The sequence below is a fragment of the Lineus longissimus genome, chromosome 11 (genome assembly GCF_910592395.1).
Source record: "Lineus longissimus chromosome 11, tnLinLong1.2, whole genome shotgun sequence".
NCBI lineage: Eukaryota > Metazoa > Nemertea > Pilidiophora > Heteronemertea > Lineidae > Lineus > Lineus longissimus.
This window is the reverse complement of record NC_088318.1, coordinates 17,580,176-17,724,354: the sequence shown is the minus strand read 5'-3', so window position 1 is coordinate 17,724,354 and position 144,179 is coordinate 17,580,176. Positions and strand designations below refer to the sequence as shown.

Here is a 144,179-nt window from a genome sequence, read left to right as displayed (position 1 = left end):
TGCAACATCCAAGCACCTCTGTCACACGCAGCCACAGTATCTTTGTGAGCGGAGTTTGTGTGAAATTGGAGGTGAGAATGCATGGGAGTGGAGAAAAGGTATTTATTTCTTTAGGCTGAAAAATGCGGTTCGGAGGTTACATTGGTCGCACAGGATTTACATCATGTAGCCGTGTCTGTCCTTGGTGATGACCATTGGGATATGCTCCTCGCGGAATGTGCTCTGTCGCTCTGACCGCGTCTGGATAAGGGCGGTGTTGTCAACCGCCGAATCCATTATACAGGGACAGTTTGTTTTACCGGAGGGGACGGCTTGTATCAAAGACAGTGGACATTCTGCACCGGGAAAGGAACGATGTGGCTGTGATAATGTTTGAACTAGGAGAGCACGAAACTCACCCCTGGGCGAGTAAAATTTTGTAATATCTCACAAGACGTTGCGCGGAAAAAATGACAATGGGATTGGGCTAAAACGTACTGGGTGACCCTCGAGTGGCTGATGCATCTGATGGAGGGTAGAATTTGTTCGCAGGACTTGTAAAATAACGAGACATTACATTGTAAATTTCGGAAGCAACCCTGGGAATTTCATAGTGTTTGAACCAAAAATTTACTCCAGACAGATATCACTGCTAGGTGATATAAAAGAAGTTTTACCAATTATCCATACCAATAATTTTTCATTTGACGTCGGCCATATCGTCGCTGAAAGAAAAAAGAACGGCCATTCGGCAACAAGCCTGATCAAAAAGGAATTAATCATCATATCCCGTTTACTCTGCTGCCATCATTTACGTCATATGCACTCACAGTGCACAGTGCTCTACAGTATACATCCTATGATATGAAATCGTTTACACATTACCAATCGTATCATCGGATAAAACATGTTTATTAAACATTCCCGGGTTGTATTTTGTATTCCCGACACGCGTAATATGTTTATAAACCTAATTGTCTACAAATTATTCTAAATAATACTAGTAAAAACATTTAGACACGCTTCTCATCCCTGGCTGTGTACAGAGTAAGCCAGACGTATTTTCCAAGATAATACCGCCAATGTTGTATGTCATCACAAGAGTTACAATGGCCTAAATGCTTGGCTGAAGCCAGAATGAAAATTTCACGATATTGGGGTCAGTTTATTAATTGATTATCATTAGTCAAGGTGATAGTAAAACAACAAAGTTGATGTAGGAAAATGTTGATGTAACATTGAACAAGTTAGCACTGTAAGCATAGCGCACACTGATATGTTTACTAGGAAAATGTACGGGCGTCTAATGTACAGACCTCGCAGTGCTTTCATAAGCGCCAGCGTGAAGACTCGGCTCGGGGAAGGAAAAGCGTTATATTTGACAAATCGTTTTTGTTGGATTTCGTTAGGCAAGTGCTTGGATAGCTCTCATCTTCAGTCTTAGTCTTTCGTACCAAATACTAAAAAATGATATGATGTCGCGGATAAACGAAACAAAATCAGTGGACAGGTTTTATATGTCGCCTGTCATCATTTACATCCATTACACTGCGCGAGACAGCCAGGATGACTGGTGGCAGATGGTGGCTGAGAACACAGTGAAAGAAAGACGAGATCGGAGATTAACGTTGGTTCACTTGGTAATTCCATGGAGGAATAACTCTCAATAATTCTCTCTTCCTTTGGGAGGAGTGATCATTATCATAAACTCACATTCTCGAAGTCGTTTTAATTCTGAAATTGACTGTCTCGTGGTCGAAAGTTACGCAGTGCTGGCCACAATGCATCAGAACGCGTGTACATGTATAGCCGTATTTCGTTGAAGGGTATCGAGATTTTGTTTGAAGTGATGTAGTGAGATGTACAGGGAAGGGTCGACGGTCCCCGCCCCAAATATATACGCTAGGCTCCTGACCAATAAAACTACTACTATAAGCCAGGGATGTGTTTTGTTCAGTTATGTGTTTCATCCTCCACTGCTCGATGAAGATTTGGTGATGGACGGTCGGCTGCTTGAGGTGAAATACAAAGGAGATAGACGCAGTGAAGCATCTCAATTTGGTGAGATTTGGTTAATATTAGAAAGGGAAAAGGTCGATTTCAATTTATGATCACATGAGCTAAACTTATCAAATCTCGATTGACATGCCATGGGAAATGTGATTCATTTGAATACTAAACCGCCAAATCTTCTCAAATGGGACATGAACCGCTCGTTTCCAGCCGAAGTTAATCCATTTACGTGGATAAACACTTCTTAAACCGTATAATGCCTCTTATCCTCTATATACACTGTCCAAGGGCTATTTGATCTAGCTTGCCGCAACATGTTCCCTCGACCAGCCGGCATGGTTTGTCGATTGTCATTCGGAGAATATGCCCCGAGAAACTATGCGCCTAAGAATCAAAGATGATAAACCTCAAGTACATAAACAAGACAAACAATGGCCGTGTACCAAAAGCTCTCAATCGCTTGGCTGTAGCTCCAAGCGTAAGAGAATGGCATAATTGTTTCTAGGGAGGACAAGAATGATCGGAAACCATATCGAATGTCGCCCGAAATGTTGGCAAGTTTGCATATCCTTCGACCCGTAGCCTGCTTATAATATTGTCATTAGTTAGATAGCTCTCCTGGTTACCAGCAGACGACAGTGTCAACATCCGTCTTAGTTTCAGGGGGCGCTCTGTGGTTCTGGATTTCCGTCACAGAGTCAACACGCCCTTGGTGACAAAAAGTTACCCCCGAGATGTTACAGAGCCAATGATGAAATTAAACCAGAGCTAATCATAGGTGGGGAGGGGTTCGTAAGAAATGTGAAGCGCAAGAAACTTTTGATCATCGTGGTGATGATAATGTATCTTTATTTCCTGTCAGTGCAGGAAGATGTTAAAGTTTACTTGTAATGCAGTGATGACGTGAAATACAGTCTAAATGTACCATAAAACCAGACATCTCGGTGCGTCTTTTGCACGCAGTACACCTGTAGAAATGCGCGTAACATCGATTGCTTTTTTCATCCTTCTGGCACGGAGAGGAATGACACAATGCAACACGTTCTGATAAAGTGATTATAACAAACTTGCAGATATAATCAACCAAGTACCGATACAATGAAAAGAGAAAATATTTTCTCAACAATTTAGTGCATTAAGTATATTAAAGGGGATTAGGTGTTACTGATTACCAAGGGGTACACGCGAACAAGCCTTAGAAAAACATCAGTACTTATTGTTTCTTTAATGTTTCCTCAAATTGCGGAAAAACTTCAAAAGTCGCCGCTAGGTAAATCAAATGCTTGTTCAAATCAAAAGACTTGAATTCTAAACCGTTTAGCTTTAACAACTAGCACTTAAACCTCTATTATAGCCATTAAAACACCTTTTCTCTCTCTAAAGTATATGTTATTTTTGTCATCATACTAATCCGTTGGTCGTGTAACGGAGGGCCGCGGGGACGTTTGAGTTTCTAGGTGGTAACAGGTGGGGTGAAACGTATGTTGATTTAAAAGTGTCCCTTAATGAATTTAAGTAACGCTAAGCCAAGTTAATCAACTCTAATCACGGAAACAGATTGTAGACAACCACAACAATCAATTCAAACCGGTAGCCTTTTAATGTGATTGTTAGAAATTCCTTTTATTCCGTGACCATTTTGAGAATCAAACAATATGCTTCCATTGTAGTAGCGAGTAAACATAGTTAGCGATAGTTATGAGTTGTTCGAGGGATTATTAGCGACAAAAATAACATTGTAAAGGACCCGTCAAATCGCCTAACACCATTTGCTCTCGGAGGTGACGGGATGGTGCGAAAGTCGATTGATAAACAACGAAACCGTAAAGAATGGATCACGGATCACGAGACGTATGCATTCGATTGGTCGGTATCTACCCCGAGAGTTGCCAGTGTAGCAGCCTACAATGATCCCCTGGAAAAAGTGTACTTCTCTGTTATGTGGCGACGGATTCATGTGGTTCTGCAAAGACAATGAACGTCACTACATCAAAGAGAAACAGCGCATAGGCGCTAATTGAACATTTGTCCCCAGGACACTCTGGCTATCTTAGGACATAATAAACTTACACCGTTGCATACAGCGTGATCATCAGCATCCAGTTAATAGGATATTGATACGATACTGATGCTGGTGATTGAGATGATTTAGATGACCGGAGGGCGTGGTGCATGCCAAACCTTAATGCATGATTAGCACTTGCGAATAATTGCAACCGGCAGTCATGATTTATACTAAACCTACATATCACTTGTAAGCACACGCTTAGCCAGATATGATCCAATGTTGGAGTGATAGTGAAGAGGATTTTGGCATGTAATAGGATAAAAGATATCCCTAGCACGAGTAGAAAAAGGGTTTTAGAGTAATTCTTCACCTGCTTCAGCTGATTGATTATGGCTGTTTAGATTATAGACTAAGTTCCTTGCTACCAGTATCATTACCATTATGTTCTATACAAACGGTCTACCCCTATACCCACCCTCGAAATGCACGACTGCGTTCCGACCACGATTCCTTTATAGTTTGGCGGCAATTTGGATCATATGGCCTTGACCCGTTGTCCTTATGCCCTTGACCTTTGATCTCTAAGGTCAATCTGAGGGTCAAGCTACATAATATACGTCCATACATGCAGCAGTTGTCAGTTCAAGGTTTCAAACCTGCCTCCATCCTGGTGATGTTATACTTATAGGGGGTTAAGTCGGCTTGTTCCTAATAAATATCAACCATTCAATACCCGATTGATCGGTTCACGGATTAGCAACCTCAGCATCTTTACCCGTCGCACCTGCAGAACCAAAGGAAAGGAAAGACGATGCTTCAAGCATAACGAGCCGTCAAAGGGACTGATTCCGAGAGGCAGTATTCCGCCGCTGTAGGGTGTAATTCATGCCGACAGACTGGTGAGGCTCGATGGGGAATATTATGCAAGATAGCAAACTGCTTTATTGGAGGAGTGTAGTCCAGAGAGAAGAAATGACCAAAAGCATTCGCCAACTTTCTCAAGCTAGCAGCTTCAGTGACCTCATGTCTTCAGCATAAGTTGACAAGGACACCGCTTGCCAATACGTAAACTACTTGGTACTTCTTAAATCGCTGCGTGAGGGAACCAAATCTATAGTATTGCATCTTATCGTCGAAGATCTTATTCAAGGGGAGGCACTCTCCCTTGATCTCTGCGCCTCCCCAAAGCAAGTAAGTAGAGTATGAGGACGCACTGATGGTCGTCGTAAATTATTAGCGCAACTAGCTGATTCAGATGGAAACCATGATTCAAATTTCTGCGGTGCTCCCTTCGCCACCTTCAACCGATTGTTCTTCATCGCCAATGCGCTGATAGTGCGATAGTCGGTTCACTCTTGACTGCCTGTCCCAGCGGTTGGTCACCAAAAAACGGAAAATGCAGCAGAATGAAGACCGCATTCAAAGATCACCGGTGCCGGAACCGGAAGATCATATGAACTGGTTGCTTTTTCTGCCGGCGATGGCACTCGAAGGCAAATGATAGACTCTCGTGATGATCTGTTGGTTCGGTTCATTGAGCTTCGAATAATCAAACAAACAAACCGCCAAGTGAAATCCTGAGTGAAGTGATGAAGTATATCTACCTGAAATGTTGGCATTTGATCTGATGTTTGGGAGATCTCGCAGGTAACGTGTACCATGTTGGCTGTCAAAAGCTGTCAGCGGAGGCATAAACGCTAAAGAGAGTATTGATGGAGTTGCAATACAGATATGCCCGGTCTGCCTGTTCTCCGAGCTCAGTTCGAGACAAAAAAGAAGTAGGCCCTGCAGCAACAGTTCGTGCAAAGCATGCTTTACCATTTCGAACTCAGTGGTACTGGTCACGCCATCCACAACGTTCTCTGGTGGAGGTATGGATAAAACCGAAAGTCGCCGTGGGACGCCTGGCTTCTTACATTGTCTTATGCGGAGACTACAGGCAGTGGCACGTGAGTCTATTGTCTGTCCCGGAGTATTGGTGACCTAAAGACGACCGCTCATTTCCCCATAGCGCCTCCATTTGAAGTCAATCATGATTTCGTAGTAACCAATGAAAATTTCACTTGCGGTATAGCATGCCTCATTTGATGGATTCGAGAGCGCAATCATTAGTATCAGGCCTATATGCTCTCTACGATGAAGATCTACCAAGATCCAGGCATGCCCGGGTCTTTTGAATAGCAGTTTCTCGAAAACGAGCTCCATAAACAAAATCAACATAGCAAAGCACTTGAAAAAGTCTCGGAATATTTTCCCATGAAATTTGATCATATTTTTCCTGACCCTTTTACATGGGATAACATGGCTTGTATTGTCCACATCGTTGCCTGCATTCTCCTACAGAAGGCTGCACCTGCATTCGGAAGCCCCTTCCGTCTTCTCTTCAGCTATATATCAACCTACCTGCGAAACAGCACCTCGATAATCAACCCTAACGAAAACAAACTCAACTTGTTATTTCTAGATTGAGTTGCAAAAATAATATTTCAAGGCATAAAGTGTCGACTAAAGAATCGTTACTGTCCAATACCTTCTTCTCTAAATGCACGTTGTTGAGGAACAATCATTGAATTACTTGTTGTACAGACAGATCCATCTTCCAGGTGCCAATTAAAACAACCTTGCTATACTTACACACGTACATGATATAGCTCTACCTTGATTTTCATATTATATATACCGCAATTGGCATGTCGACTTCGTCACATAAAATACATTGAAAATCCTGATTACCAGCCATATTCTGATACATCAAAGTCCACAAACGCCAAACCGAGCGGAACCAGTATACATGTATATATGAGCCATCAAACCAAACGCTTCCAGGATCCAGTTTTTTAATGATATTATGTCAGGATACACCGTAACCTTGGATGCCCGGCTGCAACGCGGTCATGAATCATCTAAACCGAAATTCATAATCAATGCTGAATTAATCACAGCGCATACCAGCCTTAATTAGCAAGAATACGCCCCTGACGACCTGAAGTGAAGTATTTCTGTGTCAATCGATTTCTCACGGTCGTCATCCCACTCCTTACGGGGGTGATGGTTGTCATTAGGGAACATCTCAAAATTACTGAGTACCAGATCGTGTTTTGAGCAAGGGGTGTCAGTCATGTCGGTGTGAATGGCAGATGGAACAACTTCGTTGAGCATATTTTGTTGAGATTTTGAAACTAGATTTCAAACAAAGCAATGCCTTGTATTATACTGTTTCTTTTCTTGGCAGTATTAGATATCGAGATGGTCCCTAATCGAGTGATGGTTGTCATTACCAAAATAGGTGAAGAGCTGGAAGCAGGTCCTTCCTTCTGAGACTCGTACGATTCCTGAACTGCGAGTCTAGAATCCGCGGCAAAAGTCGTCATGGTTCCGGCATTTCTGGAGTAATGTAATTAACTTATTTATAGTCATGCTAGTTTCAATGTGAGAAATGAAAAGGATGGTTTATATCGGGTAATTAATTAATTTTTCTTGCTAAAGTTTGTCATAATTTTTCTAACTACCCATCATTGACTTCGCCACTGTGTAATTTGCGTCGACCGCGGAATTTAGGTGTAGGATTTGCAATTAGAAGAAGAATTGTTGTGCATCTGCTTTTGAAACAAATCATGAGTGCACACTCCTTGATTTGACTAGCTTTCAAAAAGAAATATGTATCAGTTAAAATTGTAGCTACATGTAATATAGATTACGAAATACGGTAAGCGCTATTGGCCTACGTGTACCATCTACGTGTATCCGGTGTTAATAATTACATGTCTTAAAGTTGTTATCAAAGTATTATTCTATGGTGTCAAAACAAATAAACTTTTTCTACACACAACTGGTTTACTTTCATGTTGTGAAGATATATGATTGTTTTTCTATTGTTATTATTACTTACAAGTGTGTTGCTAGAGACAATAGTATTGCCCTATTGCATAAATATATAACGGGACACACTTTATGGAGAGCATTCAGCCGTTTCTTACTGTATATACAAACCTCTGTCTTAAAAGGTTAATCTTCATATTAAGATCCCTCACAGGCGGTGATTAGAGTTCACGTTTTTACATGTAACGTGTCACTGTTCACTTTTCATGCGTGACACGACGAACGAACAAGTCATTTCCAAAGAGCGGGCTACATGCGATTCACGATGTCACTTTTCACCCTTACGTCGTGTTTTCACGCCTAAGTCAATTTACTCGTGACAAGTGAAACATGACAAGTGGCAACGTGAACTCTATGTAACTTCGGCCATAAAGGTTTTTCCGGAATTGGAAAACCCTTGTGGCTCGACAATACCTAAAAAAACCTTCTGTTTTTTTTTCTTCATTTTCTTCCTTCACCAACTAGCGTCTGGGACCATGCGTAGTAAAATCAGGTGCACTGGGCCACAATTACAGCTTCCTTACAATTCTCTGAAATCCCATCAATCTCAAGGAAAACACTGGTAGTTTCGCCTATTATAGAATATCTAAAGATAAAGTGTCTGATTTTATGCTCGAATGATTACCAGATTAAGGGGAAAATTTGAGCAATTTCGATGAGCAGATTTTTTTTTCCCAGGATCACACAACACCAATGTGTTGATAATACCACCGAACGAAACACTGTTATTTTACTTTCGTAAGTTGGTAACCAGAAAACACGTTTCATGTAAACTCTGTGGTTGTTCCTCATATTTCAGTGTTACAATATGGAAGCAGTGATCAAGTAGATACTGCTATCCTGAATGCTGAAGTGGCAATAACATTATCACGTTTACTCTTTTCCTTTCATGATGTTGATCGCTCTGATCCGAATTAGACGTTTTTAGAAATAAAAAGTGGCTCCTACATAATAATGTCAGGGAGCCCCTTCCACGATGATCCAACAGTTTCCCATCTCCACCATTTCTTTCGGCAGATGTTCCGTAATGGCCCCGCCTTCGCTTTGATCTCCTTGCACCTTGCCGCCTTGGGTGATCACGGCATTCCCCGGGCTCGTATTCGGGTGTTTCTTCGCTGGAGCGCACAGAGCTGCCAAACACCATCTTTGATCAAAGCCATTAGGCACATATGGGTTTCGGATCGATTAAGTATAGCGCGCCAGGCAAAGGTTCAGAGAAAAAGGAACAAAAAATGAATATGGAAAATTAAGGTTGATTAGGATATGAAATAACTGTAGGAATCAGTTTTTTATGTTGGACCTTTATACCGTGCACTCCGAGGGTAGAATTAACAAGCATTACAGAAAGGTATTGATCATTTGAAAGGAGAGGGGTGAACGACCTTTGCAAATCATGATACATCTTCGTGGGGCCAGACATGCCAGATGAGTTGAAAAATCCACTTAATGTGTAATATCACAACGTCAAGATGATGCACTGCGATGATGCACTGCGATGATGCACTGCGATGATGCACTGCGATGATGCACTGCGATGATGCACTGCGATGATGCACTGCGATGATGCACTGCGATGATGCACTGCGATGATGCACTGCGGAGGCGATGATGCACTGCGGAGGCGATGATGCACTGCGAAGGCGATCATCCATTTCCACCTATTCTTTTCCACGATTTTAATTCTTTACTTCGATAAACGGCAAAAGAGTGATTCGCACGCATAGTTCGCATTAATCTTTGGACAGGTACACCATCGCATGTTTCACCTCGTTACAAATGACAAATTGGTAAATGGGATCTGGTGTCACGCCTGTGGCTTTTGCCAATCCGTGAAAGTGAATGCTAACTTGTCGTAAAGATTGTGCAAGATTTCCAAAACAGTAACTGATATTAAGTAAGGGGTTTTGTAAGGGGTTACATAAGGCGGCGATTATACAGTTCACATTTTGTGCGTGACATGAAGAACGAACAAGTCATTTCCAAAGAGCGGGCGACATACGATTCACGAGGTCACTTTTCACTCTCACGTCGTCATTTTAAGTCTTAGTCACTTAACGCGTGAAACATGACACTAAGTGAATCCCATATAACTGTGGCCTGCGGGTTTTCGAGCCTTTGATGACCGTTTAGGTTTTAGGGCGTACACAAATATGCATCCACGATTAATATAGGAATTTCAGAAAAGTGTAGTACAACCCCTCAAGGAACCAGCACGTTCACCAACCATGGCAATCCTGCAGACGCAATGAATAACCACCGTACAATTGTGACTTCACGGATCCATCACTACATTACGCTGCTTCTTCGATTCGTTCATTCTCTATCAAAATATCAAATTGGTCGTATTAGACATTCGTTCCTTGGTGATCGATTTTCAAGCTTGGCCGCTTTCACCGGAAACGATTGCAGTCTGTGTCAGTGTTTGCCTGGTGATGCAATGAACCGTATGCCAAAGGCTGTGTGTCTAAATTGCTTTCGATTTGCCTTCGAATGTCCATCAGTTCCGTTATGGTTATTGATTAGCGCTCGTCTTAGGGTCATTAGACATTGCTACACGCATAATTACAATTATGTGTGGCGAGGATATCATTAAAACAGCTTGTTGGAACCACCTCTTACGGAAAAAAGGATAAACTGGTATTTTGCATTGTAAAAAATCTAGCGAAATGGTGGAGTAATCTCATTGGGAAATAATGAAATAGTGCAATAGGGAGAGTTCCGTTTGTAAGGCAACACAACGGCAGTTTCGTAGCGTAAAATCCGGCCAGACAAATTTGTAGGTTAGCATGACAACACGATGTTGCAGATGTTCAAGGAAGCACTTCTCAACCAAAATATTATTTTATTCTGATTTGTAATGCGAGCGTCTTCTGCTGCAGACTTACTGTCGTCTGCCCGAGATTTCATGCAAATCTGCTTTTAGAAAACACTATGAATAAATGTTCCAAACTTTATCACAAATTCTTCATCTGTTCAAATTTCACCAAGTTTGGCGGCTACAGGAGATGAGTGTCCCTTCCGTTATAACATATAGGCCCTTTGTATACGCCTTTTTCTTCATTTTGCGAGTGAGACTGGAATGGGACCCTTCGTGGTTACAGTCACATAATGGGAGCATCCCCCAGCTGCCACGGTCCCCTAATTTAATTTGCAGAGAAAACATTGCAAAATAAAGGTTTAATTTCTTCCTAAAATGAGGCAACCTGTGACGATTAAAGCAATTGCTCTAAAATAATTAAAGGACGGTTCTTGGTTCAGGGATGAATGAATGGCATAATAAACTCGAGTACAATGCACCTTTAAGAAAGGAAATTTTATAAAAACAAGGATGAATATTTAATGCGTGGCCGGGGTGTCATGTTAGCCGATATATTGTGTTAATTTGTGTACCCCTAGGGTTCACGGGAAGTCTTCTCAGTATTCACGACCGCAGCAAGGAAAGCTACACATGCAAAAATGAAAGGATTTGTTACATCTAATTCTGGCCGACAAAACTACTAGTAAACTGAAAAGAACTGCATATCGGCTGGTTTGTAGAAAGAATACTCTAGCTTTTACAAAACAGTCACGCTTGGAGTCTGAAGGCTAGAACGTGAGATCGGTTTCTCTGATGGCCACCTCACTCCGAAAATGAAGGTCACTCCAGTAGGGCAGCATGCGATGACCGCTCGGATCGATGCCTGTTTCAGCCTCGAAACTTGTCGCGCCTGCTGTGATGAAAAGAAGGCTAACTTAATTTGCCAATTATTGATCCCCAAAACTTATAATTTATTTTGTATGAGGCTTTTGATTAGTGAAGTTATCTGAGATCTAAGTGTGAATGACTCCTTATTTACTTTCGAATGTGATGAACTGCGATAGACTCCGACGTGAGAAGGTCTTTCGAAAAAGGATTTAGAACAGGAAATTGATATCGCGGCGCAGTCTACATAAAACTTAGAGCGGCATCGGCCCTGTACAAGGCAGACTAGCATTTGTGCCACCTGAAATTCTGTTATTTCTGTGCAGTCAGGTAAAACAGCAACTAATACATAATCCAGTGATTGATTCTTTGTCCTCGAGTAGTGGATAAGCATTTCAACTGAACATCTGGCGACATTCAATTAGTTCTGTTTCCGGCGAATGGCGATTAAAAGGTATCCATTGGTCCAGACAGGGTGACTTTCCTGGTCTGGATAACTTAAAACGCCATGACCTCACCAATGATGACTCTAAAATCAGACGTCATCGCAACATAAAGTGATTTCTTTTCACTAGCATATGTAGGGTGGGGACTGAGATGCCACCCCGCAGACCACAAGTCCATTTGATTGTACCGAAATAAAAGGTACCAATATTCTACCCGTGAATTGTAGCACACAACCTTCCTCTCCAGATGTTAAACGGTTAGAAAATAAAATGTTACCGAAAGGGTGTTTTCCACTAGCTGATAGTAGGTCACTGTACACAATGATAGGACGCCGGCCGTGTACAAATGTGCAGGTGACCTACTGTCAGCTCATGGGGAACATTCTCAATTGAAATGTTCACAGGCTGAATTACTGCTCGAACGTAAACAATGCGGAATGACGAAACATGTAGCCCAGAATATGGCTTCGTGATTGCCACGGTATGGCCTTCGACCAGACATCTGTTTTTGTTTTGACTGTTCAAGAGGGTGAGTAGTAATCTAGTTTAAAGGTTATCCACCAGGGGCTCGAGCCTCTTAACGAGATTATCAATGATCGGATCAAACCATTATCTTAATCCTAATCCTATCAGGATTTCCCCTTCTTCGTGGAAGGAATATCTATTTTTGGAAGCGAGTGAGAAGAGCCTTTCGTTACGTCATCAGCGCCATCCAAAATATCTACCGATGGTTGTGGATAAGAGCGTTACCCCAAAAAGACCTGCACAACATCGTAGCCGGTACATTTTTCAATTTCTTAATTCGAAGAAAGAAATCTAATAATTCGCACTCTGTCATCGCCCTTGTTCGTGACATGCTTTGGTCAATACATCCATCCGCGGTAGGGATCAGCTCGCACTTCATAACCGAATGACCTCAGACGTTGGCAGATATTTCTACCGTTTGTCCAAAAGATAATTCCAGCACAATGAGCTCCTCGAAATGAGAAGATTTGCGGAATAAAGTGGCTGGAAACCGCATTTCTCCGCAGAGAATCTATCAAAACAAACCATTAAACCCTTATAGACAGTCCAGCATGACGAAGAGGGGAAGGGTCGTTCTATCAAAATAGCAAGTGCGTTCTGTTTCGTGGTAGGATCTTAACCTTTGGAAATGCTGAAATAAATGCATCGTCTGGTGACTGAATAATTTCAACCATGATGCATCCGTGTGACCTTCGATGACCTTTGAAAGCCGCTTTCTGTTAAAATTAGGTCAAAAACGGAACGCAGAACGCAGTGTTCAAACTGATAGAACATCAACCGCGGATACTGAGAAGAGATCAAACCCAGCCCTTTGGTCATTGCAAGCGAATGTTTTAGCACTTTTTGGCCATGATTCAAGGCAAAGGGGCTAATCCCCAATCCGGCTGAAGAGGTATCTCCTAGAATGCACGACAAACAAGCGCATAGACACAATTAGCTGTCGGAGGTTGCGTGCACATGCAACATTTACAGATAATGCATTGATACTATATCATGATTAGCTGGAACCAACCCAAGCGGAAAATTGCATTGTGACACCGACTGTCAATTTCATGATCGGGTTGGCATCGGCATGTCTGTTATGTGTTGGGGCAAGGAGTCGTTTTAATAAATGAATGACTCGTCCACAATGAGTTTCGGTCACAAAACTCGCCTCTGGTACCAGTAAGATTCATCATTTCATGCTGCTGCTGCTGATATTACCCAGAAAGCTCCCTCCCAATTTCGCTGTAATTTTGAGAAAACGACTCGTGAGTTGCCCCTGCACATTGAGCTATCTACCGAGAGCTATCTGCAGGTACAAGGAATACAGCGGAAACGGAGTAAATCCGCTGGTTATATAACCTGACAAATGGTGAGAATAGGGTGAAATCAGAGCCGTGAAGAAGATAGACAGACTTCACCTTCAGCACTCATGGCTCCTGAGTAAAAACACGTGCAAAGTTGGCAGCTCCATTTATGCTTCAGGGGATCGAGCAGATGTAAACCGGAATATGGCAGGCCTGACACCTCCGCAGTCTCTACGTAAACGTGAAAGTTTTTTGGCGAAATAGTTTGGCAGATTAGTGGTTTGTCAAAAAACTACATCGCCGGAGGGTCGGTACCGCACTATAGTGCAGTGTGACATCTCTGTAACCAGAGCATTGAAATGTTATAAAACAAATCTGAATTCAGTAGGCCAACACTTTTCTGATAAGATGACCGATTTTTATTGTATCAAATCAAACGGATTGAATTGTATAAGGTAAAGCAGGCATCTGCTTCTGCATAACCTGTTGCAGCACATGATTGAATGAGGAAAACAAATTATTCTTCAAAAATATATCAAAAGTTACCGATATTTCATTACAGGAAACTGTTTCAATGCATTATCAGAATATCGCTCTGCACTCCTGTGGTGTTTTCAAATTACCCCTCACTCAGCAACCGTTTGCGATATGCGTTACGTAAGACCATACCCAGCGCAAGTGCCTGTCAATTTCCTGAAGGATCCCTGCCGCGATTTTCATTTCAGGTCAGCAGGTAAGAAACATACAGGGTGTCCCAAGAAAAGGAGGGTTGGTAATTTGGCAAACCATTTACCTACATGCTCTGCTAAAGACTAGCTTAATTTTAACTGTCTTAAACGTGATTTGAAATTGCTTAACATCATTACATCACGTTGCTGATTTTTTGAAACACCCTGTATAGTCGCACACAACAGCAAACCTGCCAAAACGGCATGTAAATCTCGCTCCCGCCACTTCCCAGTCGCTCAGGTGATTCCAATTTAGCACGACTTGTTTTTAATTTAGCCAATGCGCGAAATGCCAGCAGCGGGCAAATTTACACCACCATGGTTTGTACATTCGATCTATTGGTTGGAACACTTGATCCCAGACCGCGGCGTTGAGATTGTGTACAGGTCTCTGAGATGCTAAATACCCTGGGACATTGCAATCCCAGTCTTTGAACAAAGAAATGACGGGACTGAGAAAAGTATGAATGAAAAATTAGGAAAATTGGCTGTAAAAGAGGCCAAGTGACATAGGCCGTCCGTTGCTGATAGGCCTTGTCGAAGAAACTCCTCCAAAATCGATTGGTAGAAATCGCAACAGGAAAAACTTTCAGGTGTTACTTTTGATGGGAAGAGTATTTTGCGGGGAAGCGATAGCACTCTGCGCCCCAATTGTACAAACCACGGCGTTATCTCCTCGGGAACAACCGTGCTATCAGTAACTTCGCTCATACTTAGAAAATGTTCGTACATGTAATACGCCTAAATCTCGACTTTCATAAACAAAATCAACTCAAAAAACGTTCAAAGTCAAATAGACTTTTCAGCAGTAAACAACTTAACGCGATTATTCGCAAACGACTTTGCCAATGCATGTTAATTATCAACTTAAGACATTTTTGTTATTTCAACTTTGCTAACACGACGCCTTTTACAACAGTGGTCGCTGATTGAATCATTCAAGGCACTTTTTAACGAATAAAAATGTTTTTCTTTGGATAGTAAACTATTACCAAGACACTACGGAAGGATTTGCCAGCCATTTCATGACATTTCTTTCGGTAAGCGGGCCCAGTGTACATATTGGTTGTGGCCTTTGAAAAACCCACGGAAACAAACAACTCAACGATTTAGCGGCCATTGTCGGCGGAATTTCATCCCCGAATCGAGCAAGTCGGCACGGAAGCCTTCAAAGGTGTTGGTGAAAAATGAAAAGGTAACAATTCAATCTCAGTTTGCACAGGACTAATCCTTTTACCGGGCGGGAAATAACTCGAGCGAAATCTCCGCGTACAGTCGGGCGCTGAAGTAAACTGTGCCGTGTCAGCAGGATTTAAGACATTGGCACCACTTCAAGCAGGCCTGCAGCTAGCTTTTTTCGGCCTAAGTCACTGTCAAAAACATTTTTTTCGGCCTGTGTCGTCACATGAGGACAGCCAATTACCTTACCCATGGCCTTTTCGCATGTCATTTACTATGGCGAACACTATTCTGATTGAGGGGAAGAGCCTGCGTTGCGATACCTTCTGCCGAAGGTGACAAGACAGTTCTCTTGTGGGAAACCGTCAAAAAGACGAGCCGATGAGCTTGGCAATCTTTTAACAATGCACCATAGACGTTTGATAATGTTATTTCCACGTGGACAACTCCACAGTGCAGTTGACAGCAACACAGAAATTTTCAAAATTCGCACTGCGCGAACCTTGGTCCCCCTAGGCGTCCAGGCCTAGAAGAAAGGGGGAATTGTTCCCGGGTGATATGACCCCAATGCAAGGATGCGTCATTTGTCAAAATATTGAAAGTGGTTGAAATGGAAGTTAAATGAAGTGTATGTGGTTAAGTACGATATCATAGCATAATGCACCACAGACACGGACATACAACCTCTTCCTTGAAGAACCAGGGTGCGAACTTTAGAATCAAACGGATGGTTCTTGCGTGGGCCTCATTCTGCTCAACTGACGAGGAGAAGGCGTGACGACCTATGAAACGGGGGTGACATTCAACCGAATTCCATTTTTCTCCGTCTGATCAACAACAATCGACTGTAGCAATGTAATACGCCAGGACTCAAAGCAAGTTTTCGGAATTTCTCATGAGTTGTCGGCGTTTATAGTGTTCCTCCTCATGGGATACCGCCGCCATAATATTTTGATATTTACGTCGAGTCAGGGATCCATAAACCGCCAATGTCTTGCATGGTTGACCGCCAACATCACAAAAACACTGATTAGTCAATGTTAATGACTAACTTGTGTTTTTCCTCAACTACCGGGTGATGTTTAGTAAATTTGGCTATAAAGCAGCCGCCATTTTGAAATGAAAAAAGACGAAATCTGATATCAAAGTGTAAATTGTTTAATAAAATAAATAATATTCTATTGCATAAGGACATGATACAGCGAGAGTCCCGGATTTTGACAAGGTTATATACAATATTTGATAATTCCGGGAGAAACTGAAAACCAACTCGATCATAATCATCAGCAATATCAATACGTTATACCAGGTATGTATAAGGTCTTTATACATACTTGGTTACATGAACTCTGAAATAAGAAATTCGACACTCGTCTCGAATGTCTGGACAAAAAGATTGAAAAGCTACAGCGATGGGATGAACAATTCTCTCTTTTCTCAACAAATAAAGTAATCTTATACATCATTCATATTCTTTAGCCTACGAAGGTGACCAGAATTTGCTCAAGGTGACCAGAATTCACACCTTTTTAGCAAAAATGTGCTTTTTTCTATGATTTTTACAGACTACCAATAGGACTGACTCAGCAAGTTGGTTGGTAGGTTATCTCTTCCCCCAACCCAAGGCCCCAATCCGTCCAATTCCACGTTAACCACCGCATAAGCCCAGTTGGTTTCGTCCCTTTTTGCCAATGAATGCACAGGGATTTGCACTGCATGCAAACCCCTGTCTTTGGAGCAGGAGGAAACACTTTCAAATCTTTGAAGCACAAGGCCGGAGTTATATAGGGTTCACGTTGTCACTTGTCATGATTCACTTGTCGCGAGTTAACTGAGCACGACGTGAGGGTGAAAAGTGACATCGTGAATCGTATGTAGCCCGCTCTTTGGAAATGACGTGTTCGTTCTTCATGTCACGCATGAAAAGTGAACAGTGACATGTGAACAAGTGAACTATGTAATCGCAGTGAAATAGACATACTTGGGTTACGCTACGGCCGGGGATGTACGGTTGGCTATGAACATGACAAGTGCAAGGACGAAAGCAACTGTTCTTCATTTGCCGGATTGAATACTGAATGAATATTCAATCGAAAGTGAACACGAATTATCTCTTAGTGCTATAGTGCTGAGAGTAGCAACACCATAAACAATGGAGAAGAAAAATGGCCACCTATCGCTAAACAGACAAAGAATCTCACTAATTCGTTAATATTTACAAACCAAATCAGCTTCGTGTGTGCATTATCATTCAGTTTCATTATAAACCGTTTACGCAACCCAAGCTTCATCACGAATGGCACGAATTATATACGAATGTTACATCGGGTAAGAGGATTCCTCCTAGATCTGAGTGGGTAAATCAGGCCAATAATTTTCAATTCGACTCAGAGGTGGGTTGATTTTCTCTCGAATTAATGACAAATCAGGCTATATTCTTATTTCCCAACTTAATAAAGAAGGCCATACATACATACATCACATCATTACCATCAACCTACATTTCAGGATTCGACCATCAGTTTCTGGATAAGGAAATAATGAGGGCAGCCAGGCACCTTGCATGACAACTAATTGAGTGGTTAATTACTCATTTAAATTAGTTATTCCTATGATGACATTGACAACAACAAGCTTTTGATATGTGTTTGTGTTGGAATTTGGCCCTGCCTTGGATCATGGAAAACACTGGCTACCTTCATACACTTTTTGATGGAGCTTCTCACATTATTTTATGATTTAGCTTTCAGAAACGAACTGCTAATGATATCTATGGTATAACATATGGGATTATTCGCGTTTTCCATGAAGCAATGGTTATTTATACCACTGATGGCCTGCAGACGTGTATAGCTAAAAGGTGTACCATTGAACCTACATGCAGTGCATGTGGCACAAGTGTGGAGCTCACTGAAAGCAATAATCAGAAAGTGCTGTAGGCCTGCCTACTGAGATTTTTACTTCATGGTGGGTCTTTTAGGCTTTCCACAACTAGAGCCAACGAAATTAGTGATATCCAGTTGAAATACATCAGTAGACCAGATACAGAATAGCAGAGCAACATGAATTGTTGAAATTTACAGTAAATGTGCATTTGCATTGGAAAATCTCAAAATTAATTCAATTTCAAATTTTGAACGAACGAACCCGGCTAAGCATTTAGCTCGTTTACAGTTTCATCAGTTTCTTGAATCAGCAAACATAAAGATGCTACTTTTTATAGGAAATGACACAATCGTGAAAATGTTATTCATCAACTGGATACGGGCATATTATAATAACTCGAGACGAACAACATCAAATTTCTACCTTTAGCAAAAATCATGAAACGTGGTAATTAGCCCTTATTAATCAAATTGAAACAGACAGAGGTAGAACTATAATATTCGATGATTATTAATTATGAGGTGATGGAAATTAATGTTGGACACAATAATTATGATTTAGTGCGGAGCCGTAATGGCCAAATACGCTGAGATCACGTTAGATTTGTCACAGAGCAAACAACGAGACTAGAGTCCGTTTCAACCATTGTTTACATTCGATGCACGGCAGTGCACATGAATGCACAGGCCGCTCTGTACACTCCGGTTGACACGGACTTGCTTTCACTCTATCCTAATGATATTCGTCACAGTTCAGTGAGCCCTTACCACGGGAATGTACAGTCAGAGATAACTGCATTAAAAAGAGGTTGCATTCTATCGGTTTCCAGGGAATATTCGCTAAATCAAATGAACAAATGACAGGTTCCCGCAGCCATTGCCGGCAGTCATTAGTCGGACAGATCGCAATACAAACAACAGACATTCATTGCAGAAATTACGCCGAGACCGTTACCAACAGCGGTTGTTACACCTGTGCAGCGAAATACTGAAATTACACTCAAAATCCCCCGCTGAAAATTTAATTTTGATGCCAGTGAGGTGGGGTGACGGTTGGCTACAGCGCCAATGAGCTGATAGGAACTACTAAAACTTGTTTGAAACATGTGTTATCTGTTCAACCATTTGCCTCTCTTTCCAAAGAAAATCTTCACCTTTTTTTGAGTTGACAAATGAATGGGTAGGCCTGCTACTCCGTAAGATTGGATAAGTCACTACAAAGGCCGAATGATACCGTAGCTTTGCCAGAAAATCAATTAGGCCTAAATCTATAACAAAACTGGTCATACAATTTCCAGACGAAAGTTACCTCATCTCGCCGTTATTTTCGGGGTTCCTGAGAATAACGTGACGTAATAGTGGTATTATTTGCAGTCTTTCCTGCTGTGCAGCAGGAAATATTGGACTACTGGGCTCTCGGCAACATACCAGGGGTGAGCCGTGATGGCTTTCTGGTGATATTGCGTGATTTATACAATCCTTTGCATTCAAAGTGTAGATTTAGTTAGAAAATCGGGTTGCTCGTATTTTTTTTTCGTAAGGTTTTATGAGTGAGAACTATTTTGTTAATTCAGTCATCATTGCATACGCTTTGAAAGACGACTTACTCAAAACAATGTAGTAGGCCTATGCATACCCATTTTCTGCGCATGTATGTACGGTTTGCCAGCTAATATTTCAGCCGCAACATTGAGAGCAATTTAGGTCATTACTTTGTTGAATTCTTACTTGTCACAGTGTCACATCATTCGAAATAAATCAAGTAGTAAACAACCCTGGTTCCGCTTGCAGTCTCCCGGGGCGGTCGCACATGTGCCTACTCTCCACTTGCTCAAGCCAATGGATCGGGTTTTACCCCAACTCAAATATGTATAATTTTTTAGGGCACCCGCTGTGATGTTGTAAACAAATTGGAACGAAAGTGTGACATTTTCTGGTGGTCTCCACGTGTTAGTAGGCCACGCAGTTTAATACTACCTCGAATCTTAGTGCTCAACGAAAATGTGCTTCTTTCGTGTAATTTTTGTTTTATTTCAATATCCTATCATGTTTGTCAAGAAGACCGAGCAGGATCATGGTTAGGAATATTAAAACTTGGCCTCATGCATGTATTTCGATGCTTTTTGGTCTTTGAGGTGCAGATCATTTCGATTTAAATTGAATTCACTCAACTATTTTTTTAATGCGAAATGCGGACACGTTGACGATCAAGCTTTCAACACTTAGCCTGGCCTTCAATGTTCAAACGTAGAGAATATGCTCTTAAGATGCCATTTCGTTTGGCATTTTGGTTGCCGAAATTTCAAATTTACGATTAGGAGAAAAAAATGTTCTACTCAACGCTTGCTCAGTAAAAAAATACAGAACCAGTACATCTTTCCGAAAGGCGGGGTATAGTAGGCAGGCATTGCGATGAGTGGCACACATGTGTCTGAGAAAAGAGGCCAAAGTTATAGCTTAGCAGTGGATAAAGTATCACCGCTGTGTGCTACAAATGCTAAAAACAGATGTTTCATACAAATGCACCTTCACAACAACATGATCTCTACTCTGACAGGCTGTGCTTTTTGCACTGTGTGTGCACATTACGCCAGTCAGTGCGTATACCATTCATCGTTTCCTATTGTTGACTTGAGACAAATTGCTAAGTAAACCTTTCGCACCAAATGAGTCTGAATGGTTAATTAGATTGGTTAATTAGCAACCGAATGTGGATTTCCCTTTCGTTGTTGGACTGATAGTAACGGGCTTGCAAAGTGACCAAGTTATTTAAACAAGCGTTTTACGTTGGCCTTTCGGGAACTACCAGGACAATAAAAAACCGTGACTAAAACACCAGTAATGAATTAATTGATTGGTTTACCTTCAGGTTTAGGTAATAATAAAAAAGTGTTAGCAAATTTGGTTTTGGCCGTTGAACAAAAAGACGTAAAAAACGAAATGCTTCATTCGTTTGCGTTGCTTTTCACGACCTATCATCAACTTTCCACACAGCCACTGAATTTAAAACGTTAAAAGTATATGTTTTCGAGGTTGTGAAAAATGAGTCGATATCCAACTCAATATTAAAACTGAATTTCGAAATTGTTCATAAACAAAAACCGTGCCACAAAACCAGTTCTTATCAGTTCGAGATGATCTCAATAAAAAAAGACATCATTTCAATTCCAAGGAAATCAGTTCACGAGACCCATAACTGAGTAAAAATCATTAAATTCATGTTATCCCGGCTTAGGGGATTAGATGCGGATTACTACTTTCGCTCCTCTGCACAAGTTAAATCCACCTTACATGATTCGAACCAAACACATATCAAACTCCCCCCTCGGGGATTAGTAAATCAGAATCTGGCCAACACAACCAGCAAAATGTTCATTTTTACCGAGAAGTGGAAAAGGTACAATATTTTAACTTCAATGTTCAAAATCGAACTTGTGCGGACGCATTGCATTGCAAGACCATTACTAATTACCGTTGGTAATTTCCACAGTTAATTAATGTCAAACAATATTCAAACCTACAGCTCAACCAAATCACTGACTACTGCAGTGGTGGTGTGGCAATTCATTAAAAAAACGTAGTGTTTGTCGTTGAACTAAGATGAAAGCCGAGAGTAAAGAGGAACCAAAATAAAAAAGATGTCGAAATGGGCCTATGCACCCTGCCAGAAGACAGGATTTGCGGGATATTGTTAAATTGGTGTCGATCAGAAATGTGACCAAGGAAAGTCCATTATACTTTCCTAAGCCTGTTTGCAAAGCAGGATTATTTATTGTGGGCCTATTGCTGGTAATCGCATTTTCAATGAAAGGAATTTGAAAATAAATAATTTAATTCGTCTGGCGTTGAAAAAGGTCGGATAATAAGTGTAAAACAAATTGAGAATCGAAAAAAGATGGAATTTTCGAAACTATTATTACTAAAGCATTTGATTTAGCGAATACCTGTATATACCTGCTGAAGAAAATTGATTAAGGTACATATTGAAATTATAAGGTTAACTGAAATTTAACCCTTATCTTTAGACAATGATTTCTAATGATTTCTAAATTCAGTTAAAAATCGCTCTCATCTCAAAATACAGAATTATGCTTAGAATCGAAGGATAAAATTATAATACGACAGAAAGCGAATGGTTTTCATATAACCCTAGTTTACCTCCCCCCAAATGTCATCTGCAGATATAAATAAATATTTACACTTAGCTATACAAATCGTTCTTGCAGACATGGATTCTCATGCGATGTTACTGTAACTACTGCATGTGATAAACTCCTCCTGCAGAACTTCTGACGGAACAGTCGGCATATAATTATGCAAAAGAATTAACCTCAATCGAGAAAAGGGTTGAATTTGCAGAGAATTCACGATCCGTTGCTCCACTGATAGGGCATATAACAGCAGCACAGCGTTGAATTTTCAACTGGACTTAAACTAAATAAAACGCACTAATAATAAAAACGTCAGTATTCAAAAATGAGGGAAAAATATTGAAAAGAAGCTTTACCGTTTCTCCATATAGTACCGTTTTATAATTCGATGATTTCCACAGACCAGTCGTTTGCCCTTAGAGTAACAAGCAGTTTTGCATAAAGGCTACTCTAAGTATATTACCGTTAGATGAACGAAATTGTCTGCGAATTGACCGTCAGTATCGGTGCAAAACGCTAATGGTGGAGAGACACAAATGTAGGCCTCTGGCTTCAATCCACTCACACGTTTTCGTATCTTTGGAATAAAACTGAAAATTCAACCTTTTTCTGCAGACCAAGAGAGAACTCAGAATGAAAAACACAAGTGTCAATACTTATTACACTCGTAAGAGTAAGGTCCCGTCGTTTTGTAAGGCGATCGGAAAGCAGCTAGTTGACAACTCGGCGACACTGACTGTGGGTTGTGCGACTGCACCGGCGACGGTTGGGATTGCAGTGGAGATTGTCCTATTAGTCTCTGACACTCGTATAAATCCCTGAAAGTCTGGGTGGAGTTGATGTCATGTTGGGTGAGGTCGGTGCTACTTGGGACATGGGATGACGGCATGTACCATGAACTCGTCCGGTTGTACTGGCTGTGCGACGTCGGCGACATGTTGCTGAGATTCGTGAGGTTGCTCGTCATGGTATGCGCCTGGGATTGCGCCAGCGATACTGCGACATTGATGTCATCCGGTGTCGGGGCGATGGACATGTGCTGGGCCCCTGACCGGTCTGGGAAGACCGAAGTGGTCTGCTGCTGCGGTGTCCCTACACACTGGTAACCGGATGAAAGGGGACTGTGACTTTGGCTCGGCAACTGAGTGCAGTGGGTGACTGGAGTGCGGTACATGTCAGCAGGAGAACGACTATAGGACAAGGGTTGCGGCGATATTAACGTTGGTCTGGAACTGCCAAGATCACACTGTGGAGACGAGTTCATAGTCGTCATAATGTTCTCGACGGAAAAATTGTTAACGAGGGCATGGTGGTCAGACGGATGCATTGCTGGGTCAGCTGGAATTGGTAGGGTGTTGGTCCTCGGGGGAGACTGGTTGCCACGGGACATACTTTCCTTATAACTGTTCATACACGTATCACTCACAGGCGATGAATCTATTGGCTCAAGTTTCGTAGCAGTTGAAGAGTTCGTGTGGTTGAGATTAGTGCTAGTGTTGCTGCAAGAATCACTCATGTCGCATTTGTTGAGGGAAGACTCCTCGCCCGATTCTTCGCCCGATTCCTCCTTTTTTACGATGCCCTCTAAATCATGCTCCTGCTTGACTGACTCTACGTCACCTACCTTGTCACCCGTCGCATCTCCCTTCTCCTTCTCACAATTCTTCAAACCATCCTTGTTCTTCTTGAAGCGTCTCCTCCGCCGTAAGTAACTTCCGTTGTCGAACATGTTGTAACTGTCCGGGTCCAGGGTCCAATAACTGCCCTTACCGGGCTTTTTATCGTCGCGAGCTATCTTGAGGAAACACTCGTTGAGGGACAGATTGTGACGGATACTGTTCTGCCATCCTTGTTTATTTTCTCGATAGAAAGGAAACCGGTCCATAATGAATTGATAAATCCCGTTTAGAGTCACTTTCTTGTCCGGTTGACTTTGAATGGCCATTGCTATCAAGGCGATGTAGCTGTACGGAGGTTTGACCATATCCTTCGGTAGATGCTGTTGCGCTCCGTACGGGTGGTGATATGGGGATGCACGGGTCATGGCGTACTGGTCAGTGTACATCCCCATCGTGCTCATCGTACTCATAGGCATCCCGGAGTAGCCTGAATGTCGGTAGTAACTTTGGTCCGGAGAACCAAGGCCGAACATCCCGGGGCTCGAGTTAAAGGACATGCTATGCTGCGGGTAACGCGGCTGTAAACTGCTGTGTTGGACCGTAGAACACATACGGCAGAATCAAGAAGTCCACGAGTTCCGTGGTTTAAACTTAACTATCCAGTGACTGATCAACTTGGTAGTAAACTGCTACCTCTCAAGTACCGAGCTTGTAACCTGTCGACTTCAACTTGTCGAACCTGATTTATACTCCGCTCCAAATATGGCTATCGCTCCGCCCCCATTGTGGCTAAACCAATTAAATCGATTCGCGCTGAGCAACCGCCTGCCTTGGCCACACACACGCAGTATCAAGCTACTCTGAGATCTCGTAACACGCTCTACTGAACACAAAGATGAATTGCCTTTTTCAACGCCTCCTTCTAATAGTGCTGAAAATTACGGAATTGGAACGGGACAATGCGCTGGCTGCTGTATTCACAGCAGTCTCGTTATTCCCAATCAAAGAGTGACAATAAGCCTCATTTAAAATTAACGAGATGTTTTCCCATGGATTTCTGTAATAAATACGTGCTTGACAAGTATCTGTGTGGACTGCTCCTGTATAATCATGTGCTTGACAGGGACTTGACATGAGGTGTTCCACCAGGAAGGCTTGCTGTCAAGTGTCAAGTTAGCAACGGGACATGGAACAGGCATGGTGGTGTAAATGAGACGAAACCGACTGCCCAAAAATAACCATAACCATCTGGTGAAAAAGTGACGATGTCAAGTTATGGAATTCCCCAAAGTGTCTTCAATAAACGTACTTTTCATGCGATTTTCAGACTGACTGATAATAAAACTGCTGTCCCCCCCGACCCCAACAGCTAGCTACGGGCCTGCTTTTGCGTTTGATGTAAATATTTCTCTTGACAACCCATTCGTCTTTTCCTTGACAACATTTCTCTGCGTATACACTGGAATTCTCCGCGATAAATCACAACGTGCCGTATATCGGTCAATAACTGTCATACATGTATCGCATCATAAAAAAGTATCCTTCGATTCTCTCAAGCCTGATGATATTTATGGCAGGTTAAGTGTCGGCCAGGACGATTTGTTTACATCTCTTGGCAGCTGCAGACGGCTACAATAAAGCTTACCACGAATAAGTGCACATGCGTTATAAAACACCTGCATAAGAGTTAGCCTCACGGGGCGAAGTGGTCGGCCATTCGGAAATAATCGGCTAATGCGCTAACGCCTAGCATTTTGAGAGAAATTCTTGAGAAACTTTATGCCAAAACTAATTTCCTGTCAATATGTCATGTGCATGTGTATGTTGCTCTGACCTATAAGTTGTAGGCTAGATTTCCCAAACACCCGAATGATGTGTATGATGACGTGCACTGATGTACTGGAGTCTTCCAGGTTTTTGGTGACCGGCTGAGTGATAGTTGAGTTGTGACCCTGACTGTTGATGTAACTACGTAAATACAGGTATAGTTAACATCAGCGGAAGATGTCTTTACGTCAGCTAGTCGTCAGCGGGTCGTGTCGGTCCTTTTGAGCTGCAAATCCCTCTAAAAAATACAAACACTCAATTTACCGGGAAAAAGACCCTGTAGCGGACAACCGGACCGGCTAGCACGCTGCCAGGCCAAGAATCTCTGGACAGGAATGTTGTGTTTGCACAAACCAGGGTACTTTCACGGCCAATTTTTCATATTCTTCTCGCATTGTAATGGCAGGTCTTTTGAACTGTAGCACGTCTTCAAAGTGTCATTGTCCATGATCAAACTGCCCGGGGCTACCAATATACCATGTTTACACAGGCTCATCAAAGGTTCCAGTAACTTGGGCTATAATAGGTTTTCCTTTTCGGATACTGGATACTGGTCCGAGGAGATCATTGGCCCTTGAGGTTTGACCCAGGACGCACAGTGACCACTGAAGCGGCGTCTTCGTGACAGGAATCCAGGTGCGCAATCGATATTTAGGGACACTTGGTAAGTGGCCATAATCAATTATCGCTCTGAGCAACCAATGACACATAACCGACTAAAAGCATCGTATGAATGGTGAACATAAAAAACATATATTCTAAAATGAAGAAAACTCATTGAAATTAATGCAAGCTGGTATCTAATTTATACTTGATATATATTTCAGTTGTTACTAGAAGGAATGATCAAACGAAACAGCTCTGGTTAATCAGAATTAAATGTTGTCCAAACACCCTCTCTGTCCAGTTAAACCTCCGACGACGTCGTGCAAGGAGAGATTTCGGATGGTCAGACTGAGACTTACGACCTAAGACGTTATACAGCGATCCCTGTGGTTAAACAGGTGTTGTATAGGATTCACGTTGTCACTTGTCATGCTTCACTTGTCACGAGTTAACAGACTTAGGCTTGAAAACGCCACGAAAGGGCGAAAAGTGACCTCGTGAATCGTATGTAGCCCGCTCTTTGGAAATGACTTGTTCGTTCTTCACGTCACACATGAAAAGTGAACAGTGACACGTTACATGTGAAAATGTTACCTGTATATAACCGCGGCCATCGACAAATTCACTAATTCGTCGGCCTGACCAATCCGAGTTGTTTTGTTGGTCTGAATGAATTTAAAACATGGCCAACGTTGACACGAGCAAAGCAATTGGGGAATACAACGGGCGGGAAACAACATCGGGACTGTTTCACCAGTGGACGGTGTTTCCAGTTAGTGTGATGGTTGTTAGACATGGAGGGAAAATATTTTTCTCCCGAACTGCCTGCTCTAAAGGCAGTAACCGCGAACATGTTTACTCAAAGGTGGATGTGTTGTACGTCTCAACACAGGGTGTAAAGCATGCGTCGAAGCGTGCCATCCCTATTGATGTGAAGAGTTGAGATAGTATCAGAGTAGATTATTTAACTTCCAACGAAAATATTAGCTTCAAAAGTGCAAATTTAAAGTGGAAATGATATATGTTTTCTAAAATAATAGCGTGATGTTTTCGGTTAAATGTTAAATGGCTGGTTGCAAGCGTTCCTTGTTTGTGTTCTTAGTTGTCTAAGCGTGCTGGGGAGGGCGCGTGGATAAACACACTGAACAAACCATCTTGTGTATTTTCTCAATATATACCTTATATTCTGATTAGCCTTTCATTATCAAAACCTCTGTCAAAATAAAGCAGTGGTTTTTGTAGCCTGGTTGAGTTTTCTTTGCGTTAGTCTGGGTTTAGAGGCCGTAGATTGAACACGGAATCAGGAATATTCTGTAAGATGGCTGAAAAATCGCAGATGGATAGTCTCAGTTCGACGTCTTTTGGTGTGGAATATAACTTCTACGGCGACAAATCGCACTTGGAAATATTGAGATTACAAGCGCGTGGTTTTCGATTTGATTTTGTGTCTATCCTGCCCTGCCCGGTTAAGAAAACCTTTCTCAGAATCGGATTCTGGGTGTGCCTATCTCGGCTGTACGCACTTCTTCTGTAAGCAACCCCAGGATGAAACGCTCCTTCAAACTTCCTCCAATTCGTATGCATAGGTGGGTACTGTTTATATTTCTTGACCGATATTTGGTAGGTGAGAAATAATATGCATATTTTTGCTAATCAAGAAACTTGAGACATGTAGTTCCATCAAAAACAACACTGAACCGAATTGCTAGCGCGGAAAATGGCGAATATTGCAGAGGAATTCCGGTGTTGGCTTTCGATAGACACCCCCTAGCCTCATCACTACGGCGTGGCAGTGAAGTGTTTTTGTTGCATCCGTGATGAAGTGACGGTTCAGGGGAAAATGTTATGAAGACCTTGAAAAGAAGAATAACGATATATGGTCGACTCGTCTAATTGGATACGTGAGTGCCCAATATCGCGCCCAAGCAGAGCATTTGAATCTTGGAGGATTTCGCTGTATGGCAAAATGACCCACTCCTTGATCTGTAAAGATGCAGAATAAGAGAGGAATTCTTGTTGTTGTTTTTTCGTTTTGATTTTATCTTTGCATTGAAATTTATCTGAGATCATGTATGGGCTGCTGTCCTGTAGTTTCAAATTCCTAGCTATTGTCTAGACGTGATTTAATGATTTGATTCTGAAATCATTCCCGCGGTGACATTTATTTGATGTACAATATAATGCTTGCGAAATGTCAGTTTGCGTATGACAGTCTCCCATGAAGCGATGATCTGTCATCGATCAAAACTGTATGGCCATCCGTTGCTTTTAATTACGGTTATTAATTATAATTGACCGCACGATTCGCTGAGGCACATCGCCGGGCCGATCACCGCTGCCACGTCAATAGGCATTGTCGCTTTGTCTATTGAGCGATCGCAAAGTCGGACAGTCGCGACCATAATGCATCGGGCGAAATTTGCAGTAAACAACATTATTTATCGCCTTTGCTGAAATCATGGAACACGATTTTTGATCATTGAGAAACAAGTAAGTTCTCACGATTAATAATCACTGGATCGAAGTCTAGGCTGAGTGTCAGGAACTATGTGTACATGTTTTTTATCTGAAATCAAAATCAAAAATGGTAAAATTTCAGAAAACCTTCTGAAGGAGGGTAAACTTGTGCTTTTTATAAAAATCGCTCATTTGCGATCCACTTTTGTCTTTGAATCAACTGTTTTGCGCAATTCTTTCGTGTTACCTACATGTACACAGCAAGGTAAATAGTGAATGGAGTAGAATTCGGCGTTTGCTGTTCATGGACATATCCGATCATGCTATAATTCGATTAACCAACGCGCAGAATCATGTACATTGTATAAGCTTACTTGTTACGAAAGTTAGGTAACTTTTGTCCGGATTTGAGATAATATTATGACTTTGCAGAAGAAAAGAAGACCTTTTTACATCGAGATTCTCTGAACATAAATTAGTGAATGTGGTATAGTAAAATTGATATTACAACGATGCGGCTAATGCAAAACCCATGTTTTCGTTTGTTTCGTCTAGTGTCGTGATTCCAGGAGCCATATCTGTTGAGATTAGCCGTTGTGGTTTTGTTGGAAGTGTTTTGGTTAGGGGAGTTTGTCAAAGATTATTGCGGTGTTAAGTCAACACCGGTCTGATGTTTTCTGGTTATTTCATAATGTTGAATCGAGGAATGATTGAGTCCATCCAAGATTCGGAGTCAATCAATTGATTTACGTCCTGAGATCTGATGTGTCAGACCATGATGCAAGTGAGACTGTTCAATAAGGACTTGATCGCTGCCGAAAATTGCCGAAATCTTTGTCCACAATTCAGCTCATCAACAGAAAGCCTGTAGTGTGTTTCACACGGGTAAATCACGTATTCACAGCAAGGGGAATTTATGATGGTTGTGTGAAACATGTATTTACATTTCAACTTCCGACATGCCATTCAATTTTTTAACTTGTTCGAAATATGAAAAATGTCATGGAACCCCCATCATGCCCATCATCTCTGTTACAGTACTCGTGTTAACAATACAGTGCCATTCAGCTCATTAATTTCATTGTTTGATGACAATCAGTGATTTCATTATCTCGAGATGATTTTGATTACGCATCGCGGACAGTTTGTCCTATCGCATCAAATGATAAACACTGAAAACTGAAAAGAGCACTTCGGGAGATATAGGAAATCAAAAATGTATATGAATTGAACACGATTGTGATAAGGCCAAGGGAAGTGTTCTTGATTAGAGTATTGTACTGATCACAATTAGTTTTAGATCGCCGTGTTCAATGCCCGGCCCGCGGTAAGCGTTGCATGATGATGGTAGCCTGCAGTGCGTGAGCGAGTCTTCCGCGTCGTCACCATCAGCCCAAAGCCCCTGGCAAACAGGGACTCCGTGAAGCTTGAAAATCACCGCGCATGAGATTTCAAATTTTAGTTCCTGCCTCCGAAATTTTATGTTACTAAAGCTGTTTTTTGGAGGGGGGGGGAGGGTGGTAGGGTGCTCGGATAACATTTGAGCCCTATAGCGGAATATTTAGTGACGGTGGCGAAACTTTTACGAACTACGTTTGAACGTTTGTGGCTAACGTCTCCATGTAACTACAGATTGAAGAGTTTTCGACAGGCAGCAGTATACGCTCTCTCTCCAATAATGAACCGTTCATGCGTTTTTCCATCGATTGATCTATCGGAGTCACTCTATCCCACGACCAACCAATGGACCATGTCACGGTTCCATGTCGCGCCTCTCCACGCCACCCTATGTTACAATTATTGGTTCTACAATGGTCTCATCATCCCCACACTTCTGCAGCTAAACCGCCTTTCATCCACGACATCCAGCAAAACCTGTAGTCAGATTTCTAGTAATTAATTTTCTGTTATCGGCAATATGTATGGTCTATATCTGAGTGGCCTCCTGTGTTCCTGTATCATTGTTGTGACACGGGATCGCGTGTAAGCCAATGACGTCTCATCCTGTTCAAATAATATGCAAATTAGTGTCTCCGGCGCTGCAATTCCGGCCCGTAATTGCATGATTCGTTTTTCCCTATTCTGTAGTTTTCGCCTTGCATGGTTTAATCGCTAGTCAATTATTTAGCCCATTATTTCACCGATGCTACTCAAGCACAATTATTTGCCAGAAGTGGATTTGCATTAATAGGTGAAAAACGCGCAGTGCGGTGTCATTGTGTCCCGCACTCTCCATCGTGTAGCCCAGTAGTAACTTGATACAGTACATGTACGTTCGACCTGCGGAGTCACGATGTCAAATTTGTAACAAAACCCCCCAAATCTTCGACCAGTGGGTATATCTTTATTTTTGATTGAGAGACAATGGGTGTATTGGATCTGTGCTCTCTCACCCTCCATTGACAGGATGTGGGACATTCGACCAGAGCTAAATGAACCAACGTTTGATTTGTTTGAATGTATCGAACTGAAATGTGCTGTTTGGAGCCCGTGTATTTTTCACTACAAAAGTTATCATTTATGCCTGATTGATTATGTTTAGGATTCTCACTTTACTGACACCAGCCCAGCCTTTGCTGCAGAAAATTCGACATTTAGTGTTAACCAATACACTAGTACTGACCGTACTGACCGATATGGCGAATTGGTTAGCAAAATGGCAGTTTTTCCCAAATGAAAATAGGGAATATGTGTCCTATTTACCTATTAATGAAACGAAAACGAAAAGTATTAGTCCTGCTGAAGTATTCATAAAATTAATTATCAATGAAGTCTTAATTATCAAAACAATGAATAATAATATCAATTACCTGCTTTTACTTTGATAGTGTTTATTTTGAGGGGAAAAATAATTGGTAAGGTATATATGATAATAATTGAATAATTGCAAGGCAATGACAACATCATATTCAGGTTTTGACGATACTATACATGATTAGCCGAATCACACGTATAAGGATCATAGCAATCTTGTTCTCTTCCATTCGACCATTTAGAAGTTCTCGGCTCGATTCTCGCACATTACAGGTCAATGGTGCATTCGAAAACACCTTGCGTGCCGACCTGCCCAGCAGACTCGACTTGGGCCCTTTGGTAGTGCGAAACAGACGGAAGGGGCCTTCACCAACCCCTTCTCAAGCCTTGTAACTCGATTTCTTCTTCCATCACTTGACTGAAAGTCTCGCAATCGGAATTTGCCTTCTCTTGTTTGCATTCTCCGCACGCGCAGTGAGAAAACACCGTCTTGCCGCGGGATTGCTCTCCAAATTATAAGAGGTACTTCGCCATCAGCTTGTTGACTCAAGATAACGGTTTATTTACGCGTTCACGGCGTATTACTTGGCGAGTTAACAAGGTGACTACAGTGAATATCAGCAGACAACTCCTCAATCTTCCCCTCACTTGATTCCTTTTTGGCGTAGTGTTACATTGACGGAAATTATTCCGCGACCGTTGAAGTGCACGATGGCTTTCCAGGCGATGTGATCTCAGACACTGAATGAATACACCTGCCAAATTTCTCCCCCTGTTCCATTCAGGCATAAAGTCGACTGATAGTGATAATTGGACGTTTACTTTTCATTAACACTTTTTGTCTTTTGTATTTTGGACTGAGAGCTCTATCTGCATTAGGTTTTAAATGCTATGCAAGTGATTTCATCCATGACCAAAAACTTTCTTGATGGTCCGTTATGAGAGTCACGTCCCATCCAGCCATTTGGCTGTTGTTCAATCGAATCATCCGCTCACAAATCAGATTGCACTGTTTAGCTTGAGCAACGTTCCATATATCAATTTGGTCACTCGCGTTTATCATTGTTTTATGAAGATTTCATTATTTCTCTCGGCACACCGAGTTATGATACCTCGGGAATTAAATGCTATGGTCACTTGCATGCAAATCTTTGAAATATATACGTAGATTGACTATCGCAGGACATTAAAAAAGGAAATGAAATGTTGACATCGCCATTTTTTCCCAATTAGTTCCTTCTACTACCGACATTGACCGATGGCGCTTCTTAGCCCAACGTCATGAACGGAATATGACTAACGTTCCCTCTTGTTCGTTTCATGGATCAAGAGAAAACTAATACTTTTCCCGACTTAAGTCTGCTAAACAAAGGCACTTAGTTGCACCTGTATTATGGTATATGATATTGATGATTTAAACAACCATGTCAAGAAGGTTGGAAAAACCTTGGCAGATTTCACCACTTATTCCTGTTTATGTTTGCAATATCAAATGAATGTAGACGGGTTAACTTAGTTCAAACGTCATCTGAGCTTTTTGGAAAGGGCGTCAAGACTTAGTCATCTTGACCTGCATTATGGCTCATCTGGGGGTCTGAAGAGAAAACCCAGTATAGCCCTACCCAAGATCATGTGGACCCTTGTTTGGCAACTAGCCTACTGTAAGCAGACACATGGGAAATTCTTGGTCGGTCCATATTGACCATTGGGTCGTAGTCTCGGCCCTTCAGATACAACACGACTTACAGAGACTGTACTGTATATGTATACATAGCCGTGTGAACTTCTGGGGATTCCAAGGCTGACAAACAAAAAAAATATTGTCTTCCCTGTGAGTTAGAATGCAAGACAACTTCTTAATAATGAACAATTATATAGAACTTCAAAGATTTAGAAAAAATCCGATTCGCCAGGTCGTCTCGGTTGATGGTCATTGAGAGGGACTGCAAACTCGGGAGAGTTCATCTTCACCGTAAGCAACCGTTGTTTTTCTTGCTAACATCAAAATCATAAATCTCGGAAATGCAATATCTATTATCATCGAAAAACAAGGAGGAATTCATTCATTTCTTATCGTTTTCGAACATGATCTTGCCTTTTCCTATGGGGCATCCCTCCCACAGGTCGAAATCGAGGCCACCTGGCTATCCCGCACAAGATTGATATCATTGCTGTGATTGGCCGCCTTACGTTTCGTCTGCCTGGCGATGTATCAAGTGCTCCGCATATCCCCCGATGGTGTTTTTGTATTTATCTAGTGGTTTACTTGTTATTACAATGCAAACTAACCATTGTACTTGTGGAGGGACATGCTGATATCACAATGTTCTGGATGCATTCTCAGCTCAAGGTGTGTTCAACAAGTTGAGATCCTGTTTGGAAACATAAGGTGTCCTTTTCCACATTCCCCATCTTAAATGTTATCTTTTACCTTTTATCGGGATATTAGTAATCGGGATGCAGTGTGCTAATTTTCATGTCACTCCTCTCAACCATTTATATGTTGAGACATGAAATTAGTCTTAGTGGTAAATCGGAAGTATTAATTTAGAGGCGACTTCTTAAAAAACCTTTTTGAACACTGCAATATTGGTATGAAAGCATTGTTTCAAAAACGCTTTTCTTCTTCGGACAAAACAACAAATGTACCTCTCAGTAATTTTTATCTCAACCGCGTGTGAGAGCATAGTTACAGCTATCAGACTATTGAGGCCAAACCTGCAGAAACATCAATTAGAAAGAATCAATTAAAGTTCACACATTGCGTCATATCTCGTGATAGACGAGAATTAAGCGGAATGAAGGAACCCTCATTTCCTTTTGAAAAATAATTGACTTCCTGTAACTATAAAAGTCATTTCATATCAGACCATAACATCTCAAAGAGTTTCATGAATCTTAAAGTATGAATTAGCCCGATGACAAGCATCCCGTGAGGTCTCGTAGCAGGTCACGTGAAGCGAGATGCATGGCTGCGTCGGGAGAAAACGTGCAGACATCCGGGGTGGTTTGTGCGCATGTCACGGTGGCCTGCGCTGAATAAAGTATTGCCTCTTATCCGTCGATATATCTCCATGAATCGGTTCGCAGACGACCCTCATAATAACAATATTACGTGCACAAACCGTTGTCTTTCATTCAAAATCGATCGATCTTTCAAAGGAAATACTTTATATCGGTTATGATGTTTTCAGTTGGAAAATTAATCATTGTTGTTTTAATTGTTCAACACCAAACTTCGAAATAGGTTTTAACTGAAGAAGATGATGAGAGTTACCATTGCACGTATAGATTTGTTGTACATGGGGAAAAACACGTGGTCATCTCAACTCCGAACGCTGGCGGCATGATACTTTTAAGCATAGTTATCGTCTCTTGTACTTTCCATAGGAATCACAGAACATTTCGCTCAAAGCAAGTGAACGAACGGAAGTTGACGCTGAACATGGTGTGGTCTAAAGTGAAAATCATACTGGAACTCGTAGCGTATTTCTATAACCACTGCACGGACAAATTATGCATTTGTTTCTAGGTCAGTGGTCAAGTGATTTAGTGTCTGTCGGGCTGCAATAGTGACAAGAACGGACAGTTTGTTCCTCTTCGGCATTATTTTGAGTGCCTTAAAGTCATCAACAAAATTGAATTGGTCACGGAGTGCAACAACTTCATCAGAAAGCGATCACCATTTCCCGACTCCTTAGTGGGTTCATTGTAAACGCCCGCCGAGGGCTACCCGTTCAAGATAACCCCACTCTCCCAACCGCTGCTCCACTGAGGCAGTTATCTGAAATTATAGAGCACAAGCAAAAACAAATCAAAACAACGATATCAGCGTGCCCTTTCAGCGGTGAAAATACTCGTTGAATGCGAAGATGGGTTTGAACAATGGAGACTCTGGTGAAATTCCCGGCACACGTCGACCCAGCGTCTTATCTCGTCAATGGTTCGGCAACGCTTAAGACGCCAGCAAGAAATGAAAACAATTGCAGGGCATCTGTACTGATTGGGAGCTGTACCCTCTTCTTAAGGGAGATTGTTTCAGAGATTTGTACTGATTATTTCCACGTTAGGAGTTCAATTGATTCTCCTCTGAGTTGACTTGCTATTTGAAGCAAGGGGACTTACAATTATTGCACGATTATACAGTAATACCATGACGAATGATGTGGTGCATCTACAATCTCGGCCGACCAGATGTCAGAGGACCAGTCGATAAATGGATCTAATGTATACTCACCAGTCTTTTCTTATAACGGGTCATATCGGAATAATCAGGAGCAGTTGATAAAAGTTTTGATAGAAGTCGACTCAATTTTTTAATAAACGTTTCAATAGAACATAGACCCAATTTCCTGTTCTACTAAAAATAGATAAAAACGTGATGAGTACTTCTTCATCATCGTTTTCATTCCTGTGGCGGACTCTCAAAACTAAAACAGCATTTCAGAAAGCGATGATTGGCATTTTGCAATTTTCAATATTGAATTGTCTAGCAGAGAAATTGAAAGGAATAACTTGTATATCATAAAAGAAAGATATCATGTGTTATTCGTCTATCAAAGCAGCATGTGCTTTAGTCTTCCACTCAGGTTTCTTTTGTCTCCTGTTCATTAAAGGTGAGGTTAATCTTGCTGCTCGAGTGTGGCAATGAAAGCAAGACATCATCAATTCAATGACCATTGTTGTCCCCTGCAGTCGCCGTATTGTTGTTTTCTCAGTTGCCGGATCTCTCAACTCCATAAACGCTGAACGGAGGACCGCACTGGACACCCTTCTTGCGCCGGGGAACGAAAGAACTGTTTTAAAAGAATTTCAATCAAGACGTGAGCGGAATAACCGGTTAGTGGCGAAATCAAAGGGATTCCCATTACCGCATGACGAAGGCAAATCACTTAATTCCCTGGCCGTAGCCATCTTTGTTCAGAACCGGAAGCAACCTAACAGGGATCCTGAATCTCTCAATAAACGCAGGGATATTGGACCACATGACTAAGTGATTGCAAAACCGCCGGTGATCAGTGTCTGTCGTCTGACTTAACTAACTGTTTCTCCATGTGCCACTATAGAAATTGTAAATTAATCGATAGAGGCGAAATCCAACGTTATGCCAATCATCATGACGTCGCAGCGGGAGTAACAAAACAAGGCGAGATCTCAAGTTATTGCCAAGATGGCCGCCGCGTATGAATACACCGGTGAGTCGTGATGGTAGACAATTTCCTCCGCGTCGTCGCGTAACTTGGAGTGATCGTGAGGAAATTGGAACTTAAAATGGCATAAGCGGTGAAACTGTCCCTGGCTGGAGATTCAAAGGCGTGGCGGAAATTGTGGAATGCGATTTCTTGCCGTTGTATCAGCGGTATTCATATTGGAGGAAGTGGCCATCAGAGGTAATATAGAATGATGTCAGAATCAATAAGCAGCGTATTCTTTTGGTGACCGTTTAGTATGGAGATCAGGAGATGTGGCGGGTTATTGCGTGTGATGATCACGATCAGTTCATCATCATGACACGACACAAGCAATGGAGGGATATGATTTTTGGTGAAGACTTGGCTGAATTCAACTTTTAATAGTAGCCTCTTGTTTCGAAACTCCTATCCAGAACACCAGTTTGTTGAGCCCGGCCTTAAAATAAATTCGCATTTTAACATAAATTGTTTGAGAGATTGTCGAATCAGGAATATCATTGATGAAAATCTACGTACAGTCATTACACCAAACGTACCGACGATTTTAGAAAACGATACAAAACCCGATGACCGTCAGTGTACATATTTGATCCCTTCATTACAACGTTGCTTTCAACTTTAGGCTCTAACCATTGCAAGAAGAAGACTTGGCTGCAGGCTAGGTAGAAATGCATTGTTACGCTCAGCCTCGTGCTGTGTGGTCTTCACCGGCTGCGCAGGCATTTTCACCATTTGGCTGGGAATGCTCGAGGAATTTAATATGCACTTTCTGGGAATTGTTTCCGTCTTATATTCGATATCCGACGCTTTTGTTGGAGGAAATAAGACATTTAATATCGGAATATGTGTGCGATGAGATGCTAGTATCCATCCAAGCCTATTTTATTGGGCTAGATTGCGCATGCGTACTCGTTGACGCTGTGTTAGTAAGTTACAATCTTGGGCTTCATGATGAACGGAACTAATTTCAAAAAGTCACCAGAAAATGTCAAAGCGTTCAATAAAGCCTAAAAGGGGAAAAAGTGTCAGAACTTTACTTCTGTTGGCTCATTCTTGGTGATGCCCGATATCAGTCTGTTTTCGTTATTTATAGGGAGGGAATGGGAGAATTAAGCCAAGATGGATATAATCCTTAGTTTGCTGACGTGGGCAAAACAGCCAGTAGGTCAGTCTGACCTACTTAAAAGGACAAGGAACTTCTAAATCAGAAGAAATCGAAAGCTGTTTGGACGACAGATTCTTTGACCGAGCTGAGAAGGCGATACAGGTGCACATCTCTCGCCGGCTGTGGAAATGCATCACTCATAGCCAATTTCTTATGTTTCAGACGCCGGCTCACGTTACTGCTCAATCACCTCCTAAACACCCAGCAACCTCCGGAGATATGGGCATAAGTTGACTTGAGTGTAAACAAGGAACTGAGCTGACGATGAAAGTAGAGGCAACACACTAATGGTGTAACGTTTTTATGGCTCCTGACAACCACATTTTTTATCTGCAGTCCTTCAAAAGAACCGGTAACATTTCTGGAAGATGTCCAAGCCCGTATTTAACTTTCTTCTGCGAAAGGGGCTAAATCTGCAGAAAAAAATTGTTTTTCTGAAACTTCTGGGGAGCAGTTGCCCCCGCCCTGCACCCCGCTAAATACAGCCATTATGTTAGACAAGACGAACAACAATTATAAGAAACACGTCCTCCCACAGCAGGTCTTTGTATCGTTTCTAAAATACACTCACAAAGTTGTTTGTCAATCAGTGTATTTAGGAAAGATGTGTTGGTCAGCTCTGGTAGCACCTTAGAGTACGAAGAAGAAAAAGAACGAGCTGAGGATATTTCGTGAGATATCTCCTTCAAACGATCAAATTGACTGTAAGTGCTGATGGTATACTAGCCCCGGGGTTATTCGGTGTGTTTTACCGTCTTAACGCGCGATTGCTTACAAGAGCTGACGCAAACTATTAGTGCACCTTGAAAATCAGTGGAAGTGAGAAAAAGAAATTCTGCAATATGTACACATGTATGCACCAGACAGCTGATGGGCAGATCCACACCGGCTGTGAACGCTGGCTCATCGCCGGCACTGTGTGGTTTAAATGCTTGATAATGATGACAGCAAGAGGTGGAAAGGATTAACCGCCTTACCCAACTTCAGCAACAAGGCAGATGCAAAATGTCTATCTGCAGTCACATCATTTTGATTTTCCCTTTTTGCAGCGGCAGCCGGAAGCGTCCAGCGGTGGTCGCTGCATGGCAAAGGCATCCCATTCGTTGTTACGGCTGGCATTTTTAACATGAACCAACTTTCAAAAAGGATTACGGGACAGCCACGCGATTTTTTAACTGCCTGTTTGATGTGAAACAAATTGAGTTGGTTCGATACCTTGCTGGCCATTTCTCAACGCCCGACAAGCCAATTCAGCCAATTCATTGTAACAAGAAAGTGTTTTTAAGACACGTGTTCGCCGCTTTAGTTGTTACACTTACATCAACACGAATAAATCAAAACTCACATTTTCACCGCGAAATTCCTTGGTGTGATTATGAAAGAAAAATGTTTTTGTAGCATATCGTAGAAAAACACCTTGTGTTGTGATTCGTTTGGTACCAATGAGCCATGAAATAGCTCGTAAAATTGATTATTATTTATTTATGATTGTGTTAAACCAGGTTATGTGTTTGTTGATTCATGGATGGGCGCCTTGGAGATCAGTGACAATGAGGAAACAAACAAACAATTGTAACAAGATGGCAACCTCTGCACAGTGGCGCTGCAGTCGCTTTTTGTTTAGAAACTCCAGGAAAGCTGGACTTCTCGCTGGAAGTGACAAGTTGCCCTAGGCGGCGCTAGGGGTCGCCAGGGTCAATACGCCGGCGGCCAGGGAAACCTGACGTTGACATTTTGATTCAGCAATCATTTGCCTGGCCAATTCAAGCAGCAGTTGACTGAATTTCTTGATTTTTGAGGCGGGTGCAGTTAGGCCAAAGGCCAGGGGTGTCCTTCTATCCAGAATAAGTTTTTTAAGAACAAGTTCTTTAACAAGATTTTTTCGATATAATTAGTTTGGCGGAACACAACTATCTGCAATCAGCAAGGTTGTGTGGGCCTCCTCCTTATCGAGATGCTATCCAAGGTAGCGGCCAGGTAGACTGGAGGCAGGTGGAGTTACTCTTGCTTGGGTCAGGGGGCAGAAATACCGCGGCCTGAGATCAATTTGTCGCCAAGTGATGCACGAATCATCCTGATCAGAAGTAGGGCTATTTTTACAGTTGGATTCACACTGTGGAAGCCGCTATCAGCCGGGATGCTCAGCCTACTGAACACCCGTATGCATCATGCACACATGTGGAAGCAGAGATCAGAGAGAATAAATGTGGTATTTGCAAGCAACCCTAGCTTGACCTTGATGGTCGGGAGTTTTTGTAGGCTTTGTTCGTTAATTTTTAAAAGCAAAATTGGTGGAACACCTCTCGAAGACAGGGCCATGGCGAGAGGTGGCGGGGGGACGTTTTTCAAAGGTCACAAAAATGTGTTTTTCATGCCGATTTTTACCGCTATGCAAACTGATCGAGACCAACATAGCTAGCTACGGGCTTGATTAAGCTTCGAGCTTCAACCTCGAGGGTTAAATGTAGCTTTCACAATCATGATATTAGTGTTTTGTGCAGCGTTCTCAATCGTTCGCACATGTTTATTAATGACAGTTAATTAGTGCTAAGCACAGTGCACCATGCTGCAAAACAAACTCGTTTAGAAACGAGAAGAACACGTGAAACAAATCGACATCAGGCGAAGTATATTCCATACGACAGTTTGATCATAAACAGATTAAGACCCACAATGATTGTCATCTTGACCATCAACGTTTAAAATCGTCTTCAGACTACGCTCATTTAAAGAGAGTCCTCTTGTTGCAGCTCATGAACCTGTGAGAAAGAATTAAGGAAGAGTAATTGTCGAAAAATGTCGAAAAACCTGTTACTTTATACAACAGCACTTTTGGCCGTGATTGTAATTTCCTTCGCATCAGCCAGAACAATGTGCAAGCGCTGCCGTCTGTCAAGCAGAAGCTGAACTCGCGCTGAAATAGTTCCCACAGGTTTGCCCCAGCAGCCGAGAGAAATGGATCAATTGGGCCACTTACCCCGGGGACTTGCTGGCACTTGTTTCCGAGTACGTGTACTTCCTCTAAAAAATAATCGTTTGTTACATGATGGCAGACAGACAAGGTTATGAATATGACGCCAATTTATGGCTGGTTAGCGCAAAACATACACCAATACGTTTCCTTGCCCTTGCCGGTTCAAGGCGTGTCGATCGCCATGAAAGCTGTTTGACAGGGTCAATGTTCCTACTCAATCGATTGGCATAATCTTTTCTGTGGAGCTTCATGCATATCGATTAATATGATTAAACCAAGGAAAGACGTTCGAAAATATGCTGATCGGATTTTAATTTTTTTTAGTTTCTTTGAGTTACATGAATAGAGAACACGTTTTGCTCTCAAGCAAAGACTCTAATTAAGTATACGGAAGTGAATCTCAGCAGAAAACCTTCACGGATAGATATATCGAGGTGGATTTCTGGCGAAAGCAAACAACAGATCGTTAAACAAACATATCGTTTTTAAAGTCAATATTATTTCGGAGTCGCCAGGTTTACTTACATATATCAATTTCATGACAAGACGCTACATTTCATATCGTGTTTCGGTGAAGAACTCGGAATAGCTTGTCTTCCTCGGTATTCATATTACTGGTTCCTATACACGAACGGAATAATTGTAAGTTTTGGCGTAGAAAATCAGCAACTCTTACCTATCGTTGTCTTTCTACGTGAATAAGTAGGGCAGAGGCGTACAATGCCTGTAGGGTCGATGCTGGATGGGCTCCGTCACCTAGTATATTGGTGCGGGGGGGGGGGCATGCCACTCCACGTACTTCGATAAATAATGGGCCTGTTGTGACCAAAATAGAGTTACCATCATGCAATATCGTATACATATCAAAACTGCCTTAAAACGAACGTCGGTCTTACATGTAGGATCCCCTCTGCTTCGTAAAACCGAGATTCCTTGAAGTTTTGCCAGTCCACAAACATTATTCGAAGAAAAGCGTGCAACCTGCAGAAAAGCGTTGCCCGCTTGAAGCGAACCCGTTCCTTGCCTACTTTCATCATTGATCAGCGAAGCGATATCATCTCCATCTATGATAAACTGGTTACAACCTGAAGGAATCTCTCGGCATCTGAATTTTGCGATCGCCCTTGCACAAGAGCATAATGTTTGCTCATTATAATGTCGCCCCTAAAGCTCTGGCTTATGAGACACTCCTTACTACCAAATTCCTATCTCTCATGCCAAGTGCCTGGCAGGAAGACAGTCTGTACCCTACATTCAACTAGCTGGCGGCTAACCAACCGGCCGCATCGGAAAGACTCGAACATTCGACCTTCATATGCTGAGGAAACTACCAACGCTTTTGAAAAAGCGCGTATGGCTTCCCGAAAAAGAAATACGCCACTCATTAGGAAGCAATTCCTTTTCCCTGGTGATGTAATTTGCATCTTCCTAGGGAAGCAGTTTGCTATTCCTGGAGATGATACCTGATTTTCCGTCTAAAGAATCAGACTGCGCTTCTCAGGAGGAAGCCATACCTTTTCCGAGACAACTTATTGTCCTGAAGAAACAAACTGCTTTTTCCTTAGGAAACAATTCTGCTTCCTCAGAGACCTATCCCTGATAGCAATAAGGCTGGCTCCTCAATGAAATATATTTCATATTTGATTACCATTGTCTGCGTAGACCTTTGAGAAGTCAATTACTTGACCGCAGGTCTTTTTAATCTAATGACAGATGTTGTTGTCATGACGACTGAGTCGACAATTGCCTTGTTCTAAGGTTAACACTTTGCTTTTATTCTACCAGACGCAGTTGTAAAAGGATTATGTTGGAAAGGTTAATCCTCACGGTTATTAGTTTTTATAAACTATTCAACTTATAGAAGCAACCCGCCTTCTCCTGAAGAAGTTATTCGCTTTCTTCTAAAGGGGCATCCCGCTTTCTCCCAAAGAAAGCAACCCGCTCTCTTCTAAAGGAGCCACCCGAATTCTTCTAAAGAAGCAATCGGTCTTCTTCTTAGGAACGAAGCTGCTTTATAAGACGGCTTTCGTTTCATGTCATTCAGCACACATCGTCATTTGAGAGCATGTCGACTTTCAAAGGAGTTCTCTTCAATTTAACATCATGACAGGCAGAATTAATCCCTGCCCTCACCTGCGGTATCATTGCTCATCATCATGCTATAACGACGGAAATTATCGAAGCAAAACTGTCACAACATCACATGCGACGGCATTTCCTCAGCGTTCAGCACCAATATCTCCTCTTCATCGTTTGCATGGGAGTTCGTCGATGAGTGGAATGTTGGCAATTCCTATCTCATGAACATTGATCTTGGAGACGCAAGCGCACATCACCGGACTGCTCTTCATAATGCTCATAAAATCTGAGGAAGTTTTATATTGCTGCGATGAAAGCACAACATTGGTATGCTATGAGAAACCCACACGAAGAGCGCTTTCAAAAAAACAACTGATCAATTGCGTACACATTCTCCGGGATTAATTCGTAGGGATTGCAGATGCTGGTGACACACACGTGACAAGACGCCGACTACCTGGCGGCTGGGTTACACCATTCGGATAGTTCTGTTCTGTTTGGCAGTGACATTCTGATGAGCGTGATCAAGATACACTTGACCTGCATGACGAGACACTATGATCTAACTAACAACTTGCGACAACAGAAAATCATATTTTGATCTTCTTCCTACATGTACATACGTGATGCATTTGTTATTATTCGTCGAGTTCGCAGAAAGCCCACTACATCATCGAGATTAGCGTCTATCCGCAAGGAAACAATTCCACTGCTAAAACGATTATGGAGTAATTAGAATTAATGTACAGTTGGGGGTGGACGTGATACTTCATTCCGCTTTACTACTTCATCGTCGCGCTGATGACAAAATAAATGATGATTCTATAGATATCCTCACTGCTTTGAAGCGCAATTGTTACATGTAAGAGGTCTATGGTTTCAAAAAAGGCTTTCATTCAACGAGTTTCACACGTGACACTGGACATCTCTCGTCATGAAGACTGCTGGAAGAGTCATAGTGTTTCTTGTCGCATTCGGACTCTGCCTTGGAATTCTCTGTGTTATTATGTTGGGTATCTTCATGCATGAACAGAGGTCTAAGCCAAGGTTGTGCCTGACTCCGCGTTGTCTAAAGGATGCTGCCATTATACTGGAAAGCCTGGATCCTAGTGCTAAACCTTGCGAGGATTTCTATCAGTTTGCGTGCGGGAATTGGCTGAGGGCTAACCCAGCGCCATATGGGTGGGTCCATTGGATACCCTATAACAAGTAAGTAGTTTCGTTATCATGTTGCATTAGAAGAAACTGGCTGTTTTTTGTTCAATCGCCGAACGTTTGCAGGCGTTTCTTGTTTGCATTTTATTCAGTAATCACAAAAAGTAAGGGGCGCGAAAATTTACGACAGTTTCACTGCACTGATGCGTGGCCTTTCAGGAGCCGATCTGCCTGTGGGGGAACCCTTGTGGATGTGTGTGGTAGTCATTAGAGAAAACTCGTCCAACAGTTACGCTGTGCGGATGCACAACAAAAGCTTCAGTTTCAGCTTCAGCTTCAGCGGTGTCGACACTATTTTCCGCTCAATCGACTAAATGGCGTCGGTACAGTCGGTACAGTATATCGCGTGAAAGGTATGTCTCATCATTGAAGTTTCAGTGTATACGATATTATGGCGAGAGAACAGTGATGGTATCTGACAGTACACATGAGTTCCCAACAAAGGTGGCCATCAATATTCAAGGAATGAAAATGGGCGGAAGGTCATTGATTCTGCGGAGTGTTGTCTCCCAATGGAATCAGCCATCATGGAATATATTTGAAGGTATTCATACGTAAATGACATATATACAGCTTGCGGATGTTATCACTGTCGGCAGTCAATCCGAAATGAGGTTGGAAGTCTCTCTTTCGACATGACATTCATTGAATATGGCTTTCGATAATGCTTTTGATTGTGTCCGCATGAGCTGGGCACCATTCTCCTTAGTACGACTTGAAAAGGTGCTTTTTAAAGCAGATCGTTGCCGAGCTAATACCCAAAGACGTTCCCTCTCCCCTAAGTTTGATTCTCTACTTATAACGGATTTAAACGCCCCCTGCAACATTCTATCGTAGAGAGTTACCTATCTGTGTGCTCCCATCTTCACTATTGCATCAAGCTCTTAGGACGGATTCCTGACTTCAGCTCCAATCACCTGATTACTGTTATGACAGTGTAATAGTATTGTTTCTGCTCGAAGCGAGCCATGGAAGAAACCCTTGATTCCATTACGGTGATTGCTTGTGCAGTACTTGTTAATGGCGACTTCAGGCAAGGAAGTTCGTTCTATAACTTCTTTGCTTCAGGTGACATAATCGAGCTATTTTCGTGAAACTCCAAACTTCTCTAGCTACACAGTCATTTCTCCATGTCGTAGTTCAATCAGGGAGGATTTCCTTGTATTTGGTGGGGGGACGGGGGGACGGTCAACCGAATTGGTGATCGACAACTCGCCGGTCGAGGATCCTAGCTTGACGAGCTACCAATACATCACTTGGTGCAACTAAAAGTGATTCGATTGTTGGCTGCAAATTGAGCACCCTAACCCCACCCCACTCCATTAAATTGGTACAAGGCCACGGTTTGGGAAATCAAATTGTTCATGTCAACGACTGCGCGACAATTGTCAGCGAAAGATTCTAATGAAACGATTGCATGCACATGCCGTTGAACAAAATCTGGCGACAATTCCTTTAATGAAATATTCATTAACGTGGATTATTTTGTCAAGAGTTCGAGTTTGATGAATCGATGACAGTTGGTCTCAGGTTTCACCGACAGTGACATTCGACACCTACTCGAATTCGTCGTCGCCTGTCAACCGGTTTTCCATTTCAATCCAATCAGCTGTAAGTGGGCTTCAAATCCACATCATTCTCTGGTTTAATACGTCGTGCAATTCACGGTATGGGAAAGGGTAGACGATTTAACGAACCAGGGTGAACGTCGCTAGACATCTGTAAGGGCTTTTAAGCCTCTCGGTCACATCGCGAAATCGGGATGTTATGAAGGCCTGGAACCCGATCGGTAAAACCTCTGCTCAAATTGGCTGTCGCTTCCATCACCACCAGCCCTAGCTACATCATTAACAGAAGCATGTTTCCCAATACAAGTCAAGTAATTCATTGCCATTAGATTTCCTTCGTACTTAATCCACCAAGATATTTCAACAAACGATGCCTCACAGAGATCCACTGCGACATTTTTGTTAACCCAGCACTTTCCTGGTGAGAAGCATTGTCGTTTGAGTTCTTTCTTACTGTACGTAATTTGATTAATGACTTGATTGCTGTTTTCCGCTCATCGATGATCGTGAGCGCGCATCTTTACCGCTCTTGCTCTTAAGCTGCATCACAAAGTCATCAACGAGATTAACCGGGTCCCTGAAGTCAACTTATTGGTTGCCAGCGGCTTCCCTTCTGGTTTAACCCAACATATTATGATACTGCACGACGAGTCGTTGCCAAGAAGAGAAGTTAAAAGATACGTTTGCAATCGTATTTTACTATTTTCATACTTCTATGTCTAGGTTGTATTATGACAAGAAGGAACAAGCCAGGAGAGTGCTGGAACAGCCCGTGAAACGGAACTACACACACTCTGCTGAAAGGAAGCTCAAGGCCTACTACAAGTCATGTATGGAGTATTCACCACCAAAACAAGATGCATTGGTGCTGAGAAGACTCATACACCAGATAGGAGGCTGGGAAAGAAACCTTACCCATTTCAGTAAGTCACCAAAGACCAAATTCCTACTAAAAGTGCTGATAAGATGCTTCTCAGATTCATGATTATTCCAGCACAGCTATGGTGTATATCATCCGGAGATGATTTCCTTTTAAACGACTTCACAATTTCGTAGCGGATTTTCGTGTAATCGATAGGTATACAGTCAGGTTAAAGATGGGGACTATGAGCGTAACAGTCTTTATCATACTCGATCCACATCTCCCTCAATATTGGCATTCGCTCCTTCCAGGTCTTACCGAATGGGTGCCCCTAACCTTCAACCTGACCTCCGCCATCACCTCCTCCCAGATTACACTGGCATCAGACGCATTTGTCGAGCTCAACCTCCGCACTGACGCCAATGGAAAGTTATCTGTAGATGTGAGTAAAATCGAAGACCGTTCTGATAAGTTGTCAGAATCCAATATTGTTTTAAAATATCATGCAAGCAAGTGTTCTTGGTCAGTGGCATAATGCGATTCACACCATGTGATCTTAAGTTATCACATCGTATCAGATCCAAAAAGAGCAATTACGATTCCAAAACCAGTTACATGCACTCTTACCATACGGTTCGAGGAATATTTTTTTCCAAAGCAATATCGTTACCTGCGTGACAAGGCGATAATTGACCGCTTGCAAATGCTTCCATGTCCGCAAAAGCAATGACCCTGGGCAGATCTTGTCATAACATCGACGTGGTATTTCTGTATCTGACCATGACCTTGGGCGAGAACAAACATCGAGGCAAGCGAGAGTAACATGATGGTGAAACACGCCAGTGTTATTTCCAGAGCAAAAGCTTATCTTTGATGAAGGGAATGAGCAATTAAAAAGGTTGACACAGACCACAGAGAAGTTAACGCATGGTGTGCCAGGCGAATGGTTGTTTATGGGGTGATGTAGAATCGCTGGATTACGACCGCACGAAGTAACACGGTGGACTTTAATCAGGAGACGACTGGAAGGAAATGTCACCGTCAATCAGCCAGCACAAGCACCAAGAAAGAGAAATTTACTAAAAACTAGCAGCTTTCCATCTCATGAGTAGATTTTCCAGTATTTCACTGTTATTGATAATACTTTGTCAGATTTTGGCGAAATAATGTTAGGTTTCTTCGGACTTAAGACATTTTGATATAACCAAATATTCATTTTACAACCCCTCTCCCCGCCTTGTTTTTTGAGAAGATGTAGAACCAATGTCATGCACATAACAAAAAATAAACAGCCTCCGTCATAGGATGAACTATATTCTACACACTGCCACTTTCAACATGCTAGAACCATCAGGAGTGGTTTCAGCAAAGTGAACCCGGACCTGACACTTGAAGCAATCCTGTCATGGAAGCAAAGCAGTTTTTATTGGCAGAACACGAGACCGATATGCCATTGCACCAAATATCGGTAGGGATTGTACTTAACAAATCAACTTGAGGTTTCCTTGTGGTGATGGTTGCCGCTGAGATGAGATTTCGAGTAAAAGCAGAAAGACCGAAGAAAGTGCTCCTTCAAATGCTGTTCATGCGCTGCGTCCTTAGATATCGGTTAAGGAGCAGGGAATCGAACCAAAAAGAATCATTAATATCAATGTCATTTTTATCTTGAAAACCCCTGAACCCGAACTTTACAAACTCAAGTACACACTGATTTCAGACTGCAACGAAGATCTCACCAAAACTGAATGTAACTGTAGAATTTCCTAGACATGTCCAAAACCACCTTACAACACTTGCGGAAATCGTTATTAGTGATCAGTATTTAGTGTGTTGCTGCATGAGGAGGCACATGGAGGCGGTGCGTTTTCCTCATGGTCACCTAAATCCTACACCCGAGTTCTCCCTCTAAATCACGGAGAGCTATATCGATACGATACTATCCCAGCCATTCTACTACAGGACATAAAAGAGGCGAATTAAGTGATCTCCCATCCTTCTCTTCCAGATAAAACGACACCCTCAAGTCTGTTGCTACTTCAAGCACCCAGAGGAGCACATTAACAACCTGAAACCATTCATGGCGTCCATCACAAACTTCTTAGGCATGCAAGGCGCGGCGGACTTTGAGGCACTTGTCAAGGGGATTGGAAGTCTCTGTCTTGATATGTGTACTGCAAAGGTAACGGAATCTTTGATAACCGTTTCTTGACCAAATAGACATGTAATGTATGTTGCAGCCTGCAGTGGGGGCACCAGTTCATTCAAATCGCCCTAGGTTGGTAGCCCATTGGTAGGAGTTGCAATGCGACGTCTCATCAACTTGGCGATTAAAATAAGAGAACAAAGTTATGGCTCACCCGATATACTCAATATCAAGAGTACATTACAAATACGTTTACATGTATCTGTAATAAGTTCTTGATAGTGCCCAGATCAGCAGTCATGAAACTAAGCTGGATTGCAAAGGAAATAAGTGGGATGGCCGTCCAGATAATTTCCTAATGGAATACTTTGGCAATCCTTTGTGATCTGGATAAGGAACTCCTTTGTTAGAAGTGTAAGAAGTACATATACAAGTGGAAGCAGTTAAATGTTGGGGAAATGTATCGGCTTGGACTATTTTGTTAGAGTAGTCGGTTACTAATAAGGCCCCTTTATCCGGTGGAGCTATTTCTTACAGCATAACCTGGGCACTGAGTGGCAAGAACTAGTTTCTATCGTTTGCTTCACAAGTAGATGTTAGTTTATACACTTCCTGGCACATCAAGTGCTTTGTTTACATCGTAACCCCAGAAACCTTTATCATTGCATCGCCTTAGAATTATTCTGACTTGGACGTGGACATTGTCGGATGCGGAAAGCCTTGATCACTCTTACCCCGTTTTCACCCCACACCCACACCCAAAACATGCTTTAAGAATATACTAGGGGTCAGGCTATATTTCAATGCTTTCGTCTGATAAGATGGAAGGGATTGCTGTTGGTAATTAGATCTTCTTCTACCTCTCCTCCCCCTCCTTCTTCATGCCACTCCTGCTTCCCGGATGAGAACGACTTTTGGTTCCTGAAGTCCTGTCAATTTCCCATCGGACCAACCATCCAACCGAATAACACAATCACTCTGGCATCAATCAATCACGTTATCGTATAACAAGGCTATTAATTTGTGATTTATCCTGGCATCCGGTGAACCAATGTCTCAATGCAATCAACAAAACAAGATTATCGTCCACTCAGTCTGTATTGGAGAAAAATCGGAGAGTTGACGTGATTGTTTATCCACAACGATGACGAGAATAATAGTACATGTAGTAGTCTCCCGAAAAGGTGCCACCGAAAATGTTGCACGGTATCTGTAAGATAACTTTCTGTAATTCCCGATGTGTTTTCAGGGAACAGGCTCTACCAATGTAACAACATATGGCATTGTAGAACTGTTTCGTCTACTTCCACAACAGGTAAAGTATGATTCGTTTTTGTTCAGAATCTCAAAAACCTATAGAGAAACCTCTCATGGGGCATCTTTTGTTGGCCGAAAAAATCATTTAAAAGTTAACATAGAAAATGAAAATCCTTTGAGAGGTTTTTATTTTGCTGAAAATACCACTCAGGGGTACATATTCGTATTGGTCGAAAAATCGTTAAAAGTTTTATAAAAGCTGAAAACGAGGGCAGCTGCCTTGCCGTCATCCATGTGGATTCATTGCTATTATCTTTCAGGTCGACTGGTGGGAGCCTCTAAAAAGCGCCTTCGACATAAACCGATGGACTAATTTCAGTACGACACCCTATGATATTTCCATTCTTAACCAATGGTTCCACTTAACTGCTAAATATTCTTTAAAGTAAGTATTGCTACGTATGCTTTGAGTATTAAAGTAATGCCGAGTATCCTTCAAAACAGGTATTGCTAAGTATTCCTTTAAGTTATTATTGCTGAGTATTCTTTAAAGCAAGTATTGGTGAGTTTTATCTAAAGTAAGTACATGCGTATATGTATTAGTATAACTTTGAATGTGTGGTATCATTCTGATCCTAAGTGCAAAATCAACCCGAGAAGCTCACAGAAGATGAGCCGAGACAATTATTCTTGAATACATGTAGTTCAAGTATTCGGTTCATGTCGCCGTCGAGATCCTTGATCTATGAACCGGATCAATCTTATTCCAAGCAAGTTAAGTGACGATCAATGGTGGTATCATTGATGACGGGAACGGTCAACATTTAGTAGTGTTCGGGTATCTCATTGACTGTGTCAGAATGCCAATGGCATAGCTATTTCATTACGCTGACAGCAGTTTCCCTTAGAATAAACTATACGCTGTACTGGTATTAGTATCTCAATACACCCCGTCGGAAGAACCATCCGTCTGTAGTCTAAAGAGGATTTATTTTAAATCGTGAACTATATCAGCGATATCCGAATACCTGTATCTGGCGCAAAGACATTCCCCAGTACGAAACATTCCTCTACACAACGACCCACTCATTGCCTTCAATTTATCGCCAGAGTTGCAGAATGAGGCTTACATGTATTCCTCTACACGTTCCCTCCAACGACCAACAGCTATTTACCCTAATCGCCACTCTCTCTTCTTATCATCTTTTCCGCATGATTTATATTTAATGGACATCAGCATCAATACGATTGTTGCTATTGTTGCGTTGTGTTAATGACCCCCTAGAGCCAATGAGAATGTGATTTATCGAGAAGAAGTGAAATGTTTATGATGGAGTTGAAACCCCGCTAAACAGATAATATTCAATTCTGCTGGGTATCACATGGATTGTCGGGCCAATCAATACACCTTGGCTGGAATGGACCTTTGTAACATATTATGCTGCAACTACATGCACGTTTGATCACTTGGAACCTGCCATTCCAATGCTACTGGTGTGATAGAATGAATTTCAACTCACTTTAATTTAAATATTTTCAATTTATTATGTATTACATCACCTGAGACGAGTGCACGCATAACGCCCAATGCTTATTGAACAGTAAGCGATCCACGATTAATCTTCGAACACAACAGGTCCGAATAGATACCATACTATGAACAATCACACATTCGTACCGGTACACAATATTTCCACATGTAATGTATAGACCAGCCAGCAGCTACCCTGGCTTGACACACGATCACCTGAGAATAAGTCTCAGAGCACCGTCACACACGCTGTTTCATACACCAATCTCACATGTCTTTTAACATAACAAAAAACTATACCTACCCAAGAGCACTACAACATGCCTAATAATTTATATCATTTAAATTCACAGGAAGAATCTGTTATGTTCAATATATCACTAAGAGTCACCAGAAAATCAGACCAAAGTACCGTGCAAAATTCGCAAATCTATGTGTATACACAGGAGAGGTCACACAAACCATGTTTTTACCTTGCCTAACAGCCAGGGACTGACATTGAATGCATGGTATGTTACGTCAGCACCTATAGGCTGTCAACCAATCAAATAGCGAGCGATCACCTCCACACAAAAGCTGGACATGAACCAGTGCTTCTCGTATTGTAGGTTGCGTGATTCATCGCTATGATTCAATTGTATGCTGAAGCACCTTCTGTTTAATACACCTCGTTCCGGGGTGAAAAGACGACTGGGGATTATAATGTTGGGAATTCCCGGTGAACGGGCAATGTGGGTTTTTTTAGATTTGGGCCAAAATCACGTGTTTGCTCACATATTGTCATTCTACTTTAAAAGGCCTGTTTTACTTTTTCAGAGTATTTCGAGATTATCTCGTATTCAACTTCATCTGTGACCATATTTCCGTCATGCCCAGAGCGATACAAGAAGCCTATCTCACCATGACTAAAGATTCGTATGGGATTCAGAAGCAGTTCTCACATTGTAAGAACATCCGTATCTTTCATTTGCACGACATACCCATTTCGACTTGCAATAAGACCAGAACGATTACAGGGAGAGATCCTCAGCTAACTTAATACTTACTCAACGGAACCATAGTGAACAACAAAACTAAGTCATATTTTATCCCGGGCGAAAGATCTATATTTTCCAAGAAAGAAATATTGTTGCCTTGTCAACTTTCTGACGGACGAGGGACATGGCTTGCTTGTTTACCAATAGTACACTCCTCGTGTATTGCCTCTACAAGCCTGGTTCTGTAGCACAGCCAAAATAGAAAATCGAAGGCTAAGAAGATGAAGCCTCCATTACTTCTCGACTCTCTCTTCAGGTAACAGTAATGGGAGGTACAGTTACCGTTACAAGGACTGCACGAAGTTCACCTATAGCACAGATCGTGACTGGAGCCATTGTCTACAGGAACACGTCAATAGGGACATGGCGCTGGCCCTCCTTGCCCAGCTCGATAAAAATACTGTAGAGTCAACAATTGGTGATATAGAAGTGGGTGTTATCTGGTAGCTTCTCAAGTTTATCTCCAAGCTATAAACATGATCTCTAAGGTTCCCTACACTCTTAGAAATAAAGGTTTAAAGCTTTTAAAGACGTAGAAGGTTTTTCGATAAAATAAAAAAAACACCTTATGGCTATTGTGATTCTGACAAATCTGTAAGGGCCTTTCATTTCGCTGCCTATTCATGTTGGCTGAGAAACCATAAAAGATGATTCAGAACATCAAAAAGCTTTATTTCTAAGAGTGCAGTTGCTTCGCTAATTCATGTATGTGTGAAGTGTGATACAGCCAATGTACAGACTCAGTGCAAAAAGAGCGCGAATTCACCTTCATCCTGGTAAGCATCTCGCCTTTGAGGAAGTTTCTTTTCGCCATCAGACACAACTGATGGTATAAAGCCATTTAAAGGTCGTAACTCCATATCTCCTCGAACGATCCACGCTGTCTTTTTCTCAGTAATGCAATAAATTTGGCTTATTGGCCACAACAAGACAGCGCAGTAAAGCCACATAAAGTATCACTCCTACTTCGTTTTTCTAGTTACAAAACATGCAACAAAGCATTGAAGACGCCTTACTCCGCCGGATGAATTCGTTACCATGGCTTCAGGAGAAAACAAAGGACATCATTAGGAAACGGGTAAATAGCGACAGGACAACCTCCCGAATAATCCCTGGACTGACAAAGATCAATGTTCTGAAAAACATAGATCTGTTGAGTAATACGTTTCAGTCTTTATATAGACAGACACTTTAATTAAGGTACCTGTAAAAAACATCTTTTCTTCGTTTTCTTTCAGATCGACAACAAGCTATTTGTACTTGGTGGGCCAAAGTGGATTCGTGTCGATAAAAAGTTAGATATATTTTATGAACACGTAAGTCATCACCCAAAGAATGAGATAAGCGTACGTGACAGTTTTGCTTTAGTTGCTACATGTAAAATGTAACTGCGATCCGAGTAGAGCAACCGAACATGCTCTGCTTTGCCAGGAAAAGGACAACAATTACGTCTTGGTCGTACTGTATGACTGTGGCCAGGCCAGTAAGCTGCTTAGTTATCAGCCTGATGTCACCTTTTCAGCTTAAGATCAATGATAAATCGACGTACTTGGAGAACTGCATCAATGCCAAGGTGTTCGCAAGGTCAGTGGAAGCGAAGGCTTTGGCCAATCCTTCAAGGGAATGGAGGTTCTTCATTACGTAAGTCGTCCACTTGGGTTCCTTAATGCTAGTTTACTATTCATTGTGTACTAAATGTGACATATACCGCTTTCTTGCTGATACTATACGGAACCGTGGTTCAACCGACGATAGTTGTTAGTAATTATATCATAAGAAACGTCCTTAGAATATTCACATAAATGATTTCTGTGCCATTGACTTCAAAGATGGACCTCTCTTTGAAACAATGTTGATCCAACTTCCAGCAATATCTTATCTCTCGATAATGTACCTTTTTCTTCAGATTGCCAAATGCATTAGAGGCCAATGCCTATAACTTTGTGAATGATGGAACAATATGTAAGTCATCACTTCCCGTCAATCTGTAGGCCTTTACTCCATATAAAATGCACTTGTCTCCTCCGGGTCTGGGCTCTAGATCCCTTCGCCTAGCTTTATCCATCCAACTCAAAGTGATTGGTTGTGCTGCAGGCAACTTCCAAGCACCTCTCGTTTCTTCAAGATAGTAGTACTGGACGGTACTTTTAGTCATCTTAAGAGAAAATGACATTGCACTCCAAAAAAATACCAAAATGGGTTGGAAAAGTATTTTAGATACTTCGGATTTATCAGTTTCACATAACATTTTGTTCGACAGCTGCATTTGCTGTGTAAGATTACCAACTGAGAGCCATGTTTCGTGAAATAGACGGGGATAGCTCAGCTTATATCTAGATACCCGCCTATATATACGCACCCATGAAGTAATACACACTACAAAGGCCCTGCAACTTGTTCCGCTTCGTTTCAGGGATATTGGCGGCTACCATGTTTGAACCTTACTACAACAAGTATTCCCCGGCGTAAGACAAATACTCCTATCTCTGAGATCTGTTTGTGTGTTAGCTTGTAGATTCGGTCTCCATAGAATTTTCGTCTCTTTCTTGCGAGCGAAAGTCCGAACTCCCAGCAGAGGTCATCTGAAAAAGGTTTAGATGATAGGTTTAGTTTCGTCCTTTTATTTTAAAGTGCCAGTCTTGAACGTATGATGCTGATTAAGTCCATGCAAATCTTATCAAATCTGATTTCAGATATCGTAATTATGGAGGACTTGGTGTGACAATTGGGCACGAGTATGGACACGACTTTGATATGACCTGTAAGTTGTGAAAGAGAAGTATTGCATCAGTGATCGCGCAGTGGTACGGATACAACATAAGGGCCTCCATCGGTAATGTGATCAAAGGATCTTTCTGAGAACTATGATCTTTACGCAGATCAAGACGTCCATGTAACATAAAAGTAATCATTGGAATGAGTGAAAACAATCAAATGGGTTGAACCATGAAGGGATATGTTTTATTATGGTTTGTATTGTCGAATGCTGGACTGCTGAGATGTTGTACATATTTACTACTAGTGTATCTATGTTTTCATTTTAATGTTGTTGTCTTTTTTCATACTGAAGCAACTCAAGAATGGTTAAATCCAGATTTACTGCCGGGATTGGCGGAACGCTACAACTGCCTGAAGAAGCACTTCCAAACGATTAGCTACAGAACTTATTACGTAAGTCATGAAATGATTATGATATGATATCCATAATAATGAAAAGAAGTTGTCGATAGTTGCTTTCAATTGAAATGAATTTATCAGTCTTCGACTGGATGACGTCAATCGCTGCAGCACATCGTTTCAAACCAAAGCTCTGATTTCCTTATTTATTTGTTTCTGTTTTAGGTTGGTAATGATACCCAATCGCTAGACGCGATGGTGGCACAAGCTCTTTCAGATATAGTGGGCATGAAATGGTCGTTTGAGGTATGTGACTATCTCTCTTTCACCAGTACTATAATACTACATGTACTTTGGGGACTCAGACGCAGTGCCTCGGTCGGCTGGAATTGAAAATGTCCATATTTTGCGTCCGGTTGTACAGGAGTGTAAAATCAGATTGGATTCAGATGAAATCGTTCAATGAAATCGATTTTTTTTCAGGCATATTTGCGGAGTGTTGACGATGGGACCATTTCTGACTCTCGACTGCCCGGCCTTTCCTTTACACCAGAACAACTCTTCTTTATTAGTGCAGCTCAGGTATGACATGTACACGAATGGACGGTTTCCAATGAAATACAAAAGTATTTCAATCGTACGGGATTTCGCTCATGCATAACTAATCGTGGTGATTACTTTTGCAGTTGTTCAGGCAGGCAGCAGGGGTAACAGCGTATTATGTAATCACCCGCCACCCCTTCCATTTGCCAGGTCACAGCGAATACGACAATCAAAATTAGTTATGCACGAGCGCTATCGCGTAGGAATAAAATGATTTTTGTCATTGATCGGACAGCGTGACGTATAAAGCGCTCACTTGGAAAACACAAATTCGAAGAAATTCTGGGATGACCCTTTGAAAATGACAAGAATACTGCCAGTGTGTCGACGGCTGAGGGGCGCCTGAATAATATGCCTCCTTTCCATATATAGGCATAATTAGAGCAGAAACCTGGCAGCCCCCACACCCAGGGCCGGGACCGGCGATGAGGTTTCAAGACTTTTTGCTTGTTTTCAGAAATGGTGTGGCAAGGAGTATAAAAGGATACGTCATCCTTATGCTAACCTTAGGTAAGCTTGTTTATAGTAGTTGGTCATTTGGTGAGTTGGCTATACTTTAAAGGAAACTGCTGTACACCTTCTGCTGCCGATTCACGGGGTGATTAAAATATGTTCGGCAACCACTGATAGTGATTCAGACCTTTTTTTAGACCAACAGCAAAACTATTGATTGTTAACACAGTCGGCCAATGTTTCCATTAAGTCTATCTTTCACGAGACCATTGCCAACTGAATGGAAGAGCCTCCCGCAGGACACGGTCCAAGCAAGAGGACCTGGACCACTGAGATGCAGACGCCCGTATCTTTTATCCTACACCAATTAAATTTTAAAAGTTGTTACGCATGCACCTCGACGGAGAAGACTTTACGCTGTGAGTTGGTATGGATTCACCGAGTCAGTGTCATCTTCCTTTCCAGAGTAATGGGAGCGTTTCAGCAGACACCCTACTTCGCGGAGGTATACCAATGTCCAGTCGGCTCCACAATGAACCCGAGAGAACAATGTGACATTTGGTAGCCGTCGATCGCCCAGGGGCCCATGAAGACACACTGTGTTCGATCCGTCGAATACAGATTGTACATGATATGAGAACATCAAGCCATCAGAAAGATGACGAAGACTTACCATTGTCGGCCTCCGCGGATGAAAGTTCATCAGGGGATTCATAGCTCTTCATAAGGATTGCGAATGATGCCACTTGTTCATGGCCACCGACGATATGCATAGGTGGCTCATGTTAATTTGTTGTCTTGAGAATTTTATTTCCGTGATGTTGTTGTTGAATGTTATGATATCAGTACCTGTTATGACCTTTATAGTATTATTCCATATACAATGACTAAACAATAAACGCAACAATCAGGCTATAACACTTGTATTGGTTTCTTTGATTATCGCTTACTCGATGTTGAAGACAAGCCGAACCCAATGGTTGAAGTGACATTGAAAGCTACATGTACAACCACGATATGGACCATCAACGGACCATACCGACACATATGTCTACCACGGTCTCAAATGAAAGACAACATTATTCTGTTCTTACGCGGCTTTGCTCATGCATAACTGATCATGGTGATTACTTTTGCAGTTGCTCAGGCAGGCAGCAGGGGTAACAGCGTATTATGTAATCACCGGCCACCCCTTCCATGTGCCAGATAAACTGCGAATACGACAATCAAAATTAGTTATGCATGAGCGATATCGCGTACGAATGAAGTTATTTTGTCTTTGATCGGACACCGGACACGTCTCCGTGTAGTCATGGTCGATCGTCCAAATAGAACGCAAGGCTTGCTACCGTCTGTCAGACTCTATGGCAATGTAGCCCATAACAATTCGAATGCATGCTAATTTGAATTAAGAATAATGCGGATTTTGCACAGGCTACGAAAGCATGTGACATAAATAGGTCAATGAAATGTACAGGAACAGGTGCGTTAGATTGATCATGACGAATATTTCGCAGGAGACAAGATAACTTGCGTGTATAATACGACATCATTGAATAGCAGGACTGAATCGAAGACAGGCTTTTGACAGATCTAGCGGGATTAGTTAATCCGAAGTAATCAATGAAACATGGAATTGTGTAAACTTTCACGGCTGTTAATCGGTCTCGCTGTAACCCTGATGTTGATGGAGCCTGGCGGTGAAGCAGGCGAGGAAGGACATTATTCCAAACGGAGTAAGTAGAGAGGCTTACAATGGGTCAGGTCAAGTCTTGGGGTTGAGAAAGTGTTAGGTGTTGGTGTTTGTGTAGTGATGGTGTTACCTTGGTGACGGTGTTACACCAACACTTTACACTTTCTCAACCCCAAGACTTGACCTGACCCAATGTCGTTCTGTCTGACAGGTCAAATTCGTTTTGTTCGACGGAATGCTAGACTCCCTGGGCAGGCATTGCGTCATCGGCATAGATGGAGGGGCCATGGGATCCTCCCACTACATTGTATAATGCAAGGGTCGTCAATTTGGGATTTAAGATATTATAAATTGTAAATATTCGGGTGGAATATTATAATTATGAAAGCATTCGTCAAATAAATTAAATCGCTATTGACTTCCAGTGCACGTTAATGGACAACAGTATTCGATTGCCTCTCTGGACAGAACCAGAAGATTTGCCAACAGGACACCTTACATCAGAAGTAAGAATTAATAGATATCAATGTCGGTGTAGTATCTGAACTGTTTTTGAGTGTGTCTTCTACAATATATCAAGCCTCGAGGGTTTGTGTTCTTTGAAGAGTGACTTTTATTAATCTCAGCTTCAATAACATCAGAGCAGAAACAAAAAATCTTCTTTCGCGAAGCTCAATGGTTATTTTGGTGGATAGACCATACTTTGTTTTTGGATGTTACTAGGTTCATGCTTGGCACATGAGAAGATAAACGCTAACACAGAATTTTAACCTGAAGATTTCCCCCAGATTGGCATCGTTACGATACTTCCTGATTGAAACCTATTGCAGGGTTCATGACAGATCACAACGGTGGGACCATCCAACTGACTGAGAGGGCCGAGTTGCTTTCACTCGCCCGGAATGGTGGCCCGTTCCCCGCAAAGTGGAGAAGTTCCGTTACTGTCCGCGCACCGAAGGGCCATGTGGTTAGAGTCCAGTTCCTCAATGTTAGACCCCCTTCGATCCCGGGGATATGCAACCAAAGGATGTTTCTTTTTGATGGTAACTTGCTTTACATCATATCACGACACCCAAAGTCTCACCTGGTGCCTCGGGCTTTGGTCTGCATTGTCGGTCTACCCGCGCAGTCTTCTGATAGGACACCAAGGATAGCCAAGACGGGGAAGTGAAAGTCTAAGCCTGTTGTGAGACCAACGTTTTGCGGCGATAGCGACCGCACTGGAACTGGTCAGTCTCTTTTGACGATACATGTAGATAGCGATTACATCATTCTGTAGAAGGTCAACGTAAGGATTAGCCTTTAATTGTCTGAATATAAGCTTTACATGCATTTTCTTCCTCTTAGGTCACGACACCCTCTTTTCACGGATGATACACGAAGCAATGAGACCACTTTGCGGTGATTCAGCGCCATTCAACGACTTCATCAGTTCCGGCCAACCAATGACATTGCAGTTCGTCAGCGACGGGCTGGCGCTGCCGAATGAGCATGGGTTTACTGCCTCTCTCACACCAATAAGGTTGCGTAGGTATCCCAGAATAATATCAGGGAGTTTTCGCAAAAACCCCGAAATGTCCACGCGAACGCCAATTCCATTGTTCGACCTCCTCAGCACGATATCGAACAATGAGATAGCCCATCGCGTTGGCTTTTCGGGGATTTGCGAAAACTCCCAATGTCGTTTGTAGTTCGTAGAAAATAATGGTGGTTTTGAGCTAACACATGCCGATGTATTGGCGTTGTTCGAAAAGGTTCCACCACATAACCAATGCTGTCTCTTTTCCTTTCAGTTGGTTGCCTGGAAAGCGACTTCCACTGCAACAATGGTTACTGTATCAACACGTACCTACGTTGTGATGGCTACAACAACTGTGGGGACCGCTCGGATGAGCTCGGATGTTTTGGTAATTAACGCTATGCGACACATTTACAAGACCCAATTTCATCTTAAATTATTCACTTGACTTAAACCCGTTAGTCAGAGAGATCATTATATAAGCCGACACATGTCAGACTGGCGTTATCACGACTAGCGCGATCAAAACTTTCAAAATTGCCTTCGTTGTGATAAAAACACATTGCAAATCATCCTTAACACTGCAATCATTCCAGTTTCACGGAAAAAGATTGCATGCTTTCTGTAGTCATGTAATTTCTATTCAACCCGAGTCAGTCATACGAGGATAAAATCATAACCTGAAGGTGACTTGTATAGATTTTATAGATGTGAATTTACCTCTTTCAGCTTCAAAGATTTCTGGCTCAATCACCACAGCAATGACAACCCTGAGTTACCTTGAGTGGACCATTATCACCTTGGGGTGCGTTGGTGTTGCGATTTTAATCATCATGCTTATCTGGTATATCGTGAGCGATAGAGCCAAGGACGATTACCAGCAAATTGATTCACCTGGCAAGGAGAAATGGAATCCAAATTATTATCAGTAGAATTGCCTGCCACCAACCGATGACCGTAATTGTAATGGTCACCAAGGGGATTATGACCATTGCGTTATTTAGACCCTACTACCGCAATGAACTCAGAAATGTGACCCGATCACATTTACCAAAAGATAGTGGTGTAGTGCACAACACTAGATTATCAGGCCTTAACAATGCTCTTTCACAGTGTCAGCTAATATCGGTAAACTATGACACCGGGCTGTGTAACATTACTATTTTAATACAGTTTAGTGACAGGAGTTCAGCCACGTACCTTTGAACAGATACATGTATATAACATTTTACTCACGACTGTCAGTCAAGCTACTACATTGTAACATCATATACCGGTACTCAATAAAGGAACTGCCCAAAGAAATACTGAGTGCTTGTTGCTACACCAGGAACAGTTTAGTTGGGTAAAGAAAGTGTAGAGTTGTCTGATGGACCCATCTTGACCCTCAATGTATTGACATTGCTAAGCTCACCGACAGAGCGTCAAGAATGGCGGAGGCAACGGAGGAAATACAGCTGGAAGTTCATTACGGATCGACCTATTATTATAGTCCGGTTGGCACTAAGCTGCAGTGGTTTCATGATCCAAAAAGACCTGCAGTTCAGAAGTTAGTCACAGGGAGTAAGTGTTTGGACAAGGGCAGTTGATCACCAGCATAGACAGATCTACATGGTCAATGGGTCAGTCTTGCCCAGATATTTTTCTTCACATGGTGGTTGTAACGGTTCATAACACGTGGATACGACTTTTAACATCCTCTGTGCATTACATGCCTCTTTCCATTGGTCCCTCCCAACAAGAGCGCCGCATACATTCCGCTTGCATTCCTTTAACGCCTGCCTCCTGATCGTACTGTTACCACATTTGGACAATGGAACTCGCTTTATAGTTTCGCAGAGTAGTTCGTAGTCGTAGTCGCAGGTGGAGAGACGCAAAGCTTCCGTCATTGATGCAGGAAAGAAGCTGAGGAAAAAGAGAACATTCTATTACATTCAAATCCTGGCTGTTTCGTAGTACTGCTCATACCGATCAAGATGGCACAGTCGTTAAGGCGTCCCGCCGGGTCATGAACGGAATGTCGCAGGTTCGAGGCCCGCTGGGAACCTCCTTCCGATGCGGCCGGTTGGTTGGTTAGCCGCCAGCTGGTTAAACATACCACATACTGGCACCATGTTTTATGTGCAGGGGGCTTACCTCGTATATGATATTCAAAATAACCTCTCTACAAAACACTTTTCATATCAGACGGGGTCTTTCTGACAATTCAAAGAAAAATTCATACGGAAGGTAGAGGCCTACGAGCGCCTTCCATCTTTAGATTTGATATTCAAATTGTGCCTGAGAGATCCTTTTTTCAAAAACTAAAACAAAAATCGATACCAAAATTATCAAATCAAGTGTGGTGGCAATCTGTTGCTGATATAAGAAAGAACGGATGATATTGACCTACCCTCTCATTTGAAATAGCGACGTAATGAAAGCCAACAACAAACACGATACGAGGTTCACATGCCAGGTAACCATGATCATCCCCTGGAAGATGATCGTCATGTCATCAAGGTTACGTCATGAATCGAACCGTAGTGAGGAAGTCCCACTGTCAGAGCTAATGAGACATCAATGCAAGATGAACGGAGCATAATTTGCAGGTCCCTTTGATCCTTATAGTGTGGGAGTTGCGAGAAACGGTGGCGGTGATTACCGGATTCAGTCCTTTACTCTTGGTATCAATGTCAATGGATCTTGCCTTTGCGTGGTGGATTACTCTGTGACCACCATACAATGTATGTATACATCGATAAATTGTATGTTATACAAGCTCTCGCTACGTTGGAGGGATATCGTTACGATAAAAGGCTGATTTCTTTACAAAGAATGTAAAAATAGAGTGTGTCTATCGCTCTTACTTTAAAAATCCTACCTTGAATCCTTGGTTATCCTTTAGAAACTAAGGCAGTTATGAAATAGTGACGAGAAGTAACACCACGTCCGTATATCCGACCCTCCAGTGAAACAAGGCTAACGCTCACAATGCTATCGTGTTTTATGACAGAGATGCTGGCTCATTTATAAATCATTCCATTTCCATTTTCTTCTCGCCGCAATCCATGGCAGAGTTGCAGTTTATATCGGATGCCACCGGGACCCACAGCCTTAATAGCAACCGGCCACATTTGATATTCAGCGCACTCATGAAGAAGATTACTGTTGGGATTTCAAACTCCTATTCTAAGTACGAGGCGTATTATTTTGATATACTGGAGGGGAAATGTTCTGTACATCATGCATGTTGACGTTAAATCTTCGGTTTCCGTCTCGATTTCTAGAATATCTCACTATTTGAGCCATCTCGACCACCAAGGTTTTTGCATCTTATCAGGATATACCTTAGCTACAGTTAAAAAGAGTATGAGACAATTAGATTCCGAATGCATCTAAGCGTGGAAGTTATATAGGGGAATGTCCATAATTGGACGTGAATAGGCGAACATTCCTTCTCAAAACCACACTACCTATTTCCACTTGGACTCTTTTCGGCCATTATCATAACAAAATACATCCTGCTCTTCATACAACACTCGATAGTCGGGGGCATATGCCCCGCTTTGCGTTGCTCTTGTTTATATATATCATGCATTATTTAGATCATCTATCACGATCAGATGCAATGCTCTCTCGGATGTGCATTAGCCATAGAGTGATATGATCCAGTCTCAACCTGACAATTCACTTGGGAGTTGAATGTGCCGATATTCTCTCTCGGTAATTTAGTTAGATGACCTATATCTGATTACTTAAAAGGAGTCCATCTGGCAAGTCAAATGCATTTTGGTTCCCCCTTGCCTTCAATCAAGAACAACAAACAAGGCGAACCGGCAGCAATCACAATGACAATCAACGGAACGTCCCCGTTGATGGCCTCACCGCTTGTCCATAGGCCTATGAGAGTTAGTATACACCACATTATTTGAATTGGTAATTAGCAAACTGGACTTGCCGCCGCTAGAGTGAAAAGTTGACGTACATGTACATGCTTAACATTACGTTTTGTTTCGTTACATTTACAAACTGTAAAAAAATTCATGTCTAAATTTAACCTGAACGGATTCCTGTGAAGACAGTTGCGAGAGACACGTGACTTCAATGATAACTTCAGGTACTTTTTGTGTAGTGATTTAAAAAAACCGTCATCTCATGGACACTCAGTGTAATTGCAGTGTATACCATTTGCATTGGGACTGTGGGAAGTATCTCTTCCCTTTGGTTGACAATGTCCGGCCTAATTCACATCGCATTCCGATATCAATAATATTGAGACGAAGAACTAAAAGCTACATGAAAGTACTTGGTGTTGACCATAGGTTGTTGTCTCTGAGACCATGCATCAGTAAGCCGGTGATTATAGGCCTATTACAGTCCGCCTAGGCCTGCTTGCCTGTACAAGCATGTTTTTGATTCCACCGAAGTATTGGTTAGCCGATTAAAATTCACAAAAGGCTATTCCTGAACAGAGGGACTAACACACCATACCATAAAGGATTATCTTGCTATGGGATATGGAATTTTGTTATCATGCTAGGTTTGAGTTCATAGCATTTCAATACTCGACATTAAGAGCATAAAATGAGCAGCGAGGCCTTTTCCAGCGCTCAGGCATATCCATCATTGTCACTTGGAAGCTAAGATTGTGAGAGATGAGCAGAACAGGCCAACAGTCCTTGGCATGAAGGGGAATATCAAAGGAATTGGGAACACACTTTTTAACTAATTGAAGAAGGGTTGAACTGAACTGAACAAAGGTAAGTTAACTGTATATATTACGAGTTTAACAACGGATCTTCAACGTGCTATAGATTTGCGGTTTACCCCAAAACACGAGGCCAATTCCGGCAACTTAATGATCGGTATTATGGACGTCTGCAGCTTCAGTGGGATGCTCTGAATGTGTCAATGACTAGGTCGTAATTAGAAAAAAATCAAATATAGTGATGTCGACGAGATTATCTCAAAAACGTTGTTGACATTCCACGTCCGCTCAGTAGGCCTCTCCCACGGTCCTGGCGGAGAGTGCGAATACCGATATTCAGGAATAAGTACATTTTCAGTTCATGCCTTTCATAAAGAGCACTTGTTTGGCAGGGAGTGATGCTTCATATTAATTCATAATCGGGTCAATTTCCTTTTAAAGTATGCTTAGGTTAAAATGATGAATATTGAAAATGTGTGCTTAACATAAAATCCTTAGTTTATTTAAGAGAAGACCCTATATAATGTATGTTCAAATGTATTGGTGAATAGTACCAGGACATCATACAACTCATAACAAGTAACGGTGTTATATAGTATGAGATGCGGTTCGAATTGGAAGGATGAAATGCAGACTGCGAAACGATTGGATAGCTTTTTGAAGGATTCCGTCATCACGATTTTGTTTCACTGTGAAGATTCCTTTTTCACGATGGCTACGATGGCGACGTGTACTGCAACCGAGTGGATCTTTAGGTTTCAGATCATATCAAACCTTTGAAAAAAAATTCCGGTGTTTAAATGGCACACCTCATTCGGGATTAACGACCTCTTTTTAAAAATTCATTCAGTGCTGGCATGAGTAGGTCCTATACTTATTACAAGCTTAGGGTTAGCTGAAGGGCTATATTTCAAATCATTTACAATATTCAAGGGCCTTCCTTCAGTGATCGAATCAATTAATACTCACTTGGTATATATACAACACTACCGATATATACACGCGTTGGTTCATGCATTGCCTATTTTAGGGGTTGTGAAACGCTTCAGTCTTTCTCATCAGATAATGTAGTCAAACATCTCGTTGAAAGGTTTTTGAATTAGTTTGCCCTGCTCGGCCTTGCTTGTTATTCACTATCACAACCTCGGTAGACATTATAACTTGGCTTTGTGAATGATGTATGCTTTTAACAACGTGTAATTTTGGCCCATGAAAGGAATGTTGAAGGATGCCGTTATTGTCTGAGCCTTTCTTCTCTTCAAATGTACTACTGGCCCATGACATTAACATTGTCCGTTCATGACATATGATATAGTGAACGGTCACTTTATGGGGTTCTTCTTCATAGTTTAGGCTAACAATAACGCGTGATGTGCTAGCAGTACAGCTCCGGTTGAAACGTGCACACCCCTTACTCGCCAATGTGTTCTTGCTCGATTTGATGGGATGAACAAAGCCTAGTCACATTCCTAACAGAAGTCATTGGTCAGTATGTGGGAATAGGCAAGCAGTTAATCTCATGAGACACTTGAAATGCTCAACAGCCAAGGATTTTATAGGTCTTGATATATCATTCAGGTCATGATCTATATTATGATGATACCGGTTTCAACAAGTAAGACATGTCAACCCAAATAACCATGTGTTCAAACATCATTTCCCCTGTCTATACCAAACTTGCTGTGCATTGTGAAGATCAATGATGAATTGATGGCTTTTTACGTGGGCACGGAATGTTGTCAAAACGCATTCTTTGTACTAAGTAGGCCTTAGGGTATGTATTGTTCATCATCAGGCCCACGAGGGATATCTATAAAACATTCGTTTGATGTTTTATCATCATCTGAGATTCGATAATGATAAAGTGCTTTCATCATTCTGACTGAGAAGTCATCCTGTGGTTATTTCGTGCAGTAGACCAAGTGTTGAAGGAAAAGTTTACTCTTGGGTCCCTTTTGTTCTAATGCCACCTCTCAAACAGGGCATAGCATCATGCAAGCAAAGCATTCGCGGTGATAACTTCTGACTGTTGTTGAGTGAGATGGGGGATCGTACAAGACTTCCACTGAGACAAAAGTCAGGCTTATAAGACTCAAACACAGGTGGTTGCAGAGATCAGCTGGATCGGCAGACTTCAGATTTTCGTAATGCGAGAGCAACAGTTACAATTACACAGTTTGTTCAATCACAATAATCCGTAGTGCTCCAGTGTGTCATAGCAGCTGTTGTTACACTATGCGCCTCGTTCTGCACCATGTTCAAAGCAAGAGCTAAATGTTGTCGCCAGGATGGGAGCCTCCATTTCGGGGAGAAAGAAATACCGTCGAATTCGACGCAAGGTAAATATATCAATACTTTCCTCTGAGCAAAACCTCTGCCCCTCTTGGCCCTACTGGCCGAGGATACAAATAGGCTTTGACCTAATATATAAAGTTGAAGCCATAAAACATGATATTCAATCTTGCTTTCAATTGGTCATTTATCTCCAATTTCTGTCGGTATTATGTACTTTACTTGTTCAGGGCCTACGCCACCAATGACACCAATACTCTGGTTGGATTATCTAGAAGACAGAATAAACAATGACATTCCTTATGGTTGTGGGCGCATTTGTCTCGAACCTTAATAAATCTCGCCGCGAATTCTCCAGCTTTTATCATTGGTTCGCCTACTCTAGGCCTAGTCCTCATCGCAATCCTCAACGCCATCATCAAGAAAACAGGCCTATTGGGCGTATAAACACTTCAACGACATTGGGATTATCACACGCTGTCATCTCAGGGGAAATTTACATGACCTCAGTGGTTGGAGGAGGAGACAAAGTCTCGTACGATGGAGGCAGAAACAGAGGTAACCCAGGCATTTTGCTCAGTGTGTTAGACATACAAAGCCCGAAATTTCAATTCAATGTACAAAATTGTCATGCGGCCTAACATCAGATTTACTTTTTGCTAACAGCCAACATCACAGTCTTGTGCAGCCAAGGACATACCCCGCCAATTTTACTATAATGGATGATTTTTAACATTTATGCTGTGATGTTTGGGAATATATCATAACAGGGTCTTTACCTTGGGTAAATATAAGGCTGGTCTTAATATGCTTGCTGAGCGGCGTGTTCTCACATAGCTTATATGGTTTGTCATAACTCTAGAAGCCACCAGCTCTACCATGTTATTATATGGTCAAGTTTGGTTCTGGGGTCGGAATCAAAACACTGAACGAGCGACTTGAAGTCGAAACAAGGTAATGGTCTCCAACTTACTGCAATGGTAGTGTTGTTTGTTGTCATGATAAATCATCTTCTGTCTTCTGTAGGGCTGTGTCTTGTGCTGCATGGAGTGTTAGGTTAACTTGCTTCTTTTATTCAGAGGAAGGACAACTACAGCGAATGTATGTGCTCAAGTGAACTCTTATTCCTTTTCGGAACATAGCTAGCCTCTGGCCATATGAGCTTACACTGTCAGTAATGTATCATTCTCTTTGCTATTTCAGATGGCTGGAACCAAGGCTGATGAGAGTGAGCGGATATTTCAAGGAACGGTGTTGGTCACTGCACTCATAGAGCACTATCCGCGCTGCTTCCACTCACGGGGGGCCGCCGAGGCGTTCGCCCAACGTCTACTAGAAACAGGCCACCTAACCAGCATCCACGCCGAGGATGGCAAGTTCCAGGATAGTGCTTTCTACTACAGATGGTCGAATGATAGTTTGTTCGAGGATATTACGTTGTATAGTAATAATATCATAGATAATTTACACATCCCGGAGAAGAGGCTTTCGGACTTGATTGCAGCGGAGATGGAGCGTGAGCGAGGTGACGGAGGTCCTTACCAGCATCGACGGTACAACTCCACCGGTGACTCCGACGACGACTTTAGGAGTAGCACTCCACGGACTATGGCATTAAGGCAACAATATCAGGAATCCAATCTGTCTGTCAATGATATGTCTCACATACAGAGCAGGGATAGCCACGGACAGCACTGGAATACTCCCGTGCAAGACAGGAATCAAAACTATTACTGTAATAATGGTGATACAAAACATGGTGCATTCAGGAAACTAGACTTTGATAAGATGCAGCAGGAGAATGAGAGATTGAGGAGTGATTCGAAATCTTTCCAGCCTTCCTTTGATCATATCTCTGGCCAAAATCGTGCCATGTCTGACTATGAGAAACAGTTACTGGATGATATGAAGCGGATGCAGTCAGACCATGAGAAGGTGGTCAGGAGCTATGAGGACAGAATCACTGAGCTCATGAACAAGATGCATGAACTGAGGAATATTGCTGAGCTCCTAGAGCAGGCAGGAGCCCGGTCTAATCCTACCAGTCCCTGGCACAGTCAGGACCAACTCATCAGAGACAGGCCGCAAAATGGTAAGCATGAACCCCCTTTTATTAGGCATTGCCTGAGTACAATATAGAAATTGGTATAGTGTTTTTCATCTATCGTTCTGGCCAAAGGAACTTAGTTGAACTCAGGAATGTGACCAGATCACCAAAAGGTAGTGGTGTTGCACAGCCCTCGATTATCTTTAGGGTAGGCATAAGCAAATGCTCTTTCACTTTGTCAACTAAAGCTGGTCAACTATGACACCGGTTGCCCAGGGCTGTGTATCATTACTATTTGTGATCACACTATTACAGTTTACTGACAGGTGATCAAGTTAGTACCTTTGGCCAGATCTATCTGAAAAACACTATAAAGAGACTCGCCACGCAGTATATTTGGTCAACTGATAGGAATCACTATTGGTCCAGGTCTTTCTCTTTACAATCTTATTAGCCTGCGTGATGTAAAAAATAGTGAGGTTTCGCAACCACCCGGTTAGGTCCTACGACGACGTTTTATATCTGGTGGTTGCAACCTCACTAATGTCTTGAATCGACTACTTCCTTGGACCGCCCTCCCGAAAGAAACCTCATGTTGGTGTTTAAATCAACTCAATAAGTAGATTTATTTCTTAAAGTAAAAGTTGAGATCATCCTACCAAAACATGCATAAGTGCCCTGCACAACATTCCTCCCACAGTGAGGGACATCCCAATAAAGACCGCCTCCCCCCATGGGCCTGAATATGAATCCTTTGACATTTTTGCTACCTTGTTCAAGTTTGATACACGCTTAGCCCCAATCCTTGAATATTTGAGTTCATAATCTGCATTGTATAATCCATGGCCATATCAGGCCTATGGCGCATAATAATGGTGTTTTTGTGACTACAGTATACATCTGTATAGAAGGCAAGTATACACTGAATAATATAAAGTAAACCCGCGCAGGCCTGTGTGTTGTTTTCGGTGAACAAAGATGAATTTATTCATGATAAAAACAAAAGCATAAAGAAGATAATTGTCCTAAGAAATAAGTATTGGGAACATTCCATGACCTGGACACCGACGATTTATTATCGAGACTTTCGCTTAAAAGGTCAAATTTGAAAATGAAGCCAATTTAATCAAGGCCGGGTCTATTTGGCAAGCCGCTCGCCGAACAGGCATCTTTTTTTGTCCTGTTTGGAGAGCCGCTTGCCAAACAGCACTAAAAAGCCACCCTGTTCGGCAAGCCAGGCTTGCCAAACAGGGCAAAAATACTACCCTCTTTGGCGAGCCGGAGAGGTTACAACATGTTGGCCAATCAGAGAGCAGTGACGTCATATTCAAATTTATATGCGCATATTTAACAATGGCCGACTTCCCGCTCTCGATTCAATTTCTGTTACTAAACTCGGGTTTTGGTCAGTAATCAATGAAGAAGCATGTACATGTACATGACTGTATGGATTTACAAAAAAAGTCATAAACGTGATTTAACTGATAAGCATGTTAAATGCATTAGTGTGCATTTCTAAAGGCGTTTCACTGTAACTCCAGTGTTGCTGACCGTGTTGCCACGAATGATAATGAGCTCCTGGATGGTTGAATATGCATGAGTTCGGCTCTCCATCTAGGGCAGAAAAAAGGCGCTGTTTGGTGAGCCGGGCTTGCCAAATAGTCACTTCCTTTAATCAATGCACAAAAGATCGTATCACTAATTAAACAGATCATATACGCCAAAAAGACCCATTCAACGCCGTGACAGCACTGAGAGCATCAAAGACAAAGAGTACACTTCTTGGCCTACATGTTCCAGAACCATAGTAAATCTTCTACTTTCAATTGAGAGTTTACAACTCTGAGCAGAGGCCCCAAATCTTCTTCATATCACGACCATGGTATTCCTATAACATGTGCTTTGTTCATTCGCCATACCCCGAGGGATTGCTAGACGAAAACTATAAAGAGCAAAACAAATGCCGAAATAGAAAAACTTTGTTTGATGTTGACATAAATACATCTCTTCAATTAAAGGCATAATTTTCCTTTACAATGCTGTGTGTCGCCAGGGAATACATAAGTGTTTACTTCTGATAATTACCAGCCGTATTAAAGCATTACAAGTTTTAAAAAGCATTTATTTTCAATTTCAACCACTTGTTTCTTTAATCCAATGGAAAAAGGACGTAAATCTAAGTGGTGGAAAAACTGAATAGAACTTTGTAGACTTCATAATGAACTGAATGATTTTGTTGACCTAATTTTCCACCAATTCTGGCCCACCTTGTCTCGACTGGTTATTTTGATTTGATCTTCCTAAATTGACCGTGGTTAGAACTGATACCTAAATTGATGTTTTGGTTTAGTTTTAGTCAAATGATTTCATTGAAAGAAACCTACTCCTCTGATATTCCTCAGGGACTGACTGCTTTAGAGTGCGTTCTTGCAGGTGCATCAATCAGTCATGCTTATAAAAGGAAATGTTCTACTCTAAGTGACTTCAACGATCCGTTCTTATTGTGGAATTCCTACCCGTCGTCATAACGCCAATTCTTTCGCCAATGGTGCTTTATCGGCTGTTAAGGTTATCTAAAACATGAAGAACGTGTCCATCTGATGAAGAGAGAGGATTACTGATAAAGGTTCATAAATAACATGGTCACGCAGTCAGGGACGACTGTAAACAACCAAAGGGCCGGCCATCGTAGCCTAAGATTGCAAAATATCAATAAGTTTTCTTCTTGTTGCAGGCCGCCTCACCCCCGAGGGAATGCTATCCAAGGCAGAAACAGAGAGCCCCTCACGACGCCCTCCACCGCCAGTCCCCGCACCACCTCCAATGACCAAGGTAGTCGAACCAACCAAACCGCCGGTCAGACCAAGAGTCAAGATGAGACAGCTCTTCTGGAACCGTCTCATTCTACCAAAGAAAAACAAACGTAAGTTGTGTTTATCAGACAGATCTGGCCAAAGGTACTTGGCTGACTTCTTGTCACTATCTTTTGGTAAATGTAATCTATAATCAAGCATCTAGAAGCAACCAATAGCTCTCGATACGCATTCAACAAGCATGCATATACATGTACATCTTTGTTGACATTATTGTTCTTATATTCATAAACTTAGTATTTTTCTTGCAGATAAAAAGACAATTTGGCAGGATATTTCTGAGGCACACGTCGACATTGATGAATTTGAGAAGTAAGTCGATCAAAGCCAAACTCACGAAACTACGCTATTGACGTCTTTTTATCAGTCTTATGCTCTTGTCACTGGGAGACCCAGTTGTGGTGAGACAACCAATACCATCAGTTTGGTCTCAATCCCTTAACTTTCAATCTTTTTTTCTCCAAAATTTGTCTAGGCTGTTTGGGAAGCAAGAGAAGAAGACTGATGCTGGTCGCAACCGTCAGTCCCTTGCTGACAGAGAGAAGAGAAAGAGCTGGGCGAAGTTCGAGGTAGGCACTGAAGAAAAGATAGAAGAACCTCTACAACATATCGATTTTAAAAGAGGTTGATGGTCCCCAGTGCTGGCGTAAAATTCGCAAATCAGATGACTTAGTCTTGCCAATGTATCGATGTTGCATATCTAAATGGGATAAGATAGACTTTCACAGGTGAAATCTTTGAAGGGAATGTCTGTTTGTATTTTGATATTGGCATGGACTCGTTCCGATTGACGAACGCATGTCATCTTTTTCACGCTACTTGCTGTGATATTCCAGGGAGCCAAGATCCTAGAGCAGAATCGTTCTCGGACTGTAGCCATCAAGATAAGGAGTATGCATTGTCAGCTTGAAGAGATCAAGGCAGCTCTTTACAACGTAGACTTCGATACGGTTAGCATTGAAAGGTAAGTTCTACAGCGTAGACCTCGATACAGAGCTTACGACTTCGACATGTTTTAGGCTTGGTGTTGAAGGCACAGGAGTCTCACTCAACCTCTGTCGTGGCAGTTATCATATTCTTTTAATGCCTTTAAAGTTTGCAAGTCATATCGTCAAACAGTATCCAATGATATTGATATCACTTTCCAGCCTGCAGGGCCTGTACCAGATCCGCGCCACAGACGAGGAGCTGAAACAGATGGAGCACTACCTGCGCAGTGACGGCCTACTGCCTCTCGATGAACCAGAGCAGTTCCTGTATGAGGTCTCCCGTCTCTGCCACTTCAAGGAGAGGCTCAGCTGTATTGTATTCACCTCAAAGTTTAACGAGACTATGTTCAATATGGGTGAGTCGCATTTGAGATTTTCTTTCGATCACACAGTATTATTTCTCTCACCAGCTCTACGTAAAACAGGAAAGAAAATATATTTTTAAGAGCATTCTCATAGATAAAATAGTTTGGTGTGGAGAAAAACTCATTTTAGGCTGCAGAAATGATAGAGTTACTAAAGCAGCATAGGATTGGAAGGGATCTGAATAAGTTAGTGTCATAGGTGAGCTTGCATGCATGACTACAGCATCGGATCGGAAAAGATGGTGCACGAACATACTTTAGTAACCCATGATTGGTCTGTACATCGTCATAATCGGTCGACTCTCAAACTATAACTTTATTCGCCTCCACTTCAGACCAGCAACTCCTGTCGATGCAAGACGCCTGCCAGATGTTAACTAAGACCTCGGCTCTCAAGACCATCCTTGAGTTGGTGCTCACACTGGGGAACTACATGAACGGCGGAACACAGCGTGGACAGGCCGACGGCTTCCGGTTAGAGTTCCTCAATAAAATTAAGGATGTCAAGAGCGTGGTGAGCATCTATAACACAATGCAACAACAAGTCGGGAAAACAAGTAGCTTAAGCCCAGATGGCCAAGCAAGTGACATTCATGTATGGTTTGATGTAGCAAACAGTATTTCTCAACCCGTTTCTATCTTACCGTACCTTGGGAAACCTTGCATAGCACGTTGCTACCTGTTTATAACGGAAATGGTCCAATACTATACTCGATGTTTAAAGTCGTACCCCCTATTTCAGCAAAACAACTTCAACCTGCTGCAGTTTATCGTGAGAATCTACTGTCGGGATAACGAGGAGGACGCCGGCCAGAACACGGCTAAGTTTAGGTTGCCTGATCCTTCGGTTATCCGCCAGGCAGCACAAGTATCGCTGAGTGAAACTAGCCACGAATTGATCAAAATGCAGGACAAAGTGCAAGCCCACAAAGTTAAGGTAGGAAATATTGATACATAGTAGTATCCCACAAAATACCAAGTTGTAACTCACACAGTGACGAAATTCAAAAGGAACGAAATCAGCGCCTCTCGTGTCAAGATTTCATTGATCGATTCGTTACAATACGTTAAGATTTCATAATGTCGCCGCCAACGAAAGTCCACGTTTTGTACCTTAGGCTCATAGGAAACATCCTTCGGAAATTCCTTAATAAATGGTGTTAGTAACGGCACACCTGAGAGTCATTATGGAATTCGTTTCCTCGGTCCATTAGGAACCAAGTCTGATTATCATCAAAAGGTTTTCGCTGATATCCGTATCAACAAGTATGCTTTAATGCGTACTTGGTATCAATGATGATGTGTTGTACTTCAGGCAGAGATCGTGGCCAAAGAAGCCCCACGTAACTTGGTCCAACCCTTCAAAGACAAGATGGCGGACTTCTTCTCAAATGCTGACAACACACTGAAGCGCCTCAGCCAGAAACTACAAGAGACGATCAGGATTTTCGAGGACACCACCAACTATCTGGTGTGTGATGACATGGTTGACATCGCTACAAATGGGGTAAGTAAAATTAATGGACGGGAAGCATTCTTGGATCGAGAATGGTCGTGGTGTGTGCGTGTGTGTTGGGGTGCCAGAAGCAACATGAGACAAACAGCTCTTCTAAGAATCCACCAGCTACCTGGTGTTTGAACGCACGGTTGATATAGATGGGACATGATATGATGTTTTTTACGTTTGCCGTTTCAGATTCCTGTCACAGACAAGTTCATGAGCACATGGTTCACGTTCCTGGTTGATTGTAAACACTACTGGAAGCTAGAGCACAAGACCATAGCCAAGGAAAACTTCGAACGCGTCGAACGCAGGAAAAGGGTGAGTGCAACATGACACTTCAACAGTGTCACACGAGGCAGGAGATCATGTCCTCTGTTATCAACAGCAGTATTATCAGATTTGTGGATATTGGCATAGTCGTGGTTCGCAAGACCTACTGTTAAGTGTCTCAGACATTCGTGATACTTGACGAACCGGCATGGGAGCAGTATAGCTTACCCTTGATAGTTAGTTTCATTTCAAGAGGTTGGACGTAACGCAACACGCAAGGATCATTTCAAGGGAACACAAATCCCGATTTCTCCCAATTATATAAAACCATTTTGTGTTTTGTTTCCAGGAAAGGAAAGCGTCTGTTGTCCGGGTGAGCACCAGCGAGAGAAACCTCAACCGTCTCGAGAGAAGAACGAGTCTGAAGGAAAAGTTCCAGAAAAAGATGGTGGATAATGACAGCAGAGCCATTCAAGTGAAGGAGATGTATAAGCGGGGTGACACCCCGGTTCAGCTAGGATATGACAGCAGGGTATCGAGCATGGCTAGCCTTACTAATGGTCGCAGTGAGACGCCACCTGTCATCAAGGAAGAGACACCACAGAAAACACCGGAACCGGAATCGGCTTTTCAACCATTCCAGCGAACGTCCGCTTTGCGTAGTTCACTGCAGGCTCGAAAACGGAGACGGAGAGAGGCAGAGATGATTCCGCATGTTGCAGAGGCCAATCCGAACATTGAGTTGAAGGAACCAATGACACTAAAAGACACTTTAGGTGGTAAGAACGCTGTTTGGTCAGCTCGGCCGACTGTTCAAGATCAGGATGTACCAGTTGCGAGGGTAAATGCGGCAGTTATCCATCAGGAGGCACAGCACAATCTACAGCAGGGTCAGACACCTCAGGGAATAGAGATGAGCAGCAGACGAGGCCGTGAAATGTCTCCGGCCATACGCCGCAGGAGAGCCGCTTCACCCCCACAAGAGGCAAGGCAGCGAGAGCTGTCTCCACAAGGTGGCAATAGGCGAGAAATGTCACCACCTCCGCCACCAGTCGGGCCGAGGCGCCATAGATCTCCACCAGCAGTGGATCAGCGTAGTGATCTTTCACAGAGAGATAGGCAGGATCACAGGAGAGATCGCACACCAACACGCAATGATAGAAGGAGGGAGGTCTCACCACAACCCGCACAAAACGAGAGTAGGCGAGAGCTGTCACCAGGTGGAATGAACAGACGCCGGGAGTTGTCCCCGGTACAACCTGATAGGAGACGGGAGTTGTCGCCAAACAATCGATTGCCGCCACGCAGGGACATGTCACCTCCACACAGATCACCCCGGGAACCACCTATTATGAACGGTTCGGCTGATGATATTCCTCCTCCAATACCGAGACGGGACAGGTCACCTGCTCATCGAAGGGAGCTGTCTCCAGCTGGTGATCGATCTAGGGAGCATTCTGCAGGCCACAGGCAACGTACTAGAGTAAGGTCTCCCCCTACCCAGGATAACCGCAGAGAGATCAGTCCACCACCTGTTGTAAGGAGAAGGGACAGGTCACCTGCTGTCTCAAGTATTCCTGTTCGGAGACGGGATCCGTCACCAGCACATACACAGGGCCAGCGGGGGCAAGCTTCAGCTGAGAGGGGTCGGGCAATGTCTCCAGGCCGCCAGGAGGTAGCGGACGCACAGGAGGCACAGCGACTGAGAGCTGCTGCAGAAAGGTACACGTCTTCTGCAAGGCGGTCCATGTCGCCCCCTGATAACGGACAGGCGCCAAGATCACGGAGGCTACCTGAAACACCACATTCTGGCCAAAAGGACTATCAGCATTCACCTCCTCACAATACAGCTCGTGTTGATTCTCCGTCTCCGCCTCCTATTCCTCCGCTACCGCCAGATATTGAGGAACAAATCGCATCACAACAGAATCGAAACAACTATGCAAATGATATAGACAATCGGCCATGTCGGTCGCCGGTAGGTACGGCTATGAAAAATACGGATAGGTATTTAGGGCGTGCTATTCCACTTAGTGAACGACAAATTCAAGAAAAGTCACCAGTCAGAGGAATGTCGCCCCGGGTTATCATGGCAACCACAGTAAATGAGCGTCTTCAGAAATATGAAAACAAAGTGAAACGGACGAAATCTCTTCGTATGGATAGCATCAGTTCTAGACCCGATGTGCAAAGTCGCCCCAGGAACCGGGCACCCATATTAGACAACCTCAGACAGTTAGAGGAGAAACTACAGACGGAAATCTCACAACGGGATGTGCGTGTCTCGGACAGTGACTATCAACCGGCTATACGGAGCAGGCGCTATGCTGCTAAGCTGGTGCGCTCGCCGACAGAGAATGGTGAGGGAGAGGCGAATCCGGACATTGCGAACTTGCAGGACCCTGTCATTACTATGCCAAGGCGCCGGCGGCCGCATAGTTACCATTCATTAGAAGGGTCACATGTGCTTGGACAGTTTGAGCAGCAGACCCAACAGCAGTATAACAACCCGACGCCTGTGAACTCTAACGGTGCACCTGAAGGACAGCATGAGTATCAAAACGCACTTAGGAGCGCCTCCCTCAAATATAATCAGAATCCTAGGCCAGCTAAAACGTGAGAGAGAGGACCTGAAAATATCAAATTATTACTCTCTCAGCGTGTACATTTACTATAGGCAGTGATCGTGTTCAAACTGGTTCTATCGAGCAATACTGACAATTGCTCTCACCGTCAGGTTGAGGGCCATTTTGTTCTCGAAACTTCCTTAATTTTCGATGTCATTTTCGTTCGATTTAAACTTTCGTTCCCAAGGAGGTTCTCGGGAATTTGAAGGAAATCCTTTTAGACGGTTTGCACACTGTTGAGGGTCAGGTGAATTCAAATAGTGGCCCAGACTTTATGGAACGAGAACAAGGTGAACGTGAAAATTTCAGAAAACAAGAATGATCTTAACTTGCCTACTGCGAGGGTGTGTTCGCGGGGTCGAAATCTGCTCAGTGAAAACGAATGAAGACCGTGCAGTAGAACATCATGTTTGGTCAGAAACGCTTTATATTGCATGTTGTTCATTCTCCGCTTTTGTCACAGATCCCCTGAACTTGTTAGTGTACATCTTACTTGACGGCAATGTTATATAAAGTACCTTTTATTAAAATAATGATATACACGCCTTGAATTTTGAATTAGCATTACTGAGATCTGGCCAAAGGTACTTGGCTGACCTCTTGTCACTAAACTGCAAAAGTGAGATCACAAATAGTAATGTTACACAGCCCTTGGCGGCCGGTGTCATAGCTGAACGGCTTTAGTTGACACGATATGCCATTGATATCACTAGATCATTATGAGAGTGATCATTCGGACGAAAGTGATGATTTGCATGGCAGACCTGCCGATATAGCAAAGAAGACATTGATAGATGGTTGCAGATGCATAACATGTATGATTTTTGAACAGACTAATGTTGCACAATATTGTTTCGCCTCGTCTGTGTTGTATCGCCAGTTATGTCATGACGCTGAACTACTATTGAAAAGTGACGGTATTATGCACAATCATCTTGACGTGACGATATAATGCCGTGCAACGTTAGATAGGCCTAGATGTCAGATGACAATAATCTGTCATTGACAGTGGCTGTCACTGACACTGACCTGTGTCGCTGTCACCTCGCTGTCACCTTGCTATGGCTGGAACACAAGAAGACACTATGCGGTATCACAGGCCCCAATAGGGCCTACACATTATGTATAACAACCGACCTCAGCAGCCTCGGGCATTAAATGCAATTGACATGGTTGTGTAGCCACTGTACAGTGGATGACATGTGCCATTTGGGTAGTATGAGTGTTGTGTGCATCAGCAGTGTATAAATCATGAAATAGTGTTCAACTCACTTCTTGATGTTTACGTTTTTTGGCTAACGAACGTTCCTTTGGAGGCTGTCGCATGTAAGTGGGGTTGGTCAAATCGAATACAGATGGAACAGCTGTTTTTAACAAGTGGCATTTAATATTCAGTTGGATGCAGATATCCGGCTTCATGTGATAATCCGTATCGATAAAGTGATCACTGCAAAGTTTGGCCGAAGGCCCAGGCTTCCAACACTCCAAACGTTTGCACTTCCGAATCCACAGCTTCCTCCTCTCTCGTTCAACTGGCTTTGGAAATTCATGAAAATGGGTCCCATCCGTCATTCGATTGTTCTTTGTGCTAGCCTTGACACAATTCGGAGCCACACAATACACCATAGTGAATGAAACACATTACTTCCAGGTGTGCATAATTAATTAAGGCCCTCCTGCTTTTATTATTGCATGACATGTACAGATGACCTGATCTACATCACAACTTTTGCTGAACCCGCCGCCTGGCTCTAACAAGCCAGTTGCTAGCCTGATCAGGTAATCAAGTTGTCAAACACATAATTGGCTATATCTTCAAAATGGATGGAGCTAATTGCATTTGGTTTCCTGTATTATATAAAGTGTTAGGTACACTTTTGAAATCGTCTTACAGCAGAAAATGGCAAAAAACCTTGATATATGACCTTTAACTGCCAAGAAACGACAGCTTTAGCTTTATCACAGATTGCACGACTATAGGTATCGTAGTATGCATTGCATACTTGGTTAGACTAGTAACAAGCTTAGGGAGTATTGCACTGCAAGAACTCACAAGTCTTGGCCTAGATTTTTATTTAGACGGTGAGGACAAAATCACTTCACCAATGTGACAGTTACCAGAAACTGAACACAACAAGTTCTTTCAAAGATATATGCCATCACCAAGTATAAATAAAAATCTGGGCTTATCTGACTTTTTGTGCGGGAACAGTGCATATTCTACATACAGGATGCATCACTCGGGCAATATATTGGCATATTAGGTCAAGTCATGTGGTAATCCCGGATAAACGGCTTCAATGATACAGAGGCCAATACTATATTTTACATTGTCTAGAGAAACAAATTTTCTCAATAATCTGCTCCTATACTACAACTAATGATGAGATTCCCCGCGTGAATGTCCACCATCACAATCCAGGCTTTTTCGTATAGGTGCGTCACATGCTCCTTCCCCAGTGCCCATGTACTCCAGCGATGTGTCTGGGCTGACCTCAATCTGACATGGGATCATCTTCTAAAATGAAACGAATTATGACTTGGTAGCTGGTAAACACGTATAACTGTAGAAATTTCATTGATATGGACTTTTTTGTATACAATGCCAACGAAAGGCTAAGTGGATCACAGTTCAAGTTACTGAATTCGAACAGTGAATTTGTGGAGCACACTGGCGTACCAACCTGTTGATATTTATACAGGTCCTGCGCATTGATAACAGTCATTGATATTGAGCAGGTCTCCAATGATTTGGTCAGAGACCATCTTTCGCCGATAGACAGCACAGCTTTCGGTCGCTCATGTCGATTCGGGTTCGCGTCAAATCTCCTCCAGTAGTTCTCCGGGTTGAATAGACACTTTTCTCTCATGTTGGGAAGAGCCAGTGGCAAACATTCTGTTTGGGTATACTCCAACTCAATCATAGGATACGCGTGGTAGATATGGCAGGAACTGAAAAAGAGGGATTTGTCAACACATCCAGAGAAGATATCGTCTGACCTAAAGTTCACAGAGAATTTGGTAGGAATCAGAATGTTGTGTATTCCCTATGCCTTTTTTTCTGTAGGATGTTATATAACCATTGATACTACGCCGCTACTTGCAAGACCTGACCGTCTTCATGCGGCGAAATGAGACCCCACCTCAACTAGAACGAATTCAAAGGTATCTCACTAAATTCAGCCATTTTAACTTACTTCAGAAGTTTCTCGCCATATATACATCCGTTCTCTTTGTTCCGCTTAATCCGTATGCCATCACCCATAGAATCTAGACCTTTGTTGATCCGATCTAAATGTCGGGGTCTCACATCGTCAACGGAGGATGGTTCAGGAAGGTTTATGATAACCCAGCCCTTGAAAGAAAAGAACCATATATATGTGTCATAGATGAATGTTGATGGCCGGTGTGACAGCGGATATAGTCCCCCTGGAGTCATAGTCCGGCAGCATTGTATTTGACCAATTAAGCAGCATGATCTATTGTACCGCTAACCCTAACCAAAACATTTAGCAATGCGGGCTATTGTTACACGGACTATCAGCCCTAGGACTACTATCCCCGCCACACCGGTGCAGTTTTGTTATTGAGTTTATCAACTTCAGTAGTCTTGACAGCAGCCTAATGATCATCAGGAAGAATTTCATAACAGATCTATAAACAATCGTAAATAAGTTTTGTCTGGGACCATATAAGTGCGAGCCAGGCTTTGAATCTCTGGCCAAACTGATTAGGAACTTTGGCCACCACGGCGAAGGTAGCAGGCGATGACCATGTTCTATTCAAAAACCTATGAGCAACAGAGAACTAATGTTGGATGGAAACGTATGGTTGATGTAAGTAAATGCACTTTTGCTTTTCTCAGTTCCAATTTTTAAGACTTCAATAAACTTATCAGGGAGTTGATGTGAACAAGCGCTGATGTGGCCCATAATTACCTCGTCAGTCCTCCTTGACATCTGTGGTGTTAATTGTAACCGGTCCATTCTTGTATACAGTTCTTCCTCGTCGTCGGTCTCTTTATCTGCCTTGCATGAACCACGGATCACACAGCCACTCTCCTCTTTGATGCGACATTTCCAGACAAAGCTACCTTTATAGAACACCCACACATAGAGGTCGTCTGGAAACAAGGTAATTGGCGCAATAATGATGATATCATGATGATATTCGTGCAAAGCGTTCACATCTTTACCAAAATTAGATTTAAGAAAAACCAAACTTTGAAGAAATCGGCCCAGCAGTCTTCGCACAGCGGTCAAAAAAGGACCGTGATATATATACTTATGAAATGGACCACAGCGAGATGTATATATTGCTTGTTTGGTCTCCGAACATGTCCATCGAAGGCCAATAGAGTGTACCTTTTGGTGGCTCCTCGTTTAATATCAGTTCCGATGGTTGATCGGGGAAATCTTCGGAATCATCCATTCTTCATTTACAACTAGGAGGAAGAAAACAGGCATCATTGCCATGTTGGTTACCCGTCGCTAATGGGAAACATTGATACCGGGAAATACTGGTACCAAAAAATCCTTTACCGGGGAACATAGGTACACATGTACATGTAGGTACTGGGAAACACACCAAGTGTGTATTTTGTCATTATCTGAATCTCTAAAGTGTAAATATGACATACTCTTGTTACTTGTAAATATAAAAACGAAATCGAAATAAATGTCAAGCTGGAACATGAGGTCATGATCATCGGACATCTTGGTATCGCCACCCATTGTCTATCCATGAGTGTGTATTTATTATATACACTCGGGGAGAATCTAGTACACCTTGTATGAAGAGACGAACTCGTTGGAACCACTATAATATTGACTTCTCAGGGATATGAGAATCAAAATCAAAGTCCCGCTAACATAACTCAAAGAGCTGTAAGAAACTCTCCTTAATATCCTGGTCTTATTCCCTTCAAAACCAGGACGCACTCGCTTGAAATCGCAGGGCCACAACTGCAACTCTTCGCGGCCGAATTTGCCCTCAGCAACCCACCAACGTATGCTAGTCAAGGCGCCAACGAATCTTCACCTATACATAGTAGGCATTGAGTGTAAGCCCCGTCATATAGGCCTAGACATCTCTGTATTGCTTCAGATGAGAAACCACTTCCGTAGCCAACAATCAGTTGTAAAATACGCAAACTAACCTTAGCAGAAGTGAAAGAAAGCCGCTGATGTAAGCGAGGCATCCGCGTTGATTCCCACACTCCACATTTCACGTAACTACCTTGTCTATTGCAGCCGAGTTTCTTGAAAACGCGTCGAGACAAACGGACGTGCCATAAAACACCCCAATGATTTCCCCTCATTTGGTTTTCCGCGAAATTAATCGATTATTTCTTGCATTGATATACATAGGTTATTGAATTGAGGTCAGGTCAATATCATAAAAGAGTTTCTATTGACGGCCTGCTTTTCTCTGATCTAACGAGAATATGCATGTTCACACATCAGTAATATTCATATGAGCATTTGATGGAAGGATATAGTGTATCACTATTCCGTATGATATTGTATTACAACAGTGTTATCCGCGCTACAGGAACGAAATACTTCAACAAATTAATTAAATGTTTTCTACTTTGATATCATTTTAAAGATAACGGATTCATTCAAGTATTATTGGTCGCTTGAGCACAGCCGAGCGGGGCATCGCGCATTGGAAGGTTCCCGGGAGTATAGGCTATGCGAGCTATAATTTGACGGCAGTAAATATAACTACTGATGATTTCAGAGCAAACATGAGCGAGTTGGCCAGTTTCTAAAATTTTGAACAGAACCCCAATAACCAGGCCATAGTGTTTTTCAGATATATCTGGCCAAAGGTACTTGGCTGACCTCTTGTCACTAAACTGTGATGGTGTGATCACAATAGTAATGTTACACAGCGTCATAGTTGACCAGCTTTAGTTGTCACCGTGAAAGGGCTTTGGTTAGGCCGACTCGGAGGATAATCTAGTGTTGTGCAATAGCAATATATTTTGGAAATGTGATCTGGTCACATTCCTGAGTTCAACAAGTACCTTTGGGCAGAACGATATGAAAAACACTTTTATTACTAGATACTATTGTTATATTCCCAAGTTGGAAGAGTGAGTTAATTAGCATTGTCTATTTCAGTACCATCCCTGAGCTGAATATTATCTGTTGACCTTTACATTAGCAGATAATAACAAAATGATAACTGCCATGATAATGGAGCTAGTGTTGTGTATGCAACTAAACCAAGCGAAATAACTACATAGTGTATATATACTCGCCCATAATCGGCCTCGAAGTCAAACTTCAGACAGAAGTCACAAGTAATATCTAGGATCTCTGCTTCACGAACCGGAACAACACCGATATTGCATTCATTCAAAGTGCACTTTTCCTACAATGCACGTATCATAAGTTTAGGGGTGTGAAAATGATGAACTTAACAGACAATCATCGTTACAACTGTAGAGTCCTTCAGTGGATACTTCACCAATGCCACTAAATGCTAATAATAGCTGGCTAACCCAAACCCATAATTTCCTATCGCACATAAACAAGCCAAATGGCCAATTTACCAAAGCAATATGGACAAGGTGGGGTCTTGATGAGGTCTCTCAATATTAAAAGAAGCAAATTAGCACGAGAATCAGACCGCCAACACCAGTCGAGGAGAGGGTGTTTATCGTCCCAGTCATATTTTTTGCATTTCGTTGTTTCTGAGGTGAGTAATTTAACTAATTACTATACGCCTGCAAAGCTTTTTTCATAAAAAATTCTATTAGGGGTGTTTGAATAATCATGCAGATTAATTAGCAACACTGAGTGAGCTATTGAATGAATTTGAAAACGCATATGCCATAGTTATATCTCGAATCATATAATACGATTATCTTAAACATTCCGGAGCATCCTGCCATCGAGTTCATCTCATAGAATGGTGCTACATGCCTAACCGCGATCATCATGCGGACACTTCTTCAAAATGTGGCTATGGGACTTTCTCTTAACTCGAGATACACCTATACACAACTTCCGGGTTATCAAAAGTTCGATCACTACGTTGAGATTGCAGGAAGAAAACCCCAGATGATATGATACCAAAAATTAGTTGGTCAAATTTCGAATAGCATTAGGTTTATGCCTGTTTCGCCTATTCCTGTTTCGCCTATTCCTGTTTCGCCTACAAAATTCCTGTTTCGCCTATTCCTGATTCGCCTATTCCTGTTCCGCCTATTCCTGTTCCGCCTATTCCTTTTTCGCCTATTTCCTGTTTGGCCTATTTCCTGTTTGGCCTATTTCCTGTTTCGCCTATTCCTGCTTCGCCTACTTTCCAGTACCCCTACAATAAATCGACTCTCCCACGGGGAACCTTAGGGATGCATGTCCATTTTATGGGGAAAATGTGCGGGGACAATTGGATGATGTTAACGATGTGATGACAATTTGACTAATCAAATGCCATCAACTTTGTTAACAAACCATGCCTATTTGACCATAGGACCATAGGACCATACTGACACACAGTAAAAACTAATAGATTAAGTAGAGTAAAGCAGTCGTTTATTTTATGAAAACTGAATTCATGAGTTTTTGATAAAAATACATAATATTGTACATTCTCATAATTATTTGATCAAAATCAGCTGTAAAACCCATGTCATAATATACATGGAGGTACAGCACATATAAAGTCAAACAAGGTGGAAAATACATATCATGATATTATGTCAGACAAGGTAACTGATGGCATCAACGTAACTCATTATGTCCCTCTCTCCATTGACATATTGTTCTTTGAGGCGTAACATGCGTTCGTCAATGCGTACATATGTGGCTCTCCTCGGGTTTGGTCGGTCAGTGAGGGACGGTTCATATTCCTACGTCTGTGGGGAGGTTAGCAATACATTTGAATAGGCGAAACAGGAATAGGCTAAACAGGAATTAGGCGAAACAGGAATAGGCTAAACAGGAATTAGGCGAAACAGGAATAGGCGAAACAGGAATTAGGCGAAACATGAATTAGGCGAAACAGGAATAGGCGAAACAGGAATAGGCGGAACAGGAATAGGCGAAACAGGAATACACCTAGCATTCCCATAGTGGTGATTCCCTCCTCCAAACAGGTCCAACCATGCAAATCCAAGCCGCTGTGTTACTGTGCGTGCTGGGTATGACAGTAGGAAAGTTCAGCCAGTCGACCTTCAAGAGCGAGATCGTGAACGAGCATAATGACAAAAGGAAGGGAGAACCAGCTAGGAACATGAAGATGATGGTAAGTCGTCTTTTTCTTTGGAAATATGCCAGTAATGGAAATGTTCGGTAGGCCTATATATTGCATTTTAGATAAAACCAGTTTTATGATAGTAACTATGAAATAGTATGAGTAATGAACTTGTTCATCCTGATTGCATTTTCCAAATTTTTACTGCTGCAGCTATTATCATTCCTTGTAACAAATGACTACTATGAATCATCAGGTACTGGGTGATCTCCAGTTCGATAGCAAATGAATGAAAACAGTGCAAAACCAACCAATTTGCATTTGTGTACTGAACATTTAAGTGGGCAAACTTGACTCGGACCCACGATCTATCATCCCAGGACTAGTTATTTACTTTGCATTCTCTTTTATTTCAGAAATGGAGCGATAAGTTAGCAGGCTATGGCCAAGCCTGGGCTAACAAATGTAGATTTGCTCACGGTCAACCATCAGAGGCCAAAGGTGAAGGTCCTATCGGGCAAAACCTGTATGCTTCCTGGGGAAGAGGTGTAACTCACGTGGGCAAGAGTGCAGTCAAAGCGTGGTTTGGCGAGAAGAACGATTATCACTTCTCATCGATGAAATGTAACCCTGGCAAGATGTGTGGACATTATACCCAGGCGAGTCATTTTCAACATTCGTTACGCCAACTGCAACTTTGCATAATCATGCGCAGAGAGAAGGGAAATATCCCCGGTTCACTGGCTTTCTCGATCAAGTCTGGCCATAGCAGCAGCAGCGCCATTTAGCCAAAGTACCGTCAAATACGGCCATAATTAAGTTCACTTTATGAGGAATCATCGGTTGTGTGTGCGACTATCAAACTTGGAATCTACGTTGCTCCCCTCCATCCCTCGGGACAAGGGGGAGAGCAATTGGGCCATGACCGGGTCAAGGAAATGCAGAACAAAAGCTATCATCATATAATTCTTTTTTAGGTTGTTTGGGCCAAATCAACAGAGGTTGGCTGCGGTTACAAGCACTGTCCAGACGGCATGGATATTGTCGTCTGCAACTACCAGCCAGCGTAAGTAAAACAATGTTCACATCCTGAAGTTGATAACGACCATTACAATTTTAGCATCTATTTGTTCACTACCATATGCTTCCTTCCTTAGATGATATACAACAGGTGAGAATACTCAGCCTGTTGTCTCCATTTTTTCCATCATCCATTAGCTTTTGAAGACATCAGTTGTTTCAGCGATGACGTGTAAGATGTTTCTTGGGGGGTCGATGCCATCACTATTTGCCCTGATCACCCTTTGATAAGACAGTGAACAATGGGAATTTAGGCTTAGATGCAAAGACGATACATTGTAAACAGCGTATTGGGCCTAATGCTGAACTCCGAACTGGAAGGCGAGGGGCGACCCGTTCGTGATTTAAGCCTTATCTTTCATCTTTCAGGGGGAACTACATCGGCGAGCATCCATACGAGACATAATCCGTTAGTACTGTAATCATTCTCAGAACAAATGTTAGATAATTTAAAATAGAACTAGAGTCTTTCTTTATTTTCGTTGTATCAGTAGTTAAGTGACTGATGATGACCGTGCGGCCATGTGGCTGTCGACCGTATTGGAAGCCCAAGGAGAACCCGCAGTACTCTGTACTGTACGGTAAAGTGATCAGCCCCCTTCGACCCTCTCCATTACGCACACTTGATAGTTATGATTTTAGGACTGTCTGACGATTCCAATGCGAAACCTGTTTCACTATGCACAGTCCGTGTCACCACCCTTTGCAAAATTTGTCTGACCAAAGGTACTTAGTTGAACTCAGCAATGTGACCAGATCACGTTTACTAAAAGATATTGGTGTTACACAACCCTAGGTTATCCTTAGGGCAGGACCAACCAATATTTCACGTGTCAACGAAAGCCGGTCAACTATGACACCAGCTGCCCAGGGCTGTGTAACATTACTATTTGTTATCGCACTTTCGCAGTTAAGTGACAAGAGGTCAGCCAAGTACCTTTGGCCAGAGTCATAGTTACAGTGATCTTCTACAACTGTGTCTGTCACAAAGAATGTCACGGTAAAAGCTTTTAAAAGTTTTTAGAATGTATTTCAACTAAATTTATACAAAAATTCGAAACGCCTAACTTTAAAGAAATAAAAATAGTGGAAAACCAAATTGTCTAAACAATATTAAAATGCACCATCAAAACGAACTTAAACTCAGTCAGGGAGAATTTCAGATATGATATACTCACTGACGGCCACCAGGAGAGCATCTGATCCAATGGATCAATGTGTAATGGTGGCCTGCATGAATAACAAATCTTCCGAGATGACCCTCCGTTTAATTATTGCATCTTGTTATATAATCTTAGTTCACATTGGACACGAACGTATAGAAAGAACGCTTTGGGAAGTTGAGTATGTTGTTCCAATACAAACACTCATCAATACTTAGTTTTTGCCATTTTTTCCGTCGCTCACGAGTCATCCTCTTGCAAACAGGGCCTACAACACGACTTCTCCTTACGCGAGGGAGTAAGTATGTATCGAGTGAAATGGCCTGATATTGTCAGGATGCTTAAGAGTCGACTGGGAACGCAACCAAAGGACATGTGCCCTATCCTTGTTTTTCCATGGAATGACCCAAATACAATCTTCCTGGTCCTAGTCCTGGAAACATCTGGGCTTGTACTGCTCCTTCAAATCTTGCAAACATCTATGTGCATATGTGATTGGATTGGGGATGCTACGACCTGTCATAATCCTTACGTGGGAAAGTCATCAACCCTCCAATGTCATAACTAAAGCACTCCAGCAATGAACATCTAGAACATCCCTGTGACAAACCCAGTCACAGCAAGTCACGAGTCCGTTGACGACATGATGAAATGAGGGAATACAATATTGATGTCATACGGCATGTTGTACCAATCCGCCGAAGTTCATAAGCGACAAACGTACGCGATTAGAACTTGACCTAAATTACAACGCACATGCGTAGGCAAATGCTAAAGTTCTGGCCAAAGGTATAGTCGAACTCACGAATGCGACCAGATCACATTTTATACCAGAAGATAGTAGTGTTGCACATTAGGGTGGCCTGACCAGTTGCCTTTCACGGTGTCAACTAAAGCTGGTCAACTATGACACCAGCTCCCCAGGGCAGTGTAACATTACTATTTTGTGATCACACTGTAAGAGTTAAGTGTCCAGAGGTCAGCCAAGTACCTTTGGCCAGTCGATGTGAAAAACACTTAATGATGTTGTCTGCTCAACTTAACAACATCTCAGAACCAGCCAAGAGGTGTACGTGAATACTCCCCCTTCCCTTTGGCAGTATCAGACGACAATATTCCCATCAACACGAGTAGTCTATCTAACACAATCAAGTCCTATTCGGCCTCTGCTACCTCGATATATCTGATGGTAATTCAGTTATATGTATTGTCTTATAATATACATAGGCTGGACTCGTCGCTCCCTCGGGGTTCGTCGTCTCGTATTCGCATATATCGCCGGTAGAAAAGTTAAATGACGCGTAACAAGGAATCACTGAAAAAGAACGAAGGACAGAATGGTTATGTATGAGCTAATGAAGAAGACCACGAGAGAAAAAGAAGAAGCAACACATACAACTTTCTCTAAGAACAGATGGTTCTGTTGTTTACGGAAGCATTAAAGTGTCCCAAATATCTGTTTCAAGCCTGATGCCTGATGTCTCTAAACTGAATTTCAAAGCATGCGACGAGAACCCTACCTACATCTACACGAAATCTACCAAGCGACAGTAGCAACCCACTATAAGATGCATTCATCTGGTTACAGAAGGTGGATAACACCCTTACGATAAAGTCGTTAAAAACAGTATATACTCGATATCAGATTGAATGGCCGTAACTTAAAAGTGTTGACTTTGAATCAGTAAGATTTCTAAGGTTAGTTTGGCTCATTTTGTTTCGAGAAAATAAGGAAGAGTATAAAATGTTAGTAAATGGATGATATTAATACAACATGTACCTGTGTACCTACCCTCAGACACGTAACGGAATGAGCCCTCCAATGGCTCAGTGCCGATTATCACAGGAATGTCAAGCTCGAAGTTAGAGTACATGCCTGACGGCTCGATTCGTACCTAAAACACGGTCAAAATCATTATCAAAAGCCACATCATATCAAGTCCGTCACAACATTAGTATTCCGAATTGTCACAGGGTTCATCCCGATAACCTTTGGATTTGCACGCTAACACGGAGATTCAATTAGCAAGTGTTGCAAAATTGTAAAAACTGACGGTCAGAGAATACATTGGTACGCTTGCTTACTCTGCGTCGAACCAACTGGCCAATGGTCTTATGAGTTCTGTAAATCGGTGTGAAGAGACGGTGGCCCGCCATTAGGCACACCGAGGTCGACAATAAACATAGGACTTTCGACTAGGATAGACAGTGAAGATACTGTGGTGGCCAAAGAACACTTTTAAACCAAACTGGCTGTACATACGTGGATCATGTATTCTATATCAACGAGCCTACAGCCATCTAGCCGGGATGGCGGCAAGGGAGGAATGTGGATGACATCATGATACATGCCCGTATCTCCTGGTTTTATCGTCGCCCCTGAGATGCTGAATATACAAGAGGAGACGCTACGTGTGACGGCCTGAGCGAAGAGGGTCGTGTGCTGGAATAGAAGATACGAGGAAGTGAGCACTGAATTAGCAGAAGCTCTTGCCGATTTAATAAGACAACTGCTTGATTGCCGCGAAGAGCAACGACTCTTCAAAAACTCCGAAGTACGGTCGTTTTCTAGCTTTTGCTACCGCCACGGCAAAACTGCACTTGGTTCCAGTGGTTATTTAGTAATCAAATTACCCGCAGGTGCGGTTGCCATCTTTTGATGACATTTACCGGTCCTCAGCAACTGCACTAGAAGTTAAGCTCGTCGAGAAACAATATTACTCTGATCAAGAGCGAAGCTATCAATCCAGCAGCATAAATCCAAGCTTCCTTCTATTGCATCTTTGGTTTCAACTCTCCAGTGCATATTCTACTTTATATTAAGTAACGAAAACCGCAATGTCACCCTCAGCATTACTGGTACCGTACACGTACTTGTTCAAATGTGACACTGGATGTAATAATGTCTGCCGAACTGTTGTTGATTATTTCTATATCTATATGCATAGTTTCACCAGGCACGTAACCGTTTTTGTCGAGCCTCGCGCAGCATATTATTGTTCCTGCTATACAACATAAACATCCCAAAGTTTTCTCTCCCGACATCTCAACCGGACCCTGAAAAGGACAAAACAGATATGGCAGGAAATGAGAATGAAAAATTGCACAGAGTCCTAACTTGTTTTAGTGTTTTTAATATCGTTCTGACCAAAGGAACATAGTTGAACTCACGAATTTGACCAGATTACATTTACCAAGTCATAGTTGTGTTGCATAACATAAGATAATCCTCAAGGTAGGCCTAATCAATGCTCTTTCACCGTGTCAACTAAAGTCGGTCAACTATGACAACGGCTGCCCAGTGCTGTGTGCCATTACTATTAGTGATCTCACTATTACAGTTTGTGACAAGAGGTCAGTCAAGTACCTTTGGCCAGATCTGTCTGAAAAACACTATATCAATTATCCTAGTGTGTTCCTTTCCTGGCGTAAGAGTACTTAGTCCAAATATCATAGATGGCAGCAGGAAGGACCTGGCTCTCATGATAAGCTACCAATAGTACATCATTTCAAGAATATAAAATCATGCTACTTTTAATTTCTCAATGTATTTAATGAAATACAAGCGTTAAGCAGTTTAAGCATGGATCATTAACAGGATAACTGTCAAGATAAGATGATCGTGTAGTAGCATTAATTTTGAATACTAAAACAACAAAGTTTTTTATTGAACGCTAATTACCTGTAATACGTGTCTGTCTTTTCGCAAATCTAAATGTCCTAGCACCCTAAAGTTCACTTCCTTGGTCTGATTGACCGCTCTGTTTGGACTATCCACTTGTAGCTTCATGTGGTAATGGACCCGGCCCTGGCCCAGGCCTCCGTGTGGCATCTCGAACGACGAAGGTAACGTGTGCGGCAGTTGATACTCAAACTTATAGGAATGCTGCCCGGCCACCAGCTTGAATTCGACCAATGGGTTTCTATTGTCTGGCGCTGAAATATGTTAGGGTGAGGTTTAATGATACTCAACGTATAGGAATGCCTCCAGGCTGCCAGTTTGATATCCATAAGTGGATTCTTATTGCCCGGCGCTGGGAAGAAATCGTTGGACTATGGCCAGTGCTGACTAAATGACTAAAAGGTAAAGTCTCTCAGCAACAAGAAGGAGTCCGCCAGTACATGACTAGGTTAGACATCGGACTGTACAAGTGCTTTGGAGGAGTATCTCAGTAGATTGGTGATAAAGTACTAATAACGTGTCAGCTACAGCATTGAATTCATTGGGGAAACACATTTCCTTGCTTTTACGACTCTGCGACATCAATAAATGAGAGAATGCTGCCAGAATGTCACCACGGATATGATATGATCTCGTAAGAACACAAAGGCGGCATCTACTCGTGGGAGCGCTATTAAAGATCGAGGCGATGTATTTCTGTTATAGCCAGCTCTTCAGAACGGATCTGATTGGTACTTTGATGCTTGGAATGGCTGCCCAGAAAAAGGTCTGTTATAGAGTTACATCAGAGGTAATGACTGTGTCACCAGTTGTTTGACAACCGCCGACTTGAATGGGTGTCCAGGCACAAATGTTCGCTTTGGCAACAACTCTACTGTGTTCTGCTGAAGCAGAGCTAACGATCAACTTACAAAACGTACTTCATCATTACACTGTGTATTTACGGCGTGCGTGCTCGTCGAATACGTGCTGTATTCTGAGCAGCGTTGTCACTGAAACAATCCAGGAATGACAAAAATGTTTTGAAGACACCATGCGACGCTCTTCATATTTCGTCATTACGGGGACCCTATACGTACGTTTCCCGTAGAGTGTAATCAACTCCTTGATGTAGCGCTCATACTGGAAGCGGCCACCGCGACTACTGCCCTTCACTTCATCCCACATGGTGTCCCCCGTACCATAGATCCACAGGCGCACTCCTGCAACGGGAAGTGGTGAGAAATAGTCAGTAAACGAGAAAAAGGCGGTGGCCTTGGATACATGGCTCACCTTACTTGACTAACTTCGCATGACCGAGAGCACCGCCACATCTTTTTCAGTACCTTCAGATCGCTGCAAATGAAGAACAAATTAACTACTAAAAGATTAAGAAAGAAGTAGGAGTGCCGGCCAACAGCTAAGCCAGCCAAGGAGCCACTGGACCTTAGAAGAACATCGAATCAAACTCTGGGCGAGCCTCTATACTGAATTACTGATTCCAGCATCTCCCCACATATTATCGACGCAATATATTGCAATGGGCAATGCAAACATCGTTATCAATCTATCTTGAATATTCCAATATTCGCCATTTCCGTCAATATCGCGACTGGGTTGCAACCTCATGCTCAGGTGAAAACGACTTGGTATTCAATCCACATAAGGAAATAGCATCATGCAGTATCTGTCAATGAATGGGCGAATCTAACCTTTTAATCATACGTGCAGAATCCATCAACGGAAAGCAGACAGACATGGACTGCCATGATTGCCAATCAGACGCTTTCCTTAACGTCCTTGTATTGGCCGTTTCCGGTCATTCACAGATCCAATCAGAAACTCCAATACTTTCACAAACAGACTGATCTTTCAGCCTTTGATATGTCATTCCCAGCTGACTTTGCCTTTATCTGGCTCATCCTAGCCCAGCCAGCCAACCAGCTAGACACATACACTCTATTCGATATAGTCAGCGAGCTTCAAAGGATCTAATATCGGTTGTATTCGAATCAGTGGGGTAGCTTTGATGGCTTAATCACGTGATTTTCGGTCAACATGGCGGCATCATGGCCGTATGTTGAACTTGTGATTACCACTTCCTGTCCCTAAATCTTGTTGACATGACTCAGTTTATTCAATCACGATATTTGTGCTTAAGGTAGAGGTGAATCTGAGATCTGGCCATCACAATTACTGTCGGGTCACATTGTATATAAATTGACAATTTTCAGTTATTTGTGAGGCAGCCAAGCAATTATTTCATCACATTACTGACAATCGAGTTGCCGTTGTAGGAGTATAGAAATTGTTCCCCTGGGAAAAGTGTCCGGCCTTTGTATGATTTGCAATATAAATTTGCACATGACCTTCGCCGAATAGCTTGTATGACTATTCAAAATCTTAGCGATCTCGGGGAACTAATATAGATATCAGCATTGTGTGTCTATGGCTACAATATGTGTTATACAAGGTTGTATAAACTACTGATATTGTTGGTATATTGGACTATCGGAAAAGAAATGACATTACGGAAGGTGCCACAGGCGGACAAGATACGGCACTTGATTACGTTTTTCAATCAACACTTTCATTCTACAGGGCAGTATGACAATAATGTTATGAATATGGCTTGGATATCGGCCAGGATGGGTGGTTATCATCCTTTCGTTATTTATTAAAGGCAGTCCGATGGGTCAAACAGAGCATAACTCTATAAGCTCCATGTCCTTTAGCTAACAATCAGCCAAGGCTTGCACAAACTGCACAGCCCTACATGTCTAAAAGCCAATCACCAGATGCATAATTGATCTCCCCGAAACTCTTAGCCCTAAGGAGGGATCTAGAGCGGGGAATAAGATGATGAACAGCCTCGGGGGAAGTGCTAAAGGATGTATGTCTGTGACAAGGCCATGTCGTATATTGATCTTATTGTAACATGAGTAAGGCAAGAGCTATACAGAAGGAGAGAGAATGTCAAACATGGAGAAAGAAAGTGACTTGGGCTCATTATTTTCTCCGGAGGACACTCTATGACAATCATTGCTTGTACTCTCTAAGAAACCAATATACTCTCCTATGAAAGTTTGAAGTCTTTCCCCACAAAGTATTTAGTAATGTCATCGACTGTATTCAGCGCATCACGTTTCCGAGTCATTAGTCTAATCGCTGTGGTTCACCCCCAGGACGAGATGTCAGCTCAGATGAATACAAAGTACACAAGAATCGGACAGAGGGGAAACCGATTGTGTTTATATCAATCCTATGAACTACCAGAGGCTGCGAGGCGGATACTTGGCTTCTCATAAAGGGAAGTTGCCGTTAATGTGTGTCAAGGCTGCGAGGCGGATACTTGGCTTCTCATAAAGGGAAGTTGCCGTTAATGTATGTCAAGGCTGCGAGGCGGATACTTGGCTTCTCATAAAGGGAAGTTGCCGTTAATGTATGTCAAGGCTGCGAGGCGGATACTTGGCTTCTCATAAAGGGAAGTTGCCGTTAATGTGTGTCAAGGCTGCGAGGCGGATACTTGGCTTCTCATAAAGGGAAGTTGCCGTTAATGTGTGTCACGATCATCTGATTGGACATCACGTAAGCCTATTTTGTTAATGACTGAACATTATTTCACATTTTGTATTGCAGGGACTGAATGATATTTCTGCCAGCCGCTTATTGGTTAACTGGTTCGTCGAAGTGCAGACTGATATCAGCTGTGAAAAGCGCTGTCTTGCTTTTACCTATCGGGAACCCACCTATATGAAATGGCCGCTCAGTACGAAAAACCAGCTGATCAATAGACACATTTTGTTGACTCCATCCTAGGAAAGGCATTGTGAAGTCTTTACCCATACCAGGATCACACCAGCTTGGTCACCCGTTGCCTTTTGACCTTTCTTGTGGCATAAGATTAAGAAGCACACGTCTCACGCCCTCCTCTCACCCATAGTGATTTCCTTATCAACCTTTCAAGCCAGAAACAAAGCAAAGGTCTTTGATACAATATCCACTATTCCAACGAAACGCAGTAGTTCATTATTTGCCTTATACCAGCGATCACGGAGTCCATTACGGAGATGATATAACCATGATTTGGCGTCTCGATTGCCTCTCAAATATCACCCTCCAATCTTACCCGCCCCAGTAGCTAATAACTTCTACAACATGGCACGCCAGGTAAACTGTTGGCAATATGAACCATCGTTACTGGCAGACAATGCTTGTTTAGACACACAGACTGAGGGGCGTCAGTCGCTTACGTTGCAATACACAGCGAGGAGGACGGTGTCAAGGGCAACGTCAAATAGGCCCAGGGCAACCGACACGAAGTAGTCTTTCGGTTCCTGCTGAGGCCTAATCATCCATCACAGGCACCATAATCTATACATTTCTGGGTTCGTATGAATCCAGAGAAGATGTCTACAATCCCATAAATAATTCCCTGTCATATTTCAGGTACCCCACGTGACAATTTCAATCCCTCAGAAAACTGCCTGACAGTGTCATATCGCCGACACAGCTGCTTCTTCACTGAGAGAACGCTGTATCGACTTGGATGAGCGATACATGTACCGTATATGTATTCGTTTAAACTGACTCCCGGTGAATATCGGGAAATAGGATACGCCAGGGCCAAGGGGATTAACTATGATGGTATCAGATCCCAGCAACGGTAGCTTTTAAATCATTGGCAGTGGAAGGCATTACATTTTAGCGAGAGAAATGCAGTCGCCTATGGTTTATTTGACATGATTTCATTTATAAGAATACAGCATAACCTTTAGAATGTACAAACATGCCAGAGAGCAAGAGAAGAAACAATAAATGGTAACAATGTGTTCGTGAGGTGCACATGGAAAATGAAACTACTACTTTCAGCTTTGTGTATTTTCAGTTGCATTCTTGCCCTTATATTAGAACCTTTGATGCTTTGGGAAAAACAGCTTTTATATGAAAGGCCAACAATACGTCAAAGGCAGTGCGCGGAGCATCGTAAAAAGAAACACATCAATATATTTCCATTTGTCAACGCAGACTGTTTACATAAACCCAGCTATACATGACTAGAATTGTCACTCGAATGGAGAAAAAGTGTTTCTATATGGTTAAGTAGAGTGTTGCATAATTAATCCATCTCAAACGATGTTTCCACAGTGCAAATAGACATAATATGCTTTCATCTAAGTGGTACTGAATACAATGCACAATGAACCTTTATCATAATGAAAACTAGACATTTTCTCATAAAACGCAATGACCTCCTCTATTAAAAGGCTACATATTGGAAGCAAAGGTATAACTAATTTCTTATTCAATATCTCGATAGCAGCTCCGCCTGATCGAAGATGGGGCGCTCTGAGAAGTTTGGTCACATGTTACAGTAAGTTTACCTTAAAGAGACACTGAACCAGTGTGGCCTCGGTTTATTCTGATCAGTGCCATTATTTTGGCTGATGTATTGGCTGATCTAAACGAATATCGTCGGTGCAAACAAAAGTTTCAAACGACTTCTTATTAAACGCCAACGGCGTGTATCATACGAATTGACAAGATAACCGTGTGTTCGTCATGGATTATCATCTTTACAAGTAAAAGCTATTAACGTTATTACAAAGAATCGACACTTTTTACCAAAGAACGACAACTGAGCTGGGCTGATAGTGAAGTCACGGTGACCTTTAGAATCTAAGTCGGATTCACTAAAAATAGAAATTAAAAAGTTCTTTCGAGCGAAAGAGGATGGGATAAATACGCCTTCAAAGACAGGCTGCACGTGTACCTAGGGAATTACATCGGTCTAGTGCTATATACCTTTGCTGAAAAGGGGATCTTCTTGTCCATACATTAAAGGATCAGCAAGAGATCATCGTGTGTGAAGTCACTGACGCAACTCATATTATACGGATTTCTGAACTAAGAAAGTGTGATGATGCGCATTCGGCTACAAAGTAATGGGTCCTGCAGCGTTATTTATGGCAAAGTTTCCTCTACTCTCTGTTAATTCCTCCATGTGTCACAACTAAAATGTACTGCCGGTCCACTGAAACAGTTGGAACTAAATCACATAGAAACTGCAACAGTAAAATATTCTAAACCCTCTTCATTGCCTTTTTAACAACATGAGGCATTAAAAGTTCATCATTAAGCTATACCAGAGCAGGATTTAACTGCATCATCAATTATTTTTATTTTTCATAGACATCGAGAAGCTGTTTCGTTCTTTAATCGAGCGAATGCCGCAGGTGGAACGGGTAATTTCCATGACTCCAATTTCACCTGACAGCGATGCTTGATATGACTATATTATGTTCATCACAAATAGTGCACGACCATGCAGTTTGTTTAAAATCTGCAACTTCTTGTTATATTTTGATGATTCCATGGCCACTCAAAACAGACAGATTATTTGTAATAGATCCCAGATATCCCTCGCTACTTTCTCATAGAGCAATAGGCAGACTTGCTGTGTAGTCTTATTGCAATAAAGCACTGGGATTTATCGATCTCCAGCTTATCTTTTTCTTATAGCGAAAGAATCGCGCGGCTAAAAAATCTTCAGTTCTTTTTTCTCTACACGGTGATGGAATGTTCAATTATTCATTTCCACCTGGCTTGTCGGTGATTGCTTTATATTGATGAGGTTTTATGGCGTTGCAGCATCTCCTAATGTTGGAGAGGGCCAAAGTACCGACATATAGTAGCCGTCACTTCAGAAAGATTTGAATTCGACTATGATGAGAGGGCCAACATCATTCATCTTACGACCTATCAACGAAACAGTGTTTTGATATTTCAAAGCGCACCATCAGCGAATCGTACAACTTGTAAGAAACCTTCTGTTCCAGGCACTACCACTTGACTAGATTTAGCTCTATTTTATTCAGTAGCGGCTGCTCATCTCGTAGCCGCTTTTCCTAGACCAAAGCATTAGCCAATCGGCCGACATGCAATAAGAATACACAGACATAATGGTGACAGAGATGATAAGGAAGGCCTCCTCCTTTCAAGCCAAATGGCCATATCGCGATCGAGAAAAGTAGTATGCAAGCCATTCTTCCAGAAACCAGTATCGGCCAGCTTTGTTCTTGTACGACTGTTCTTACTCCGGCGAGATCAAAGCTTGAGAGGCCGCCATATGCCATGAGAGAAGACAAGAGTAAAGGGTACAGATATGATAAGGAGGGCATCTCCATTTGTCCATTTAATATCTCAATAAGGGCTGTTATGACAAAGGCCTTGCTACTTTTGAGAGGGGTAATCATGATATGAGATCCCACGAAGCATCGGGAACAATAAGACGAGATAAGAGGTTTGTACAACACGACAACAGAAAACAGGTAATGGTATTGGCTTCTTTCCAAGGAAAAGAATACCAAGCCATGGTGTACACGCTACTATAACAGTCATCAGCCCTGATCAATGTACGTGCTTTTGACTTTTTGTTCTGCTGTACCAGTTGTGCATATGGGCAGTTCCTTCACACACCATTATCACAAACAATAACCATTGACCTAGTCGTCTTATAAACCTTTTTTGTTATTCCGAAAAGCTAAAGTTTCTGTTCTGCTGACAATCTTTATCAATGTTCGCTGGTTTCTTGTCAGATCAAGTATGCAGGAACATACTTAATTGTAATATAATATATCAACAAATCCACATTTGGTAGATGCTCCAAGTACCAGCTGCTGACCATTCATTTGGTAGGAACTTTCCAAGTACCATCTGCATGATCATTCATTTGGTAAGAACTTTCCAAGTAACATCTGCATGATCATTCATTTGGTAGATGCTCCAAGTACCAGCTGCATGACCATTCATTTGGTAGGAACTTTCCAAGTACCATCTGCATGATCATTCATTTGGTAGATGCTCCAAGTACCAGCTGCATGACCATTCATTTGGTAGGAACTTTCCAAGTACCATCTGCATGATCATTCATTTGGTAGATGCTCCAAGTACCAGCTGCTGACCATTCATTTGGTAGGAACTTTCCAAGTACCATCTGCATGATCATTCATTTGGTAGATGCTCCAAGTACCAGCTGCATGACCATTCATTTGGTAGGAACTTTCCAAGTACCATCTGCATGATCATTCATTTGGTAGATGCTCCAAGTACCAGCTGCTGACCATTCATTTGGTAGGAACCTTCCAAGTACCATCTGCATGATCATTCATTTGGTAGATGCTCCAAGTACCAGCTGCATGATCATTCATTTGGTAGGAACCTTCCAAGTACCATCTGCATGATCATTCATTTGGTAGATGCTCCAAGTACCAGCTGCTGATCATTCATTTGGTAGGAACTTCCCAAGTACCATCTGCATGATCATTCATTTGGTAGATGCTCCAAGTACCAGCTGCTCACCATTCATTTGGTAGCAACTTTCCAAGTACCATCTGCATGATCATTCATTTGGTAGATGCTCCAAGTACCAGCTGCTGACCATTCATTTGGTAGGAACCTTCCAAGTACCGTCCGCATGATCATTCATTTGGTAGATGCTCCAAATACCAGCTGCATGACCATTCATTTGGTAGGAACCTTCCAAGTACCATCTGCATGATCATTCATTTGGTAGATGCTCCAAGTACCAGCTGCTGACCATTCATTTGGTAGGAACCTTCCAAGTACCATCTGCATGATCATTCATTTGGTAGATGCTCCAAGTACCAGCTGCTCACCATTCATTTGGTAGGAGCTCTCCAAGTACCAGCTGCATGACCATTCATTTGGTAGGAACCTTCCAAGTACCATCTGCATGATCATTCATTTGGTAGATGCTCCAAGTACCAGCTGCATGACCATTCATTTGGTAGGAACCTTCCAAGTACCATCTGCATGATCATTCATTCGGTAGGAGCTTTCCAAGTACCAGCTGCATGACCATGCACTTGGTAGATGCGCTCAAAGTAGTAGACCTACTATGTGTGGTGTTAAGCCATGAACTCAACTACGGACAGACAGAATGTCAGCCACAATGAGGTTTTTAATACGTCGGTACAGTTGAGATAGGTCGAATGCCCTGAAGCACAGTGTCTCCATCACAAGGATCATTACAACTTTATGTTTGAAGAATAGAGTACATTCCACAGCCTCGTGTGTCATGTAGAAGACGTAACGCCCCGTCTACCAACTCACATTTACGTGGTGAGTGTGCAGCCGGGATGTGCAGACATCGGGACAAAGATAAAGATTGGTAACTATGCACGCGATGATAACGAACATCGACAGTCTCTGAAGCTTGTGTGTAAAATGGGGGCATGTATGTCAAAAGGTTAACTCCTAATGTACCAGTGATGGTCACTGAGGAAGTCAGAAACACTGGATTTGTTGCGGGCGAAAGAACTGCCAAAGGAATTGAATTTCCGATCTACATGTTAATCATAAACAATCGGGTATGTTCAAGCCTTGGGGTTGATAAAGCGTTAGCTGTTAGTATTGACACATTCACGATGCAAATGTTTTTTAGCATTTGTAGTTCATATCAAATGACCGCTCGCAGTTGCTTTGATATTAATACAAGTATGTAATGCGAAACCGACAATTTCGTTGTTAGTGTTGAATATATATGTGTATTTATTACTGGTATATGAATGTCCTTGCAGGCAGTCCGATTGGCAAATGATCTCTGTAGATGAGGAAAAATGCTGTTGGCAATACTTGCTGAGTAGACATCAGAATTACGACTCGCCAACTTGATAGATGACGTCATATAAAGGAGAATACGGGATGTTCCGGCCATCTCAAACTCAACCATGTACAGAAAATGTCATGGTATGAGGCTATAACCGAAATGCAACTACTATACGTCGTCGAGACTGGTGCTTCAATGTTAGTCTTCAGCATTGGATTAAAAGTGTTGTCTATGACAGTGAAGGACTGATCACATTATTACTCTGACTGTGCTAGTGCTAGCGTAATCTTCAGCCGTGTCCCAAGTAGCACCAAAAAGAATGGATACGTCCCCTTCTGAAGATGTTTCCGACCCTCTCATTGGTTTCACTTTCTACCTCCAAAGGATTGCATACCCGATGGTACTACTCTTAGGGTTGGTAGGAAACACCCTGAGCTTCTTCGTCATGAACCTACCCAAGAATCGAGCTAGCGTCATGTGTTTCCACCTCAAAGTATTAGCCGTATCGGATACGATAGCAATCTTATTCATGTTACTGCCCAGACTGGTCGTAAACCTTCAACCAAACGTTCTCAAAGTGAGCATCGTTCTTGATTTACTATGTGGGCTATTTTTCTGTCTTGGCTACATAGCATTTCACAGCTCGCTGTGGCAAGTCGTAATTGTTGCCACTGACAGGCTGATTGTAGTAAGATTCCCGCTCAGAGCTGTCTCTTGGTGCACAATGAAAAGAGCTAAAATACAACTTATTCTAAATATCACTTTTCACTTCGCGATTTACGGTCCGGCTGCACTTGTTACGTCAAAAGTCGATGAGAATGGTTATATAATTTGTGATGGTCCTAAATTTTTGGAAGGTTATCGTTTAGCCTTCGACACCATTAATCAAATTGCAGATACGATTATCCCAATAGTATGCCTTATTTTTCTAAACCCAGCGATTATTCTCAGTCTACGGCTAGAAAGTTCAGAACTGAAAGAGGTGAGCTCCGAGTCTAAGATGAATTCAAAGCAGGAACGCTCAATGACTATCATGTTGATAGTTATAGTAACTGTTGTTCTTGCACTTCTCCTCCCGGCTACGGTGGATCAGATCATATGGTTTTGTTGCATGGGCGATATTCTTGTTTCACACCCTGCCGCCAGGTGGGTCTCATGGGAAATCGCATTGATCTTTGGCATTTCAAACACAGCCATTAACTTCTATCTCTACTTGGCCAGCAGTTCCAAATTCAAGAATGATCTCCGCTCACTTCTACGCCTCCGTTCAAAACAGAAAACATCACGCTGATGGTGAACACCATGTAACAAGGGCTAAGATTGCCGTGCGTTATAAAGAAGGCCTTTAAAGAACAGCTCTGGTAAATCTTAATCCGCCTTAGCCCGCAATTTTGCGAGTTTGGACAGGCATTATTCCAGACCTTTAAATCGAGCTATAAGGCTATCCCTTTGGCCGATTTGCGAGGTGTTGGTGTAATCTTATTCTAACATCACCCCCCCCCCCCCCCTCCATGCACACAGGTGCTTCTATTCTCCGCTTAATACAATAGAGAAAGCTTTTGGTTAAACCCAAATATCGAAGTTAACTCTGCTTCAAAAACATTGACTTCTTGCAGATTTCATCTGCCTTCCAAGTACTAGCTGCATGACCATTCATTTACTGGATGCTCTCCAAGTACCAGCTGCATGACCGATCATTTACTGGATGCTCTCCAAGTACCAGCTGCATGACCGATCATTTACTGGATGCTCTCCAAGTATCAGCTGCATGACCGATCAATTACTGGATGCTCTCCAAGTACCAGCTGCATGACCGATCATTTACTGGATGCTCTCCAAGTACCAGCTGCATGACCGATCATTTACTGGATGCTCTCCAAGTACCAGCTGCATGACCGATCATTTACTGGATGCTCTCCAAGTACCAGCTGCATGACCATTCATTTACTGGATGCTCTCCAAGGACCAGCTGCATGACCGATCATTTGCTGGATGCTCTCCAAGTACCAGCTGCATGACCATTCATTTACTGGATGCTCTCCAAGTACCAGCTGCATGACCGATCATTTACTGGATGCTCTCCAAGTACCAGCTGCATGACCATTCATTTACTGGATGCTCTCCAAGTACCAGCTGCATGACCATTCATTTACTGGATGCTCTCCAAGTACCAGCTGCATGACCGATCATTTACTGGATGCTCTCCAAGTACCAGCTGCATGACCATTCATTTACTGGATGCTCTCCAAGGACCAGCTGCATGACCGATCATTTGCTGGATGCTCTCCTAGTACCAGCTGCATGACCGATCATTTGGTAGATGTTCCCCAAGTACTATGTGTTAGGTGAAGCAATGAATTTAAAACAGGATTACGGACACCCACAATGAGGTTCTTAATACGTCGGTACGGTTAGGACAGGTCGAATAACCTGAAGCACCGTGCTTCCATCAGAAGGATCATCAGAAGGATAGAGTACATTCCACAGCCGCATGTGTCATCTAGAAGAGGTAACGCCCCGTCTACCAACACACATCAACGTGGTGAGTTTGCGACCGGGATGTGCAGACATCGGGACAAAGATAAAGATCGGTAACTATGCATGCGATGATAACGAACATTGAGTCTCGGAAGCCTGTTTGTAAAAATTGGGGCATGCATGTAAAAAGGTTAACTCCTAACATACCAGCACAGAGTAACCTGACTAACCAGTGATGATCCCTGAGGAAACACTGGATTTGTTGCGAGAGAAAGAACCGACAAGAGAATTTAATTTGAGTATAAACAATCGGGTAATGTTCAAGACATGGGCATGAGAAGGTGTTAGCCGTTGGTATTGCATTGTTGGTGGGATAGCATTTGGATGCTCTCAACACCGAGTATGGTAAGCACACGTGTAACACCAAGGTAACACTCAAGTGTAAATTGTGTAACACTGGTGTAAAACGAGTGTAACCCATTAAGTATTTTCCAAGAATAAGGTCTGAAGAAGTTGATTTCCGACTGGTGGAGAACTAAATACGACGACACATGCTGATCTTGAGGATACGACCAGCCAAAGGGCATGTTGTCAATCGAGCGCCAAACCATTTTACTTCGGCAGATGTTTCCATGGTTTCTGTTCCATGACTGGTTACGTCTGTTAGAAATAGAACACAATGGAACTGTCGAAACGCTAGGCCCGATTCACGTGACGAAAGAAACACATCTGCGACATCTAACATCTTTAGACAGTTTCACTTTGGGTATTTTTGTTAGCTCAGATTACCTAACTTTGGTTACTCTGTAAATTAGTAATCAACAAAGGATCGGGGGTTCATTTGTTACACTACAGCATTTTTCACAAGACGATATTTCATCTATCTTCCGAGGCGGACTACGATTAACAAAAAGAAACAACTCGAAGTTCTTTGAAGTCCAGCACAATGGTGCAAAAGGCATAGTTTCATGACGACCAACATGCCACATTCACAATGCAATTTGTTTTTTTTGCATTTGTAGTTCATATCAAATGATCGCTCGCAGTTGCTTTCAAATTGATACAAGTATGTAATGTAAAACCGTCAATTTTGTTGTTAAAGTTAGTTAGTTCGAGAAGGAATATATATGTGTATTTTTACTGTAATGTCCTTGCAGGCAGTCCGACTGGCAAATGATCTCTGTACATGAGGCAAAATGCAGATGTAATACTTGCGGAATAGATATCAGAATAACAACTCACAAACTTCACTATCGCGTTGTGATATATGACGTCATATATATGTGAAAATACGGAATGTTCCGGCCATCTCTACAGAAAATGATATGGTATGAAGCTATTACCGAAATGCAACTGCTGTACGTCGTCGAGACTGGTGCTTCAATGTTAGTCTTCAGCATTGGATTAAAAGTGTTGTCTATGACAGTAAAGGACTGATCACATTATTACTCTGACTGTGTTAGTGCTAGCGTAATCTTCAGCCGTGTCCCAAGTCGCACCAAAAAGAATGGATACGTCCCCTTCTGAAAGTGTTTCCGACCCTCTCATTGGTTTCATTTTCGACCTCCAAAGGATTGCATACCCGATGGTACTACTCTTAGGGTTGGTAGGAAACACCCTGAGCTTCTTCGTCATGAACCTACCCAAGAATCGAGCTAGCGTCATGTGTTTCCACCTCAAAGTATTAGCCGTATCGGATACGATAGCAATCTTATTCATGTTACTGCCCAGACTGGTCGTAATCCTTCAACCAAACGTTCTCAAAGTGAGCATCGTTCTTGATTTACTATGTGGGGTATTTTTCTGTCTTAGCTACATTGCATATCACAGCTCGCTGTGGCAAGTCGTAATTGTTGCCACTGACAGGCTGATTGTAGTAAGATTCCCGCTCAGAGCTGTCTCTTGGTGCACAATGAAAAGAGCTAAAATACAACTTATTCTAAATATCACTTTTCACTTCGCGATTTACGGTCCGGCTGCACTTGTTACGTCAAAAGTCGCCGAGAATGGTTATCCAGTTTGTGATGCTCCAGAATTTTTGGAAGGTTATCGTTTAGCCATCGACACCATTAATCAAATTGCAGATACGATTATCCCAATAGTATGCCTTATTTTTCTAAACCCAGCGATTATACTCAGTCTACGGAAAGAAAGTTCAGAACTGAAAGAGGTGAGCTCCGAGTCTAAGATGAATTCAAAGAAGGAACGCTCAATGACTATCATGTTGATAGTTATAGTAACTGTTGTTCTTGCACTTCTCCTCCCGGCTACGGTGGATCAGATCATATGGTTTTGTTGCATGGGCGATATTCTTGTTTCACACCCTGCCGCCAGGTACGTCTCAGTAGAAATCGCATTCATCTTTGGCATTTCAAATACAGCCATTAACTTCTATCTCTACTTGGCCAGCAGTTCCAAATTTAAGAATGATCTCCGCTCACTATTACGGCTCCAATCCAAGTAGAAAACATCACGTTGATGGTGAACACTATGCAACAAGGGCTAAGATTGCCGTGCGTTATAAAGAAGGCCTTTAAAGAACAGCTCTGGTAAATCTTAATCCGCCTTAAGCCTGCAGCACACTAGCCGCCAACTTTGGCGACAAGAAGCGTTCGGCTGACGCCTCTCGACGCCAAAGTTGGCGGCCAGTGGATCCCGGTCAGAGCACACCTGCCCAGAATTGGCGCCCAGTAGCGTCTTTTCCGCCACTTTAGGCTGCCATTTTGAAATCATGTGACATCAAGACGGAAGCTGATTGGGCATAGCCTCGCCGCCGACGCCAAGTCAGGCGGCCATCCGTAGCACACCTGGCTTCTTCTTGCGTTCAAGCGCGGCGACACGCGTCAAAAATCAAACATGTTAGATATTTGGCGCTGAGGTTGCGGCAAGTGGCGTCAAGTAGCGTTCGCCGACGCCGTTCGTAGCAGACTAGCGATTTTTCAGGCGTTCAGGACGCTTGCGGCAAAAGACGCCTGTGAACGCCGAAGTTGGCGGCTAGTGTGTTGCAAGCTTTAGCCCGCAAATTTGCGAGTTTGGACAGGCATTATTCCAGGCCTTTAAATCGAGCTATAAGGCTATCCCTTTGGCCGATTTGTGAGGTGTTGGTGTAGTCTTATTCTAACGGCACCCCCCCCCCCCCCCCCCTCCATGCACACAGGTGCTTCTATTCTCCGCTTAATACAATAGAGAAAGCTTTTGGTTCAACCCAAATATCGAAGTTGACTCTTCTTCAAAAACATTGCCTTCTTGCGGATTTCATCTGCATGACCATTCATTTGATAGACGCTCTTCTTGTACCACCTGCATGACCATTGAACAGGTAGGAGCTTTATAAGTATCAACTGCATGACGACTCATTTGGTAGATGCTCTGCAAATACCAGCTACATGACCATTCATTTAGTAGATGGTCTCCCAAGTACCAGCTGCTGACCGTTCATTTAGTAGATGGTCGCCCAAGTACCAGCTGTTGACCATTCATTTAGTAGATGCTCAAAGTACCATCTGCATGACCATTCATTAGGTAGGAGCTTTCCGAGTACCAGCTGCTGACCATTCATTTAGTAGATGCTCAAAGTACCATCTGCATGACCATTCATTAGGTAGGAGCTTTCTGAGTACCAGCTGCTGACCGTTCATTTAGTAGATGCTCAAAGTACCATCTGTATGATCATTCATTAGGTAGGAACTTTCTGAGTACCAGCTGTATGACCATTCATTAGGTAGGAGCTTTCTGAGTACCAGCTGTATGACCATTCATTTGGTAGGAACTTTCCAAGTACCATCTGCATGACTATTCATTAGGTAGGAGCTTTCCAAGTACCAGCTGCATGACCATGCACTTGGTAGATGCGCTCAAAGTACTAGACGTACTATGTGTGGTGTTAAGCCATGAATACAGCTACGAACAGACAGAATGTTAACTCCTTGTGTACCAGTGATGGTCCCTGAGGAAGTCAGAAACACTGGATTTGTTGCGGGCGAAAGAACTGACAAAGGAATTGAATTTCCGATCTACATGTTAATCATAAACAATCGGGTATGTTCAAGCCTTAGGGTTGATAAAGCGTTAGCTGTTAGTATTGCCACATTCACGATGCAAATGTTTTTTAGCATTTGTAGTTCATATCAAATGACCGCTCGCAGCTGCTTTGATATTAATACAAGTATGTAATATAAAACCGGCAATTTCGTTGTTAGTGTTGGTTAATAGTTTGAAAAGGAATATATATGTGTATTTATTACTGGTATATGAATGTCCTTGCAGGCAGTCCGATTGGCAAATGATCTCTGTAGATGAGGCAAAACTTGCTGAGTAGACATCAGAATTACAACCCGCCAACTTGATAGATGACGTCATATAAGAAGGAGAATACGGGATGTTCCGGCCATCTCAAATTCAACCATGTACAGAAAATGTCATGGTATGAAGCTATAACCGAAATGCAACTACTATACGTCGTCGAGACTGGTGCTTCAATGTTAGTCTTCAGCATTGGATTAAAAGTGTTGTCTATGACAGTGAAGGACTGATCACATTATTACTCTGACTGTGCTAGTGCTAGCGTAATCTTCAGCTGTGTCCCAAGCAGCACCAAAAAGAATGGATACGTCCCCTTCTGAAGATATTTCCGACCCTCTCGTTGGTTTCACACTCTACCTCCAAAGGATTGCATACCCGATGATACTACTCTTAGGGTTGGTAGGAAACACCCTGAGTTTCTTCGTCATGAACGTACCCAAGAATCGAGCTAGCGTCATGTGTTTCCACCTCAAAGTATTAGCCGTATCGGATACGATAGCAATCTTATTCATGTTACTGCCCGGACTGGTCGTAAACCTTCAACCAAACGTTCTCAAAGTGAGCATCGTTCGTGATTTACTATGTGGGCTAGTTTTCTGTCTTGGCTACATAGCATTTCACAGCTCGCTGTGGCAAGTCGTAATTGTTGCCACTGACAGGCTGATTGTAGTAAGATTCCCGCTCAGAGCTGTCTCTTGGTGCACAATGAAAAGAGCTAAAATCCAACTTATCATAAATATCACTTTTCACTTTGCGATTTACGGTCCGGCTGCACTTGTTACGTCAAAAGTCGATGAGAATGGTTATATAATTTGTGATGCTCCTAAATTTTTGGAAGGTTATCGTTTAGCCTTCGACACCATTAATCAAATTGCAGATACGATTATCCCAATAGTATGCCTTATTTTTCTAAACCCAGCGATTATTCTCAGTCTACGGCTAGAAAGTTCAGAACTGAAAGAGGCGAGCTCCGAGTCTAAGATGAATTCAAAGCAGGAACGCTCAATGACTATCATGTTGATAGTTATAGTAACTGTTGTTCTTGCACTTCTCCTCCCGGCTACGGTGGATCAGATCATATGGTTTTGTTGCATGGGCGATTTTCTTGTTTCACACCCTGCCGCCAGGTGGGTCTCATGGGAAATCGCATTCATCTTTGGCATTTCAAATACAGCCATTAACTTCTATCTCTACTTGGCCAGCAGTTCCAAATTTAAGAATGATCTCCGCTCACTATTACGGCTCCAATCCAAGTAGAAAACATCACGTTGATGGTGAACACTATGCAACAAGGGCTAAGATTGCCGTGCGTTATAAAGAAGGCCTTTAAAGAACAGCTCTGGTAAATCTTAATCCGCCTTAAGCCTGCAGCACACTAGCCGCCAACTTTGGCGACAAGAAGCGTTCGGCTGACGCCTCTCGACGCCAAAGTTGGCGGCCAGTGGATCCTGGTCAGAGCACACCTGCCCAGAATTGGCGCCCAGTAGCGTCTTTTCCGCCACTTTAGGCTGCCATTTTGAAATCATGTGACATCAAGACGGAAGCTGATTGGGCATAGCCTCGCCGCCGACGCCAAGTCAGGCGGCCATCCGTAGCACACCTGGCTTGTTCTTGCGTTCAAGCGCGGCGACACGCGTCAAAAATCAAACATGTTAGATATTTGGCGCTGAGGTTGCGGCAAGTGGCGTCAAGTAGCATTCGCCGACGCCGTTCGTAGCAGACTAGCGATTTTTCAGACGTTCAGGACGCTTGCGGCAAAAGACGCCTGTGAACGCCGAAGTTGGCGGCTAGTGTGTTGCAAGCTTTAGCCCGCAAATTTGCGAGTTTGGACAGGCATTATTCCAGGCCTTTAAATCGAGCTATAAGGCTATCCCTTTGGCCGATTTGTGAGGTGTTGGTGTAGTCTTATTCTAACGTCACCTCCCCCCCCCCCTCCATGCACACAGGTGCTTCTATTCTCCGCTTAATACAATAGAGAAAGCTTTTGGTTCAACCCAAATATCGAAGTTGACTCTTCTTCAAAAACATTGCCTTCTTGCGGATTTCATCTGCATGACCATTCATTTGATAGACGCTCTTCTTGTACCACCTGCATGACCATTGAACAGGTAGGAGCTTTATAAGTATCAACTGCATGACGACTCATTTGGTAGATGCTCTGCAAATACCAGCTACATGACCATTCATTTAGTAGATGGTCTCCCAAGTACCAGCTGCTGACCGTTCATTTAGTAGATGGTCGCCCAAGTACCAGCTGTTGACCATTCATTTAGTAGATGCTCTCCCAAGTACCAGCTGCTGACCATTCATTAGGTACGAACTTTCTGAGTACCAGCTGCTGACCGTTCATTTAGTAGATGCTCAAAGTACCAGCTGCATGACCATTCATTAGGTAGGAGCTTTCTGAGTACCAGCTGCTGACCGTTCATTTAGTAGATGCTGTACCATCTGCATGACCATTCATTAGGTAGGAGCTTTCTGAGTACCAGCTGTATGACCATTCATAAGGTAGGAGCTTTCCAAATACCAGCTGCTGACCATTCATTTAGTAGATGCTCAAAGTACCATCTGTATGATCATTCATTAGGTAGGAACTTTCTGAGTACCAGCTGTATGATCATTCATTAGGTAGGAACTTTCTGAGTACCAGCTGTATGATCATTCATTAGGTAGGAGCTTTCTGAGTACCAGCTGTATGACCATTCATTAGGTAGGAGCTTTCTGAGTACCAGCTGTATGACCATTCATTAGGTAGGAGCTTTCTGAGTACCATCTGCATGACCATTCATTAGGTAGGAGCTTTCTGAGTACCAGCTGTATGACCATTCATTCGGTAGGAGCTTTCCAAGTACCAGCTGCATGACCATGCACTTGGTAGATGCGCTCAAAGTACTAGACGTACTATGTGTGGTGTTAAGCCATGAACTCAACTACGGACAGACAGAATGTCAGCCACAATGAGGTTCATAATACTTCGGTTGGGACAGGTCGAATGCCCTGAAGCACAGTGCCTCCATCACAAGGATCATCACAACTTTATGTTTGAAGAATAGAGTACATTCCACAGCCTCGTGTGTCATGTAGAAGAGGTAACGCCCCGTCTACCAACACACATCAACGTAGTGAGTGTGCAGCCGGGATGTGCAGACATCGGGACAAAGATAAAGATTGGTAACTATGCACGCGATGATAACGAACATCGACAGTCTCTGAAGCTTGTGTGTAAAATGGGGGCATGTATGTCAAAAGGTTAACTCCTTATGTACCAGTGATGGTCCCTGAGGAAGTCAGAAACACTGGATTTGTTGCGGGCGAAAGAACTGCCAAAGGAATTGAATTTCCGATCTACATGTTAATCATAAACAATCGGGTATGTTCAAGACTTAGGGTTGATAAAGCGTTAGCTGTTAGTATTGACACATTCACGATGCAAATGTTTTTTAGCATTTGTAGTTCATATCAAATGACCGCTCGCAGCTGCTTTGATATTAATACAAGTATGTAATATAAAACCGGCAATTTCGTTGTTAGTGTTGGTTAATAGTTTGAAAAGGAATATATATGTGTATTTATTACTGGTATATGAATGTCCTTGCAAGCAGTCCGATTGGCAAATGATCTCTGTAGATGAGGCAAAACTTGCTGAGTAGACATCAGAATTACAACTCGCCAACTTGATAGATGACGTCATATAAGAAGGAGAATACGGGATGTTCCGGCCATCTCAAACTCAACCATGTACAGAAAATGTCATGGTATGAAGCTATAACCGAAATGCAACTACTATACGTCGTCGAGACTGGTGCTTCAATGTTAGTCTTCAGCATTGGATTAAAAGTGTTGTCTATGACAGTGAAGGACTGATCACATTATTACTCTGACTGTGCTAGTGCTAGCGTAATCTTCAGCCGTGTCCCAAGCAGCACCAAAAAGAATGGATACGTCCCCTTCTGAAGATATTTCCGACCCTCTCATTGGTTTCACACTCTACCTCCAAAGGATTGCATACCCGATGATACTACTCTTAGGGTTGGTAGGAAACACCCTGAGCTTCTTCGTCATGAACCTACCCAAGAATCGAGCTAGCGTCATGTGTTTCCACCTCAAAGTATTAGCCGTATCGGATACGATAGCAATCTTATTCATGTTACTGCCCAGACTGGTCGTAAACCTTCAACCAAACGTTCTCAAAGTGAGCATCGTTCTTGATTTACTATGTGGGGTATTTTTCTGTCTTGGCTACATTGCATTTCACAGCTCGCTGTGGCAAGTCGTAATTATCGCCACTGACAGACTAATTGTAGTAAGATTCCCGCTCAGAGCTGTCTCTTGGTGCACAATGAAAAGAGCTAAAATACAACTGATCATAAATATCGCTTTTCACTTCGCGATTTACGGTCCGGCTGCACTTGTTACGTCAATAGTCGCCGAGAATGGTTATACAGTTTGTGATGCTCCAGAATTTTTGGAAGGTTATCGTTTAGCCATCGACACCATTAATCAAATTGCAGATACGATTATCCCAATAGTATGCCTTATTTTTCTAAACCCAGCGATTATACTCAGTCTACGGAAAGAAAGTTCAGAACTGAAAGAGGTGAGCTGCGAGTCTAAGGTGCATTCAAAGCAGGAACGCTCAATGACTATCATGTTGATAGTTATAGTAACTGTTGTTTTTGCACTTCTCCTCCCGTCTACGGTGGATCAGATCATATGGTTTTGTTGCATGGGCGATATTCTTGTTTCACACCCTGCCGCCAGGTACGTCTCAGTAGAAATCGCATTCATCTGTGGCATTTCAAATACAGCCATTAACTTCTATCTCTACTTGGCCAGCAGTTCCAAATTCAAGAATGATCTCCGCTCACTATTACGGCTCCAATCCAAGTAGAAAACATCACGTTGATGGTGAACACTATGCAACAAGGGCTAAGATTGCCGTCCGTTATAAAGAAGGCCTTTAAAGAATAGCTCTGGTAAATCTTAATCCGCCTAAGCCCGCAATTTTGCGAGTTTTGACAAGTATTATTCCAGGCCTTCAAATCGAGCTTTTAGGCTATCCCTTTGGCCGATTTGCGAGGTGTTGGTGTAGTCTCATTCTAACGTCACCCCTCCCCTCCCCCTCCAGCACACAGGTGCTTCTATGCTCCACGTAATACAATAGAGAAAGCTTTTGGTTTAACCCAAATATCGAAGTTGACTCTTCTTCAAAAACATTGCCTTCTTGCGGATTTCATCTGCATGACCATTCATTTGATAGACGCTCTTCTTGTACCACCTGCATGACCATTGAACAGGTAGGAGCTTTATAAGTATCAACTGCATGACGACTCATTTGGTAGATGCTCTGCAAATACCAGCTACATGACCATTCATTTAGTAGATGGTCTCCCAAGTACCAGCTGCTGACCGTTCATTTAGTAGATGCTCAAAGTACCAGCTGCATGACCATTCATTAGGTAGGAACTTTCTGAGTACCAGCTGCTGACCGTTCATTTAGTAGATGCTCAAAGTATATATATATATCGAAGTTGACTCTGCTTCAAAGAATTCGCCTTCTTGCGGATTTCATCTGCATGAGAATTCACTTGGTGGATGCTGCCCAAGTCACTGAGCCGTCGGTTATAACCACCCATTTGTGATGCTATCGTATCTCTGTAACGTTACATCCGTATATCATAACCATTCTTTTAAAAGATTCTGCCCAATTACCAGCTGCTGACCATTCATTTGGTAGATTCTCCAAGTACCAGCTCCGTTCATTAGGTCGGAGCTTTCCAAGTACCAGCTGTATGACCATTCATTTGGTAGATGACCCAAGTACCAGCTGTTTGACCATTCATTTGGTAAATGATCCACGTACCAGCTTCATGACCATTTATTAGGTAGATGCTCGAAGTACCAGCTGCATGACCATTCATTTCGTGGGAGGTTTCCAATTATCAGCTGCATGACCATTCAGTTGGTAGATGCTCTCCAAGTACCATCTGCATGACCATTCATTTGGTAGGAGATTAGAAAAGTACCATCCGCATGACCATTCATTAGGTAGATGCTCTCAAAGTGTTGTACGAAGCCATGAATTTAAAGCACGACTTCGGAGGGATAGAATGTCAGCCACAATGAGGTTCATAATACTTCGGTACGGTTGGGACAGGTCTAATAACCTGAAGCACATTTTTATGTTTGAAGAATAGAGTACATTCCACAGCCTCGTGTGTCATCTAGAAGAGGTAACGCCCCGTCCACCAACACACATCAACGTGGTGAGTTTGCGACCGGGATGTGCAGACATCGGGACAAAGATAAAGATTGGTAACTATGCACGCGATGATAACGAACATCGACAGTCTCTGAAGCTTGTGTGTAAAATGGGGGCATGTATGTCAAATGGTTAACTCCTAATGTACCAGTGATGGTCCCTGAGGAAGTCAGAAACACTGGATTTGTTGCGGGCGAAAGAACTGACAAAGGAATTGAATTTCCGATCTACATGTTAATCATCAACAATCGGGTATGTTGAAGCCTTAGGGTTGATGAAGCGTTAGCTGTTAGTATTGCATTTTTGGTAGGATAGGTGTTGCTCTCATCACCGAGTATGGCAAACACACGTGAAACATCAAGGTAACACCCGGTGTAAATTGTGTAACACTGGTGTAGAACGAGTGTAACCCATTTGTCGTGGTGGCATCTTTCCTAGTTACTAGCCTCAGATAGGGGGAAACTCCCTTTAGCTCAGTCGGTAGAGGGATGGACTTTATACGCCAGAGGTCCCGGGTTCAATCTCATTGGTGCTTTTCCTCTGCTACACATTGAAAAGGTGTTCGAGTCGCAGTATCAGTGTAAAAAATGCATTCGTAGCCAAGCCTCCGAAGCACCAGTCAACGCTGGTTTAAACCAATAAAGATCACTTTAACGAACCATCCTTCACATTGATCAAGTAGGTGCCGACCTAAGACAAATCTCTGCAAGACTTCCACATAAGGTACCTTAGTATCGTTTGTTCTGGTGATCAAGGAGGCGGAGACGATTTCTAAGGTTTTTCACAAAGAGCCATTAGCGCCGGCAAAAGACAAGTCGCGTCTGAGAAACAGCTGGTGATGGTAAAAGAGGGCGAGGATAAAGGAAGCTCAACCAGGCAGGGAAGACTTTATTAGCATTAGTTAATGAAGGAGGTTGCGAGTTGGCACGAAACGTGGAGTGGAGGAGGGGTGGGTAAAGGCATGAGTAATGCGGCATTGTAATCACTTAACATTATGAGATGAACATAAACAGAAGTTGCACACGTCTAGTCCCAGTGTTACAAGAGTTCCGCATGTGATGCACAGCCTTGGCTCCAGGCGTAGGCTTGGCATTGTATTCTTACAATTCAACACATCTACGGGAATCTTAGTGACAAATGGTTGCTCTTCATTTCATTCTCACTACCCTCAGCATACAGGCGGACACAGCCCTTCACTCCAATCGTCGGGCGTCTGAGGAAACGTTATTGCACTCTTGCCACCAATAGTATTTTCATCATGAAATGAGAAATAATCCCCTAGGTGTCATTTTGCCTCTAAACATTCTGTCGCCAGTGTATTCGTAACTACGAGGGAGAGAATACGGAGGGAAAGTACCAGGAAATACATGTAAGGTGCCCTACATTGAAGACAGTAGAATCAGGTTTGTCCGACAACTGCATCCCCAGACTCTTTCATCCAAACACAGCATCGCAGACATCGACTACCCGCTAGTACCATCAATTGAGAATGTAGATAAGCGAGTTCTTCTCCCCAAGTATAGCGCTGCTGCTCTGAGAGCCGCTTGTAAAAGCAATAAGACGTCTGAGATCCATCTCCCTGATTGTTTATGACATGATGACATCATTATGACGGCTGGAACGAACCTTAATGGTATTATCGTCAATATCTGCAAAGTGAATGAGCATAGTGTGAGACATTACGCACGAGCATCACCAGAAAGAAACATTCTCACCCAGACTACATCTAATGCGACTACAACATTGAGGTTGCCAGGCCCGCCTGCTACAATGGCCTGGACAAATCGTTCTTTGAGAAAGAAAACTGAGAGAATGAGAAACAAAAAGGAAACCTCTTCGGAAGGAGCCATATCCATGGAGGAAAGAGTCATCAGGACAACGATGCACCAATTACGTCACATTATTGTATTGTACGCGCCGGTCACCGATCCAAAGGTTGACCGCGCTAAACGTTGCTTAAGTTCCACTCTGGGGCCAACGCGCCAACCACTGGGCCATAAAGGAACTCCCTCATGGCCGGCGGGTTAAGCCGTGCCATATACTGACCTGGGGGTACTATACATTATTCCCCCCTTCGGACAGAGATGGATCGTCCTCGATCCTACTTAGCGCTTCATGCGTCTCAGTACCGAACTACAAATCCAGAGCTCGCATCGCGTGGGAAGGTCTGCCAGATGATATCTCCAGATTATCCTTAGCCGGGAACGATTCGGGGAAACAGTTCAACACGGCTTTATTGTTTACAAAACCTTGGTCTCACTACAAAGTTTCTCTAGCGTGCCTCGTGGCACGGTCTCACTCCACAGTTGAGACGTCTGGGAATACCATACACGTATAATTATCTGGACCTTGATAGTGTTTCATAGACTCAGAGAAAGACACATAAAAATACACTGTTCTCTGGACAACTTATAACCGTTATTGAACAGAATCAACAAGATTCAAAACAACGAAGTGAAAACTGCGAAACAACTAACCAAAGCTCTGTGTACAAGTCTAAATGTACGACGTCAGATGATCGTTCTTATTGCTTATTAGTTTGAACAACCATGTATAGATTTAATCCATACTTGATAACAGAGATATCAATAACATGCTTCTAACTTGATTTAGTAAGACAGAATAATGATTGAGAAAATTATCAGAGCAGTGCACTGAATACAAGATAAGACCACATCACTGGCTTCAATCCATTAATCGCAAAATACGCCATGGCAAGCAACGTAATGGCTATATAGACCAATAATGCTCAAATTGTTAGTTCAACAATTGCGTTTGAGATTTCATTGGAATCGGAAACTCGATTACTTGACATTATCCTTGAACGTTTCCATGGGAGATCTGTATGCATAATGCAGAAACCATTTGCCGGTATTGGAACGCATTTTGATTTGGAATCAATCAGTTTGAGGACAATTTTGTTTTTGTCTCGTCCCAGGGCAGTAATGATTATTTAGGTGTGTATGTGGTTTCAAAACGCCTTTACTACCCAAGATCTGGTGACAGACAAAATGATGGCGCGCCTTGTGGCAACGGATGAGAGTATTTCAAGTCTATTACCATCATTGGATAGGTTATCATTTAAAGGTACATGTAATTGCCTTAGTGAAAACTGGAATTGAGGACCCATCGGGCAGACTGTATTCAATTAGAATTATATTTCAGTCAACGTCATACAGCATATATTAGACCACATAAAAGCATCCACCACATTCACAATATCATCCCTCCCAAGAACTATCTTTGCATACAACGCTCATATTGATATGCACAGAGTAGGTGAACAGTTCTATATTTAAAATATAAGGCTGCGATTATAAAAAGTTCACGTTTTCACACGTAACGTGTCACTGTTCACTTTTCATGCGTGACATGAAGAACAAACAAGTCATTTCCAAAGAGCGGGCTACATACGATTCACGATGTCACTTTTCACCCCCACGTCGTGTTTTCAAGCCTAAATTCAGTCGTAACGAGTGAATCATGACAAGTGACAACGTGAGCCCAATATAATTCCGGTCTTAGACACAATGACTGATGATGAAAGCAAGAATTATATTCCTCTGAGCGGTTTGACGATATAACTGCTTCACTTGAAGTGTCTGATCGCTTTTTGATCCCAAATAAAATTTCCATTTGATTTGCTTTATTGCACCTTCTCTCCGCTCTTACGCGACTCCATGTGCATCTACGTGGTGCACAGTGGCAATGGTGAATGCTGACACATCTATCGAGCACAGAAGGCGATAGATAAATGAAGTTAATGACTGTGCTGATTGTGTCTGGAATTTTCTTTAATGTACGAATGAATTACGACTATTTGCGACACTAAGTATCAGTACAGTCCTGGAACAAAAAATTCAAGCTTTTAAAAAACGTTCAAAGCTTTCGGCCAACACTATATGCACCACGTATAGGTTTTTCGGCAAAATAAAAAGCCTAATAGTTTTTGAGGTTGTGATCAGTACGCACTAGTATGGTTAATCAAATCGACAATGTTTCGGACAATGACGGGCTTCCTTCCATTCAATGAAGAAACCTCCCTACAATGCCAGGCTTTGAAATGTTACGGCGAGGAGGCAAAGCATATGTTTTATAAAGTCCTTTACGTCCTAATACCGATATCAAATGTCAAGTCGCTTTTCCATCTTTCACTTTCATTGCGATGCCCCCGGCACTTGACGCCAACTTCTCAAACCTCCATATTACCCGTAATCAGACAACAAGTGAAAATCACCAACATCATAATGTCGACCAGAATTTTTATCTCATCATCGACGACTGTCAATTTATTTGATTGCCAGGGGAAGAGCGTTGTTATTAGTTTTAGCATACCAAATGGTACACGGGATCAGACGGGATTCGGTTATAGAGCAGGTTGTGCCTTTGCCGGCTACACGAACAAGAACAGGGTTGTTGTTAGATTTAGCATACGATGCTTTCGCAAGTATTGGTAGGTTATTAGTGGCAACACATTTTCATAAATCCCACATAGCAGCAGTCATCGCATCGACCCCATTGTCTTGCCCCTTTTAAGATATCTACAACTTCTGACTTAAGGTACTGTCATTTTCACCAAAAGGTCGATAAACCGATAATGAAAGCATCTTTTTTCAAAATCAAGAGTCTTGGAGTGGATTACTAATGATGTTATTAGTCATATCTGCCTGTAGCTTCTCACTTACATTGCCAAGGGTTCATGTCGACTCGGTATGGTACCTTGATAACATCTTCCGATGCTATTACACAGAGCTAGTTACTGAGCACATACATGGTATATGTATCACTAATTAGAATCGATACGCCTTCAGTAAGGAGACATGTAACAGGCTGAGACTCGAGATCAGAGGGATCAACAATGTCACTAGGGGAAGTAGCGCTGTATTGCCGTTACGCCAAGCCATTCTCGGGGTACGCCGTAGAAATTAGTTTTTTCCTACCAGTCTGTCAGTAATGGTATAATGATGGATTTTTCATGTAATCGAGTGGTAGTTTGTGAGTTATATCGGCAAGCCCAAAAGTATAAGAAACGTGCCGAGAAAAATATTTAGTCTGCTTTTGAAAGTTGATGGGATATCACTGGCTGTGTTAAAGGTTATGTTACTAGTAGGAAATTTTATACGGAATGAAGTGTGCCTCATCAGCTTATTTGGTGGTTCCATCCATGGAGTAGCCTAGGCCTACTTCTACACCGGCATCCTCAGATTGCAATACACGGTCCAGTCCCCTTAGATACTCCCCGTTGCTAAAAAACCCCACTTATTTGCATCTTAGTCGCCGTTCATTCTCTGATATCGTGATCAACTAACACCAGCCACCATGTCTAATAACCCAGCTTGATATCCAAATGTATTGAAGACTCAAGGCGCGCTTGGCATGTGGTCGGCTTAAAGTGACATCTTAAATGATGAGTTACTGACTGGTTGATCAAAGGAGACATCACGCATCGCCCCACGGTAATATCAGCAAACGAAGAGTGGCAAGTATTTTTTAGTTGGAGCTGGGGACATGTACGTGGAAATGGTATTCATCATTTAGTACTTTATGTAACTTATTAAGAGTATAATTATTTAGAAAATTCAATGTTTTTTTTGTTTTTTGTTTTTTGTTTTTTTTTTAATAATAAAAACAGCTCTTGTATCATTGTATTGTTGTACCTGTATATGTATGTTCTGTTGTTAATAAAGAGTAAAATATAAAAAAAAAGAGAAAATTCAATGTAATCGAGAAAGTACGGGGCAAAAAAGAAAATATCCTCCTTTTGACTGACTTGGATTTATAATCATCATTTACACAGTTCTATCTGAACTATATACTGATAAAATGTGTCTCTTGGTCAGCATGTGTCTCCTGTTCTATCTTTAGTTCATCCTGCTCTGCGCGTCAGTCACCTGCTTATAAATAGCTGATGGCAAAGTGAAGGGGACATTGGTGATTGTTACAAATGAGACATTTACCTTCTCCGGCGGGAGAGCTCTGAATTATACATGGTGGACATGATGGAACGGACACCAAGCGTGCCTCCACTAACAGGAGATGACCAGTCTGGCTGTAGACCTGTGAGCCATTCACACTGGGATAGAAATTGGATTGCATTAGGAGGAAATTTGCCTTGGCAACTGGCCAGATCTGTGCAATGGCACAAAGTCATTACTAAATGTATTACAGTTTCATCATTGTTTTACAGATGCATGTACTAAGTCAGACCTTTAATGCATGCTGCGCGTCTCTTCGAGTCCAACCTCTGGGGTCTAAATGAAGAAATATTGAGCGTTTCGAGTGTGCAGAAAAGCAGTTTGATAAATACTTTGTTTACGTCCTATGATACATTGTCAGCTGCAACCCAATCTTTATGGGCGAATGATCAAATCGCAGGGCTGTGTTTTTTTTTCTGGCAATGCTTTATCCAAGAACAGCTTTGGCTCAGGAATTTTGTGTTATGGGAAGTAATGGTGGAGTGTCCAACACCATGACTCCACTTGCCACCACTGAGAATATTCCCATACCTTGAAGGTTGACCATAGGCACCATTATTGTGGCTGGAACTTGAAATCCTAAAGCAACGAGAACTCCTTCCTTTTAAGAAGATTCTAATTGCTTTATGATTTCAAGTTCTGGCCAAAATAGTGGTGCCGATGGTCAACCCTTATATGTGGGAACAGGGCAACAGGGAAACTGAATGATCAAAGCCTAAGCTGAACGTCGCCATGCAATGAGAGGAGGCTCGAGTAACGAAGACACAAATGACGAGCACAGTTTCTTCTGCGCTTTTTATATCCTCAGAAGAAATATTGACAAAAATAGGGAGACAATTGAGCTGAGTAATCAGGCTACGAGCTATGATACAAGGCAGCATCTCAGCAGACAATAAGAAGAGATGGGAGAATGTAATAAAGGGCTTGCACGCATCACAAAGCTATACCAACATGACTAATGGAAGTTTTTTTCTTTGATGGTGCCGTGGTTAGAATACCGTCTTAGATTAACCAACGATATGGACACAGTGTAACACACTTAGGCTTGTAAACACGACGTGAGGGTGAAAAGTGACCTCGTGAATCGTATGTAGCCCGCTCTTTGGAAATGACGTGTTCGTTTTTCATGTCACGCTTGAAAAGTGAATGGTAACACGTTACATGTGACGACGTGAACGCTGTATAATCGCGGCCTACTGCAAAACTATATCATGTTTATAAGCGAGCAATTTTTGATCATAGAGTATCGCAAAGGAAGATGATGATGAGGTCATTTTTATCCAGGTGTCATGCATAATACCGAGTATCGCTGAATGTCAGCCCCAGCACAGCATTATTTGTTTGTTTCCGTTGAGACTGGCTACATTAGCTTCCATAAATTAGAAGTCTCTAGTGACCAGTAACTCGACGAAAGCAGAATCTGCCGTACTTCCTGAGCAGTATGCATATAAATACAAATGAACAATGACATGCATCTCGTTCTATATGTTGATATGGTTAATGTAGTTGAACTTTCCAACGATGTGATGTAGCCATCAGATGTATGATGAAAGAGGATGACTGTGTTCTAACACTAACAGTAAGTTGCTGACGTAAAGATCACCCACTCACAACACGGGGCTAGTATTTCCCTGTCGTGGCCAAAACAATGGCAATCAGATCGTAGTAACAAAAATTGAACCCGATCGCGGGTAGGAGTTTTTTAATCGCAGGCTCACTAGTGGTATTACATGGAAAGGGATCTCATCGGAGGCTGAGTAAGATCCTGTCGCTTGTAATTTGTGACAGCCACCCGAGGCGAGTGAAACAAATAGTGAGTACTTGGTGCTGTCTGGTATAGGAAAACCACCAACTCACCAGCTTTTTCAATTGTTAAGCAACAAAAGAGAATAGGAAGGTTTTTGCTACCATTACATGAATGAGACACCCACGTGCAAAGATCATTCACATCTAGGCACTGGGAGATATCAGGGCAATTCAAGCGTGTTTTGTTGTTGCCATGGAGGCTGAAAATACTCAAATGAATATAACTTTCTATCATGTTTGATAAATTTGAGTCAATGACTTGCCTCCTCAATCAAAACCAAGCACGAAATCTTTATCGACAATACGACAATACATGTGTGACTTCACAGATTATTGAGACCAATAAACTGTATCCTGCCTATTCAGGGACTCGCAGGCGTGAGACCACACCGACTCTTACACTCTAATCAGTTGACACACGCAATAGGAGGAGATGGTGCTGGTCGCTTTACCTGATTATTGGACAATACGTTGTTAAGTTCAAATGGAGAAGCATTCATCATTCTCTAGCTTCTTGGAAGTTACCCTTAAACCAAGAGTTTGCGGGAACGAGTGCTGAAGTGATTGTAAATTGGCCATTCTATTGAGAAGTACTTCGGCATCGCCTTTATAACGGTTACTGGAACGATTGCCAATTTGGTTGCTGCTGACAATTGAAGGGGAAAAGTACATGTTGGAAAGTTTGTGGACCTTTTTAGGCGTCTAAGACAACTTGAGAGTCTTCTTAAGCATTTCACACACATGTGTATGCTTTGCATGACTCGGCAGCACTTCATCGTTACACAACTGTGCTTCTGTTCTGTTCAGGCTACGTAGTTCATAAATCCCGGCATACGATACGGACGCCAGCCAAGCGAATGGTTTTTCAAGATCATCCGACAACAACAGATTTGATGAAGAATATACATGTGTTGGTTTACTTCACAACACTTCAGGTGATTGTTAGGCACATATGTTTGTAAATAACTGCACTACACTTTAAGTTGTTTCCCTCTTGATATCAGCATGTCTCCTAAACATCAGACATGAAATACCCGAGATAGACCAAGATGTTTCTCAACCAGACAACTCAACCAAGTGGTCTGACATTCATTTCAACTATTGACAAGTCGAGCTCATTTAGCAACACCGTAAGACGACATCATATGAAAAGTTTGTCATCGCTCTTGATGTGCTGCTGACACTTTAAGTTCTTAATTGCTCTACAATTGGCAGTTGATCAATAGATCGGGCAGCGGTTGGGAAACCACCCATCAAGCATGGATGATATTGGCTGAGAATGCAAATAAATGCACCTTATTAATACGAGAACGGGAAGTTGTCGTGTTAATCAAGATGAATAACTGAAAAAGTGTGACATAACACCGTTTTTTATATTTTGTAGGTCAACTCAAATATCATTGAGACAAACTTTCGACACTAAAGTGTCTTTTTCAGGTCAATAATATTTAGTTCATATACGAACTGGTTTTTTTTTACATCAGTATCAATACATTTAGCTGCTCTGCTTTAAATGGTGTACCGCTGACTATCAATATAACAGTGATAAAACTCAATGTGCTGGTAAAGAGCGAGATGATTTTTTTTTTTTTTTTTTTTGTGTTTTGCCTCTGACCGTTCTCCGGAAATAGGTAAAGGTTCTTCAACCAGTGCACATTATTTATATGTTCCTGACCTTAACAACCGCTGGCTATTTTACCAAATGAAAGTTTCAAAGTACTTCCCATCTTTTTTAAACTCACCATTAACCATTTTTGGTCAGGATAAAAACCTGAAACAAATCAATATAGGATGATTCGTACCCCACCAGGTGCAAATGCATATTTAAAACTCCCATCGCCGGCCTATTCTGGCGACCAGATAGCGGACAGAGCGGACAAAAACTGTCGGTTATTGCTTCCGGTTAAGTATAGGTAAGTGGTGTGAGGGCGATTTGCTGGGTAAGACCATTGGACGCGATTATAAGGGATGTCCTCGTGAATACCGGTAGCCTATCCTTTCTGTGCTATGAAAGTAGGACCATACATTTCGGAGGTCCACAAAAGGGTACCAGTAGGACAAAGAAGGCCCTGGTCAACCCTTTTCACGCACAATCTGCAAGGCGTCGCTTCCCATACCGCCCTGAAACAATGACTAACAAAATATTCGAAATACCCGCTGGTGTGGCTTACAGATCTTTAGTCAATGACTGTGACGACCTGTGCATACAATAACATTTAAACAACACTGTTCATGGAGTATAAATAGCCAATTATATATAAGACATGCAATATATGGCACCCCAAGCGTACTCTTCAAAACGGCACCCGATACCAACAACCAGTATGTATATCCCTGCATTGTATGATCAACGTTCTGGCAACTGCTTTTTAGATATGATTATAATCCTCAAAGAACCAACGACAGAAACCAGTGTATGAAAAAATACTAGCAGGAAGTTAATAATGCAAAAAATGTAATATTCAGAGAAGCATTTTGAATATGCAGTATAAACTACTGCCTCGTCGCCTTCTCCAATAAAATAACCATGAATACCGCTTACAGCTTCTTCTACCGCAAAGAAATTGTATGAAGGGAATATTTCATCACTCAAAGTAATCTCGTTCTTTCGGAACTAAGAACCTTTTTATTCCCAGTTTGTGTTCAGCATGATGGAACATTCCGTCATGAAATCACTGCTGTTTTAGATCTACCATCATCGTCTGATGGTTCAGCATCGTTATTCAAAGAGCCGCGGTACATGGAATTGATACCGAACTGGAGGTATTGGTTGTCTCACAAAGATCTCGAGGTGCAGCTAAAATGAAGACCAAAAACGAGGCTTCCTAGGCGCATAGTGCATTTACACTGTTAACTACGGTTCAGTATGGATCAAGATGTTTGAGAATACATCACACTCAAAGAGGATCAAGCTGTGGCAAGACTTTGTAAGTGCTTGCATAACCCGTGATTGACGCCTCTAACTCAACGACCACGCAAGCCAATATTTGTTCACCAAACTACTTGGCTCTGGAATAGAATGACAGCTATCAGTCCAAAGCTTTATGGTTGTTAAGAGAAACCAGAGGAACTGAGTGTCTAATTTACTTAAATCACAACGGAAGTGCAAAATAATTGAATCTCATAGGGTTTTATTAGCACTTTTTTCCTCGTTTCTGTTAATTAATGAATTATGCTTCAGGAGTCAATTTTAGTTAATTTAGTGCACATTATTTGGGAGTAAATTTTCAAATTAAAATTTTACTCATGTGCTAAGTACGAATGAGAAATGCCTGGAAACAAAAAAATGGCCACTGATCTTTGTTGTTTAGTTTGTTTTCATTTCTGAAATGTCTGTGCTGAACCCCAAATAATCCTTTTTGGTTGCAAAGCACAGATAAATAATAAAGAAGATAAGATAACCTGACCAATTGTTCAAGCTCAAGAGCCCCAAACGATGCGGAGAAAACATTCACGAATAGACCAAGGTCTATAAGTGTATGAATCCAAGCATCCCCACAGGTAAAATGATTTCAAACAGCAGTTCTACCACCGGCTTACATGCACTAAAGATTAAATTACAGATTTTCATTTAATGAATATTCAATTTCTCTCGGTCTACCTCCCTCCCTCCCCAAGCAGTCACCCAATTCCCCAATATCCCCGATTTTACTGTGATCAAACAACTCATGCAAGACGACATCCATCTCCATTTGTTACCTGATAATAATACCCTAGTGAAATATTCATGTGGAAACCATATTGGTGATTTACCTTCAAAGACGGCTTATAGCAAGACTAACAGTGTTTCCATTAGACGGAAATTTCATCTTTAATATTGGAAGAAAGATGGCTTCAGTAATATCCGGGTTTTATGCTCGCCTTATCCGTGGGGAAAATAAATTTACTTGGTGGCTTTAACTAAGTTGAGGTGTACGATATTAGGAATTCTTGTCTTCTTCTAACTTCGAGGTTATAAGTATCCATTTGTGTTTATATACGGTGTTTAAGATAAAGAGTGATCCCACTTCTTTGAGAAGGGAAGGGACTTACATTGGTGAGAGATGGCTCGTCCAGCATGTGAGAGCATGTGTCCAAATATGATGATGGGAAAGGGCACTTGCTTGGCACAGAATCTAAGTTCAAGTCTCTACTCACGAGATTCTGTGAGACTAAAGAGAATCAGCAGCCTGATCGGTATGAGGCGAATCTGCAGGTGTTGCTGACATATCCATTGACGTTACAAACGGAAATTAGTACCGTTATTAATCTTGTTAATGGACTGATAAAAAGATTGCATGAAGAATAATGATCGAGAGGCAGCTCAAGTTCGTCTTTAACATCTTCTTACACCCAGAATATCTTTGTTACTTCCATGGTAAGCAGAGCTGACTCCATTTCTAAAGGTTACCATCGGATCAATGCGTTACACTTTTACAAAAAGTGATCCCTTGTAATGTTCCTGATTGCTTTTCAAGGAGGAAATGTAACGGAGGTGGTACTGGTGATTATCTCAGTCATATCGCTTCTTGCGCAACGTTCATGGTATAAACCTTCCACGACAGAAGATTTGGAAGATTGAGTATCGTGAGTAGATTACGAAGCACTGATGAAATGATTGTGTGTTCTAGATAAAATCAACAATGGCCTCTTGAATGTGTCTCCTTCACTTTAGTTCCAACAGCTTCCTAAAACAAACTCCTGGTTAAAAGCTCGACCTCTTATAGCACCTCTTTACCGCGCAAATAGTTCTTTCATCGGTGGCCAGCATCCATCACACCTCCTTGACAGCTGAACGAGGCATGAAGGGGCCATCCATGCAGACTCTGTCTCTGGTCAGCCAACCATATGATTGCTCTTGGGTGGTGGAGATTCAATCGGCAACATCTTGAAGGAGGCTGTTGTCGTGGTTGGATACGTTTCGATTGCATGGTGATGAGAACATGAAGTGGACAATAAGAGAGCCAATCTTGACAATGAGAGAGCAACATATCGGTGTTCGTGGTTGCTCCGCGGGAAGAGTAGATGCTGTTTTTTTTAAGAAAATGTATCATACTGCATCCACCGACTAGTTTTAACAAATATCTCATACTGCATGATGAACTGACTAGTTTATGCAAATGTCTTCTCATACTGCATCCACAGACTACTTTAAGCAAATCTCTCATACTGCTAGTTTTAAGCAAGTTTTAAGCAAGTTTTAAGCTAGTTTTCAGCAAATCTCTCACACCGACTAGTTTTAACAAATACATGTATCTCATACTGCAGGATGAACTGACTAGTTTATGCAAATGTCTTCTCATACTGCATCCACAGACTACTCTAAGCAAATCTCTCATACTGCTTCCACTAACTGGAAATATCTCATACCGTATTCACAGTCTTCATCAAACCAAATGGGCTTATTCCTCCTCATTGTATAGGCTGCATGATGATTGACGTCAGGTCATGACACACGAAAGGCTGTGATGTTGCCAGGTTATGGTTAAGATAGCTTCGATATCGACCAGAGGTCATGTTCTCGTACTTATTCGATACATCATATATTGGCTGCAGCAGATGCAATTGTATCCCAACACTAGGAAGACTAAGACGATGGCAAGTATACATATCAAGATGCCATCTCCTGTTATTGATCTCATATCTGACATCTCTCTGTGCATTGGCCAGATGAAGAGTAGGTTTTCAATCCGTCACGGACAATATCAACAATCGTGTACTGGTTTGGTGTATGGTGTAAGGAGTAGGGTCATAGGCTAGCGTGTCGCAAGTTAGGTTCGGGTTAAGATGATAAGGTGAATCATATAAAAGTGCGGTACGAATCAGTAGCACGATACTCCACTTAAAATAAGGTATACACCCGATAAAACTGTACTTGTTGCATTCTTTCTGAGATAACCTACCGATAGTAAAGTTCAAGCAAGTTCTGTTCAGCGCCGTTTGATCAGTCGAAGATCAGGATTCCTTCATAGATAGGTAATAACAGAAGGTCGACATGTCAAGGCGTCCCCAAGCATATAAACGTGTATCCTGCCTCCGTTATGATCTGCTATCACATGAAAAACTCTTTCTTTGAGAGTTCATGTTCATCATTCTGATCTTTGACAACAAACAATTTGACACGTTTTGTTTGCAGCAAGAAGAGGCAATCCTTTAGACTGACGTCCCTCAAGGCCGCAGTGTCCATCGAGACGTGTGTGTTCGCATGTTTCGGATGCTTTGACAAAAAAACGTGTTGAAGCATTGCCCTAGCATCAGTGAAAAGCGGACACTTGGATCTGTATCCATTATATGGCCTCCTTGTCCCTCACTGGTCTGAACACATCAGGGACACATCAGGGAAATTCGAAAGAGCCTATGACAACGTTTATGTCACAAGCCCAGCTCGAAAGCAGCAAACCTCCCTTTCTCAGACGAAAAACCTCAAATTTGAAATTTCATACTCAATATGGCACGTGCAGTATATAGCACCCCAAGAGGCCTCTTCAAAATGGCACCCGATACCGGTATTCACGAGGACGAACTCTAATAGAATCATTGCAGACATATCTGGGTTGGACGAGGATCAAAACATGATTTTATCTGATGTTTCCAGATCGATCGTTCTCGGTTCAGTGACCCGTATGATGAGGAAATCAGGGAAGAGCTGAAAATCAATACAGTTTAGAAGCTGTGGTGCGTTCAGTTTTAATCCCCAATATTTGGTTGGTTTGCTCCTTAAATTGCGATGTTTAAATTGACTTCCATTTTGCTTCTCCTCGAACGTGAACTTATTGTTCCCGGTATCATCGATGGTGTTGATGTGTTGGGTAAGTCGTTGGGCAGCCCCCCTTCTGACATGACGGTCGTGACATTCACAACAACAGTAACAAAAGCCTAAACATGTGTATAATGTCAAACAGCAGACTTAAGCAATAATTAATGCAAGGGATTGTTTTTGTCGAGTGCCCTCAAGACGTGCCAAGCAATCAAGTCACGGAAACAGTCTAGAGAAATGATATGCCGAGCTAAATTGGTTTCGTGAATTGTTGTCGTACATATGGATTGATACAAGTTATAAGTACACGTTCTTGTCAGTATATATACTTATCAGTAACAGTCCAGGATGCAACTACTCAATGTTGTTTACAGTGTTTCTTGGGGTGCATTATTGAAAGTTGTACGAGAATAACATGACTTATTTCCAGAGTGCTATCAAACATGTGAGCTATTTTGGTAGGCAAGAGAAAGAACCTAGATATAAGAAGTGCGGATTTGCAATTGGTATTTCCGTATAACACTTAAAAACTACAATACTCATGTTCCCTAAACATGATAAGAATCATCATCTCTACATCGACAATGGACATACAATTCCATAAGCTATGTTACTCGTGTTGAGAAGGTTCGACCTTTTGCCTAGACAAGTGCTGGTCGCCTGGTTAATAAAAGCCGAGGGGTGAACGTACTGTCCATGCTTAGGACAAAGGGCCAGAGCATTTGCCAATACTCCTCCGGCGAAAACCTACCAACCAGCCTACCTACCAGTGCAGAGAAATGCTCCTGCCCTGCCCTGCCCTGCCATCACCAGCATCTCCAATCCGCTTGCCTTTCACGCCAGAGGCATGATGATATATCTTCATCAGATGTCTTGGAGGCAGATTGAGTATGACCTTGTCATTAACACAATATCCCACCAGCTCAAGGCAAATGTGCCGTAGGGGTCTTATATCCCGCTGAAGAGATTCCATCTGGTTCCCATACGCTGTGCGATCCGTTAAAAGACTCGGCAAACCACATATTTTTCTGTTCAGTTATGGCGAGGCAAACAGATCATATGTTTAGCCATCGTTCAATATAATAGAGAGGAGTAAGTCAACCTCATCATCAACAGTCTTTGGCTATACCTGCTTGATTGACTCTCTCTTCTCAAGTCTGGCTTTACCAGGGTTCGTTCGGTGACTTTGGACGACCTCTCCACCGAGTGAAAGATGATTTTATTCAATATCTCAATATCAGTCAACTCAAAAAGGGTAAAACCATTAGGAGTTACTGCCTCTTGATAAAAGTGGTATATATTCTCCTTCATCTTGTATTGTATGGTTATGAGAGAGCAAACACCTGCGATTTTGACACATGTCAAACCCTACTCTTCGTGGTAATGTCATTGAGACACGCAAGTCGCACCATAGAGAATGTTGGATATCATAAAGGTACCTCGTGAGTGTATAATGTATTCTGCAGGATTCTCATCAACAATAGGTTCTGAACTGGAGGAAGCGAGATCGGCCTGTGTGATACGGAACCCATTAACAGAACTGTGGAGTACACCACGGGAAAATATACAAGCCATATATAGAAGCTCCGAAGGACAGCTGACTTTTCCATTTAAAATCAAGACAATCTCTGGATCTCTCTTTCCTTACGGATCAACCTCTTACAATTTAATGAAAGAATCCTCATTTCCTCGATCCATTTGACGATAAGATCAATGACAGTGCCTAATGAATCGTTGAATAGTCAATTACACTCAGCATGTGGTATCTTCATTGATTATAGATATCGATACCATATTGATAAACGGATTCTCCATTCATATTATTGGCATGACTCATAAATATTTTGTGTGATATTGAAAGACGTTTCCAATTTCAGGACCGAGGCAAGGATGCCGCAATGGAGAATTGATACCTGATATGTTGTTCAGGTAATACCTTCCGCTTGCTTGAAGCCTATCAACAAATCGTTGATAATCAATTAAGAAACTGATCTGCATATTAAAAGTTGGAGTTGCCAAATATTTTCAAAACAATTAAACATAAAAAGATAGAGTTGGCAGCCCGAACTTTCCATTCTTATACATATTCAACCAGTCACACGAAAAATGGGAAGAATTGCCATCTCCTTTGGCTACATGAGCGACGACTTCGATGTGTGTCCTTGAGAGAAACGTTCGCCTGATACGGCGCGCTTTCTTCACTTGGTCATGCAGAGTATCTTCAGTGGACATCAAAGCTATGGTAATGCTTTCTGAGCTATCCACGCACATCCTCTGATCAGGCCGCTTAAGACGGAGCCAATTACAAAGCACTCATCTCGATTCCACAAACACCATATTCCTTTTGTAAGGTGTGCAGCTGATATTGTCCCTTGGTAGATTAAGGGATGTGGAATTATTGAAGCCAATCATATAACACCTGTTCTGATATCGAATATGGCTCGATAGGGCTGATACTATGATTGCAGGGCTGAAGAAGCTTGGTCTGGGCCCAGGTGAAGTGGAATGTCAGACCTTGGTATTTCCTCACTGTTTCCAAAGTAAGGGACAGAGACGATTATGACTGTTTTTGTCTCTTGACTGGATGTCTGTTAATGGGACCGAGTTTATCACTTATCAGTCCAGAGTTTGCAACAATCATTGAGCCACCTGTCGAATAGCAGCTGAATAGCTCTACTACCCCGGCACTTACGTCTTCCTCTATAACACGTACTATTCAAACAGTGACAATTTTCGAAGAACCACGTTCAAATGTTCTGTATCCACTCCAAGCCCCCTCGCCTTTATTAACTAGCACTGCCAGATTTGTCCATGCCTGGATGAATTGCCTCTGTACAGCACCCCTCCATATCATAAGTGGATTTCTTCAGCAATCATAAATTATCTTTGGATAGCTAATGGCTCTTTGTGACTAGCGAGGTAATTGTCTCAGCCAGCTTCTTCAGAACAAAGAACAAACAAATCCGCAGATGCACTTAACGTGAAAGTTATTCTTAGGAATGGTTCTTCCGATGCATCCTCTTGCAAACAGGGAAATATATTGGAGTTCGTATGTATTGAGTGAAATAGCCTGACATATCAGGATAGTTCCAATGTAAAGACGAATCGATGACGACCTTCCTCCGTGAGTGTGATTGTTTAAAATTGCTGGCTGAGACAAAAGAGACTACAGAGAATGACATGAAAGCCCAAATAACCCACCTGCCTACCAAAGCAGAGGCGATTATCACTGGCAGCAGAAATGGTTGGTATTGGTTGAAATGTTATTATTTTCATGATGAACAGATAACGACACGTCGACATGCTTTTACCCGAACATCGGGAGATTGTAAGAAGAGCTAGCACTTATTGTTGTTGTTGTTTTTTGTTTTTTGTTTTTTTTTGTTTTTTTTTTTTTTTTGTTTTGTTTGTTTTTTTTTGTTTTTTGTTTTTTTTTTGGGGTTTTTTTGTTTGTTTTTTTTGTATTTAGAATTGTATACTGTTATACGAAATAAACATTAATAATTCTGCAACAAAGTTGATGCTCTCTGGTATAACAATAAATGACTGGGTTACAATCGGGACATAAAAGACACCACAGCAATACACAAAGTAACTACAGCAGTTTCCAAAAGATGATAAAAAGTTCCAACCAGAACAATTTGTTTTCACTGAGTAAATCCCCCAAGAACCAGAAAGCGTTTAAACACGATCCAGTAGATTACCTTTTAACAAGGTGAACCCCTTGATTAAACAAACACGCGGCAGTTAAAAGCTTTCTTCCATTATGGTAACGTTTGTATTGACTTGCTTAATGGCATCTCCTTCACATGACATGAAGTGAGAAGAACAAAAGCATGAAAGTAATTGCCAATTAGCAACGAGATAGACCTTTTTTAAGCACATGGTGATGGACGTCTACAAACTGCGGCTTGTCTACCAGGTTATGTGGAAGACACTCCTTATTTGGCGTTAGAGACCCTACCAGCAATAACGGTTGCTGGGATTTCAACCATAGATCATTTGAACGCCAGACCATTGAATCATATATATCTATTATCTCCTGCCAAACTATCAAAGGATTTATGTACAAGTAGCTCCCTCTGCAATCACTCCCTTATTCACTAGGCTGGTTACTCTAAGGTTATTCCTTTGCAATCACACCATTAAAACATTAACTCTGTATGTAGCCCCCAATCGAGTTTGAAAAACGAAAAAAGATGGACCAATTCTCTAAAACAAAGACCAAACAAGACTTTTTGCACTTTACCCTTTCGACTTCTAAAGTTATCGAAAAATACATGTATGCAAAGATGGTGAGGATAATGGTGTGACGTCTTTCAGGAAGATTTCGGATAGAAGAACTCCATCTCCATTTCTCTGACACAAGAAAAACCTTCTCCATTTTTCAGACACACCTACCGATAGTCAGCCCAACACACAAACAAAATCAATGTGAAGTCGAAGGCGAGTCCCAGCCATAGAATGGCAGTAATGTAAACTGATGGTAAAATGATGACCTTAAGAACCAAAGCTGGCTTAGTCTGTTTGAAATATGATAAGGGCTAAGAAGGTTGATGTGTTCTTCAAAATACGACACATATCTGTCTTGCCATTTTTTTAATCGATATATCTTGTCATTCTTATAGTTCCTTAAATCTCACTACTGAAGTTCAAAGGGTTCTTTCAGAACGGAAAATAATTTGGAAGCAGAAGTATGAAGAGGACGTCATAGCACTTTATATCAAAAAGCGTGTAGAGAGAATCGGCGAGGTAGTCTCATCTTGACATGACAGTTTTCTTTCCTTTATCAGAGGCAGTGAATCTCTTCTTGAGAGGCACATTCACGTCTGTCGGCAAGAATGGAAGCTAATTTTATGGCTAACGGTAGTACATTTACACAGTTTACTATCTTTTATAAGATGCTCTTGAAGAATGACAAGATCTTAACAGCAACAAATATAGAATAATCAACACTTGGTAGCAATAAGAAGCAGTGTAGTAACACTGGATTAAAACAACAACAACAACAACAACGACAACAACAGCAGCAGCAGCAGCAGCAACAACAACAACAACAAAAACAAAAACAAAAACAAAAACAACAACAAAAACAAAAACAACAAAAACAAAAACAACAACAAAAACAACAAATCAAAGTATTCGTGGTAGCAGGTTAAGAATATCACCGCAGGACAATATCCAATGTCCCCTAACCCCTCAACCGATATGATAGATGCAGTCACGATAACCCCATCATTTATATGAGTTAAGTGGTATCAATACGCAGCTGGCAGGGATAGATAATTTCCATTGTGGTATGTGTCCACTTAGTATGATCCGTCGCTTTTTCATTGCTTTTAGGAATAAGAAGAAATATGACTTTATAAGTAAGACATACATTCCTTCGCACAAGTAATGTTGGTTTTGCAGTTGCTTTGATCTGCTGCATTGATGTGTAAGAAATGTCATTTGCCGCATCAAATTCTCCAGGCCTATACTCCTTTCCAGGGATTCTTGGGGAAACTCACTTCATGTTGCCTCATCGACTAATGATAACGTCATAAGAGTCACTTTAGGACGATTACGTCATTAGGGGTCACTCAGTGCAAAGAAAGCCTGCTGGAAAGGCACACTATACTACTAGCAAGTATAATGTATTTCATTCACCAAGATATTTCACTCTTTTATGCTTCCAGCCCTATATTCTGTGCCGGTTATCCAATGAACCAGTAATCATGTTACTCAATCAACATTTGATGGCTTAGTCCTCTCCTATTTCATTCAGATTATTGATCCGTCCGCGTTCTGATCAGGATAACTCGTAACCAGCTAGCGTCTTTTTATGCTGTAGGACGGGCTAAATCAATCAGCGTCATTTGATGTGGTACCAGCGGCTGTGCACACATTCTGAGCACGGCAGTGCAACTATGCATGTGACAAAGTGAGTCAGCTCAAATGGCAGTCCTTGGGAAATTGATGTTGCTTCGCCTAAATCGCATTTTATAGTTAACCTGGTAACACGCGATGGGACGTTATGACGGTTTTTGATTATACTGTAAATGAGGGATAAGTTTGGATGAACTGCATAAAGATGTACACTGACTAATGCTGTAAAATGAATACATGTATCAGGCAACTTCTCTATCCACAGGTGTTTTAGAGATAAATAGAAAACACACCAACAGATACAAAATTGCATGTCAAAAATGGGCAGATGTATGGATACATGGACTTGTTCATTATGCCAGTCATGCTGATAACCTGGCATAGCTAAAGAGTTTGGCGGTAGACGTAGCGAGCCACACTATACACACTACATCTCAGTGTGTAGTAGTGATTAATTATTCATACCTTTTGACAGCTATCTTCACCACATCCATCACACTTCATCCAATTTCACTCCAAACGTAAGCGCTATCTAATTTTCGCTCGTTGCTTAACAACAACTTATATTTAAATTAACGCATCACCTTGACGAATGAACATAAATAAGTGAAATTCAGGAGATTTGCAACCAACAGCAAGTGTTGAGATTCCTGATGTTGACCAACTGAAGCATCCATAATGTTGTGCACATGAGACTTGTGGAAACGATTTAGTCGGTGACCTATGCAAGATGACGTAAAAAGGCTTTTCTGTACGGATTGAAGGTTTATAAATACACAACTTTCTTCAAGAACTGAAGGTGTTTTTAATCCATAAATTGACTTCGCTCTTGTGGCATCATCAGCATATGCATCATCCTGACTCCCATGCGTTTGCGTCACCACTATAGAGCGCCACAAAAAAAGGAACAAGCAGACTGATTTTAGATGAAGGTGACAACACAGAATACCGGCGAAGGATAGCAATTTTCCACGTGTATTCCCGAGACCATTCTTTGGGAAGCTCGAAAGATCCATCATGATTTTGTGGGCATCATGCCCAATATGTTTCATACCACTCATATATCAGTACTTAACCTGTTAGTGCTGTGAACGCTGCAAAGCGAGAGGTAATCACTATAACAATTTTTGTCATTATCACATTCCGCTTTGTGACTACAGCTGAACTTTGATCAATCCCGTGATCAACCAATGTCAAACCAATGACCGAGTCTGAGAAAGGCGAACTGTTTGGAAACCTTATGCAGTTCCTGTGTAATGAGTATCCTCTAGAATGCTGTAATTAAGTAACATCAGTTCAAACGCCATTAGCCGCCGCCTATATTACTATTCATGCTGTAGTGATTAAATGAGGTAATGTCCGCTAATAGGTGATGTTAAATAGATCAATCGAATTTCGGATTTACGTCTCGGGCGAGAACATGATCTCGTGGGACTTGATGGAAATGAGGCTATTCGTTGTGATTGGTCTTATTTAAATCAGGGCCAATGACAACCTAGTTCAGATTCAATGCTTAATTTGTCCTTTTTCATCCAACGGAGTGAACTTTTAGATGATTTTTCATCAATAAGTGTCTTTTCTCGGTCCAGAATATTTGAGAACAATGCTCGATCGGCCGATAGATCTCTCCATGTTAGCAAAATCAGATAGTGGGCCTATATTTCGTTTACTCTATGCAGCCTTCGTGTTGAGCAGTTGCCTTGATCAAACACGCCATTACCCAGATCTGCGCCAGCTGCTCATTACTCCTTTGGGGTCTTGCCGTGGGGTTTTAACTCAGTTAGTATGTTCCACTCCTGATTTTTCGTTTCTCTGTCCACATCTTTATGACTCATCCCCAGCCACTCAGTCACACATCAATAAGCCGGAGCGGAAATTAAACTCTACTACAGCGTTGAGTCTTCCTCTCACGGCCAATTAAGTGTTTTGAATGAAAAACTTCAAATTTATCAAATAAGTCTATTCTGAGCACTGCAGAATACGTCAAAAGTATCATTCTGTTCGTTCGGTTTACCTGAAAAATGTTATCCCCGAAATCTGACTTAGTTGCAGGTGCTTATCAATAGGTTCCACTTGTATCAACCGTGAAAAGAGCGACTGCAGCACTAGGAAAACATATTGACGTCAATAGAGAAACAAAACAAGGAATATTGCATTTTATTTCATTTCTCCTAATCTCTTGTATCAGACAAGATAATATTAGACATCACGAAGGCTGATTTCCCGTGGTGGAAGCGGTCAGTATGTTTTCCCATTCCATTCTCGATCCCAACACCGTCAGACAGTGTGCACTGCACATCCTCCTGTGACCATCGCTCTTAATCCATCAGCGATGTTATTGAATGCCAACAGCCTGAAGATCAATGTACATCGCTCCATGGTAGTCGACCATTCACAACATTGTGGTGAGAATCCAATAGCAGATTACATCTGTTTCACTAATATTTAACCACAAAAATGCGGTTTTGAGTTATTTTTTACAGCACCTTCGCTATATTCCGTCTTCCGTGCATTTTTCATATTATCTGCCCTGCGTCAAAGCGTTCTTTGCAATAGATTCAGATGGCCGAGTTACTCACATGTTTCGTTCTTTCACACTAGTCTTCTTTGGATACATGGCCCACCTCTTCGATGACTCAGTGCCATCATGCCAGACAAAATTAATCTGTCAAAACATTCAATTTTTCGTCTCATACTCTGTCTCCGGCTGTCACTTTGTGGATGACAACTTAATAAAAATGAAATATGGAAATGTCAAACCTCTACAAAAAGAGCGACCCCAGGGATATGCCGTTGGGTGTGTAGACTCCTTAATGAGCGGTTCATCTCATGGTCAGTGATGCTGTCTTATTAGCGCTGTGAGCCAATTAGGGCCAGATTGTTCAAAACCACCAAATTTATCCCTACGGTTACGTTGAGTATCCGGTGTGTTGAGCATTGCTAGAACGCCACTCCCATGCAGGTTGCGGATTTGATCCTGGACTTGATCGTTTGAAACTGAATGATTGCTTTGAGGGGGCTCTGAGACGGTTCACGACTGTGGCCCAAGAGGCATCTAATTATACTGGTGAACTTTTCCGTCATGGGCGTCGCCGCAACAAAACTATGGCAGAATCGGGCCTTTTGAGGAAGCGGGATTGTTGGAAGGTGAAGTTATTTTATTTATGATTATCAATGATTTTCTGCACAGCTTTAATTTACTCATCCTGTGACCTGACTGTCATTTCATCAGGGCATACTGCCTAATTGACGTGACAAAACAGATCATAATCAAGCGTCGGCTCTGATATGCCTCCAAGTTATCGATAGCAAAATGTTGCGAGAATGGATCTTTTTCCCGATAGTGCTACATCAAAGAGAAAATCGATGTTTAATCTAAAACTCATTTCCTCAACAATGAGCGCTTTTTGTACTTCGTCTACCCAAAAATGCCAGAGTGAATGATGTTGACATCTGCCGCTTCAGGAAACGATACCTAGTGTTGTGTTACCCAGCTCATGTGGCGCTATCCGAAATAAGGAACACGTACCCTACGGGATGTCACCGAAATTGATGTCTCACAACCTCGTAAATAAGCAAAAAAGACTGCCACTGCACAAGGAAGCAACTCCACCTGAAAGTTAGCTCACCACTAATACACTTCATTTCATACAGGAAACTGCTGCCTAACGAAATCCCTTCGCGTTTAAAGACAACGTGCCTCGTGTAAAATACATATGGAGTTGGAGACTCCAGATCATCTGCTTCAGACCTACCTCCCGTCTTTATGGTAAAGAACAGGGGGAATGCTTGCCAAGGGACACGATCTTGGCCACAAATCTATGGTCCACCACCACTAGGAGAGCTTATTTTCGGTACGAAAACGGACTGCCTGGCGAGGATCTCATAATTTCGAGAGCTGAAGAAAAAACAATATTGTCTCTTGCTTGTGCTGTAAACAAGTGTTATGTGAGAATACATGTAACACTCAATGTTGAGGCGGTAAGAAATCCTCCCATACAAAAGCCTCCCGATCCCCATACACCTTCTGCATAAGGAAAACTCAGCTACATGGAGCATAAACAGACTTGGCTCCTACGGATGAAAATATCACTTTTCCGCCAATACGGAACAATGGTGTGGAAGTGACACCAAGATCTGAACAAACTGCTGTGTTTCCATGGTATCACCGCTAATATATACATGAAGGTGCTGTACGATATTTCAGCGTAATCCCCAAGTCAATTCTATTAGCTTGTAATGTGTCGAAGGCAGCGGCTGCCGATTTAATATTACTTTCGAAGGTCTATATTTTTGAATGCTGAAGACCAGCATGCTCAGCCTATTTGATAATTGCATCAGGCAATACACAGCGATAAACTAAGATGGCCCTTGCTCCTGAAGCTCTTGGAAAAGAAGTTTTTCTGGGAGACCGCGGGACAAACAGAATGCAGTGGCTGGCTTTGTTTATTTCTGTTCCACCACAACTTCACTTGTTCACTGTGGGAGAGCTTCTACAAGGATTCTGACCACCCACTAACGATATCTAGCAAAGTCGGGACTGTGAATGTTGAAGGTACTGTGTTATTACTGAGGAAAGATACACAAGTCCATTCAGAGTTTGAACCCCAAAATTTGGCTTTACAAGGTAATCACTCTACCGACTGAACTCAAGGGAGATTCCCCTAGACTGATGGGCTAGTAGGAACGATGCCATGATCATCACAAAATGAAGAGCAACAATAGTAACAACATGGGAATGACCCGACCTACCGGTCTGCTACAAGACTAGTGTGAACGTGTACTCTCACCACAAACAAATACATTTTTTATATCAGTTTGTCCTCGTCGTCTGCAAATACGGCCTCCCTCTACTCGAGAGTCCTGTATATTGTATATGCACCCACACATAGCGATCAATTCTGCAAACATTGAAACAGTGTATGTACAAACACAGCGAGTAAACATCCAACTTGTCTGTCTCGGCTGCAGATTGCCTTTTCTGCGTCGTTCTAAAGTTATGAGACTCCTTTTCGATGACTTGCGAAAAACGTAGTTGCATCATCTGATATACAGTGTAGGGCATAACTTTTCTTGGAGAAAAATCTCTTTGGTATTTCTTGGTACAATGTAGATTGCTTGTGACGACGTTCCACATAACCACTATCATGCCACTAGTAGCTGCTTGTAAACCAAGTTAATAGCAGACACTCCAATTATATTATGCACAAATCTAATCCCACAGTAAAGGATGATAAATGGCAAGTGTTTTGTTTCTAGTAAAACCTAAGTAGTGATTCTGATTTAAATATCTCAAATCACCCTATATGAGCACCAGCATTCCATCACGACACTATCGTCCCAATTTCCGATAGCGATCAGAGGCAATTGCAAAGCAAACGCTCTGGAAGACTTGGTCAACATCCGCTCGAGGAGGTGGGAGAGGTTCACGCCTCTTGACTGATGCAGAGCTGAGTATCACTCATCTCCCTCCCCGCGGATACACCAGCACGGAATCAAATGAGAGAACCACTCTAAGATAAATTTGTTTTGCATCTCTTCTGAACCCACAGAGAACTGCGAGAGTGGGATGTAGATTGTAGACTGCATATTCTCACACCTTCAGAATCATTGGTAATTTATAACTGACATGTTGCAAATTGTGTACAGTATTCCAACTGTCCCAATGGACTTGCTGATGGTTTTTTCAGTAACCATTGAAGTTAAACCCGGTTATCAACATCTATTACAGAAAAAGCTTTGCGGCTACAATTCTCATGAAATATTCAATCATGTTGGCGGAGAAGCAAACGGTACACTTCATATTGCTAAAACATGACCTGAAATAGGAGAGAAGTATTGGAAAATTGGACGTCAAAGCGAGACATGGCAAAGTAACCTTGGGAACAAAGTTGGTTTTCTGTTACAAACAGTCCGTCTTCGCAAATCTGACCATAAAATAAGATAAGGTTCCTTTTTTCAGAGTCAGTGGTACATGTATACCAAAAAGATAGATCAGTGATTGTCAGATGGACATGTTGAGACAGTAGCCTCATGACCCTGGTTTCGAGTGCAATGGCGTCGGTCTCTGCAATGAAGGGTGGGTTGTGGGTTCAAACCCTATAGTCTGATCGCCACTTTGTCCTCGTGTGCAAGTGATGAGCTACCGAGTGCCTTGTTAAGCGCTTTGACAAGACCTCGATCCTGCCAGCCTGTCCTGGTGCTCGGAGCAAAGACCTCTTAGCATATTGGTTAACACTGCTGGCAACCAGGCAACATGGCATGGGTTCGAACATTGCGTCTCACCGGAATCGTTTTGGTGGAGTTCAAGGAACTCAAATTCCTCCACAGTCCTCTCCTTGATGAAGACTTCAAAAACCTTTAAGGGCAGGATAAATAAACTTCACAGGTGGTAAAGATGTAACCAAATATAGCGGAGATCCGGATACAGGTCATTAAGATGATGAAGATGATGATGTTAATGTCATAGTCTCTGATCTTGACCTGAATGAACATGCATACTACTAAGGCCTAGATGTCATTTCAGCACCATAACATGCTACGCGAGGGCCTCGGTCACTTTATATCAGAGCGAGGTTTGTCAATAATTCTCGCTCCACCTCGTCAGAATAAAGCTACATTGTATATGGATAATCTGTATCGTCTGTACGATATTGATATGCCACCTGTTACAGAGCATCCATTGTATTGTTCTCATCATTGTTACGGACGCCATAGAGGCGACGTGTTGGATCTGAGAAAGAACAATACCATGTTACCATATTGTTATTTTTTATCAGATGTGATTCCAGTCATAAGTGAAGATCAGCAGTCCCGACAGCACCATGGCAAATTGGACATAATATGCCCGCCTTATTATAATCTCGTGTTGTGCAACACCTATCTTTTGATAAATGTGATCACATTCCTGAGTTCAACAGAGTATCTTTGGCCAGAATAAAAACACTTTATCAACAAATTCAAGCCACATCATTTGGATAGGTCTTGATTCAATCACCCATGGTCACTACAGTTCTCCCGGCTACAGGCACTGCCATAAACTGACAACAATGTAGACTCAAAGCTTACCGTAAACTGGCGACTCTTCCATCAACTCCAGAGTAGCAGTCCCCGAAATCTTATCTCCTGGTCGGAAGATAGCCGACGGGTTATCCAACACGATATCCAAATTACGTAACTTCTGGGGGACTTGGGGTTGCTGAGGGGGACCCCTCATCGCCACCCCATTCATGGTCAGGTCAGACTTGGAATCGTTTATACCTTCCAGTGTGAATAGTAAATACTCACTGCGATCATCAGACACAGCAGTTGTACCAAACTGCTGTTGATATGCCAGGCCTATTCACAGGCCTGATTAATTCGAGAGAGAAAAATTAGCCTATGAATATTATCCCATTTGTTATGCTGTCAGCTTATGCAGAGGAAACATTTTGTGAATGCAGAATCCAAGTACATCACATCCTTTGCAGTGTATGAGATGCGTCCTCACTGATGTCAAGCCAAGCGAATGAAGTTGTCGCTGCTGTGTCTTGCTATTGGATATTTCCGCGTAGACACCAGTAATCAATTGTTTTACATGTAGCTTACATGTCCAATGAGGCACAGCTACTGAACACCAAACCAACCAGAGACATCTATGCTATTGAAAAATACTTTTGTTAGCACATCCGTAAAACCGAAAGTATATACTCCACTGTTAGCCAACTCATGAAGAAACAGCGACCTCAGATCGCCGCAAGTGTTCTGCGGATCTATGGCAACGATACGCCGCGCCTTCGACTGAGAATTAGCAAAGACTTATAATGGACATCAGCCTTCAAGCTCGAGTAATCCATGGCCAAGTGGGTGATCACGTGGAGAGCAACTCGATACATTCGCTCTACCACAGCAGGGTATCAGTGGCGCTGACGATGACAAAAAAATTGCTCGTCTTCAGATCGCCTCTCTGATGCTTGGATTTATTTAAGTAGCAACGAAACGCTGTGTCGTCTTACAAGAAAGACTTACATGTATAATGGTCATTGCTGTCAAGCTCCAGTAATCCATGCCCAAGTGACCACTGTCGATACCCCAGCTATAACCTTGGGAGGCATTGGCGCTGTTCGTGATCGGCGCTGTTCTCGATACCCTAGCTATAACAGGCCCTGTAATAGAGGGTCACCTGGTGATGATCATGACAACGAATAATAGGAGTCTGAAAGGTGGGACATGAAAATGTGTCATGTGCCGTTGCCATCGGCAGCACAACGTGCTTCTCCCAAAGGCTTTCAAATAGAAATCTGAGTCATTGGGTTTGTGTTATGGAATAGCTACAGAAATCTTAGCCTGATGGAGTCTTTCTGAAGATCTGCATGAGACAACTAGAGTCAGGCTATGACTCACACGCCGTTATCACAGTTACATATCGCGTATCGCTGGCCCCGGGGCTGAACCACTACAAGTCACAGCAAGTAAATCGCGCGTGGCTTTCTCTTGGCTACTACCTGCGACGGTGATAAGCGACATAGCCGCACGTACACCACCTGAAAATGGACCACCAATCTTGGTTCGCGAACTGATGCCGCACCATCGAAAATCCACCAAGCGCGTACACCAGCTCTGCAGCTAGTTATAAAATCCGGCAACAGATGGCGCGCAAACAATAAGCAGAAAGCGCCATTTCGAAAGCGCCGCCTGTCGCCGAACCATCTAACTAGCTAATTGCCGATCCATTTGCGCGTACACCACGACAAAGCCGAGCTTTTAAGAAGCCGGGCGAATTTGGACCATCAAGCTTGATGCAATGGATTGCCGAACCAATTTGTCCCGGCAATGTGGTGGTGTACGTACAATTGGTCCACCAATATTTCGTGGTGTACGCGCAGCTATAGGCGAAGTCTCCTTCTCCCACCAGCACCATCATGAGCTTCTTTCT

General features: G+C 42.3%; 7 protein-coding genes and 1 long non-coding RNA gene across 16 annotated transcripts; 4 read left to right on the top strand and 4 right to left on the bottom strand.

Moving 5' to 3' along the window:
• Positions 1 to 22,562: 22,562 nt before the first annotated feature.
• LOC135496171 (forkhead box C1-A-like) lies at positions 22,563 to 25,067 on the bottom strand. The gene has a single exon (XM_064785323.1). The coding sequence runs from the start codon at positions 24,992 to 24,994 to the stop codon at positions 23,414 to 23,416; it is 1,581 nt and encodes a 526-aa protein (XP_064641393.1). The 5' UTR covers positions 24,995 to 25,067; the 3' UTR covers positions 22,563 to 23,413.
• A 3,006-nt stretch (positions 25,068 to 28,073) lies between these two features.
• On the top strand, positions 28,074 to 58,182 carry LOC135495832 (endothelin-converting enzyme homolog). Of its 4 annotated transcripts, none has more exons than XM_064784808.1 (19): positions 28,074 to 28,402; positions 46,944 to 47,143; positions 47,394 to 47,524; positions 49,088 to 49,261; positions 50,475 to 50,540; positions 50,803 to 50,927; positions 52,830 to 52,957; positions 53,307 to 53,479; positions 54,030 to 54,128; positions 54,289 to 54,366; positions 54,573 to 54,691; positions 54,957 to 55,012; positions 55,464 to 55,515; positions 55,744 to 55,811; positions 56,121 to 56,221; positions 56,393 to 56,473; positions 56,651 to 56,749; positions 57,228 to 57,280; positions 57,689 to 58,176. In XM_064784808.1, the coding sequence occupies exons 1-19, from the start codon at positions 28,362 to 28,364 to the stop codon at positions 57,786 to 57,788; spliced, it is 1,944 nt and encodes a 647-aa protein (XP_064640878.1). In that variant the 5' UTR covers positions 28,074 to 28,361; the 3' UTR covers positions 57,789 to 58,176. The 4 variants fall into 4 exon arrangements, with proteins under 4 accessions (XP_064640878.1, XP_064640879.1, XP_064640876.1 ...); XM_064784806.1 differs by lacking the exon at positions 28,074 to 28,402 and adding an exon at positions 43,623 to 44,646 and having other exon boundaries at positions 57,689 to 58,179; XM_064784807.1 differs by lacking the exons at positions 28,074 to 28,402; positions 54,030 to 54,128 and adding an exon at positions 43,623 to 44,646 and having other exon boundaries at positions 57,689 to 58,182.
• A 531-nt stretch (positions 58,183 to 58,713) lies between these two features.
• On the top strand, positions 58,714 to 61,740 carry LOC135496307 (uncharacterized). 2 transcript variants are annotated; one of them, XM_064785564.1, is made up of 6 exons: positions 58,715 to 58,959; positions 59,342 to 59,422; positions 59,747 to 59,959; positions 60,264 to 60,443; positions 60,710 to 60,823; positions 61,165 to 61,740. In XM_064785564.1, exons 1-6 carry the CDS (start codon positions 58,854 to 58,856, stop codon positions 61,365 to 61,367), a joined length of 897 nt encoding a protein of 298 aa, XP_064641634.1. In that variant the 5' UTR covers positions 58,715 to 58,853; the 3' UTR covers positions 61,368 to 61,740. The 2 variants fall into 2 exon arrangements, with proteins under 2 accessions (XP_064641635.1, XP_064641634.1); XM_064785565.1 differs by lacking the exon at positions 59,342 to 59,422 and having other exon boundaries at positions 58,714 to 58,959.
• A 164-nt stretch (positions 61,741 to 61,904) lies between these two features.
• LOC135496309 (uncharacterized) lies at positions 61,905 to 63,513 on the bottom strand. Its single transcript, XR_010448637.1, has 3 exons — positions 63,299 to 63,513; positions 62,828 to 62,910; positions 61,905 to 62,340 (listed from the first exon to the last, which is right to left on the bottom strand). It is a non-coding gene; the product is annotated as an uncharacterized LOC135496309 (long non-coding RNA).
• Positions 63,514 to 64,789: 1,276 nt separating this feature from the next.
• LOC135495542 (FH2 domain-containing protein 1-like) lies at positions 64,790 to 78,634 on the top strand. Of its 3 annotated transcripts, none has more exons than XM_064784315.1 (12): positions 64,790 to 65,177; positions 68,621 to 69,509; positions 72,199 to 72,387; positions 72,589 to 72,649; positions 72,813 to 72,906; positions 73,174 to 73,301; positions 73,486 to 73,682; positions 74,027 to 74,205; positions 74,434 to 74,628; positions 75,007 to 75,198; positions 75,388 to 75,513; positions 75,815 to 78,634. In XM_064784315.1, the coding sequence occupies exons 2-12, from the start codon at positions 68,621 to 68,623 to the stop codon at positions 78,083 to 78,085; spliced, it is 4,521 nt and encodes a 1,506-aa protein (XP_064640385.1). In that variant the 5' UTR covers positions 64,790 to 65,177; the 3' UTR covers positions 78,086 to 78,634. The 3 variants fall into 3 exon arrangements, with proteins under 3 accessions (XP_064640385.1, XP_064640383.1, XP_064640384.1); XM_064784313.1 differs by lacking the exon at positions 64,790 to 65,177 and adding an exon at positions 66,287 to 67,464; XM_064784314.1 differs by lacking the exon at positions 64,790 to 65,177 and adding an exon at positions 67,635 to 67,975.
• Positions 78,635 to 79,746: 1,112 nt separating this feature from the next.
• Positions 79,747 to 83,434, bottom strand: LOC135495543 (uncharacterized). Of its 2 annotated transcripts, none has more exons than XM_064784317.1 (6): positions 83,251 to 83,434; positions 82,457 to 82,536; positions 82,031 to 82,215; positions 81,290 to 81,447; positions 80,777 to 81,044; positions 79,747 to 80,607 (listed from the first exon to the last, which is right to left on the bottom strand). In XM_064784317.1, the coding sequence occupies exons 2-6, from the start codon at positions 82,521 to 82,523 to the stop codon at positions 80,470 to 80,472; spliced, it is 816 nt and encodes a 271-aa protein (XP_064640387.1). In that variant the 5' UTR covers positions 82,524 to 82,536; positions 83,251 to 83,434; the 3' UTR covers positions 79,747 to 80,469. The 2 variants fall into 2 exon arrangements, with proteins under 2 accessions (XP_064640387.1, XP_064640386.1); XM_064784316.1 differs by having other exon boundaries at positions 79,747 to 80,610; positions 83,251 to 83,427.
• Positions 83,435 to 84,714: 1,280 nt separating this feature from the next.
• LOC135496195 (uncharacterized) lies at positions 84,715 to 87,843 on the top strand. The gene is made up of 5 exons (XM_064785371.1): positions 84,715 to 84,803; positions 86,206 to 86,354; positions 86,720 to 86,962; positions 87,281 to 87,369; positions 87,753 to 87,843. The coding sequence occupies exons 2-5, from the start codon at positions 86,214 to 86,216 to the stop codon at positions 87,787 to 87,789; spliced, it is 510 nt and encodes a 169-aa protein (XP_064641441.1). The 5' UTR covers positions 84,715 to 84,803; positions 86,206 to 86,213; the 3' UTR covers positions 87,790 to 87,843.
• A 96-nt stretch (positions 87,844 to 87,939) lies between these two features.
• Positions 87,940 to 143,338, bottom strand: LOC135496194 (arrestin domain-containing protein 3-like). Of its 2 annotated transcripts, none has more exons than XM_064785368.1 (7): positions 142,334 to 143,338; positions 93,308 to 93,430; positions 92,229 to 92,482; positions 91,421 to 91,603; positions 90,810 to 90,989; positions 90,327 to 90,441; positions 87,940 to 89,861 (listed from the first exon to the last, which is right to left on the bottom strand). In XM_064785368.1, exons 1-7 carry the CDS (start codon positions 142,494 to 142,496, stop codon positions 89,716 to 89,718), a joined length of 1,164 nt encoding a protein of 387 aa, XP_064641438.1. In that variant the 5' UTR covers positions 142,497 to 143,338; the 3' UTR covers positions 87,940 to 89,715. The 2 variants fall into 2 exon arrangements, with proteins under 2 accessions (XP_064641438.1, XP_064641439.1); XM_064785369.1 differs by having other exon boundaries at positions 90,339 to 90,441; positions 142,334 to 143,336.
• Between the last annotated feature and the right edge of the window lie 841 nt (positions 143,339 to 144,179).

Bases quoted from the DNA above. Each gene is read 5' to 3' on its own strand.
- LOC135496194 (XM_064785368.1), bottom strand. From the start codon at position 142,496: ATGAATGGGGTGGCGATGAGGGGTCCCCCTCAGCAACCCCAAGTCCCC. The intron at 90,442-90,809 runs GTATGTACAGCC...ACCGTGTTTTAG, and splicing joins ATATAGAATACATGATCCAC to GTACGAATCGAGCCGTCAGG. The intron at 89,862-90,326 runs GTACATGTTGTA...GTTCTTTTTCAG, and splicing joins GTCTGAGGGTAGGTACACAG to TGATTCCTTGTTACGCGTCA.
- LOC135496171 (XM_064785323.1), bottom strand. From the start codon at position 24,994: ATGTGTTCTACGGTCCAACACAGCAGTTTACAGCCGCGTTACCCGCAG.
- LOC135495832 (XM_064784806.1), top strand. From the start codon at position 44,372: ATGAAGACTGCTGGAAGAGTCATAGTGTTTCTTGTCGCATTCGGACTC. The intron at 54,692-54,956 runs GTAAGTCGTCCA...CTTTTTCTTCAG, and splicing joins GAATGGAGGTTCTTCATTAC to ATTGCCAAATGCATTAGAGG. The intron at 55,013-55,463 runs GTAAGTCATCAC...GCTTCGTTTCAG, and splicing joins TGTGAATGATGGAACAATAT to GGATATTGGCGGCTACCATG.
- LOC135495542 (XM_064784313.1), top strand. From the start codon at position 67,414: ATGGGAGCCTCCATTTCGGGGAGAAAGAAATACCGTCGAATTCGACGC. The intron at 74,206-74,433 runs GTGAGCATCTAT...CCCCTATTTCAG, and splicing joins TTAAGGATGTCAAGAGCGTG to CAAAACAACTTCAACCTGCT. The intron at 75,199-75,387 runs GTAAGTAAAATT...TTGCCGTTTCAG, and splicing joins TTGACATCGCTACAAATGGG to ATTCCTGTCACAGACAAGTT.
- LOC135496195 (XM_064785371.1), top strand. From the start codon at position 86,214: ATGCAAATCCAAGCCGCTGTGTTACTGTGCGTGCTGGGTATGACAGTA. The intron at 86,963-87,280 runs GCGAGTCATTTT...ATTCTTTTTTAG, and splicing joins TGTGTGGACATTATACCCAG to GTTGTTTGGGCCAAATCAAC. The intron at 87,370-87,752 runs GTAAGTAAAACA...TTCATCTTTCAG, and splicing joins GTCTGCAACTACCAGCCAGC to GGGGAACTACATCGGCGAGC.
- LOC135496307 (XM_064785564.1), top strand. From the start codon at position 58,854: ATGGAATTGTGTAAACTTTCACGGCTGTTAATCGGTCTCGCTGTAACC. The intron at 58,960-59,341 runs GTAAGTAGAGAG...ATTGACTTCCAG, and splicing joins AGGACATTATTCCAAACGGA to TGCACGTTAATGGACAACAG. The intron at 59,423-59,746 runs GTAAGAATTAAT...AACCTATTGCAG, and splicing joins CAGGACACCTTACATCAGAA to GGTTCATGACAGATCACAAC.
- LOC135495543 (XM_064784316.1), bottom strand. From the start codon at position 82,523: ATGGATGATTCCGAAGATTTCCCCGATCAACCATCGGAACTGATATTA. The intron at 81,045-81,289 runs GTAAGTTAAAAT...CCTCTTTTTCAG, and splicing joins TATGGCGAGAAACTTCTGAA to TTCCTGCCATATCTACCACG. The intron at 80,611-80,776 runs GTTGGTACGCCA...GTTTCATTTTAG, and splicing joins ACCTGTATAAATATCAACAG to AAGATGATCCCATGTCAGAT.